Source organism: Brassica napus, chromosome A2, assembly GCF_020379485.1.
Source record: "Brassica napus cultivar Da-Ae chromosome A2, Da-Ae, whole genome shotgun sequence".
Classification (NCBI taxonomy): Eukaryota; Viridiplantae; Streptophyta; class Magnoliopsida; order Brassicales; family Brassicaceae; genus Brassica; species Brassica napus.
Window position 1 is genome coordinate 6,736,869 of NC_063435.1, and position 109,836 is coordinate 6,846,704.

A 109,836-nucleotide genomic window follows, 5' to 3' on the forward strand; every position below is an offset into this window, starting at 1 on the left:
AATATCAAAAATATCTGATATTATAAAATGAATCAATTATATATAACTACTTATTACTTTTAAAATTTAATCAAACCATTAAAAAGGTTAAAGGTCCGCCCATAATTATTGAAAATTAATCTTTGATTTGGACTCATGAAGGAAATTTTGAAAAGAAACCTTAGTTTCCAAGACTTAAATGAAGAACTTATGTTCTAAGTTGCTCAACAGCTCCCCTCCGAAAGATCTCTAAGGTAGGCAATTGTTTTCTAATTGTTTTTTCTTATGGTTTTTGTGATTCTACTATGGATTGCTAATGAAGATCTGCTATGGATTGCTAATGAAGTGTAGAAAGATGAATTTTAAAAACTTCAAACATATACCTGGAGATTGCTTTCCTTTCTTCAGTGAGATCAATACGTATCTCGCGCAACAGCCTTAACAAACTCAAGGGCCTCTTGGGAGGAACGCCATTGGGAGAGCCGTAGAATACAACTGGTGAGAACAGTCTCCCAATAGTCTTCTTTACATTACTGGAACCAGACTGGGGATATGATATAAAAAGACAATCATAATAATAACCCAATGAAAATAAAGACAACAAGTTGGGTTGGTGATAACATACAAGGGAGTCAAGACTGGGACTTGCATCAATCTGGTTTCTTTTTCCAGACAAAGAAGTTGTCTGCAAGCTCTTACGGGTCCCAGGAGGAGTGTTGTTATCGGGATTCGACATCTTTTTGCTCCGTTTCTTTTCTCTCATAGCAGAGGCTGAAAATGAAGACAGGAGATGAGATTGGTAACAGAGAGAGAGAGAGAGGGAAAGAAGGAAAGCTGACCAGGAGGAGAGATTCCACACTTGAAACACTGAAACAATCGATCTACGTCATCCATGGTCGTCTTCCCGCTTAGTTTCTTCGCCATTCCTCTACCCTTTTCGTCTCTTCTCTCACAAATTCACAAGAGCAAAAAAGAGAGAGCCGCTTTAAGCGTAAATTTTCGAATCGAACGGCGGGGTGAAACGTAAGCGGAAGTCGTCGTCGTCATATCCAAATATCAGTTAAAATGTTTCATTGGAAGAAACACTACCTGCCGTTTGAAGGTTATAAGTAAACACACTGTGTCGTCTTAGCCTTTGATTAGTATTTATAACGCTCTTTGCTCTTTACTTTGAGTTGATTACATCAAAAGACACTTTTTGTCTTTCTTTTACATCTAGAGACACTTTCCACATTTGACACACTTTTTGGTGGGACCTATGCGTTTTTTTGACAAATCTACCCTTAATGAGAAGGAAAAAAATGTTTGTGGACATGGATACATGAAAATTTGTGGACATAGGTACATTAAAGTTTGTGGACAAAACAAATTGTGAACGAATAATTTTAACGTACATATCTCTTATACACATCAATATCTTGTATAAATGATATTAATTATATAGAACGATGATATCGTTTGAACCAATAAATTGTGGATATACAAATTGTGGACGGGTTGATATTAATTATGTTGAATGAATGATATGGTTTGAACCAATGAATTGTGGATATACAGATTGTGGACGGGTTGATATTGATTATATAGAATGAATAATATCGTTTGAACCAATGAATTGTGGATATACAAATTGTGGACGGGTTTCTGACCTTAATCTTGCTGATAAAAAAGTTCAATTTAATAGATCAGCGTAGGATTACATCAACAACAAGAAAAAAAAACACTAATTAAAAGCAATTCAGCATCAATAGTCTTTGTATTTGAGGATTTATGTGGATTTAATTCAATCAATCCAAGAACTTTACAATTCAGATAAAGCTATCTCGTTAAAACCAAGAACTTTATCTTTCATTAGTGACAATTGACTTCGGACAGTGAAGTTTGTGACTTTTTAATGGGCACAATTGATTTTAAACGGAGAACGACGACATTGATGTGAGATTTCAGGGTGGAGACAAACGGCGGAGGAGAGATGTTACCAAGGGAAGAAACTCGTGATAGATTGAATTAGAGAGACAACGGCTCCAGATCTTGTCAATAAGAACCGATGCGAGTTTGTGTTGTAGAAGAGGAAGATCGCAGCAGTGAAGAGGATCCGGCGGTTCTAGTCGGAGAAGAAGGGTTGGCTACAGCTGCGTCGATGTGAGATTCCATAATTGATTTTTTCTCTTTACTTGGAATAAAAGTTAAACTTATTGTTTGGTTAAACAAAGGGTAGAAGAGACAAATCACATGAAGAAAGTGTGTCAAAAGCAAGATGTGTCTCTAGATATAATTGTAAAGTGATAATGTGTCTCTAGATGTAAATTTCTCATAAATCAAATAATAGATGAATAGGCTAACATATTATTAAACGAAAATAAATCCTATCTATGATTATACCCAATATATTCCAATTTTGGGGTCCTTACATAGGGTCTCCAACAAACATTTTATTCACCAAAGAAAAGAGAAATTTCCTAAAATATTACTAAAATAATTTTTATCATAAATATAACACACATGTCAAAATAAATTTCATTAAAAAGGTAAATATATTTATATCCATAAGTTTAACTAATCTAGACTTAGAATTTAAATTTGAGAGATGGGTGGAATTTATAGTTTTAAAAGAAAATTAATATTTTAAATTTAAAAGTATAAAAAAATTGGATTTCAGAATAAAATTTCAAGTTGAAAAAAAATCAGAAACTTCGGTTTGAAAATGTTTTTTTTTCAAAAAATAATATTTTCAAATTATTTATTATTTATTTATATTTATAAATCTAAAGTTAGAGTAGAAGGATCTTTTACCTTTTTTAATGAAACTTCTTTTTGTCATTTTCTATGTGTTTTCTTATTAAACAAAATATTTTAGGATCTTTTGAAAAAATTTCCCAAAAGGGAATTCATAAATTATTACGCTTTAAAAAAAAATTAGTTTTTTAATCACTTGAAAAATAACAGACTGTTCTAGTAACACAAAACAGAAATTGAATTGGTTGAGTTTTTTTTAAACAGAATTAGTTGAGTTGTATTTTCTTATGATTAAAAAGCGAACTAAGGACAAACATGCATCCAACAGCAGTAAAACTTATAAATTGTAAATTATAAGAGAGAACCGTTGTGAATTTAATTTCAGTTTTGGTTTTGAAGTGATATCTATACAACATTTCCAAGAAGAGAATCTAGAGAACTTGCTTGAGAAGTTCTTACCGTGACCGAAGTGTCAAGAAGGTCAGAAACTAACGTTTTACCGGTCGTACACGCTACGTTATGAGTAGTGACACTTCGTCGCTTATTTCCTTTGATTTCGTCGTTATCTTGAATCATTGATTTTAATTTTCAAACAGTTCCTGAAATTTTAATAGATATTGACTCATTTTCTCTTTTTGGGGCCGTTCGCTATGGTTTTGCTATTTAAAACTAGATAAAATTTTCGGGGGACACATATATTAAGTTCCTCGTAAATTCCTATGAAATTTTTGTATATATATGTATCTTGTAGGACTTACAATAGTCAGATATCATCTCTTCTCATTTATTCTCTCTTCAAAAATTATATCAGAAATTTCTAAAGCTTCTCTATATTTTTCTTGAGCCATGACCGCGCAGGTACACCCCTTCTTTCATATATTTATATATACACAATCGCTCTTGAAATGATTATATATAATAAACAGATGGTTCATTAAACGTTATATATATAGAAACTAATCAGTCATATTTATGTTTTTAAATGACAGAAATCTGTGTTACAATTGAGTGTTCATGAAGAAGGAATTAGGAAGAAAGCGTGGGTGGCCGTTTCTAGGTTTTCAGGTATTTTATAGATTTCAAAATATACAATATGATCACGAATTTTAATAAGGTGGAAAAATTAACATTTTCATAATTTGTTACATTTTTAGGGGTTACTTCGATAGAAATGGATGACAAAACCGGGAGAATGACGGTAGTTGGTGAAGTTGATGTACCGAGAATCGTGAAGAAGCTAAGGAAGATATGTACTGCAGAGCTTGTTACAGTTGAAGTTGTTAAACCGCCTGAGAAAAAGCCTGAACCGAAGAAATCGGAAGATTTTGTTGCCTATCCATTTTCGATTAACTACCCGTACCCATACCATTCGTACCATCAACCATACTGTTATTGTAATTGTGGTGGAGGAACCAAATAATACGTGCAGTTATGTAATTTTCCTAGATTTCTTTCAGATAACATCATATATATTAGCAATGTAACAACTTTTTGATGAAATCATATTTTTTGAGTTAATGTAATATACATTTCTCGTATCAGTTTATTTTGAAGAGAAAAACACAATTTTGTGTGGTAATTTTTTGGAGTTAATGTAATATACATTTCTCGTATGAGTTTATTTTGAAGAGAAAAACACAATTGGTGTATGGTAAGATTTATGCTGTATATGCTTTGTTAACTTTATACTTTTAATCATCTACAATTTCTGAGTTTCTAACTAGAGCTACCTTCTTGATCGTTCTATAAAAATTATGTTGGTTGTTCTATTTTGGTTAATTTTCCAAACTATCTCAAGTACGAATAATAGAATATCCGAAAAAAAAATCAAGTGATCATGTTTCGCGAAGTTTCATTCACGTAGACTTTTCTCTAATGCTAAATAATCTTTACTTTTAATCTTCTTCATCACAAAAGTACTATATATTACTAAATCAATATGTTGCGAGAATTTGGTTGAATCCGTTCATATTTGGATTATGCAAATTCCATGTAATGTATATATATATATACATTTGACCCCAAAAAATACATTATGTTGGTTTTCAAATTGTTTTTTATAATAACCAAATTGTAGGTCTTAAGCCAATAATATTTAATCTTCAAAAAAGTATGATTTAGAAATGCATTATGTATCAAAAGCTAGAGGTTCTTCTCAACAAAAAAATGTATCAAAAGAGGTTTGAGTTGTGTAGCCACTTTACAAGCCTTCGTTTTTCACAAGCCTTCGTTTTTCACATTTGGAAACAAAGAAATAATCTGGTCCATAATCAGTTATCCATTCCTTCTTCATCAGTTTTCGCTGGACTAGATAGGGAAGTGCGAAACATTATTTCTGCCAAGAGGAAGCGTAAAATGTTTAGTAATCTCATGTCTCTTTGGTTGAGATAGCTCTATCATGTTAGGGTGTTTATTTGATCCATCTTGTTTTTTCTTTCTTTTTGCCAAGATGGCTCAGACATAAGATTTCCTTGTAGAATCTTTCCTTCATTTTATGAAATTTACATTTTAGCAAAAAAAAAAAAAAAAAAAGAGGTTTGAGTTTGGGATACAAAAGAATCAAACATTTTACATTATCATTAGGCCATGTTGGGTTTTACGTAGTCTATTCGATTGTAGAGGAAACGTAAACATGTGTGAACTATGCGAAAGAGATAATTTAGCAATGAAGAAATCGAGAAAGAGTCAAGGTCGAAAGTCTTCTTTCACAACTAAAAAAAAATTACTAAAAGAAAATGCAAAAGTCTACATTGACTGGGGGCTTCCACATGTCGAGTAAGGCTTACGATGATATTTCGTATCTTGACTCAGAGATGATGAATATTAGTCTTAAGAAAATTTGTAAAATTACCCTAAAAAACAATTTCCCCTTTTCTGAAAATTACACCATTTAAACTTGTTAAAAAAGCTCTCATGACCGGCTATCTTTATTAATGATTAATAATAACTTTTTTTTTTTTTTTTTTTGAATGAATGCTAAATTTATTCACCAAAAAACCTTTTTACATCAAGTGAGACTTTGTTTAAGACTATAATCTACTCCTAGTCCTTTCCTTTACAACTCTTCTTCTTATTAGAGACTACTAAATCCTCCTCCTATCAGACTGCAAAAACTTATTTACAACCTAGTTCCAAACCAGTATTGTAACACTCCCTCCAATCCTTTTACTCGCTTGGACTGCATAAGGCTAAGCTTGTTCCGCACAGCCTTATCTATTTGCTTGAGCAAGACCTCCTTAGGCGCTGGTGCTTCCCCATGACGCCTCCTGTTCCTCTCTCTCCACAGGCTGTATATTGTGGTTTGAAACACATATCTTAGGCAGAACCTCTTCTGCTTCCCCATAGATGCGCAGGTGATCAAACTTGAGATAGCATCCCAATTACTAGCAAACGAGCTTTGCAGTATACCTTGAGTGAGTTGCTTCCATATGTGTGCTGAGACTGAACACTCAAAGAACAGGTGGTTTCTTGTTTCCAAGGCATTTTTGCAGAGGCAACAAGTAGTATCAATCCCTGGACTCCAGCTAGCCACTCTGTCCATAGTGGCAAGTCTATTTCTAGTCGCCAACCAGACCATGAATGCAAACTTTGGAGTAGCTTGAGGAAACCATACACTTGTGCCCCAAGTACACGTCACCCCTATCTCTCTAGTCATCAGCCATGTGTTACGATTTGAAAACTTGGCCTTATACCCCGCAGGGCCTCTCCACAGATCCAGATCTCTACCTGCAGCATTTTGCTTATCTCTCAAAACATCCAGCTCCTTCTCAATATCGTTCAAGATAGTTCTTCTGTGTCTCTTTCTCCTACGGTGACTCAGTAACACCTCCTCTACCGTGGCTTCTCTCCTGATACCCATGTCAATGGTTCCTCTACTCCCGAGTAGGTCATACATCACTCCCATATCACTCCATTTATCGTACCAAAAAGACGTGTGTCGTCCATTACCCACTGCCTTCATGTGGAAAGTCTTTGCTATATCCCTCAGCTTAAGCATCTTTCTCCACATCCAAGAACCCACTTGAGTTTTCTCACTCACCTCCCAGAAGCTTTTGCTTTTAAGTAGGTTTGCTTTGATCCATTTGCCCCAAAGCGAGTCTCCGTCAAACATTCTCCATATTAGCTTGAGACCGTAAACCGTATTTACTTCTTTGAGTGCGCGTATCCCTAGTCCTCCTTCATTTGTTGGCTTGCATACTTCTGTCCAGGCTACTTTGGCTCCAGAGGTCTTAAGGTCCGGCCCTGACCATAAGAATGCAGAGCAAAGTTGATCTATCTCTTTGATACACTGACTCGGTAGCCTGAAGGCCCCTGCCCAGAAATTAACAACACTCAACAGCACTGATTTAATCAAGAGCAACCTTCCTGCATACGAAAGAAACCGACTGGTCCATGTACTGATGCGGCCTCTGATCCCTTCAATCAGGGGCATATAATCCCGAGCTTGCATAGCTTGTGTCATTAAAGGTAGCCCTAAATAACGAACAGGAAGGCTTCCTTCTGCGAAGGGGAAATTGGTCAGTATGCTGTTCCTCTCAGCTTCTGCAATGCCTGCCATGTATATTGTAGACTTCTCTAAACTGATAGACAGCCCTGACCAGACTGCAAACTCATCAAACACTGATAGCGCTCCTTCTATCGATGCTTTGGATCCTTCTACAAACACCATCAGATCATCCGCGAAGCACAGATGTGTTAGAGAAATAGATTGACATCTAGGGTGGAGGCCAAATCTCTTTTCCCTCCGAGCTTTGTCAAGCTGAAGGGATAACACATTCATGCACAGGACAAACAAATACGGCGAGAGCGAGCATCCCTGCCTCAAGCCCCTCGAACTTTGGAAGTAGCCTGCAAGATCTCCATTAACTTGCACTGAAAAAGAAGGGGTGGTGATGCAGAGCTTGATCCAGTGCACAAATCTAGCTGGAAACCCCATAGCTTCTAGACTGTTGAGTAAAAATGACCATTGGACTGAATCAAACGCCTTTGAGATGTCAACTTTCATCGCACATCTTGGAGTGATCGACTCTCTGTGATAATCCTTCACTAATTCTGATGCCAACAACACGTTTTCCATCAGCAGCCTGCCCTTTACGAAAGCAGATTGGTTTTCTACTATGATCTTTGGGAGAATCCTCTTCAGCCGGTTAGCGAGGAGTTTTGCAACCACTTTATAGACCACATTACAGCATGAAATTGGTCTGTAGTCTCTCATCTCCTGAGCAGCCACCTTCTTCGGGATAAGCGTAAGTATTGTTGAGTTGATTCCCTTAGGAAGGAACCCGAACTGAAAGACAGACTGCACCGCAATAATGAAATCTGGCCCTATCACTGGCCAGGCTGTTTTATAGAATTCGCTGGGATAGCCATCCGGTCCCGGAGATTTGTTAGAGGGCATGGAAAAGACCACCTTCCTAATCTCCTCCGCTGATACATCACCTTCCAGCAGCCTACAATCATCTGTAGAGCACTCATACTCCAGGAGATCCTTTAACTCCTCCACCGAAGCTCCCTGAAATCCCGCTGGGACCTGATTAAGAACCTCTGAAAAAAATCTCTCCGCCTCATTCTTAAGATCTGTATGCTTCTTTGCTATACTGCCATCCGGACATTTGATCTCCCTCATTGTGTTTTGAGCTTGTCTAGACCTGATCGAATTGTGAAAGGTTACATTATTCTGGTCACCCACGTCTAGCCAGTGGAGCTTTGACCTCTGCTTTAAGAACTCCTCCTCCAGCTCAGCTACGTGTAGCCACTTTCCATATGCTTCCGCCTCATCATGCATTGCCGTAGCCGACGGGTTAGCCAATGTGATCTTTTGTTTCTCGCATAAGATGCCATGGGCCTCTTTCGCTCTAACCGATAAGTTCCCCAATTTCTCCCTGCCCAACTCCCTTATCAGTGGCTTCAAATTCTTCAGTTTCTTAGAGAGTCGAAACATAGCAGAGGTAGATAGGAAGAGTTTCTCGGTCGTGTCCCAGTAGTCCTTAACCATAGGCAGGAACCTTGGTAAGGAACCAATGGCATTGACATATTTAAATGGCCTTTTGATCTTTTCCTCCGCTTGCAATACTTGAACCTTGCAACGCATGTGATCAGAGCATCCTCCCGGCTCAAACATAGAGTAGGCGCTTGTGAATCTATGTAGAGCCACATCGTTCATGAGTACCCTATCTAACTTCTTACACACAAGCCCTTCCTCCCTCTTATTGCACCATGTGAGCAGTGGTCCCTGATATCCCATGTCTGAAAGATGGCAGTGAAGAACCATCCTCTGGAAGTCCCTCATTCCTCTAGGTAACCTCGTCAAGTTGTCGACTCCTGAATATTCCCCGCTATCTAGTATCTCGTTGAAGTCACCCATGATGATCCACGCTTTCCTTTGAAACATTGGGGAGTTATAGTGGTGGCATATGAAACACACGTATATTAACTTTTCAGAAAAAAAAACTTTTCAACGTATAAAACGCTTTCCAATAATAACTTTAAACACACGTATATTAACTTTTCAGAAAAAAAAACTTTTCAACGTATAAAACTATATGAAATTCCTTTTCATAACTATTTGTATAACACATTAAAATATATGAATGCACTTGATCTGTAGCAGCTCAGGCACCTATTGATTTTGCACCTTCTAACACCTCGGGCTGATAATTCTCCTCACGCTTTGTCATTCAATTTGTGCTCTCTATAAATCTCAAACTAAGCACAACTTTGTGATAAAGATCAACTCTTGAAATGATGAGTCCTGCGTAACTTGTGGTGTAAACTCTTGGAGAAACATGTTACCATCTTATAATTTCGGTGGCATTTTTATTAATAACCACGACACTCTCAACTTGAACTACTCATGTTTGTCTTACCTTGCAAGTAGTGGAGAGTGAATGTTTAACTCTTTTTTTTTATCCATAAGAATTTATTTACCAACAAGGGAGGATACAAAGTGAGATGCTTCTGATTGCTTCTGAAGAATACATAACCAGCAAGAAGCAAGTGAGATGCTTCTGATTGCTTCTGATTGCCGCTAAGTTTTTTTTCAAAAAACCAAGAGAGAGAGAGAAAATATTCTCTCTAGAGTTTCTCCCTTCCCAAATCGTTTTAACCTAGCGCCGCCAACATCACAATCCTGTTACGGTGCAGAAGATCGACGGCAAGTTTGCTGTTCCGTTCTTCTTCGCCACCCCTCCTTCTTTTTCTTTCTTCCTTTTGCCTCTGTCCTCCATCCTTCTCCATTCCATCTATACCGACATGTTTTTCTCCTCTGGTTTCTCTGGTTCACCGGTGATTTGCGACGGCAATGACGGGCGTCCGTCAAGCCGCTGGAGGAGAAGCAAGGTGTAGCAAGCTGAAGCGATTGGTGGTGCCAGTCGGAGATCTCTCGCAACAAAGTGTCCTTTCTTAGATCTGGGTCAGATCTAGGGCCGTACGGTTCGTCTGGAATGGAGAGCGTCGCTGCCTCGCCTGGAGCCTTCCTTACCGTTCTCCAGACCCTTTGTCGTTGGTTTGCTATCCACTGGTTTGTGTGGGTTCCTCTTCTCTGTCTCCTGCAGGTACACGATGTAGAGGCCATCGTGGAGGTTTACTCTGTTGCTAGATCTGTCTCTTTGCACAGCAGTGCGTTTAGTGCTTTCGGTTCCGGTGAGCTCCTCCTCTTCGCAGATCGGCAAGGGATCTTGGGCTGTCTGGAGTCTCTCACCTTCGTCGTAGCTCTCGCCTGTTTTGAGAGCTCTGCCTCTCCTTGTCCTCAAATCATTTGATTGTTTATGGCTGCCCAAAGATGTTAGCTGGCTTTCTTTGAGTCTCGTCGAGCCTTCCGACTTGGTATGTGGCCGGTTTCTGTCCCTACCGCCTGCTTCCACACCGTGAAAGTCATGAGTCTTGTAAGGCTTGCTGTTGTTGATAGTCCTGGAGTTGGTAGCGTTGTATGTGCTGATGCAGAGCTTGGTCACCTCTTCCGGCTAATGCGATTGCAGCCTCCCTGCCCAAGGGGAACTCTGATTATCAGACTTCTTTGATGCCTATTGATTCCTTTTGCAGGTTCCAGCTTAAGGTGGGCTCAGTCATTTTCTCTTCAAGTGTCTAGTGCAAAGTAACACATCTTAGTTTTAGCATTAATCTAGTTCACTAGATTAGTCCTATTAAGTTCTACAAGCTTTTTTAACTTTTTTTGCAGCTTGTACAACCAAATTAGCTTCTTGAAGCTCTTTGTATTGCAAGTCTCACCACTTGTAATCACTTTCATTACTAGTTAATGATATTAACATTCTTAGCAAAAAAGAAATCCAGTTCTTCTAAAGAAGGGAGACAAAACATTCACAATACCAAAGAACATTTGAAACAAAAGCTTAAGATTACACACACAAAAAAAAAAAAATTTGATTTAACAAACTAAGACCTTGGACAAACGATGAAAAACAAGCGGAAGGGCATGATTTGATTGAGCTTAAAGTCGAAACTATTGAGGAAGTCCAACACAACTCATTATGTTGCTCCAAAACTTCAAAGGAGCCACGAGATTTACCCGCTTGGAACTATTCGTGGAAGACGAGGTGAGACCAGTTTGTCTTTAGGAAAACAGAGCTTGCCTTTAGGAGATTTAGAGAGAAGAGAGAGCAAGTTTAGAGAGAGGTTAAAGTAGCTAATATATATATGAATGTTTGTCTCGTTAGAAATCATACTTTTCTAAAATAGAGAATCAATCAAGCAAATCAGCTGCATGGATTTGATTCATACTTTTGTCATCAAATTTGCCGTTGTACTTCTTTATAATAGAAAATATTAATTCTTCTATAACTGGAAATCGAAGAAAAATTAGTTTACCTCCATTCCAAAATATCGTTTAAATGAGATTATAAAGAATATAATATATAATTAAATTATAATATCTAAAAATTTAAACCAATTAAAAAGACAAATGTGACAACAACTTTTCAGGAACTTTTCATAAATTCTCATTTGAAAAACTTTTCTTCTTTCTCTTTTATTTTTTACTTTTCTTTTTACTATATCTTGGTGAGATATGTTAAGTTAGATGAACTTTCAACCTAAAACCAATTGGTGATAAGTGGAGTGGTTTATCTATCTTATATATTACTAAAGATCTCTTCCAACATCCGATGTGTGACACTTCCCCTTGAGATGATGGCTCTTTGAGCGTCATTCTCGAAATGCTCGGACAAGGATCGATGGGCCAACTTTGAGCCAGATCGATGTGCATCGGGTTGGACTACGTGGATCCGGCTCTGATACCATGTTAAGCTAGATGAATTTCCAACATAAAACCAATTGGTGATAAGTGGAATGGTCCATCTATCTTATATATTACTAAAGATCTCTTCCAACATTCGATGCGGAACACTTTGTCTAATAAGATCTTCCCAATGAATATATCTTTAGATAAAAAAAAAATTGGTGAAATTTGCTGTTCTCTATCTTTGTTTGAACCCACAAGACTATAACTTTTGGTACACGGTGACTTCATCAATGGAATATCCATATATACAGATATATTTAAATTCTTTTGGGATAACAATGTTTTTAATATCAGAAATATATGTCTAAAACTTAAAAAAACGTTAGATGCCATCTTTTTACTGATTTTATATTTTAATAATAAGGTTATAAATGATTTAATTATATGAGAATAAGTTTAGTTTCAAGAAAGAAAAAAAGCAAGAGTAGTTTCCAAATTTGAACAACCAAACCAAACCGGTATGAACCAAATCAACCTGAATTATTTGATATACCCAAAAAACAACTAAAATCATATTCAAACAGTCTGAAAACTAACCTAAACTTACTACTAAGAATATGTATATTATTATTAAAATCTAAATCTCGATCCAAACTGATTTACATCATACCATAACCGATTCATATTACCTGTAACCAAAATTCTTGAAAACTGAATAACCCCAATCAAAATTGAAATCCGGATTCAAATGTTCCTACTTTGGAGTTTGGACCATTATGATTATCAATATCATTTGCCATCCTCCTAAATCACAATCGTTTTGGATAAGACATCCAGAATCGAGGATGACTCTAAGAATCTAGATTTGATTATAATCTGAACAAAAATATCAAACAAAAACTGACGGATACAGATTAATTTATGTACTCACAAGTGCCAAGAGGCAAAAACATCAACATTACTGATCTTCTTTCCACATCTCTACCCAGTTCTCCTTTGCCTCTTCGAGTCCGAAAAGAGAGTTAGTCTTGGTGGGATCTAGGTTTGTGGACAAGCTCCCATATGCGATCCCAAGAGCAGACGCACCAAAGGTCACGAGCGTGGTAAAAAATGGAACCCACAAAGGCACGTCCCAGACGTTTTTATCCTTCAAAATATCAAATAGTTTCAATACTGCCACTCCCAATCCCAGTGGTGTCCCCACAGACACCACGATCCTCCCCATCATCCTCTCGAACACTTCTTGAGGTATCGGCGGGTCGTCTTCCGGGTCGGGGTTTGACTTACCAGGCTTTTCAGAGTTTTTAGAAGGCTGAAACCCCTTAGGGCTAGCGTGGAGCCTAGATTCATATCTGATCCTGTTGTTGCTAGAGATTAGGGTTTTTGGATCTTGAGGTTTGCTTTTGAGAATTGTTCTTGAGAGAAATGATAATGGTGGTGAGTGGTGTGAGCACAAGAGAGCTCTCATCTTCTTGCTTCTTTCTTCTTCTTCTACTTCTAATGTTTTATTTCTTTTTAGTATTCATTTGTGCATCTCTTTTATTATTCGCCTTGTAATACATGTAGATAAGGTGGCAAGTTTTGTTTGTATCTTTAAGATATTATTTTCTTAGCCACACCACAGACACACATTTCCTACTGTATATCCTTCTTACCAAGAAAATAATTCCCAGAAAACAAAAAAGAGAATTCGTTGGAATATTTTTCGAATTATGAAGTTCAAAAATATGAAAATGAATGTTCTGAAGTTTTTAAAATTCATCTTTCTACAGTTCATTAGCAATCCATAGCAGATCTTCATTAGCAATCCATAGTAGAATCACAAAAACCATAAGAAAAAACAATTAGAAAACAATTGCCTACCTTAGAGATCTTTCGGAGGGGAGCTGTTGAGCAACTTAGAACATAAGTTCTTCATTTAAGTCTTGGAAACTAAGGTTTCTTTTCAAAATTTCCTTCATGAGTCCAAATCAAAGATTAATTTTCAATAATTATGGGCGGACCTTTAACCTTTTTAATGGTTTGATTAAATTTTAAAAGTAATAAGTAGTTATATATAATTGATTCATTTTATAATATCAGATATTTTTGATATTAGAAATAATAAAATTATTATTAAAACTAAGGTATATAATTAGTTAAAAATTGTATCAAAAATAATAATGTAAGATATAATTTAATAAACATAACTAAATATGATATGTTTTTAGTAAAAGTTGTTAAAAATATAAATATATAATGCATAAATACATATACCATATATTATATAATAATTGTATTTTCTACCAATCAATTAAAATAAGTAGATTAATGAAAGTATATCACTTTTGTAGCATATTGTTGTTATAGTTACTGTTTTATTATTAATTAGCAGATTTTGATCCGTGCTTAGAAATCATATATTTGTTTTTCACTTATTGATCTAAATTTTATTTAAAGATTACCATTTTTTTTTTGGATCTTAGAAATTGAGTTTTAATGTTTTATCAATTTTTTTTCTTTCAAAGTGTGGTATGTGTTCGGAATAGATTTAAAGATGATATGTGTGATTTAATAATATAGATATTCTATATTGTAGACCAATGTGTTTTCATTATTAAAATGTAATAACATTATGAATTGTCAGTTTTAAATTGAAAATGATTTTCTCTTGTCATATATTCGTATCTTAGTTCTAACCATCAAACTAAATTATTTTTAATCCCTATTCGATTTAGAAGCAATACCTATTTTTTATTCTATATTCGCACGCATTTATAACTTTTTATTAGAAATGAATAATTTAAAAGTTTTTATATTATAATATTTGAGTTTCAAGCATTATTTTCATATCTGATTCTGATCCGTGGTCAAATTGGTAGACCTGGCGCCTTGTATATAATTTGGTTTGAATTTAATAAAAATTTCGTTAATTAAAAATTCATTAGACCGGTAAAAACCCAAAAAAACCCCTATTATCCAGTTAGAAAATGATATACCGCCTGGTCAAATTTTATACAATCCTGATGGACTATAATCATACTGTTGTAGTACGTTGTTATATTATAATTTTGAGTAATTATGTTTTAAAGAGTAAATACACGTGGTTAAATCTGTTTTCCTACTGATTTGCGTATATTAAAAGTATCGTTTGTGAATAAATAATTTCAAAAATATATAATTCTAATGTATTGTATGTTTATGGTATAGTATCACCACTAAAAGTTTGATTTTATGGCCTATAGTTAATATTAAATTTATGCTATGTATATAAAATATTTTTTCAAATGAAACAAATGAGTTTTTAAATATGTGCATTTAGTTAATGAATAATCTTAATAATTACGATCTAACCCCATGATTTATTTGAGCTTTATTCGTAGTTATAGATCCAAAACCAAAATACTAAATGGCATTAATGAAATACTAAATGGCATCAACCCGTCCACAATCTGTATATCCACAATTCATTGGTTCAAACCATATCATTCATTCAACATAATTAATATCAACCCGTCCACAATTTGTATATCCACAATTTATTGGTTCAAACGATATCATCGTTCTATATAATTAATATCATTTATACAAGATATTGATGTGTATAAGAGATGTGTACGTTAAAATTGTTCGTTCACAATTTGCTTTGTCCACAAACATTAATGTACCTATGTCTACAAATTTTCATGTATTCATGTCCACAAACATTTTTTTCCTTCTCATTAAGGGTAGACTTATCAAAAAAACGCATAGGTCCCACCAGAAAGTGTGTCAAATGTGGAAAGTGTCTCTAGGTAATAAAGAAAGACAAAAAGTATCCTTTGATGTAATCAACTCTTGATTTATTGATTTGTAAATTCAGTTTTAAGTTTAACATGTGAAATCTATTAATGTTTGGTAACGTGCAAACATAATATTCAACTATATTTTGATCCATGTTTCAAAATACGAGATTATTTTTGCTTACCAAATTTTTTTTAATAGAAGGGAAAATTTCATGTTTACCAATTTCATGGTACCACTTTTCATTTTTACCACTACTAAAGTGACAATTTCAAAAATACATTCTTCATTAAGTGGCAAAAAACTCTTATACCCTTGTTCTCTATATATAATAAATTATTATTTAAATACATAAATAAAAAAATAATAATAATTATTATTTTTTATGTTTTCGAATTATACTTTTTCAAATTCTAACTTTCTTACTAAAAAAATTTTGAATTTTTTCTCGATTTTTTTTACAAATTGTTTTTACAAATTTGTTTTCGAAATTTGAAAATGATGTTTGAAACTATTTTTTAAATTTTTTTATATATATTTTAAGTATTTATTTATATATTTATTAGAATCCTAAATTTCATATTCCAAAAACCCTACTCTACCACTCAACTTTAAACTCTAAGTCTAGATTAGTTAACCATAGGGGTATAAGTATCTTTTATCCTTGATTAAAAGTGAGGATAAAAATCATTAGGGTAAATGTGAAAAGTGGTACTATGAATATGGTATTTGTGGCAATTTCCCTTAATAGAAATTATAATTGTATCAATAATTTATATATTTTAAGTTTTATATAGTTATTTCAAATTTTATATAATATTTATCTAAATTAGTTTTTAAAAGTTAAGTTTTGAATTTACAAAAAAAATTATAATCACTATTATATATAGGTATTTTTAATATAAATATTTTAAATTATATGTAAAAAATAGGAGGAATGTTATTTTTATTGTTACATGTGTATAAGTTTAGATTTTAGTTTTAAACTTGTGAAATAAAGAGAAAGCGCTAATTTGAGAGGTTAATATATGCATATTATAATTTTGTGAATAGTAAATTGTAATACAAATTGAAAAACATTTTTACAGTGATTCTGTTAATTAGAATTTACTACAACGTAATATCATAATTTAAAAATATGATTTTACTTTTAATAAATTAGTCAATGTAAGTTTAATATGTATTGCATTCATTTATAATTTTTTTTGTTTTATGAAATAACATATGTTCATATAAAATTTCATATGTGTTTTTAATATTCTATAGCCAAACTAAAATTTGTATATAACTATATCATAATCAACATAGAATGATTCGTTTCTTTGTTCTGTCTCGTATTTTTTGGTTTAGTTTAACAGATTAAAATTGAACCGGATTAAAACATCTCTTAACATGTCTTGCACTGGTCAAATTTATTTTTTATACAGAATTAATATAAATGAGTTAATATGTTTGTTAAAAATTTCTCGTAATTAAAATATTATAAATATGATTTTTAAGTTTTTTATTTAATTTTATGTGTAAAATTTAAAGTTATAATAACAAATTTGAAATATTTATGAGATAAAAATTTTAAAAACTAAAATGATAAACGAGAAAATACTTAAGAATCATAAATGTGATATGAAATTAGTTATGAAGACCACACTACAAATAGAAAAATAGAAATTTCAAATTTGAAGTTTTAAAGTTTCTATTTAGAAAATAAAAAAATATATATTTGAAGTTATACAGTTTCTTTTGGAGATGCTCTAACAACCACCGACATCTTGAGTAGTTATCATAAATACACTAATAAAAAGTAGTTCCAAAGCAATAAGTTTTACCCAGTGATGTGCTTAGGTGTTGAGGGGCTTAAGGTGAATGAAACATACGGGACCTTTTTCTATATATGTAATTATGTTTTTCAAAAATTGTAATATAATTTTGAAATGAGATTAAAAAAATCAAAACTAAAATAAAATATGTCTTCATTCTTCTTAGTAAAATCTTTCATTTTAGCCTCAATTCAAAAAATAAAAACCTTTCACTAGACTTTCATAATTTAGTTCTTAAATAATATTTTTATTAGGTTCCTAACAAAATTATAATTGATATTTTTATCTTTTTATGTTTTCAGATGTAATTTTGATACCGGGTGAGAGAAAAGAAAACTCACAACTCTAAAAATCATAGTTAAATCCTCAATTTTCAAATTAAATAGAGAATATATTTAAAATTCACTGAAATTTGTATTCCTCATTTATTTATATATTTAGCTTTCGTGTTTGGAGATACATATTTTCGATTTTGGAAAATTGACAAGAAAATAAGATTTCATTTTCCTAAAATCTTATTTGAAAAAAAGTAAAATCAAGTTAGGGTGTCAAACTTAGGACGAGGAAAAATATAATTTAATGTTGTATTATAATCAATACTAGAGCTTGACCCGCATGCCCCTGCAGGTGTTAATTTTTACATATTTATAAATTGTTTAATGAGATATCTAAACACATAAGTTATTTGGATATTTATAGGTTCTTACAAATCTATCCGGACCTGGAAGGATCCGAATCCAAACCACGTCCAAAAAATTATAATATCTGATCAAAATTTAATTTTAAACCCAAAAATATGATACCCAAAAAAAAACTATCCATACACGAACGGGTACCTGGATGTCCATGTTTAACTTTTTTGTAAACAAATAAAAAAATTACTATTATTATGAAACTATTTTGGTTAACACGTAAAATAAATATTATCGTATTATTATGGTAAAAATAATTAATGAAGTAATTAGGAAGAGTGAAAGATGAATGTAAAAGATGTACTAAAAACATGTAAGTTTTATTTTGTAAGCGAAGTTGAATTATTTGAAAAAGATAATAAATAAAGTGGTTTAAATTAGTTAAAAAAGAAAAAAAAAGTAAGAAATCACTTAAAATAGCTAAATATTATTTTGTACTTCAATTTTAATAGAATATATGATACACATCGCATTTCATAAAACTGGGCCCTAAAAATATCTCTCTTGGGGGCTCGAGGCAATGACCTTTTTAAATGTATGTTAAGCACCACCTGTGATAAATTCATGAAAAACAATTAAAATTTTAAAAACAAAATTAAAAAAAAAAATCTAAGAACTACTTATTTTGTAGATTGCATGTACCATATCCAAGTATTTTGAAGTTCCTCTTAAACCGTGTCTCAGAAATGATTTAATGAAGTGTCATCATTGTTTCTTTTGATTGTTGTTATATTCATTGTGAGATCTCTGAAAAGGTCTACCTTAACTTATCGGTCGTTCATTCCTTACCATGCATGCGTGAATCTCAACGTAAAGAGTGTATGTCACGATAAGCTGAGTGTTCTTCAAACCTGACTTGTGACCATCGTCTTGAAAGAAAAACACATCTTCTATTGTCCTACACTAATGTCGAATTGCCTTCCTCGATAAAATGATTACTAGATGAGTAAAAGTAATCATACAGAAATTGATTTTTTTATTATAAATAAACTCAAACAAGAACACTTATATAAAAGTAAACAAAAAATACACTCTTCCATAAAATTTAGTGTTCCATAGACCAAAACTGAATTTATTGAAAGAGAAGTAGAAAATTACATAACCACACAAGTATTTGGTTCCTCCACCACAACTCTGTAATTATCGCATGGTTGATAGTAAGAATTAGCATAGGACGAATGATACTGGTACGGGTTGTTAAAATGCATAACAGGGAAGGCAACCATTTCGGCCGGTTTATCTGGAGTCGGTTTCTCTGGTTCAGGCTTTTTCTCAGGTGCTTTAACAACTTCAACCGTAACAAGCTCTGCATTACATATCTTCCTTAGCTTCTTTATGATAATCGGTACATCAACTTCACCAACTACTGTCATTTTTCCGGTTTTGTCATCCATTGCTATCGAAGTAACCCCTAAATTTTTTTAACATTCATGAAAAATGTTAATTTCGCCAACTTATTAAAATTAATGATCATACTGTAAATGTTGAAGTTTATATAAACTACCTGAAAATTTAGAAACGGTCGCCCACACTTTCTTCCTGATTCGTTCCTCGTGAACACTCAATTGCAACACAGATTTCTGTCATTTGAAACCAGACATCAGTTTTGCAAATTGTACGAATCTAAGTAAGGTTGATCAGTTTCTATATATAGTGACCAATCAAACATCAGTAAATTATATTTTAATTATTTCAAGAGCGAATATATATGAAAGAAAGGGTGTACCTGGGCGGTCATAGCTCGAGAAAATTATTGAAAAGCTTCAGAAATTTTCAATATATTTTTAAAAGAGTGATGAGAACAGATGTAACTTGAGATGTTGAGAGATTCTCGATGACAATTGCAATCCAAAGGTATCTATTATATATACAAATTACATAGGAATATAATATTGACCCACGAAAAGTCTTTGTTTCTTTCTATTTTTAATAACAAGCATTGTGAAGGACCCACAAAAAGAGTGAACGAGTCAACTTTGTAACTTTTACTAGTGTATTTGTGGATTTGGTTGAACATTAAAATAGATGTAACGATGCAACGACGAAATCAACTGAAGAAGTGTCACTTGCTCATTATTAGGCCACGTTAACGACTTGGACAACGTTGATTTTTGACCCTGTTGACCTATTCGGTCACGTAAGAACTTTGCTTGACAAGTTCTTTAGAGTTTGTTCTGGGAGAAGTTCGGTTGTACTTTGTAAGACACACATCAAAACGACCACAAATCGAAATCCAATTGGGACTGAAGTCAAAACTGTTGCCTTTATAGTTTTTAACGATGGTGGATTTTGCATTTGTTTTTCCTTAGGTTGCTTCTTACTCGTAAGAAAACAAAGATCAGAATAAACTAGATCTGAAAAACTAATATATTTAGATTCTTGTTTCTATTTACCCTCGACAAAAATATAGAGAAAATTGTCAAATAAATACTAAACTTACACACTTTTAACACGAACTCTTCATTAATTCCAACAACATATGAACTTTTGTTGACAAGCTAAATTAGGTATAAATTTAGTCAACAATAATTTTTACTTGACCAACGTTTATTTTTTAACGGAAATCAAAACAGCATTGTTTTGCCAACATACAAAATTCACCGTAAAATACCAAACTCACACAATTTCGCTAAAAAGCATGAACATTTCGTAGATCTAAAAAATATGAATTTTTTTTAAAGAAAAATTATATATAAACCAAGACTCCAAAATCTAAACCGAAAAATTTATAGTTTTTGGATCAGTGACTAGTTCATGTTTTCAGCAAAAATATGTAAGTTAAATATTTTTATGGTGAATTTTGTTTATTTTTTATTTTAGCAAAACGATGTAGTTTTAATTTCCCTTAAAAACTAAATGTCGGTTTAAGAAAAAATTAGTGTTGACTAAAGTTATACCTAATTTGGCTCGGTCAACAAAAATTCATATTTTTTTGGATTAATGAAGAGTTCGTGATTTTTTTTGGCAAAAATGTGTTAAGTTCAGTATTTATTGGACCGTTTTCTCCAAAAATATATTTTAAATCTGTTATTTTTCTAAATGAATAATTTTTGTTTAAAGTAGCACAATAATTTAAAACAACTATTTGTTTGGACCCATTCCAAAAACCAAAATGGGAACTAATTCAGGTGAGTTCATAATTAGCAAGAGTGGTTCTTTTTATATTAGACTATTGTAATATTTTGTTTCCACCTAGTCATTGATATAGAAAATTGTTGTGTTTATTTGGCTTTGTCAAATTATTCTGGTCATTTTATTGTGTGATGCCATGCTCGGAATAGCTGATTAGCTTGATATGGAACCAGAATTCTCACATAAACTAGACTGAAAAGGTTCATTTCAAAAATGTAATCGTCTATTAATTAAATTTTCTTAAGCAAGCACTTGCATTTGGTTAAGTTTTATAGGAAAATCATCGTGTAAGCATTGGAATGTGCATTACGAAAAAATTCGTATTGACCAAAAATAAATTTGACAACACAAAAACAATTACTAAACATTAAAGATACAATTTAACTATACAATTTAATTATATAATTAAAATATTAAATTTTGGATTTAACCTCATTTCCTTATAATTACAAAAAAATTAAATCACTAAACACGTTTTGTTATTTTAAACTTTAACTGTATGTTTATTTAAGTCCAAATTGTATCAGACCCAACTAATTTATAATACAGAAACATTAAAAAAATAAGTAAAATGAAAAATATGAAAAAAAAAATATGTTCCTCTTCCTCACAAACTCAAGACGACAGCGAAGTTCCAACTCATGCTTTACAATTTTTTTTTTTTTGTTAAATGTCAGGCTGGTTTTCTATATTTTTTTAATACTCTACTCCTTTGTTTGCATTTTTACTTTATGTTCATGATTTGAAAAATATTTAACAATTAGTTGTATATTTAGAAAGATAATTTTTTATTTATTTATAGGATAAAAAGTTAGTCTCCTTCAGTAAGAAAAAAATATTTAAGATGTAACCAATGAAACTGGTATAAAAAGTTTTCAAGCTATGAGTGAGCGTAGAATACATTTGTCATTTTTATGGTTTAAAAATTATGTTTTTTTCATCATTTATTACTTTTTTTAATTGAAAAAAACCAGTTTTTCGCTTTGATTTGTTATTCTGACCCTGGTACAAAAAGTTTCTGGCTCCCCCCCTTAAAAGATCAAACCCAAAAAAGAAAGACATACCATGAATGCGGGACTAAGGCAGGAATGACGAATGATGGATTCAGGTTGATTATGTCAAATATTAAACATGTAATAGCATATTAGCAAACTGATATGTTGTACTTGAACCTCGTTTAATCTTATATGAATCCAATTATGTTTAGTAGTTGTCTAGAAAGAACGAAAAACACGAAGTAATTCTTAAGTATAGAAAACTTGGAAAATAGCCTAAACCTAGTCGAGGAAGTTGACTTAAATTTGTACTGAAGGTACAAAAAATGATTTGGGTCCCTTCACAAAAAACATAGTCTCTTGTCGAGAATTTTTTTTGGTTTTTTTAAATGGCAAATCTCTTAAATAGCACATTTTAATTTTTTTTGTTCTCCTAATAATCCTCAAAAGTCAAAGTGACTAAAATATTTTCTATTAAAAGTTCAATTGAAACTTTTATCATCATTTATAATTTTAACTAATTTTTTTACTACATATATAAAAATAAATAAATATTGAATATCAAAATATTAAAATAAATAATGTGTTTCTTGGATTTTGTTTCAAAAAGAGAATCAGTTTTTCAATTTTTGGGGGAAACATTCTCTTAAACGAAGTCTATGAAGACATTCCTAGACGTGTATGATATCTGTTTAAATTTGTAAAAAGAAAATCATGAATTTAGGATTACCTTCATAAATGTGTAAATATAATATTTGAATGTAACTTGTATGTATATTTAGGAATTTCTAAATGTGTACGTGATCTTAATGAATTTGTTTTATATGTATATTTTGGAAAATATTACTTGATATATAACATATTTCAAAACTTTATGAAAATGATTTTAAATATGTATAATATCTTTATAAAATTTAGATATCAAATTAAGGAAGGTCTTCAAAAAACTTTAGGAAGATCTTATACATATTTGAGAATATCTTACTAAATAAACATATAATTAAAAGAGAATTTGTACTTCCTACACACAACTTTTTCTTTATTTGCACTTCATACTCTATATCCCTCCAATTTTCTTCCCCCCAACATTACCATTTTTCCCCCATTCAATGATATCCCACCTTTGTTAGTATATTTAGCTAATTTACTCTAATTAAAATTCAGTAAGGTATTCATAAAGGCTTTTCTAAATACACATTTAGGAATGTTTTTTCAAATACGTTTATGAAAATTTTCTTAAATTTGATGAAGTTATTATACATCCTTTTAATATCTTCTACAATTCTAGGAGTACATATTATACTTATTGGGGAAGGTCATTCTAAACTCAAATTCATGAAGATATTATACACATTTAGGAAAGTCTTCCTAATTTTTTAAGAAAATATAATTTCTATAAACAAAAATTACAATTCCTTTTTCCTTCAATTTAAGCTCATTACAAGAAATTTATATCATAGTAACACAAAAATACATTCTTCCATCAAAATTAATAGTTCTACAGACTAAAATGGAGTGTTACATAATCACACAAGTATTTGATTCCTCCACCACAACTCTGTAATTATCGCATGGTTAATAGTAAGAATTAGCATAGGACGAATGATATTGGTACGGGTAGCTAAAATGCGTAACAGGGAAGGCAACAATTTCGGCCGGTTTCTCTGGTTCTGGCTTTTTCTCTGGTGGTTTAACAACTTCAACCGTAACAATCTCTGCATTACATATCTTCCTTAGCTTCTTTACGATAACCGGTACATCAACTTCACCAACTACCGTCATTTTCCCGGTTTTATCATCCATTGTTATCGAAGTAACCCCTAAATTTTTTAACAATCATGAAAAAGTTAATTTCGCCAACTTATTAAAATTAATGATCATATTGTAAATGTTGAAGTTTATAAAAAAATACCTGAAAATTTAGAAACGGTCGCCCACACTTTCTTCCTGATTCTTTCCTCGTGAACACTCAATTGCAACACAGATTTCTGTAATTTGAAACCAGACATCAGTTTTGCAAATTGTAAAAATCTAAGTAAGGTTGATCAGTTTCTATATATAGCGACTAATCAAACATCAGTAAATTATAGTTTAATTATTTCAAGAGCGAATATATATTTGAAAGAAAGGGTGTACCTGGGCGGTCATAGCTCGAGACAATGATTGAAAAGCTTCAGAAATTCTGATATATTTTTAAAGAGGGAGAATGAGAATAGAGGTAACTTGAGATGTTGAGAGATTCTTGATGACAATTGCAAGTCCAAAGGTATCTATTATATATACAAAGTACATAGGAATATGCGTGGAAATTAATATTGACCCACGAAAAGTGTTTGTTTCTTTCTATTTTTAATAACAAGCATTGTGAAGGACCCACAAAAAGAGTGAACGAGTCAACTTTTTAACTTCTACTAGTATATATTTTGATTTGGTTGAACATTAAAATAGATGTAACGAGGCAACGACGAAATCAACTGAAGAAGTGTCCTTTGCTCATTATTAGGCCACGTTAACTTGGACAACGTTGATTTTTGACCCTGTTGACCTATTCGGTCACGTAAGAACTTTGCTTGACAAGTTCTTTAGAGTTTGTTCTGGGAGAAGTTTAGTTGTACTTGTAAGACACATACATCAAAAGGAACACTTATATCGAAATCAAATTGGGACTGAAGTCAAAACGGTTCCCTTTTATGGATTTTAAAGATGTTGGATTTTCATTTGTTTGTCCTTAGGTTGCTTCTCAATCGTAAGAAAACATAGATCTGAAAAAACGTTTTTTTTTTTTGTGTTTCAAAAAAAAAATAAAAAACGTAGATCTGAAAAATTAATATATGTAGATTCTTGTTACATATTTACCCTCAACAAAAATATAGAGAAAATTTTCAAATAAATACTGAACTTACAACCTTTAACACGAACACTTCATTAATCCAAAATACATATAAACTTTTGTTGATCAAGCCAAATTACACTTGACCAATGTTTATTTCTTAATGTAATCATAACGACATTGTTTTGCTAAAATAAAAGAAAAAATCTAACAAATTCACCATAAAAATACTAAAGTTACACAATTTCGGTAAAAAGCATGAAAATTTCATTGATCCAAAAATGTAAAGAGTGTTTTGTTTAAGAAAAAAAATATATAAACCAAGATTCAAAAGTCCGAACCGAAAAAGTTTATATTTTTTTGGATCAGTGAAAAGTTCATGTTTTTAGCCAAAATATGTAAGTTAAAATATTTTTAAGGTGAATTTTATTAATTTTTTTAGCAAAACAATATCGTTTTAATTTCCATTAAAAAATAAATGTCGGTTTAAGAAAAAATAATTTTGACTAAAGTTATATCTAATTTGGTTTGGCCAACATAAGTTAATATGTTTTTTGGATTAATAAAAAGTTCATGATTTTTTAGCAAAAATGTGCAAGTTCAGTATTTAGTTGACCGTTTTCTCCAAAAATATATTTAAAATATTTTATTTTTCTAAATGAATGATTTTTTCTAAGTAGCACAATCATTTAAAACAAATGTATGTTTGAGACGGACCCAAAATGGGAACTAATTCAGGTGAGTTCATTGTTAGCAAGAGTGGTATTTTTTATATCATGTTAGACTATTGTAATATTTTGTTTCCTTTGAGTCTTTGATATAGAAAATTCTTGTGTTTATTTGGCTGTGTTGAATTTTTCTGGTCATTTTATTGTGCGATGTCATGCTCGGAATAGCTGATTAGCTTGATATGGAGCCAGAAGTCTCACATAAGCTAGACTGAAAAGGTTCATTTAAAAACTGTAGTCATCTATTAATTAAATTTTATTAAGCAAGCACTTGCATTGGTTAAGTTTTCATATGCCAATCATCGTGCATTCATTGGAATTTCGCATTACAAAGCATTGTATGGACGATCTTAAAAAATACCGCTATGCTCGACCTAAATGAGGGAGCACAATATATTTGGTCTAGACTTTGTTTGAATAGACAACTGAAAGAATCTGATTACTGAAGATGAAAATGAAAGAACCTCAAAATAGATAAAAGATTTATAAGGACAGATACATGAAACAGTATGAGTTTGAAGTTGGAGATGTAGTATATCTCAAAACCATCACTTACAAATGCAAAGACTGAACATCAAAGAATGCAAAGTTCGTCCAAGATACATGGGAGTATGGGATCGTTCAAAATCCTGGAAAGGATTGGACAAGTCACCTATGAACTGGATATTCCTTCATCGATGGCTCAGTTCCATAACGTGTTCCATGTATTTATGCTATGGAAGTGATCGGGATAATGTGATTTCAGAACCACCATCCGACTTAAGAGAAAATTCAGTGTAGAGGGAATACCACTCTAGGTCATTAGCAAGAAAGTTAAGACAGGTGGCAGAAATAAAGTCAAAATAATCCAAGTTGCATGTGACTGCAATGGGGAATAAGAAGCAACTTGGGAACATGAAACGAAAAATTGGTTATTTCATACCTTAACACATGCCAATGGTTCCGATTAGTACATACATTAATGACATTTGTTAAATCATATCTCAAAGTTAATACTTGAACTCTCATAACTAGACTAAATCATACTTTGACTACTTATCTGTTTGTCAAATATTTAAAAAGCTGACATGTCTAATACTAATGATTTATGTGGTAATGCTAAATGTGACAGAAAATCTAGCCAGCTACTTAAAAAGAAATAAAAGAAAGCTCGGCCAAACAATGTCGTTTTCTCAATTTTTTTTGTGATGTTTCTTCGTATCTATCTCTTTGTTTAGTTCCACCGAGTTATATACTCCAATTAGTTTCACAAGCTCGTCGTCGGGCTTTTTGGTTCTGTTGATAAGCATAATTGACTTGATGGGTTTCTGATTTGATATATTTTCTTTAATGTTTGTCTAAGTGATACAGGACAACTGCTCTCACTTAGCAAATCTATTGCCTATGCCTCTTTTATAAATACAGGCAGGGGTGGAGACAGCTTAAGAGCAGGGGGAGGGGGTCAGCTGAACCCACCACTGTATTATTTAAATAAAATTCGTATTGACCAAAAATAAATTTGACAACACAAAAATAATTACTAAACATTAAAGATACAATTTAACTATACAATTTAATTATACAATTAAAATATTAAATTTTGAATTTAACCTCATTTCCTTATAATTACAAAAAAAATTAAATCACTAAACACGTTTTGTTATTTTAAACTTTAACTGTATGTTTATTTAAGCCCAAATTGTATCAGACCCAACTAATTTATAATACAGAAACATTAAGAAAATAAGTAAAAAGAAAAAAATGAAGAAAAAAAATATGTTCCTCTTCCTCACAAACTCAAGACGACAGCGAAGTTCCAACTCATGCTTTACAATTTTTTTTTTTTTTGTTAAATGTCAGGCTGGTTTTCTATATTTTTTTAATACTCTACTCCTTTGTTTGCATTTTTACTTTATGTTCATGATTTGAAAAATATTTAACAATTAGTTGTATATTTAGAAAGATAATTTTTTATTTATTTATAGGATAAAAAGTTAGTCTCCTTCAGTAAGAAAAAATATTTAAGATGTAACCAATGAAACTGGTATAAAAAGTTTTCAAGCTATGAGTGAGCGTAGAATACATTTGTCATTTTTATGGTTTATAAATTATGTTTTTTTTTCATCATTTATTACTTTTTTTAATTGAAAAAAACCAGTTTTTCGCTTTGATTTATTATTCTGACCCTGGTACAAAAAGTTTCTGGCTCCCCCCCTTAAAAGATCAAACCCAAAAAAGAAAGACATACCATGAATGCGGGACTAAGGCAGGAATGACGAATGATGGATTCAGGTTGATTATGTCAAATATTAAACATGTAATAGCATATTAGCAAACTGATATGTTGTACTTGAACCTCGTTTAATCTTATATGAATCCAATTATGTTTAGTAGTTGTCTAGAAAGAACGAAAAATACGAAGTAATTCTTAAGTATAGAAACCTTGGAAAATAGCCTAAACCTAGTCGAGGAAGTTGACTTAAATTTGTACTGAAGGTACAAAAAATGATTTGGGTCCCTTCACAAAAAACATAGTCTCTTGTCGAGAACTTTTTTGGTTTTTTTAAATGGCAAATCTCTTAAATAGCACATTTTAATTTTTTTTGTTCTCTTAATAACCCTCAAAAGTCAAAGTGACTAAAATATTTTCTATTAAAAGTTCAATTGAAACTTTTATCATCATTTATAATTTTAACTAATTTTTTTATTACATATATAAAAATAAATAAATATTGAATATCAAAATATTAAAATAAATAATGTGTTTCTTGGATTTTGTTTCAAATAGAGAATCAGTTTTTCAATTTTTGGGGGAAACATTCTCTTAAACGAAGTCTATGAAGACATTCCTAGACGTGTAGGATATCTGTTTAAATTTGTAAAAAGAAAATCATGAATTTAGGATTACCTTCATAAATGTGTAAATATAATATTTGAATGTAACTTGTATGTATATTTAGGAATTTCTAAATGTGTACGTGATCTTAATGAATTTGTTTTATATGTATATTTTGGAAAATATTACTTGATATATAACATATTTCAAAACTTTATGAAAATGATTTTAAATATGTATAATATCTTTATAAAATTTAGATATCAAATTAAGGAAGGTCTTCAAAAAACTTTAGGAAGATTTTATACATATTTGAGAATATCTTACTAAATAAACATATAATTAAAATTCAGTAAGGTATTCATAAAGGCTTTTCTAAATACACATTTAGGAATGTTTTTTCAAATACGTTTATGAAAATTTTCTTAAATTTGATGAAGTTATTATACATCTTTTTAATATCTTCTACAATTCTAGGAGTACATATTATACTTATTGGGGAAGGTCATTCTAAACTCAAATTCATGAAGATATTATACACATTTAGGAAAGTCTTCCTAATTTTTTAAGAAAATATAATTTCTATAAACAAAAACTACAATTCCTTTTTCCTTCAATTTAAGCTCATTACAAGAAATTTATATCATAGTAACACAAAAATACATTCTTCCATCAAAATTAATAGTTCTACAGACTAAAATGGAGTGTTACATAATCACACAAGTATTTGATTCCTCCACCACAACTCTGTAATTATCGCATGGTTGATAGTAAGAATTAGCATAGGACGAATGATATTGGTACGGGTAGCTAAAATGCGTAACAGGGAAGGCAACAATTTCGGCCGGTTTCTCTGGTTCTGGCTTTTTCTCTGGTGGTTTAACAACTTCAACCGTAACAATCTCTGCATTACATATCTTCCTTAGCTTCTTTACGATAACCGGTACATCAACTTCACCAACTACCGTCATTTTCCCGGTTTTATCATCCATTGTTATCGAAGTAACCCCTAAATTTTTTAACAATCATGAAAAAGTTAATTTCGCCAACTTATTAAAATTAATGATCATATTGTAAATGTTGAAGTTTATAAAAAATACCTGAAAATTTAGAAACGGTCGCCCACACTTTCTTCCTGATTCTTTCCTCGTGAACACTCAATTGCAACACAGATTTCTGTAATTTGAAACCAGACATCAGTTTTGCATATTGTAAGAATCTATGTAAGGTTGATCAGTTTCTATATATAGCGACTAATCAAACATCAGTAAATTATAGTTTAATTATTTCAAGGGCGAATATATATATGAAAGAAAGGGTGTACCTGGGCGGTCATAGCTCGAGAAAATTATTGAAAAGCTTCAGAAATTTCCGATATATTTTTAAAAATGGAGAATGAGAACAGATGTAACTTGAGATGTTGAGAGATTCTTGATGACAATTGAAAGGTTAAAGGTATCTATTATATATACAAAGTACATAGGAATATGCGTGGAAATTAATATTGACCCACGAAAAGTCTTTGTTTCTTTCTATTTATAATAACAAGCATTGTGAAGGACCACAAAAAGAATGAACGAGTCAACTTTTTAACTTCTACTAGTATATTTTTGGATTTGGTTGACGACGAAATCAATTTGAAGAAGTGTCCTTTGCTCATTATTAGGCCACGTTAACGACTTGGACAACGTTGATTTTTGACCCTGTTGACCTATTCGGTCACGTAAGAACTTTGCGTTAGAAGTTCTTTAGAGTTTGTTCTGAGTAGAGATGGCAAAGTGGAGGCTTGCCCGCGGGCCTGGCCCGAAAGGACCCATTGCGGGGCGGGATTGGGCACAGATTTTACGGTCCGTTTGTAGGCGGGCCTCGCGGGCATGACCGCGACGGTATTGGGACGAAGCGGGTTGGGCCTACGCGGGATGCGGGATAATTGGGTGGCCCGGTTGATTTTTCTCGTTTCGTTTCTTTGGTGACACCAACAATGGCGGTTTCTCATCTCTGCTTCTCATCTTCTCTGATATTCAGCCAGGTTTTTGACTTCTTCGTCCACCTTCTGTTGTTCATGGAAGCTAGTTCAAGAGAGCTATTCTTGGAGGCATTCTTATAACAACAAACAGAAGGAGAAGAGTGGGTGTCACTGCCGTGGCTTGGACGGGAGTCACGGGACTAACGTTTAATGCTCATATTTTTTATATTTATCAAACATCTGTGTGTCGACCAACGCATCTTGGCTGTTTACAAATAGCATGGGATGTGCTAAACCTCGCAAGTGAATGTTTCTCTCTTTCAAGAGCTGTGATACCATTGGAGGTAGCTCAAATCCTAATAACATGTGATAGCCAACGTATAGAACAGGTCCTTCCGATGGTAAATTGTTCAGAAGCCACTGATCACATCCACTGCAATGGCCATAATATGATATATTCACATTAGACCTAAGCTTTAAGCTAGAACAACTCTTTGAAAGTTTGGATATTCCATCAAAAAGTTTTTTAAAATTTTTTTAAACACTATAGGATTTTTTTGCGTTTCGCAAAAGTAGTGTTGCTGCGAGTGGAAAGACAGCTCTCCAAGCTTATTTGGATGAATCTGCGCTAGATATGGATCGCTTTGAAAGTTTGGATATTCTCGACTGGTGGAAAGATAATACTCACAGGTTTGGTGATTTACCAGCAATGGCTTGTGATCTGCTTAGCATTCCGATCACAACAGTGGCTTCAGAATCTTCCTTTAGCACCGGTTCGAGAGTTCTGAACAAATACAGGAGCCGTCTACTTCCCAAAAATGTCCAAGCTCTGATATGTAGTAGGAATTGGCTAAAAGGATTCGAAGCTTATGAACATGGTAATTATTTACATTATTATATATTTTAGGGTGCCATGTTCTTTAAATCTAATTAACTTCGATTTTGTTTTAATATTTTAGAAGGTGAAATAGTTGGTGAAGAAGAGACAGTACCACGGTCTGATGATGAAGTTGAAGAAGAAGAAACTTGATTTTTATTTTGATCTGGTGTTTTTATTTTATTTACATTATGGATTTCGTGGCGCTCTTTTTCCCTTATCGGGTTTTGTCCCAATGAGTTTTCCTGATAAGGTTTTTACCGAGGCCACATTACATTAGTTGGATATTGTTTTGGTGTTCATACATTACATGGATTTGATTATTTGGATTTGCCATCGTTCACTCATGTAACATGTACGGTTAGACACATGACACATATGAAATGTTGGGGTCACGCAGGAAATGTGTGAAGTGTGAATGCTTGTATATAAAGCTGGAAACTGACATTAATTTTGCAAATATATATGCCTTCAGATTCCTGAACTGGATTTTGAGATTCCACCAGAGGCCCAACGTGGAAGTTTGTCTACTGTAAGTCATTCATATCTTAACCATCCTGATATGAAGTTGTGGAGTTTTCATTTCCTAGAACAACCTAAGAATCGTCTGTTCTACTCATGAGAACAAATTGGTGGTTCATATAGTGACGACGATCTAACCATCAACTTAACACTTAATTACTGGGAAGATCACCACCATAACTCTATATGTGTTACTTTGTCAGCTTCCCAACTGTTATCAGTTCGGAAATAAATTCCTAGCTCATTGTCAATAACTCTCCTTATTTTTTTTTATTTTACAGGTGGAAGGAATATTAGCACGAGCTGCCGATGAACTGAGTGCCCTTCAAGAAGAACGCAAGGTACTCTAAATAGAAGCTGCACATATATGTCTTATATCCAGTTTAATTGTTGTAGAGTCGAGAATCTTTAACTATATATTTTTGTTGGACACAGAAAGTTGATCCTGAAACTGCTGACGCAATCGACCAATTCTTGTCCAAATTGAGAGCTTGTGCTAAAGCAGAGACACCCTTCACCTTCGTCTTGGACGATCCTGCTGGAAACAGTTTCGTTGAGAACAAAGATCGGAGTCCCGCGAGCCTGTACCGCCAAGGCTTGTGCAAGTCGCGGATTGGGATTAGGCAGCACTTCTAGGAACCGCATCCCGCGCGGGCATATACCGCCAAGACCCGCAATGACAATGTACCGCGGCGGGGCGGGATAAAACGGGTCGGTACAACCCAATTGCCATCTCTAGTTCTGAGAGAAGTTCAGTTGTAACTTGTAAGTCAATTGCGTAAGACACATACATTAAAACGAACACTGAAATCGAAATCCAATTGGGACTGAAGTCAAAGCGGTTCCCTATAGATTTTAAAGATGTTGGATTTTCATTTGTTTGTCCTTAATTAGGTTGCTTTTTTTAATCGTAAGAAAACATAGATCTAAAAAAACATAGATCTGAAAACTAATATATTTATATTCTTGTTTCATATTACTCTCTAAAAAATTAATGAATAATTTTTGTTATGTTTTAAGTAACACAATCATTTAGAAGAAAATGTTTGTTTGAGCCCCATTGCAAGGACCCAAAAATCAGACCTAACTCAGGTGAGTTCATTATTAGCATGGGTGGTTCTTTTTATATCATGTTAGACTATTAAAATATTTGTTTCCACCTAGTCATTGATATATACAGGTGGAAATTTGTTGTGTTTATTTGGCTGTGTTGAATTATTCTGGTCATTTAGTTGGGCGATGTCATGCTTGGAGTAGCTGACTAGCTTGATTTGGAACAAAAATTCTCACATAAACTAGACTGAAAAGGTTCATTTTGAAAATATATTCGTCTATGAATTAAATTCTCATAGGGTAGCACTAGAAATCTGAGATTGCCACATATAAGAAAGGATGAGATCTCCTACGGATGAACCTAAATTATAGAACGTGGATTTCCGATTTACCTTTTTGGAGTTATATTAATATATTAAGTTTATTAAAAAAAAATTAGAACGTGAATTTCATTAAAATTCATGTTTGGTAAATACAAAAATACAAGTTGGAACTGCAGATGTTTGATTGAAAACAAAGTATTTCCAAAGGATCAACAAATATACTGGACAAGGATAAAATGTATCGCATGAGTAAATAAAGTTTATATATCGGCTTAGAGAGCAATTCTGCCAACTTTTACATTAAGGACCTTAACAACCTAATTTCCTTGGCACAACTGAGAGTTAAGCTCAGATAGCGACAAATTTTATGGGCTTTCAACTTAAAACCAATTGGCGGTAAATGGAGTGGTCTTTATACATTACTCAAGTCTTTTACATATTTTTAATATGAGATCTTCTTTCCAACACTTTCCTTCGAGATAATAGTGCGTATAAACCATTAATCTCGCAGAGTCCATCATATCCAACCGAGACAATGTTTTATTTTTTCTACCAATCTCGAAGAAATTGAACCTTCTTTGGACCATCAATTAGTGGATTGATCGGGCCACTTTTCGGGCCGGATTAATGGGTTATGGTGTGGCACCTAGCTCTGATATCATGACAACTCTTGGACTTCAAGTTTAAAACCAATTGGCGGTAAGTGAAATGATTCAAATCTCTTATATATTACCGAATTCCACAATATGGGATCTTTTTTCCAAAAGAGAATTGAAAGACGGATAAAATTTTTCAGTAGTAAAATTTTGAGGGAAAAATTACAGGGAGCATTCACTGAATTTTGGTCAAAGAATGGAGAAAGTTCATAACTACAAGAAGCCAATTTATGTACCTTATAACAATGTTGTTACCGGTGTATCTATTCTAACAGAATCAGTCAGACAAAAATAAATTGAATGAACTCATAATCTTAAAAAAAAACTACCCGTAATGTAGATGCATGTCGTGCCCTTAATATTTCATTAGTGTAAAATTTGTCTCATTTGGTTGAGATTTAATACATCCCAAATCGTACCAGACGACAGCTGGTACATTTGCTCTATTTTTTGATAAATCCTATCGGTTGATCCGGTTGACATCGGAAAAAACGCACTTAGTACTATAGAATGAACTGGTTACCATACTGTCTGATCCGAGTTTGGAATACATTCCGGTTAATGCCAAGAAGTGAACCGATCATCTGTTACGATCCACCATGTAAACCATTTGGGCCGAAATCTAAGTATAGACTCACCAAATAATGATAATTTAGTTCACAAAGGAAATCGAACTTAGGACTGGTGTGGATACAACCAAGCCCCAAAAATTTGCCAGGCTACCACACCACTTGGTTATTTTTGCTACATGTTTTGGCGGTTGACCATGAGAGAAATGGGAACAAAATCTTAGGACCGTCGTTTGGGTGTATAATAACAATTGAATGACTTGTAGTGATATGAACTTTTAAGATATTTGGTTGTAGTGTTTAAAGGTTAAGTAGGATGGTTATGTTGTGTTAGGATTTTCAAGTCTATGTTCAACTCTAACCATTATTATGAGTGTATTTTGGTTCCAAGTAGCAAAGTCCACTTTGGCCTAACCGTTTAGATAACTTTTGACCAATTCGAAAAACGAAAGCTCTATGAATGTACGAGAATCTATATTTTATAGATCAATAAATTATCTGATGCAGTGCATCTTCACACACGATCCCGTCTCATTGATCCTCATCGTGATTATGATTTCCACTTCTTTGTATTACGTGTTGGCTTGTAATTAGTCTTGGGCTTTTATGATCTTTCTTAAAAATGTACATCATTAGATTAGGGTTTCATTAATTAGTATTTTCTATTTAAACTGTAATTTATCTCGCCTGTAAATCATTAATATCTTGAACAAGAATGACAGAATGTACAGTTCTTCTTCTGTCTTCATCATTTATTTGAATAAATGATTGTTGGAATCCTTGTTTGAGTTGTTATTCTTCAATATCAACGATCATCAAATTTTTTGTCAAACATATATTCCTTTTCGAATCAATCGAGATTCGAGTCTATATATCCAGTTTGAGGCTGGCCCAATGTATAAAAATCATGGCATGGGACAATTATACATTCTTGACGGATTGACAGAGCAACGAATACAGTAGATCATTGGGCTGAGTTACATCGTGAACATCTGGAGACTCATGAAACGAGTCAATCATCTATCCATTGATCTATGAGGATTCATGGTGAATCTATTTCCAATATCTATGATGGTCTTCGACAACGAAGACCAAGTGATGTGTTCTTCGACGATGAGGTTGGAGAAGGCCTCGATCATCAACCTAATATTTGATGTTTATGATGATGTCAATCATGCCTATGATGATGGTGTTGATGAAGATCCAACCTCCGACATCCTTGATGAGGAAAACGATGCCAGTTTCATTGGAATTCAAGAGGTGGATGTCATCACCTTAAATCAACTGACCATGTTCAGGCGATTAGCAAATTTGACATTGAAATTGGTTTTACAAATCAGGGTCGAGAAGTCACTGGCCAGCCACGAGATCTGGGTTACACCAAAAATTTGTTTCTTCAAGATGATATCTAGCTCTCTACGTGGACCCAAGTTCTGCGATCTACAATGACTTCGAGCTGCCCTATTGTGGTCATCAAGGTAATCATTTTCTTCGAGTTTTTTGTCAAGGTGGAATAACAAGCGAAGATGTTATGTTAGCTACATGACAAACCAAAAAGATATACACCCAAGTTCAATATTGGAGTTCCTGACTTGTGACTTTGGGCAAGAAGACCTAATATATCCTCGTTGTCTTCACGCTGATGTAAAGTCGATTTTAGAGTTCATGATTTTATCTTCTTCTCGTCGATCTAAAGACTCCGGACATGTCTCTCGTAAATCCCATTCAGTGGTACCTGACCTTTGAAGCTTTTGACAAAAATAAGAAATATATGGTGGATTTACGTGTTACAAGTAGCAAAATCATTGTGGCTATTGTCACGTGGCCGTATGTGGAAGTATTTTACGATCCGTAATATCTTATATTGGTTACACACAAATTTGTTAGTGTTTTAAAACCCAAACTAGATTATGACCCAAGTTTAAAGTACCGAAAATATTTTTACCAAAATCTAATTTACGATATCAATATATTTTAACAAATTGATAAGTAATGTTTTAACTTTTTTTATTTAGTGTAATTGATAACTATATAATTATATTATTTTATATTTATATTAAATAAAAAATTATCTACAATATTACTTAATTTTTTTTAATTATTTTAACCCACATTACGAAGTTTTAATCAAATATCTGTAACTTTTCTGATTAAATTTGTGATATATAGTTATTTGATAAATTTTTAATTATAAAACTTATTTGATGTTAATTTATTGACTATAAGATTTTATTTGCATAAAACTACTTGATGTTATTGGGTTATTGAGTCGACCACAGGCAAATCACGGGTTAATAAATAAATAAATTATGTTATATAATAATATATTACCTATTGAAAAATATAATAAGTGTTTTATGTTTTAAAAATATTTGGAAAAATAATTAACTTTAGCTTTCTTAATTTTTATTTTCATTTAATATACAAAATATCAACAAAAAAAGACTATTAAACAATTTAGTAACAAGTTAAGAGTTACAAGATAGGATAAAAATATATCAAGACGTAAAATCTATGTATTTAAATGTGTAATATGAATAATAAGATTAAAATTTTAAATTCAAAATAAGCTAAAAATAAAACATTAAATTGTAATAAATTATCGTTAACAAAAAAACTAATGCCAATTCATATCAACTAATTTTCTTAACAGATTCATGCTCCACATGATCGTATGATCTTTAAAAAAAAAATTAACATATTAATTAGAATACAAAACAAATTATAATAATGTAACTGAAAAATCCAAAAAATAATAATTAAAATTTATGTATTGGTTAAACCAGTGGTTCAACCAGTAGTCAAATTCTGGGTTTTAACGTCTCTTTGTGGATTTTATCAGGGTTTTAAATAATGGGCTTTTTCTAAAACCCAAACCGGATTACATACCGGATTTACCGGTTTGACCGTGGATCCGGATCGAATTTCAAAACACTGGTATTTAATTTAAAAACTTACAATATTTTGGGTCTATGAGAATGAATATTTTTTAATAAAAGAGATTCAAAATAAGTTCAGATATAACTTAATTAAAATAAGTAAATATTTAACTTATTACTATTTTGTAATTTTTTGTAGAAAGAATCATTACGAAGATTATCTTAAAAATAATCACAAGCATGACCACATTTTTGGGACAACTCTAAGTATTGTGTTTATATATTTATTTATTTTAAGTTATTTACTTACTTATTTTAGATTATATATAAATTCACTTTCAATTGTTTTGAATTTGTAAATATAATTGATATTTTTTGGATTGATCAGTTCTTCAAGATGGGACTGAGGTTGCGGTTAAGCATCTTAAAGATGGAAGTAGACAAGGAGAACGAGAGTTTCAAGCAGAGATACAGTTCATAAGTAGAGTTCATCACAGGAATTCCCATATTGGTTATTGCGTAACTGGATCTCCAAGATTGCTAGTTTATGAGTTCCTGCCAAATAAGACGCTCGAGTTGTTTATGTTATAAGATTTCGGGATGTTAAAAGACTTTCTTGTTGTGGTAAAACATTTTTTGACAAGTATGGTAGAATCTAAAATAATCATACGTACTTTTCCAACATATATTATGCATCTTCTTCTTATTGTTTTTGTTATTATTTATTTATTTTTATTAAATTTTTGCTAATGTTTTCTTAATTTTTACTTAATATTTATTTTTCTCTAAATAGTAATAAAAATTATACAATCAATGAACCAAAAACCATCTTATAGTTTTTTTCAATCATAACATCACCTTATTCACTTTATTATTTGATTTAAATACCAAACAATTTTGAATCAAAATTCTAACATGTTCGTTCAATATAATTCATCTAATCTTCAAAGTCTAATTATTTAAAAAGCATATATGGACATTATAAGAGACTAATAATTATTAAAGATTAGATTATATTTTTATATGAATATGAAATCATTATATCAATTTATATAAAAAAATTTCTATCCATTATTTTATGTAGTATATAAATATAAAAAGAATTGATCAAACATTGGACCTAACTTTAAAGTTCAATAATTTAGTAGAAATTTACTTCAAAACTCTCTCTAGAAAACCCTAGCCGCCGGGGGCTTCCTCCCTTGGCCTTCTCCTCCTCTGCCATGGATTCCGGTCAGTTGACGGAGCCTGACCCTCCAGAACCTCCCGATCCACCCTCATCTCCCTCATCTCCCGTTAGAACCTCTAACAGATCTTTCTCTCCCGTCAAAGCTCTCATCCTCTGCAAATCCCATATCATCAATGGAGTTTCATTCTTGGACAGATCTGTCTTCTCCAAGAGATTTTCCATCTCATTATTCCATCTCCTGTTACTGTCCTCTGCTTCGGAATCATTCATGAGTCCAGATTTAAATATGAAGTTTTCTCAGATCTCAGTGTATTCTGCATCTGGAGTTCTTTGGCTTTCCATCTCCTCTCTGATTTTGGTCCTAAGAAGCTCTTCTACTTCAGTCCCGGTGGCTGGTTTGTTGGTGCCTGGTTTGGGTTCCTCCAATGGCTTTATTACTGCTGAATGTAGTCTCTTTTTATGGGTTTCGTTGTCTCCCGTCGCAGTCACTGTATGTTTTACCTCACAGCTTGTCAATCTGGTGGTAGCTTCGTGCACGGGTTGCTCGGCCCTCATCACCACCTCATGCTTCATTCATCTCCCAACAATCCAGGTTGTATCTCTGAGATTTTCAAACTTATTCACTGGTGTTGTGTTGATTGTTTTGGAGTGTTGTCCTGGTCTGTCCCTAGTCTTGGTGCGGCCATTTACTGCAGTATGCAGTCTCTTTACTGCTTTATGCAGTTCTGCCTGCGCTATATTGAAGTACTTTTGTATTCTGTTGTGGCAGCTTGATGGAGTTATGTCTGACATTTCAATTCCTTGGGTCTTGTTTGTCAATATTTACTGCTCTCTTTCCTCCTCTATGGAGTGTGTTTCCCTTCTAATTTCATCATCTACTTTAAGTGGTTTTGTTTCAGGAAGTAAAACGTTTAAGATTAGAGATACTTCAGATATTGAAGTTCTAATCAAAGGCTCATCAAAATGGTGTTCAATCGCCTATGTGTGTGTAGCCATTTCAAGGATTGTCAATTGTGCACTTGCTGCTGTTTCAATCTCAGGAATTATATCACTGAATGTGGTTTTTAATTCTCAAGGCTTACTTTCACTTTGCAGCTTGGTTGTTGAGACTAGAGGACCTCACCACGCCATTAGTTGTTTAAGTGTTTTGTATGCTTCTATCCTTCTTTGCTTCATTGTAATTGTTGTTTGTTTAGCCAGGATGGCTTTGTTATCATGCTTTGTAAACACTTTCTCCTTAAATGGAGAGTAAGAATCTATAAAATTTGAGGTTTGTCCAAAAAAAAAAAAAAAAAAAAAAAACTTTAAAGTTCAATGTTTGATCAATTATTTTTATATTTATATGCTACATAAAATAATACACAATTGAATTTCAAATAATTCTATAAATATATATATATATATATATTAATAAATATTCATATATACTTTGCTTTTTCATTTTCTACTTTTTATTATTTATTTTCTCTCATCTTACTTTATTACTTTAGTTAAGCTCCTTTATTACTCTCTCTTGTATAACAAAATCGTACTCTTGAAGTATTAGCAAAATGGTGGAGAACAAGTGGGGTTTTTAGTCGATGAGGCAGCTCTAATACCTGACAATTAGTTCAAGATAATCGAATGAGGCATCTGTAACACTTTCTCAAGACATGACATCTCTAAGAGCATCTCCAAAAGAAACTCTATAACTCCAAATATAGAGTTTTTTGCTCTCCAAAAAGAAACTTCAAAACTTCAAATTTGAAGTTTTGAAGAGTGAAACTTCAAATATAGAGTTTCACTTTTCAAAACTTCAAATTTGAAGTTTCATCTTTTTATTTGCATTTTGGTCCTTACAATTATAGATCATATTTATAATTCTTAAATATTTTTTGTTTATTGTTTTAATCCTTAAAAATTTTATATCTCATAAATATTTTAAATTTGTTTTATAAATTTAAGTTTACACATGAAATTAAATAAAAAATTTAAAACAAGATTTATAATATTTTAAAACTAGAATTAAACAACAAGAATATTACAAAAAACCATAATAAAAACTTATTAAAAACACATGAAGACATAATTATTACTCAAATTTAAATATTATAAAAACACTAGCAGTCTGGTAAATTTGCTCCAAAACTTCCCAAATCTCCAAAATGTTGCTCAAACAAATTTTGTGTAACCGAAGATGATTGTTGTTGTTGTTCTTGACGCCTTTTTCGTACGATTCTTTTTTGTTCAGATCGAATGTATTCACGAATATTAACATCATCGATAGAAGCTAAGTTTTTTAGAAATATTTTATTTCCTCTTTTACTTCTTTAAAAGCTATTTTTTTTGCTTCATTTTGCAGTCGTAATTCAATCATCTCATGACCTTTTTCCCTGTTTGTTGTACTTTCGTTTAAAAGATCAAGGATTTTTTCATTTGATGATATCAAACTATCAGCGGGTATAAGAAATGCACTAGTTGATCATATATGGAAGCATTACGAAAATAATTTTATGGAATAATGGAGTATTTGCTTGCAGTTTAATATTTAATTATGTATTTTTATTTATAATTTTATATTTTAGTGTAAGATTTTTTTTAATTAATATTTCTGTAATATTTATATATATGTACTAGTTATCTCAAGGAGGAAAGGAAGTTTTGCTCAAAACAACGGCCTCGGCCCTGCCGGTGTTCCCGATGTCCTGTTTTAGGATTCCTAAAACTGTCATTAAGAAACTGGTGAGTTTGATGTCCAATTATTGGTGGAGCTCGGAAGCGCACTTACGGAAAATTCACTGGGTATCGTGGGACAAAATGTGTCTACCTAAGTCTCTTGGAGGAATGGGATTTAAGGATCTTGAATGCTTTAACCAAGCTCTTTTAGCGAAACAAGGGTGGAAAATTCTAAACCAACCCGAGTGCTTACTGTCAAGGGTTCTAAAGAGTAGATACTTTCCACATTCTGAGTTCTTGGAGGCGTCTCTGGGTCAGCGGCCTTCTTTGGCTTGGAGAAGCATCATGTTTGGAAGAGATTTGCTCCAACAAGGTCTGAAAAGGCAGATTGGGAATGGCCTGAAGACTAGTGTGTGGTTGGATAAATGGATAGATGATCCAGTGATGGGGATGAGAGCACCTTGGAGGAAGAACGTAACGTTTGATGTGAACTTGACAGTCAACTCTTTGATCGATTTTGAAACCCGGAAATGGCATCCTCATCAATTGGAAAGTATTTTTGTTCCTAGTGATGTGGAGTTGATCGGGGCCAAGCAACCAGTGGCAACTCGTGACGATTCCTATCTCTGGAAGCATAACAGATGCGGAAATTTCTCGGTGAAGTCAGCTTATTGGTTAGCCAGAGAATCAAAGATGAGAGAGTGTAATCAGGAAGCCCTTGCTCTTCCATCTTTAAACTCAATCAAAGAAAAGATATGGAAAACTTCCACGGCCCCAAAGATTAGGAATTTTCTTTGGAAAGCTCTTAGTGAGGCGCTTCCGGTGGCTGATCTGATACTGATCAGAGGCATGAAGGTTGATGAAAGGTGCCAAGTTTGTGGAGGCGAAGGGGAATCAATTCAACACGTGTTATTTGAATGTGATTGTGCTAGATATGTTTGGGCGCTTTCTGGAATTCCACAACCAGAATGGGGACTTCAGACAGGTCATCTCTTTTCTAACATGAATTATTTTCTCAATCTTAACTTGCTGAGGAGAGGTGAACCTGAGGACAAGAGAGCGTGGCCTTGGGTACTCTGGTTCATTTGGAAAAGCAGAAACGATCTCCTTTTCAATGGAAAGAGATGGGCGCCTGATGATATCATAATGAAAGCCAAGATGGAGGCATCAGAATGGTTCATGGCACAGATAGTTGACAAGGAAAACACTACGGGAATGACGCGTGATGCCGTCCAAACCAAGCGAAGATGGAAACCACCAAAGTGTGATTGGCTGATGTGTAATGTGGCTTTCCATTGGGATAAGAGCTCAGGACGGATGGGAGTGGCGTGGGTTGTAAGAAACCACAGAGGAGTAGTGATTATCCACAGCAGGCGAGCTTTCTCCGGCATATGGTCTTTGGACGATGCGAGATTTTCAACGTGCCTTTGGGCAATGGAGAGCATGACAAGTTTACATTTCAATAAGATTATCTTTGCAGGTGATTTTAAAGAATTGTTCCTAGCTGTCGAAAAACCTCATCAATGGCAGGCTCTCAGATTTCAAACAGATGAGTTGATTAGGGTGGTGTCTCTAATGGAGGAATATCAGTTGAAGTGGGTGTCGGTGGAGGAAAATAGAGGGGCAGCTTTCATTGCTCAAAGTGTTATAAGTCAAGGAAGACATCATTCTTATGTGGCTAATGGTCATCCTGAGTGGTTGTTTGAGTTCTTTGTTAATGAAAGCAGAGCCCTCTAATCTTAATCTCCGGGTTTTGGTTCTGTTTTGGTGTGAGATTTGTAGCAGGGTTCCGTTTTTTTGGAAGTTGGAAGTTGATGCTGTGAGGTTGTAGGGTTCATGTTTTTAGGTGATGGTTGCTTGTAAAACAAACTTGTTCTATCCGTTTCTTAATCAAAATTCAGAAGAAAAAAAAAAAAGTGGAATAAAGTAAGATATTATATAAAAAACAGACAAAAAAGGTAGTCGTTAAACACATTATCCAAAGAAACTACTCCCCCAGACACAACTCATTGGCCACGCAAACTCTTGAGAGCCTCATCATGTGTATAAGTGAGAAGCCCAATATTACAATGGGCCTGGTCTCTTTGTAAAAAAAAAGAAGAAGATGTTTTTTTTTTTTTGAGCAAACAGAAGAAGATGTTATTGTGCAATATCAAAGATAAATAAAGATGGGTACAAGTTGGAAGTAGTAGATAAATACAAGGACCATTTCCATAATTATACGAAACATTTCGTATCACTTTTTCTTGTCTCGTTTATGAAGGCATCGAACCAAAAGCAAAACCAAACATGTAATCTGTCAGTTGATGCGATTTTTCGAACTATGGCATCTACGATGGCGTCATGGACGCCAAGCTCTCTCCAGCTCAGGATTGCCCTCAACTGTCGGAGCTTCAAAGCTGCTCAGGCGAGAGCGAAGTTGACGAAGCTCAGGATTATCCAGGTATTAAGATTATATTTCATAAAAAAAAATTTGGTTTAATTAATATCTGATTTTGTTTTCTTTTAAATAATATTGTCGTAATGTCTGGCTGCCACGGTTAGTGGGTTCCATGAAACTTCTGTTGGTCTGTGAGTTTCATATTCGTCCGACGACCGACGACCGGTACCTTATTTTAAGAGGCTCAGGAGATTGTTTTGTTATCATATACCGGTACACAAACATTGGTATTTCTGAAACCGAGCCGTGTTAACCACTTGACTGGTAACATTATCAATCATGTACTTGGACAAATTATCAAAGTAAAATTGAAAAAAAAAAACTTATTCGGGATTTTTGAGATTAATGTTTAAATCCAGACACTAAGATTTGACTTTTAATATTTGATTTTCTTTTCTTTCAAACAATATTGTTGTAATGCCTCAACTCCTACGGTTAGGGGGGCTCCATGATTCTTCTTTCGCTCCATGGGTTTCATCTTCGTCTGACAGCCGGGACATTATTTGAAAGGCTCGAAAGAGTTGTTCAAAAAAAAAAGCAAGGCTCGAAAGATTGTTCTTTCTATTTTTTGACCTCACGGTACTAAAAATATATTTCCCAATAGTTCACCATTGATCGCAATATTCATGTTGAAATGAACCTAACTTTAAAGTTCTATCAAGACTAATAACCGAAAATAAATGTATTCTGATCGCAATACTTAAATCAATTTTTAAAATCTTTTCCACATACATTTCCATATATTATGAAGTGGGATCAAATTTTAGAGCATTACAGTAACAACATAGCAAAACCAATGACTACAAAGAAACTGATGACAGATAAGTGTAGAATTGGGCACCGACTTGGTCCATTCTTTTTTTTTTTTTTTAGATTACCAACCATGGGGATTTTCACCGTCACATCCGTTGAAATTATGATAGTAAGGTGGAGAACATGTGGGGACATAGTGACAAATTACTTGTAGTGGTTTCGGATCAGGTTTCGGCTCAGGCTTCTTCTCAGGTTCTTTAGCCGGCCCAACAGTGATTATCTCGGTATAACATATCTTCTTCAATTTCTTCACAATAATAAAGGCATCAATCTCTCCAACCACCGTTAGTTTACCTTCCTTAACGTCCACCGACTGGACTCCTTACAGATCATAATATAGTTATGACTTAATCAGTTACATGACAGAATTTTGAGGTTCAAAGTAAATTAAATTCTATATATTAATCATTGTTGAGTGTTCTTGAATCGTGTACCTGATAGACAACAGACAGTTGACATAGCTTTTTGTTTGGTTCTTTCACAACAAACATCCAATTTTAGTACCGCTTTCTATCATGAAGATATTATACATAACGGTAGTTAATTAGGATAGTAAATGACGTTACATCCATTGCTAATTTATAAAAGCAAAAAGGAAGCCATTTGAAAACCTTCACATATTTTACAAACTTCCAATTGAGAAACAATATGCTAAGAAATGATAGAGAATCGAACCTGCATTTTTTTCTTCAACTAATGGTCAAGAAATTAAGCATGTCGTCGTGGATTGTTAATAAGCTTTGGAAGTGCCTCCTTATATAAGGACTTGCATTACATCGCATGCACCTACGTGACCATATTTATTTATTTACTATAAAAACGGAAAACAAATGGAACAAGTCATGCTGAAAAGACAAAGATAATTAAACTCACAATTTTTCCTTTTCACGTGGAGAATGAAGAAAATCAAGATATAAATCTCTTATAAGCTTTTTTCTTCTGTATTCTCCATTCATATATACAAAAATTGCTAAAATTTTAAATTTAATTTGGTGCATAAATTACCAGTTTTTATATTTTCAAATAAAGAAATTTTTTTACTTGTAATGTTTTTCAAAACCATAAATTTATCTGTCGAAATATGTACAAATGGCTTCATAAAAATAGCACTTTTAACAAAATTTGCAACTAATATAAAAATTATTAAATTATCCAAAAGATATTATTTAAACTAAATCAGGTTTTTTAATTAATTGTAGCATGTATTTCTTTTGTTGGAGATTTATGCCCAGCCAAAAATTGGACCAAGAAAGCGAGATTAGAGTTGAATGAATCATAATGGACAAGTCGTCCTAAATGTGCAACGACTAGATAAATAGCGGTAATTAAGTCGTCAAGTGTAGGAATCATTGTGAACCAAGAATTTTTTTTTTGACTTCCTTATTTCCATGCAAATATCAACCGATTTCGTTTCGTAGTGTAACATTGAAAAAAAGCATTGTCGGATTCAACTTTTGAGACAACCAAAAAGTAATCGTTATTACTAGGCTAGTTATTATGAATGTATTTTTTAACTCCGTTATTACGAATGTTATCGCTAACAGTCTGGCATTTGTAGTTTGGTTTGTCTACGAGGTCGCGTATTGATGTGAGAAAATAACTGATTTATAGTCTTATTTCATGAAAAAGGTGAGAAATTTGTTGGTATGTATATTTCAATGGATTTAGGAATTCAAGTTAAATCTAGTATTATTGGTTCTACATTTAAAAATCTAATTTCAAAATCTATTGTTGTTGGTTCTATAATTTTAAAATAGATTTTAGAATCAGGTGCTATTCAATATATAGTAGGGATTTGTTTAGAGATTTGATTTGAATTTGGATTTGAATGGATTTAGAATTGTTTTTAAGAAAAAATACAAAGAAACAAATATTGAGTTGAAGCTTGTTATTTTGATGGGATTTGTATTATTGGTAACTCCTTATATTTTCTTATACTAATTAATAAACATCGGTTGATATACTACTTCAAATTTAATAAGAACCTTTTCTCACCAAAGACTCATCAGCTTTGTGACTTTGTCTGCTGGAGTTTTCATTGACGGAGTGGAAAAGTCAAAAGCCTAGATGGCCAGAACGTTTTAACTTCTTGCCGTACCAAGGCGAGACTCAGATGTAATTACTTTGCTCATATACATTTGCATCATTGGGTTCTACCGAAACCACAGTGGTTGCGAAAGAGCAGGTGGTGGAGTTTGTTTGACGAAGTCTCCAGATTACACTGAATTTATCTCAAAAGAGATATAAATGAAGGAGTTGCAATTCTGAATTAGTTATCATATTATTTTCAAATAACAAAACTGCAGAAGCAATCACAAATCACGAAGAAACATCCTCAACTGAAACAAGAAATTTGGTTCTGCTTCAAACTTGGTTCTTTTGTCACATTTGTACATTATCAAACATGAATCTAGAATTTCTTAAAAAACAAGAAACTTCAGAAGAAGAAAAAATATCTCCATCACATTACGATGAATTAGATGCCATACATATTTTCTGTCATAATATATGTTTGACGAAGCAATAATCAGAACTTCGAGTCCTGATCCATTTATTTTAATTTTGAAATCTATATCATTAATTCTGAAATCTATCTATTTGATTTTAAAATCAATGTATTTGTCAAAGATTTATAAAATCCAAATAGAATTTATAAATCCATTCAAATAGTAGAACCAATGATCCCCACTAAAACAATAGAGCGCAAAAAAAAATTGATTATAAAGAAAGCCGTTGAGTTTTAAAATAAGTTGCAGTAACAGAAAAGAAAATATTTCACTAATAAATCATATATGTTTTTCAGTTTTTATATTTATATATTTATAAGCTGAACATATAAGAACACAGCTCAACTTTTGTTATCTTGCAAGTATAAAAGACATAGGAAACGAGAAACAGCTCGAGACAAAATTTCTATAATATCACAAAAATGTCAATTATCAATTACATGAACTTGTATTCATAATTATTTTCTCAAAAAATACTCGATATATATGTTTCATTTATTCTTTTTTTTTTGCGACTATGTTTTATTTATGGCCAAGGGTATGAGAGTCAAGTAGCCCCGTAAAATTTATAAATTTCGTGCTAACAATCATGATATTTATTTCAAATCGCCTATTTGGCTCTCATTAAACAACATACTTGTTGTAAAAGTTATCGTTTTAATCTTTAACAACGGATTCAAGATTCACCCTATATATGTGTGTGCTGTAAGGGCCTATCTATGGCTAAAGGTAGGGGGTCAAGTGGCTCCGGAAAATTTATAAATTCCATGCGCAATTGGCAGCTCTCATTCCCCCCTCCCACGTTTGAGATATTTAATGAAGCTTCCACTATAAATATAGTGGATGAATGGTTTATTGCCACCTCTGCATCGTCTCTCTAATTCAAGTTCTTTTGTTTTTTCTACAAATAATTTTCTTATCTTGTGCAATTAGTTTTAAAATTTTACTTTATTAGTTTATAGTAAGAGTTTTTAACAGAATATATATATATATATATATATATTATCTTGTGCAATTAGTTTTAAAATTTTACTTTTCAAAAATCTAAAATATAAATATATTAACATTATTAATGTTTATGATTTATTTCAAACTTTTAAAAATTAAATATAAACTTATACACATGTAATGAAACTACAAAATGACATTTCTCATTAATTATTTTCAACTAATTTAAAAATATTTAAATGAATAATATATATATAGAATAATAGTTATATTTTTCTTTTTTTTTGAGCAACTAATTATATTTTTCTTAAAATTCATACTTAACATTTTATCAAATAATGTATAAAAATTTAAAGAAATGATGTAAAAATTTAATTACATAAATTATGGATGCAATTAAATACAACTGTGTAAGCAAAATAATTTTGAACTTTGAAAATCCACGTCAAAATCTACTATTACTTAAAAATAAAGTATTATATTGTTGATATATATATATACAAATATATCTATAGAATATTTAAGTAGTTATTTCTCTAAATTTGATTCAGTAAATATTTATATACAAATGTTTCTAGAGATATATATACAAATATTTCTAAAGAATATTTAGTAGTTATTTCTCTAACCTTTTTAGACTTTTTCTATATCCAATGTAATCCACTATATTTTCCTTCACTAACAAAGGTTCCCCAATCTAGGACCTAACTAGTATAAAAACCATTATTCTTTCACTAGAACTAATATATTATATTCCCAGATCAGTTACTAATATTATTAATAAAAACATGCCTCAAAATATAATGTCAAAGAACATAAAATATTATATAAAATTTGAATAGGGTTTATTTTTACACAATATCTAACAACACACTTTCAAACTGTACTATTTAATAATTTTATCATATACGCCAAATATATTTTATCTATTAAATAAAAAATTATCGTGCATGGCACGGATCTTAAATTAGTTTTTGTGTCTGATGCACGTGTAATGGTAAAAGTGAAAATAATGGCGATGGAGACTGGAGAGGATAGTAGTAAATATCCTTATGTGAGTGCTCTATGCATGAACGGTGGTGATGGAGATAAGAGTTACTCCGCCAATTCTCTTATTATGGTTCTTTCATCTTCCATATAATTTTTTTAACCAAAAAAACAGTCCTAAATTAGAAGAATTCACTACATACGTTTTTTGGGTGCAATTCACTGCATACCTTTTTTTTAATTCACTACATACGTTAATAATGTTATAAGTTTTTTTTTTAATAAGATAACGTTGGGTGAACACGCTGAGAGCCTAAGAACATATTTATAATCTCCGAAATCGTAAGCAATATCTTGATTTCTTTGTCACTCTTTGTTTATTTCAGAGAAGAGTTTTATCAATAACCAAGCCGGTCTTGGTTAAAAACACAAAGGAAATGTTCGCAAACCTGGACTTTCTTGAATCTGTCAAAGTCGCAGATTTTGGGTGTTCGTCGGGACAAAACACGTTTCTAGTGATGTCTGAGATCGTCGACACAATCAATTTGCTATGTCAAGAACGAAACCAAAAACAGCCAGAGATAGAATGTTGTTTGAATGATCTCCCTAGTAACGATTTCAACGCAGTTTTCAAGTTCATAGCTCTCTTCAAGAAAAAAGTGACAAGTGAAGGATCGTGCTTCATATCTGGAGTCCCTGGTTCTTTTTAGTATAGGCTTTTCCCTCGCAATTCTCTCCATTTGGTACATTCAGTTTACAGTATTCATTTCCTCTCTAAGGTATTTTATATTAAACTTCTGCATACTGTAATACAGTAAAACTCTATATATTAATTCATTTAAAAACTTATATAAACTAAATTATGAATTTATGATTCTAGTGGGACAATACATTTACATAAAATTTATAAAACTATTATTTTATCGATTTATGATATATTTTAATTTGGTCCAACTCGAAATCGATAAATTTTTATTTATCGAGTATTAATTTCTAGAGTTTCTATTGTATATAACTATTGGATTTTTGGACTTTAAGGTTCCGGACAGACTCGAGAAGAACAACATGAATGTGTACATAACAGCTTCAAGTCCTCTAAGTAATTACAATGCTTACTTGAATCAATTCCAAAGAGATTTCTCAACATTTCTGAAAGTGCGGTCGGAAGAGATGGTTTCTAATGGACGAGTGATTCTTACAATCATGGGCAGAAACACTATTGATGATCCATTGTATAGGGATTGTTGTCATTGCTGGACATTATTATCCAACTCTCTCCGTGACTTAGTCTTGGAGGTATCAAGGAAAAAATATCCATATTTGGATATGTTCACGTACGCATGATTTCAAAGATTGTCATGATTTTTGTATAGGGTCTTCTGAGTGCATCAAAAGTGAATTCGTTCAAAATCCCTTTTTATGATCCGACCAAGGAAGAAGTTAAGGAGATAATAAGAGAAGAAGGATCCTTCCAAATAAACGACTTGGAGACACATGGATTTGATCTCGGCCATAGTTACGAGGATTGTGTCTCACAATCAGGTAGAGAAGGAAAAAAAGAAGCTGGTTGTATAAGAGCAGTGACAGAATCAATGCTCGTAGCTCACTTTGGAGATTCCATCAATATCGATACACTGTTTAGCAGGTATGCGCATCATGTGTCTCAGCATGCTAGCTGCAAGATCAAAACTACTGTAACTCTAGTTGTTTCATTGATTCGGAAATAACTCTAGTTCTTACTCTCATTGTTAGGATTCAAATAGGGTATTTTGAATTTTCATATTTTCAGGTTTACGCTCCTAAGTCACGTTCTAATATTTTATTAGTATGAATGGGTTAGATAATAATACTTCAGGTTCTGTTCAAATTTGTATTACATCCTAAAATCCATAAAGTTACCACTTCGGTTATATAAGTTTGGTTCGGATATATCTGAAGTAACAAAAATAAATTTTAAAGCAAAACATAAAAAATACTTAAAATGAATAGAATTTAATCTAATACACATTAAATTGAATAAAATAACAGTAAAATGTTAAATCAAGCACAAAAACAAACATTTTTTGTAGACAATATAGACAATATGCATTATCTTATAGATAGAGTAGACTTGATATTTCAACGAGCAAATTTTGAAGTACTAATTTATAATTAATTTGATAGTTACAGTATCTAAAATTTTAATATTTATTTTTATATATCATATCAACATAAATATTGAATTGAGTATTTGAAAATACTTATATACATCGATATATATATGTATTTCAAATATTTATATTGACAATAATTTTGGATTTTTTATATTAGCCGTTTGGATTCGGTTCATAACATTTTGGATTCCAATAAGTTTTAAAACACCTTACAAAACATGTTTGGGTTTTTTATATTTCGGATCGGATAACGGATCGGGTTTTTCGGTTCAGATCTCGGATTCTGGATTTTATGCCAGCCCTAGAGACTATCTAGCTTGTCTGTACACATGACATATTATCCACAGGTTTCGTTGTGAGCTCGTTCATTTTGTTGGCTTGTTTCCAGGGTTATTTTCTCGATGGCCCAATTATTTTGTTACACGATTTACTTTGAAAGCAAATAATGTTTTTTTCTGTGGAACACACAAATAATGTTTGATTCCACATTGGTTACATTTACACAAAACCTCATTTCCTATTGGTATTGTTCTTTTAGGACCTCTATAGCAATTTTTTTTTTGTAAACTAAATATATAGCAGTATTCTTTTTTTTTTTGTAACTGATTATATACCAATATTCTTGTTTCTTTTTATTTGAGAAAGTGACGGTACCCTATTGCACATTAATTATATTGCTCGTATTCGATAAACACACACACACACATATTTATATATATATAGATATATATGAAGCCATATCAGAACAACTAACTAATTCAGTCTCTTTTGGTTAATTAATATGTTGAATATTTTTTTTTTTGGTAAACTTCGAAAATATTGTTTCTTTTCTCTTTGTATGTTGGATATTAATTTTGTTATACAATAGTATGCACTAATCTAGGGCATGCACGGCCGAACAACCATTTTGAGCAAAACAATGAAACTGCATGTCATTATCTTTTTGAGTGATAAAGAACCCCTCAAGTTCAAAAGCTATAAACGCACATGTTGTTTTCCTCTTTTCAAGTGTGTTGAAACAAAAACTTAGAAAGGACAATATGGTTAATAACTTATTTGAATAAACAATTCTGAATTTCTGCAAGGGCCTCTAAGCTCTAATGTAGATGTTTCCACAGTGATAAAGAAAAGAGGTCGGTATTGGTACTGGTATTGGTATAGAGAGGAAGGAATAAAATATCAGTGTGATTGAAGAAAGAGACTGAATGGTATATGGAGTTGCGCAGGTATCGAGGTTGATGGCAATCTCCAACCCTTGATCTGCCTTGATTATATGTTTGCCTTCGTAACAATACTTGCGGATAAAAACAAAGGAAGTAGAGCTTTTACAGCTATGGTTTGCACGAATTTACAGTAGTTTCACTGTTTGAAAAGTAGCCTTTATCCCTTCAATAATTTTAATAGATAGTCCCCACATGTTAGAACTAAAGCTGGAAACTCGCGCACGTTATGCGCATTTTATAGCAAACACCGCCTCACTTTCAAACTGTGGAGGGCAAAGAAGGATGGAGAAAAGGGAAGAAGAAAGGAAGACTCATGTTAAAAGAGGGTTGTGGAAACCTGAAGAAGACATGATACTTCGAAGCTATATCGACACTCATGGAGAAGGAAACTGGGCAGACATCTCTCGTAGATCCGGTCCGAATTCAAACTCTCCACATACGTTTCAGTTACTCCAGAATCAGTGTTGAAGTTTTGGGAAGATTAGGAATACGTTTTCTTGTGTTTCAGGATTGAAGAGAGGAGGCAAAAGCTGTCGGTTGAGATGGAAGAACTACCTAAGACCAAACATCAAAAGAGGAGGCATGACGCCTCAAGAACAAGACCTCATCATCCGCATGCATAAGCTTCTCGGCAACCGGTATTTCCTCTTCTTTTACCATTCATCATCACTTTCTCAAAGATTAACTTAATTCTTTTCTACCACCAGATGGTCGTTGATCGCGGGTCGCCTTCCGGGTAGGACTGACAACGAAGTCAAGAACTACTGGAATACCCATTTGAACAAGAAATCCAGTTCCAGGAAACAAAATGCAACTGAATCAGTGGAAGCCACTCCATGGGTCGACAAGCCAGTTATGTCTACAGAAGTGAGAGGAAGCCATGGAGGAGGAGAGGGAGAAGAGGGCACTACCACTACCTGGATGGAAGAGACCAACTTCTTCGCCCGCATAGAATCTCCCCTGCCTCTCACTGCTCATAACCCAGACACTCTTTTGTTTGACCCATCTTTTGCCTTCACCGATTGCTTTCCTCTGCTTTAGCCTTTAGGACTTTCCTGATTCTATCTCTGAGCGATAAATTCTTGCATAGACTTTGCGAATCATATTATACAATTAGTCTAAGCAAGAATTAATCATGAATTGTAATAAGCCCTGATTCATTGTGGATCCTATCCTTATCTTATCAAACATCAACTCCAGTGCAATACATGTACCAAACTATTTTGCCACTCAAGTAAAGAAAACAAAAAACATATGTCCATTGAATTAATAACTGCGCGTAATTTTGGTAACATGTCCTTAAGAAAAGGGAAAGTTGTAAGACTTACAAAACATCATCGTCCAGAGAATATACGATACCATCATCAAGAGGCAAAGAAGGAGGGGTTCCTGGAGGGATACTAGCAGCACCGTTTTCACCAGCACATATGCAAAGTGCTTCGGCATCTCTGACTGTGGAATCCAGGTCAATATGCCCAGAAAGCTCGTTGATGAATTTTAAGAGAGTGTCGAAATCCATCTGTTCTCCCATTATCGTACTGCGACATCGCTTCAGGATTGCTACACAAACATAGAGGTGAAGGTGTTCTGTGAGGTACTGGGTCCATAACACCTCCCACAACTGCATTGTCTTCTCGTACTCAAACTCCCTGATACATGTACGTTTCCACCACAGTCAAATACAACCAACAAAATTCCACGTGTGATGGAACTGTATTCAAATTATTTTAAACTGGAAAAGGTGGAGAAGAATACACAAACCTTTTAAATTGTATCAGGATCCAGCGGAAACAGAAGAAGTAATTCAAGCAGTCATTCTGCTTAAAGTAATTATGCAGTGGGCTATCGAGCAACTCCACCAGCTGTTGGACAGTGAAAATGAAAAGGCTCCAGATTCAGATCCCAAAAATTAATGCTGAATGCTGATAGAAAGGAAGAAATATAAAACGCAGAGGTGCTGTCGAGCCAAAATTATAAACCTTTGAGAGTGCAAAGAGCTGAGTATGCATCCCATTCTGATCACGGTTAAAGTTGGGTCCAAGGCGTTCCATCAATGCCACAAAACACCAAAAGGCTTCTGATTCATCCTCCATCACGAACAAGATAGGAGACAGATAATCACTCATTCCCTAACAAGCAAAAACCACAAAACCATTTGTCAGTTAAATCACAGTGGGAATATTCAATGCAAAAGCCAGAAATAGATGACTGTCCAGCATTCCCGTGGAGACACTCAAAACAAAATGGAAACTAACAGTATGGACACAGCCAACTTGTAACTCAGTACCTGGCAGTAACCGAGGTCAAAATTGTAGAAGGAGTACGTCAACAAAATATCACGCATGATATTGACATTCAGATTATCATCCCCTTCATAGTACTCAAATGACCTATCAGTTCTTACCTGCAGAGGAAGAAATAAACAAGGCATTTAGCTCAATAGGAATTCGATGAGTCTGCATACATAAAATATTAAAATAGATTCTCAAACTCTTCTTACCACATCTTTATCTATCAGCCCCTTCCTCTCCCGATATTTTGTGAACCTTTTTGCTTGTTCGCGGGAGATGCTCTGTTAAAAAGAATAACTACTTGTTAAGAATGCCATTGAACATGAGGGAAATAAGCTGGTCGAGGAACGCCTCAGTTTTATATAACTAGCTCAGACATTTTTCTGCCTAGTACTATATAGCCAATATTAAGTGATTTTGAGAGATGTCAAATTATGATGAACGAACCTGCCACTGCTGTTTCAAGGTTGCATATTCCATCTGTTTGACAGATCGAAGATATTCTCTCTCTGCATACGTTGATTCATATGCATGATATCCCAAGAGAAAGGGCCAGACCTGTAATTGTGACCCTAAGTTATCAATCTGCATATACTTACGAAAAGCCTAAATTCGACTTTCATCTGAAATAGAAAATTTCACCTCTTTTCGCAAATGGTGCTCAATGCCTCCATAGAAAACTCTCTCTCGAAGAGCTTTTGATTCAACAACTCGTCCTTCAGAATCCAAGAATGCTGTGAACTGAGAACCCAGGAAAAGTTTATTTTTTAAGCAAATGATAAGAAAAAAGAGAAATTTGTGCGTACACACTGCAAACAAAAAAACAAAACATATCTTATAACAGGGTACTAAGTCGTTATTTTAAACTTCACCATAATGCTTGGAGATATACTATTTCTTCTCTACCATTTAGTAAAAAGATGAAACACAGCATTTGAAAGTTCATACCTCTTGAGACCCCATTGGTGGTTGCCTTGGTTTTCCCCACACCAAACTCAACTTGTTAAACTGCAAAGGAGGAACAGTTATACGGCATAATCTCTAACAAATTCATAAGTACGATTTTACCCCAAAGATTTAAGATAAATGATAATCTTTACAAAACACAGAAGAAAACTAGATGCTGAATCATGGCGCAAAGGAAGATTCACAATATACGGACACAATTTCTACCAACATGCTATTGCTTATAACAAAAACATAAACTAAATATAATCCTTACCTCTAAGGGATCAGCAGGGACATCAATGTCATTATAAATTTCTTCATCATTGAGATGCTCCTTTTCAGGATAACTATGAGGGTTTTGATCATGTTTTTCCTCAACAATATTTGACAGCTTTTCGGGGTAACTATGCACGGGCTGGTTATTCCATCTCTTGCCGGCGGAACCAAAGCCATTGTTTTCAGAAAACAACTGAGTTGTTGTTTCTCGAGCAAACTTAGTAACCAGAGAAAACTTCTCTAGAAGATGAATTGAAAGATCACGAGTAGGATCATGACTCTTCTGCTTCCTCAATCCATACTGGGAAAGATTAGAAACTCTGTTGTCGACACCTGCACTTGTTCCCCCTTGACTTTCATTAGAATATACTTCATCTAATGGGTATGTAGATTGTCCACTTGCAACAGGCAGTGAACTTGGCAACTCCAATGAAGAAAGAGTTTTCTGTCGGATATTACCATAAAATATATTAGCCCATAAAATAAACCAAAATGATCACTCCACACAGCAGGAGATGATTTGTTATAGTTACCTGCAAGCGACTCTGAAAATCATTCACAATGAACACGTTTGCATCTTCTGCTGACCTATAAAAGGTAAGCTTATGTAAGACAATATTATTTCCGGCATAACTATGTAACGACTCATCCAGTTCCATACTAAATAAACATCACACATCAGGGACAAACCTAGCAAGAAGAACATGTTGCTTCACTGTGGCTAGAAACTCCTTAACTCCTCCGTTGTAGAAGTACAGAGGCGGGAATGCAAGTCCTGCAGGTCATTTTATAACAAATTAACAGTATCCAGAACATTGTTGAGCGCAAATGATCAATCCCAAACAGTGAATCAATAGTATCCATCTCAAGAAAGCAGCAGCAAGAGTATAAAGGTCTGGTTTAGTTACCAGAAGAGAGCACAACGATGACATACTGCCATCCGAGAGGAGGAGTGTGACGCCTGATGGACCTAACTTCAGTGAATGGAACTGCTGTGATGGTATAAAGATTCCTGTCTACAAAAGATAGAGAAACTAATAAACCAAGTTCAAGGCATTTTCTTGATACTAATCTTAGTTCCGAAGATTCCAAAGTATGAATATACCTTTCTCTGATAACTTTGCATTAGAGGTTTGTCCCTTGTACGGAATCCACGACTAGCCATACAAAGTATCAACGAGTAAGCAACTGAATACAAAACTGTAGATGAAGCAATCAAAAAGATTACCAGGAAGAGAAGAGCGTCTTGCTTTGTTAACTTCAAACGACCACTGATCCTCTCCGATGCGAACTGCGTGGGATGAATTGCGACGTTATCCTTCAAATATATTAATTCAGCGGCGTCGGGATCACTAGATCTGCTTCTCTTATCGCTGTCGCACCGCATCATGCTAGCCGATCCCTGAAGCGATAGAAACATAATCAAACCAAGGAACACGAATTCACGGAGAGATTCATAGCGATTAGGTTTGTACAACAAGAATCCGATTGCGATTGCGATTGCGATTAAGATTGACTTGCAGAGAATTGCGAAATAGAAAGTTAAGGGAAGAGGAGGAGTGAGAGAAGAGCAAACTTGTAGTTGAGAGGCAGCGTAGTCGGCGTCGTCAGAGAGATCGTGTAGCTCCGATGCTTCCATGCTCGGTTGATTTCACGAGGAGAGAGAGAGAGAGAGAGACGAGAGAAGGAGAAGAAGAGATCGATTACCCTCTAGACAAAGTAAAAAAAAAGAAGAGTGCGTTAAGGAAGCTACAGGCGCGTTGAGAATCGATTCCATTACGTGTGCAGATAAAAGGCTTTTATTCCAAATAATACAAGAAAAGAGAGTTAATTTGCAAACTAGTAACATCTGAAATTTGTTCCAAAATAATATAAAAACTAGATATTTAGTCCGGGCATGCGGACCTAAACACTTTACAATTACTTTATTAATAATTTTTTAACCAATTAAAAATATCATAATGATAAATTATTATTTATATTTTAAACCAATTATTATTTATTTTTTCATTTGAACATTCTTAAGTATGATTTTTTTGAAATTTTCTTTGTATACTAAATTCATTATTTATATATATATATATTAAAAATCATTCAATATTCTATTTTCAGTTATATAAAATTAAAAAATTATTTTATTAATTTAGAGTGTTTTCTGTTTTTTATTTTAATTTTTAACTTTTTGGATAAAAGATATTTTCAGATAACAACATAGTATATATAAGAATTATCTTTTTATTTTAAAATATACTTTAAAATGTCGGATAATTCTTAATATTATTAGTTTTATCACTTATCTAATCAAAATAATTTAAATTCGTTTTTATTTTTTAGGTAATTTATATATTTTTCATTAAGGATCTACCGATATTAACCACTCTAACTTTTAAATGAGAGCTCTAATGCGAAAAATTACTTTGCAAATAATGATATAGATATATTATCAAATTGTATTCTTGCCGTCGATTGAAAGTCGGGTTGAACTTACAATTGTATTAGTATTATGGCTCCTACTATGCATGGACAAAATCATTATTAAAAGCATTCATGCCAAAACGACTTTTCAAGTGTGTATCACTATAAGATGAAAGAACCAACGGCTTAACGGAAGCGACCCTAAATTCTCTCTCGAACCCTAACACTTTTGATCTCGATCTTCGCTTTCGCCTAGCTTCTTCGGTGCTCCTGGTGCTGTGAGAGAGCCCACGAAACTCCCGCCAAGTTCACCTCCGCCTCATCTCTATGATGTTTCCCATTCGTTTTGCCTCCTTTCGCGGTGTATTTGGATTCTTGGACTTCTCCACTGGATAGTCGGGTATCACATGTGTCTTTGATTCCTCAAGAACTCCGACGTGCCTCGTCTGGGTTATCTTAGGGGCTTTGGATATCCTATTAGCCGTCAGCTGTACCCGAATCTGCCGTCACCGTTCCTGTCTCTTTACCTCGCTCCAGTCGTTTTTCTCTATCGGCTTATTCCAAGGTTCTTCGTAGATCTCACCTCTCAGATTGAGTGAAAGGTGGTTGTGAGGTGTGCCACCAAGGACCTATGTTCCTTAGTTCGAGAGAAAAACCATAGCTGTCTTCAGTATTCATTTGGTTTCTTCTTTTTGCTACCGATGTTGTTCACTTGGATTTTGAGGACAACCTTTTGTCACAGCGTCATTTGCACCAAAGCGGAGTTTTCTTTCACCAGTTGAGTTAGCACCGCCCAAGTCCTACACTCCCAATCGAAAACTTCCACTTCACAAAAAGTCTTACATTCTTTTAGAGCATCTTTATTGGAAGGTCCTTAAGGCATCCCTTAGGGGAAGGGGGTGGGAACCGAGGAAGAAAGAGAAGGGAAAAGTCCTTAATTAAGGGCTGTCCTTTACTCTTCTATGATCAAAAAAAAAAAAAAAACAACAACAAGGGACTTTCTCTTCCTCTCTCCTCATCCCACCAATACAGATGCTCTAATGGTGAGAATTGTGGGACCCACAAAAACTAACGGTGTTAAAAGTATATTTTGAGAAATTGTTAGAACCGCCTCTAACGGTACCACGTGGCATATTTCTATTGGATTAATACTACATGGGCCTCAAGCTAGTCTCGTGTACTTCGTCTCCTATTTTAGTTGTTGCGCGAAACCTTCTCTCTACGTTTCTCTACTCTATACTTGAACCTCTCTGGGATCCAAAGAGAAAACTTTACGTCCACGTTTGGTCTTCTCTCTCGTTATCATCCGATAAATCTCTGAGAGTTGTTTGAGTTATTCCGCTTCTATGCAATTTAGCCCAGGTTAGTACCCGATTCCTCTTTGAGTTTCCGTTGATTCTTCAGTTTGTTCATAGATCAATTTGATTTGGTGTCTGCTGTGTGATTCTTATTGCCTAAAGGCACTTGATTGAATCGTGTTTTTGGTTTGATTTTGATGAATTTCGGAAATAGATCTGAAAAATTGGGGGCTCGGGTGATTGAATTAGGTTTTACTCAAATCTAATAAAGTTCTTCTTTTGTAGAAAATGGGACAAGTGGTTCCAAGTGATAAGTCTGCAGATTCCTACAGCGTCTCTCTTCTCTTGTCTCCTGTTGTGTCTGTTTGGGATTGTATCGTTCGTAAAATGAGGTATACCTACGTACCTGAGTGGGTGTAGTAGTCATTGAGTTTGGTTTTGTTTTCTTCACAAGCAAAGAAAAAGCAAGTTTTTGTTTTTTTATTCGTTAGTGTGTTCTAAAGCTAGACGAACAGAGAGGTCATGGATAATAGTAGCCTAATGCGTAAACAAGATCAGCCGATTGTTGGAAATGGGAAGAAGAAGAAGAAGAAGCAAGGGAAAGATGAAGCGGATAGAATCAAACAAGCCGAGAAGAAGAAGAGACGTCTTGAGAAAAATCTTGCTGCTTCGTTAGCGATCAGGGCTGAGCTTGAGAAGAAGAAGCAAAGGATCAAGGAAGGACATCAAGAAGGAGATGAAGAAAGCTTGGCCAAGAAGAAGAAGCAGGATAAAGACGAGCTGGAGCGTGTCAAACGAGCGGAGAAGAAAAAGATTCGTCTGGAGAAATCTCTTGCTAATTCCGCAGCTATCAGGGCTGAGTTAGAGAAGAAGAAGCTTAAAAAGCTAGAGGAACAGAGAAGATTGGACGAGGAAGGTGCCGCTATTGCAGAGGCTGCTGCTCTGCATGTCTTACTTGGCGAGGACTCTGATGACTCGTGTCGAACCATGCTAAACCAAGAAACGGGTTTCAAGCCTTGGGATTGTACTGCCAAACTCAATCTTTCTGCAGGCGGAAGAAACGGGTTCTTTCCTCACCTAGCGGTTCACAGAAGCAGAGTAAGAGACTGTAACTGGTCAGTCTCATATGAGCCTTTTGCAAGGGGATGTGACAGCAATAACATGGGAATATCGGCTGATTTGATTGCTGCTCAAGCTGTTTCATCACTGCAGATTTCTGAGAATGCTATTGTGGACGCAGTTGTCTTCAATGGAATGTTCAGAAGATGACCGTAGCACCATATTACCAGAGAGTTAAGCATGTTTGAAATGATAATTTCATGCAGTTCATGAACATTCATTATGGCAGGAGTTATTAGGAGTTACATAGAATGAAACATCTAAATACAAAGACGAAAAATTGCTGTACCTTATGCTTGGCAATCATCATCTCTCTTTCACTTTGTCAAGCTTTAAGAATACTTGAGCTTTTTTCAGCAACAAGTCTATCTTCTTTTTCTCTTCTGTAATTTTCAGTTGCATCCTAGTATACATTACCAATTTGAAGGAACTAAATTTGATAAAGCTTTTTTGAGAGATGGATAAAGCTATACAATGACAAAAGGATTTTCTTTGAGCTCCTTCCTCTCTACTATAGTTGCTTGTAGCTCTCATTCTTTACTCTTTGCATCCAACTCCTGAATTAATTAGGAAAATATTATTTTTAAACGTAAAATATAAATCATTCCAAATCATCCGTATTGGATTAGGTTTTATTTTTATATTAATATTTAATCATGTTTTATAAAAAGCAAAAACGAATACTAATATAAAATCATGTCCCATTCAGATTCGTTTTTGTTTTTTCTCCCTCCGTTCCACAAAGATAGACTTTTTAGTATTTTTACACATATTAAGAAAACATATTAAGCTACTATAATAAATATATCATTTTTTGTAATTTTTAATTTTTAATAACTTTTAACCAATAATAATTCAATAAAATCAACTAATTTTCTTGAAGTTTACAATTTTTTCATAGAAAACACAAAAATACTTATTTATGAAACAATTTTTTTCTTCTAAAAAGTCTATCATTAAGAAACGGAAGGAGTATAAAACACTAGCAATATTCAACTATGAAATGATTTTTTAAATAAAAATTGAAATACATGTTCATGTTCTAAATTCTAATGCATCCTATCAGTTATTTTGATACACTTCCCTTAATTTTGATTGAGCCTTAAATGCTAATATGAATATGGAAAACAATAATTAATTTTTTGACCGGTTTATGTTATGCGAATTGACTCGCTTAGTTCAACTAGTCTTCTTTGAATAATATCAACTATCAAGTACAATGAATCATGATTAAATTGTTATAATTCAGGTATGAAGACCAGATTTTTACCCAAAGTAAAAGAATTCAAAATCATTAAGTCAAATATTCCAAGAACCATTAATACAAATGAATATGTAGTCATAAAACATGAACCTATAAAAATCAACATATATATAATTGTAGACTAAATCAAGTGTTTAGTTACAATAAGAAGGCTTGTAATCAGTAACGAAATCAATTACTCTCCATTTCATACCCCTCTTTGACATTCAATGATGAATCTTGTGAAGTTCTTGGTTATTGTCATGACCATCTCAATGGCTTTATGTCCAGCATTAGTCCAATGTCGACAGATAAAATGTGACTGGTTAAGTGGGAATTGCATCAAAGGTGGAACAGAAGACATCACGAAGATGATATCATATATAGGTGTGAGCCATAGGATTCTCCAAGGGACACGGTATATAAACTACGATGCACTGAAGCACAATGTACCAGCTAAACAACATGGTCAAAAGGATCGACCGGATAACTCATACCGGCGAGGTTGTACTCTCGCTACAGGATGTTACCGGCTTACGAATTAAATAACATAAATACTAATTTTTATTTTTAGCGTAACACAAAAAGATTTTTTGTTTTTCTCTTTGGTTTCCATTTTTCTGTTAATGTATTTTTTATCACCTTTGATTGGCATCTTCTGTAACATTGAAATTTTCATTACTGTCTCCAGTAACATTGGAATTTTCATTACCATCTTAGGTAACATCTAATTCACTTGGGTGAAAGGGAAATTGTATATATGACTAACTGAAGTATATAATCTACACCATCATTAACCTAGAATTAGGGAGGGGGTTTAGGATCAATTAATTCATGTACTCGATCTTAAGATCCCAAAACTTTTAACCAATAGTAATTTAATAACTTTACATGACTATTCTAATACTTAAAGTAAAAATTCTAGTAACCAAATCGGAATAGAATAACCAACGAAACATAACACCATATAAAAAGATCTAACAGACTTAGATAATGAGTCCGGCCTAGAATTTTTTGTTCAAGAAAAGTACCAATTCTGAAGTTTTGAAAACGTTTCTTTTGTGGTACTATCTCCTTCAGCTTTCTCGAAAATATGTGCCATGCTTCTGGACTGTGAATCACTATTATTAGATCTTGACAATCTGTTCCAAAGCGTTGCATGTTGAGTGTTGGAGAATACATTTTATCGGCCATATGAATGCTTCAAATTTAGCTTGTAGTGGAGACAACCTTCTCCTACGGTTTCTGGTTCTAACAAGTAGTGTTTTCCTAGATTGATCTTTCCAAATCCAACATCGCAACCGTTAAAATGTAAGTCTTGACGCCAAGAACCATCGAACATTCAAATATTTTGAAAGATTACAGCTTATGTTAGTTGATGATTTTTTTGTACGTCAAGTTGATTTTCTCCCATATTTGCCTCATGCCAAGCTCGAGATTCCTCCTCTGTGTGTCTAATGGATATCAAACTAGTTCCTCTAAAAAAACTTGTCATTTCGAGCTTTGGGGTGAATTTTTTTCCTGGATATGGATCTCTCTCCTGTTATAAGTATTCTAATTTGGTTTTTCTCCAGGACATATTGATTGGTGTATAAACTCGATCTCTGAAAATTGATGGCAGGTTTGTCTAGTTCCTAAGTTCAAAGTTTGAAGAGATGGAGGCCATTTGAAGATCACATGGTTTATAGATTCAGACATAGCCCCCACATCAAGGACAATGATTATCACATTACATATTGTAGAGCTTAAGATTACTCATACCCACCAAGTTTCCATGCGTAATCTGCCATATAAAAAGGCGTATTTTTTAGATGTCTTTATTTTTCCAAGCAAATGCTTGAAACAGATGCATGCTCGGCTCTGTACCCATTGATATAGTTTTCCTGTTAAGGATCATTTGGCCACCCAATATCCATCCGTATTTAAATGTATACTGACTATATTTCGTATAACTCCACGTAAGTCATCCATGTGCAGTGATTGACTGACTCAGTGCCAAGCTTTGTATAAGTGAAATATTGTCTAGCACCACTAAAGCTTCCAAAATGGCATTGACTAGTGCAATAGCTTGATCCGGTCTAGCCGAAGACGATGGGACCCAAGAATCCTCCAAAGCTCTGATCTCATAGCCAAAATGAACTTTTCTCCTATTAACCAAAGATAACAATGATTTTGCTGCTGAAATACTTGTCCAGGCCTATGATGGATTACTACGAGCAATAGCGAACAAAGTCTGTAACACTTGCCTCATAACACCCATGCTAAAATATAATTTGGATACTTAATTAACCTCCACAATTTCTTAACTAGTAATGCTTGATTGGTAGAGTGGATGACAAAGTAGTAGCAATATACTATAAAAACAGTATACTCTTATGAATGCAATTAATAAAATGATTGGTAGAGCAGCAAATGATATATATATATATATATATAATTATTATATGATATATAATTTGCTTATTTCTGAAAATATAGATATATTATATGTATAATTAATTTGCTTATTTGTATAGGTATATTAATTTTTATATTTTATTGACGATAGTGAATTATATTTAATTATATATATAATTTATATTTTAAATGTAAAAGAATTTTATTTATTTAAAATTAATTAACATTTTTTTAAAAAATAATTAATTTCTTAAAAATTTAAAAATTATTTTAAAATAATTTAATTTTTAATATTTAAATTTTATTTTATTTTAATAAATTTATTTTTATAAAAAATATTATTTTTTAATATAATTTTGGATATAAAAATAATTTTGTGATATTATTATATTAAATTATTTGAAAGATTTTATATATTCTTAATGCAATTGCTCTACCAAAAACTTCATATGAAAGTATTGATAGAAATAGTGGCTGACGTAGCATAAAATTTTAGTGGGGGCAAATTACACATAAATATAGAAATTGAGGTTAAAATGTGATTTTTAATATAAAAGAATAGCTAACATTTACAAAGAATTTGAAATTTTTGTGGGTGCAAGTGTCACCCTCTTAATACACATGCATCCGCCACTGGATAGAGAGCATTTGAGGACCATTTGCAGTTTTGCACCACGTAGATGCTATTCTAAATGCTTTTGAAAAAAAATGTTGATTGGATAATGCTTATGTTTATGTTTATGCTAATTCTCTGCAAATCAAGCAAGGTTGAAGTCATGGATCAAACAAAATCATATACCCTCTTTATCTTAAATACTATCTTACCAAGTCAAACGTAAATTTGGTAAGAAATCATTCTATTACCTTCTTCACTATAACACTATGAGGAAAAAATGTGGATATATATTATTTTCATCTTTGGCCATAAATGACTTTATTGTATATTTGTATTAGCTAGTATATATATATATATATATAGACTAACAAAGAAGGATTCATAAAAAGTTGAGAAAATACTAGAAATGAATATCACTGTGAAAACTTTAGTCGCATTTGTTTTTACATTCTTCTTCATCATATCTTGTGCTCATTCTCATACGACAGCCGCTATTATTCCAGGTACTATGATTTATTCTTGTACCCTTATTTGATAGTTATGAACATGATTCATCTTTTTTTTGATAAACATACATATTCTGATTCAACGAACTTAATAAATTAATGATGGAACAGATCAGATGGATGTTCAATGCTTCGATGGAACAGAAACTTGTGACCGTGGAGGAAACAGAGGATGCACCATATTTTGTAAAGGCCATGATTATTTCTATGGTTTGTGTACTACTGATGCATGTTGTTGTCATATTCAAAACAAAAATATGGGTTCAAGATGAATTAACCTAATCATATGTACTATATGCTTGAAAGATAATATCATTAGATAATATTTTGGTATGTTTGAAATTGATCTTCATTATATCTTATGTTTTCTTTTTATATTACAGTTTTTTAATTGTCATTATCGGAAGTATTCGTTCTCCAAAGTTGTTTCAATTATTATTGCATGATGTCACTGCAGATGCAATATTGTGTAAGATAGCCGGGCCCAATAATAAATGTTGTGTTAATACATCTTGATTTTGATATCAAATTTAAAAAAAAATTTACCCGTACGTACGGGGCAGAACACTAGTTGGCACTACTAAAACAGGATACCATTCCTCCAAATTTAATTTGGTTTAACTTCGAAAAAAAAAACATTTCAACTCTCTTTTACATCAAGTTTGTTTTGTGTTTCAAAGGGATCTTTATCTCTTCAGTTTCTTGGGATCTCGTTGTTTCTCATCTTCCTCCAACGCTTTGAGTTTGTTCTTAATGGCAGCTACTTTTTCATCTCGGCTCATTTGTCCTGAGCTGCTTCCACTTGCAGACCTCGTTCTGTTTGCTTCTGGTAATAATCTTTTAGGACGATCATGAGAGGAATCCTCTAGAAGCTTGTCACTAGCTAAACGAACCACCAAGGGCCTACCACAAGCTAATCTCCCATGCATCTTCTCCTTAGCCAATTCAGCTTCCTGTGTACTCACTTTAGATTGTAGAAATCAGGAGATTTGCTCAATCAAAAATTAGACCATATATATTTTTTTCCATCTTATCTAAGGAGCACTTAAAAAAAACAGGAAAGACAGATTATTGGTTACCTCTTTAGAGCTGTATTGAATGAAAGCATAGCCGCGTGGCTCTCCTTTCTTTGGACCGCGTGTGTGCCAGAGGAAGTCTTCTGATATGATCTTCCCATATGGAGAAAACATCTTTATCAACGCAGCCCTATCAACAAGACAAGGTTTCAAAGTTTTGATCTATGGGCAGTAACAATAAGCTTTGCTTCACGGTGTTTTTCTTTTTTCCTTACTCGTTTATTCTAAGATCCAAGTTTCCAACATATAATCTGCTCTCGCTCTTTTCATCTACAAACCCAATGGTGTCCTGAAGCATGTAAAAAACTAGTTAGAAGATCGTATACATAGTTAACATAAGAGAGAATAATACCAAACAAAATAACTGAAGAATGAAGAGATAGTTGAACCTCTCTCAATAGAGAAGCTAGATAAAAGGCTAACTTTGACTGAGTTGAAAACGAAATAATTGATGATATACGAACTGAAATAAAAGGATAGTGTAGTCACCATTTAATTGCAGGCAGCTCAAGATATTAAGAATATGTATTATGCATCCACCTGAAAATAAGCAACAAGACTTGTTTATGTAAAACAAGTTCCCTTTCAAGATTCCAATAGTGAACACACATGAGAACAAAACGAACTATTGGTCATCAAAAGAAAAGGTTAAACATAATCTAACAAAACCCAGTTACAACTCTCTACATTGTCCGAAAACAGAGGCTTCTACATGAGAATTGAAGTAAGCACCAAAAAAGGAGAAACCTTTAGGTCAAAGGAGCAAGATCTGTGTACTCAGATTCATTGTCCGTTCTAAGAGCGATGAACTAGAGTAACTATTAGAGACAGAACCCTAATTGCAAAGTAATCAATACAATACAAAGCTGAACACACTAGAGAGAGTAGAAGGACAACCCCAGAAAGTTTAAATCTTTGTAAACTATAGATCAAAACTGTTTAGATAATCTCCATGGAAGCAGCAACTTACGGGGGAGCTCAAAGCGCGATCTCGAAGACTCTAAAAACTCCCAAAGATGGCGAAAACACTGTTTAACCACCGGTTAACAAGGAAACCGAACCGGATATGGCGAATGTGACGTATTCACTACACCTAATTCTTATCAATCGGAAAATGGTTCACGCTTTTTTAAACCGGATTCAGATTTCTGGCTAAACCGAATTGAACCAATTGGCTATTGATATACAAGTTATGGATTGGTTCGGTACAATTTTGGTTTACTGGTTTGAAATTAAAACCAATTTTGATTGTAGGTGCTGGTGGATGTTGATATTTTGAATGAGAGAGAAAAGTTGACGCACTATGTATGGAGTCAACACTCCCACTTTTCTCTCTCTCTCTCTTTAATCGTCACTTTCCATCGTAAAGCACTCGCAGACTCCGAGATATGGCGACGAGCTTGGCGTTCCTCAACGCGACAGGCCTCTCATCCCCGACGTCTGGACTAATTCGCCGGCGATCGCACATTGTCTCACGCCAGGATCTTCCTAAACTCTCCATCATCAACTCCTCGCCGCGGCTTAGCGACTCTCGTAACGCATCGTCCCCGATCAGATCGGTGAGAGTGAGATCGCAGCTGAACACGCCTCTCATTTCCGGAAACGACGAATGGGGAACATGGACTGCGCTCTTCGCCACTGGCGCTTTCGGTCTCTGGTACGTACGGTAAATAATGATCTGTTGTTTTTTGAGAAGTGGTGTGATTGATTTCCCTTGGAAGTACAGGTCGGAGAAGACGAAGGTGGGGAGTGCGGTGAGTGGTGCGTTGGTCAGCACACTCATTGGCCTTGCCGCTAGTAACCTTGGCGTCATCTCTTCGGACTCTCCTGCTTTTGCTATCGTCTTGAATTTCTTGCTCCCCTTGGCTGTTCCTCTCTTGCTCTTTAGAGCTGACTTGCGCCGTGTGGTTCAGTCCACTGGAAAGCTTCTCTTGGCTTTTGTTATTGGTTCAGGTGAGAACCGGTTACAAGGTCGAATCTATTTTATCTAATTATTTTTGCGGATAGATAAAAATTAACAAGTGAGTTGGAAGAATTGGAAGGCGAAATTGAAGAAAATGTACATTCCTTGCGGCAACCACTGGAATATTACAGAACGATCTAAAGAGGATCATCGCTTATTCAACTTGTAGTCAATTAGGCTATATGATCTTTGCTTGCGGCATCTCTAACCATTCAGTGGCCCTGAGATTTTGAAGCTATAGACGGTTTAGGAAAGATTTTAATAATTTGGAGGCTTAAAACTTTTTTTTTACAAATTTAAGGGTCTATTTAAAGGCGAATGTTTTATTAGGCTTGGCCCAGGACCCACATGAATCATGTCTCCCCCTTATGTTATCAGAAAGCTTGATCGTTTTCTATTCGTGGTTTTATTACAGTTGCGACAACAGTGGGTACAGCTTTGGCTTACTACCTAGTGCCGATGAGAGCACTTGGTCCGGATAGTTGGAAGATTGCAGCTGCACTCATGGGGAGGCATATCGGTGGAGGTAGCTTAGCTCCATTTGTATCTTCTACTTTCTCGAGGATGCTGATTTTGTTTCATTTCTCTCTTATAGTTTTGGATTGTGCATTTTGATTGTTGTTGTTTTGTCCAGCTGTCAACTATGTTGCCATAGCCAATGCTCTTGAAGTTTCGCCATCAGTGTTAGCTGCTGGACTCGCTGCTGATAACGTTATATGCGCTGTTTATTTCACGTCTTTGTTCGCTATTGGCTCCAAAATACCTGCTGAAACTCTACCTCCACCAACTAGTGGTAAAGTCTGAATGTTAGCTGTGATGTTTGGATAGACTAAGTTTTTGAACTCTCTAACTTAGATGTTGCGCTCCCGTGTACAGATGCAGAGACGAGCAAAGGTTCTGAAACTGAAAACAAAATCCCTGTGCTACTGATAGCTACTGGAATCGCTGTGTCATTAGCTATATGCAAGGTTGGGGCTTTGCTAACAAAGCATTTCGGGGTTTCGGGTGGTAGCTTGCCAGCTATAACCGCCGTGGTTGTTGTTTTAGCGACTGTCTTTCCCTCCCAGTTTGGTCGTCTTGCTCCATCTGGAGAAGCCATGGCTCTGATTCTGATGCAGGTACGTGTGAGAGAGAATCATACACACTTTCATTTTCAAGAACAACGCAAAGTTTCTGAAAAAATTATACATCAAACTACTTTTTTTCGTTCAGGTGTTCTTCACTGTGATAGGTGCGAGCGGAAACATATGGAGTGTGATAAACACTGCGCCGAGCATATTCTTGTTTGCATTGGTCCAGATTGGGACACATCTTGCTGTGATATTGGGGGTAGGGAAGCTGCTCAACGTGGAGCTAAGGTTGCTGCTTTTGGCATCAAATGCTAATGTTGGAGGACCCACGACTGCAGCTGGTATGGCGACTGCAAAGGGATGGAACTCGTTGATCGTACCTGGGATTCTAGCAGGAATATTCGGTATCTCCATTGCAACCTTCATAGGGATTGGGTTTGGAGTGAAAGTCCTCAAGTTCATGTAAAGATGGTTATGACTAGATTATGGATTGGACCCTATCTATCTCCTCTCTCTGTCTATCTTTCGTTAACCAATAGAACAGTCTCTTCTAGTAATGAAACAACAAGAGCTGAGCTGAAGACAGAAGAGTGCAATAAAAGGAATTTGCCATTTGAAATCCTCAATCATTCATTTTTTTCCTTTACAAAATTAAAGACGAGAAAGTTATTGGGGGCAAATGCACCAGAAAATACCAGAGAAACAATCACTCCACTCCCAACAGCCACGGAAACAAAATCTTAGAGCACTTCTGGACCCCTTTTTTTTTTAATAAACAGAGATTGGATATAATTTTTGAGAATGTGTGTAAAAATAACGAGAGGCCTCCTTAGTAAGACTTGGCAAAGATAGCAACTTCCTCTGCTGGATTACCAGTCATTAGACATGTTTTGCTCCCTAGAGTCTGTTCAAACGGGAAACACCGAATGGTCGCACCTGTTTCCTCCTTTACCCTTTGCTCATCCGAGTCACTGGCTGACCATGGACCTCTTGCCCATTTCCCTGAAGAAATCGCAGCTTTGAGCTCCTCGTATGAGTTCACATCCACTATGTTACTGCACAATCACATCAAACAAAATATTGTGATGAGGAAGAGTCTTGTATGGGAGAAGAAACATGACAATAAACAATGTGTACCTATCCCTGAATGATATTGCCTTTTCAAGAAGTGATGATTGGATCTCATCCAACTTCTCTTTTACATATGCCACTAACGTTGACGGCTCCATTGATATTCCAAACACTTTTCCTGCCTTTCCTGGTATGTCCCTCCTCGAGACAACAACCGAGTTGTTAGAAACATCGCGTGGACCAATCTCAATCCTTATAGGGACTCCCTGCAAACACAAGTTATCAGAGCTGATTTTTATCTTTCACACCTAAGAGAGTAACGAACCTTCATTTCCCAGAAATTGAACTTCCACCCTGCGGTTCGTTCTGTTGTGTCATCAAGCTTAACTCTAACCCCAGCAGTTTGGAGAACTTCCTTCACTGATGATGCAGCATTGAGAACTTCTGTTTTCTCACTGTCTTTCTTCCAAATAGGTACAATCACTACCTACCAAGGAAGAAAAGAGAAGATAATGCACTGTCATTATCATGTTATTCAGATATAAAGCAAAATGAAAATGTTAAGGCACCTGTATTGGAGCTATCTTGGGAGGAAGCATAAGACCAGTGTCATCTCCATGAGTCATGATAATCCCACCGACAAAACGTGTACTGACTGCCCATGATGTCTGCCACACATGTTGCCTTTCTCCATTCTCATCTTGGAACTGGCATGTTCATATATCTCATTTTACATGAATTTGCAAAAAGAATGTGAATAAAGCTAAAGCATAGATGAACCACAGGTAGGAAACAATGCTTTCATCATATAATAAAAAGAAAAATATGATATACTCCTACGATAATAGTTCTGTACCTGAGTTCCAAAAGCACGAGAAAAGTTTTGGCCTAAGTTGTGGCTGGTACCAGCCTGCAAAGCCTTCCGATCTCCCATCATAGCCTCAATAGTATAGGTTGTATCAGCACCAGCAAAGGTCTCCATCTTTGATTTTCGACCTGCAATCACAGGTATAGCAGTTTCCTCAAAAGCAAATCTGGTGTAGATCTCGATCATCTGCTTTGCCTGCAATACAGCACTGAACATTCTTCACACACAAAAAAAAAGACTCCATGAGTTGGTTATAACAAAGTGGAGAACAAACCTCTTTTTCTGCCTCCTCAGGAGTGGCATGAGCAGTGTGACCCTCTTGCCATAGAAATTCAAGAGTCCTAATAAATGGTTTTGTCCGCATCTCCCACCTAGTGACATTGGCCCACTAAACCACAGGACGACGAAATTAATCAGGAGCAGTAAAATAACATATAGGAAGAATAATATACAAATTTGAATTTCTGTCCGCACCTGATTGATCATGAGAGGAAGATCACGATAGCTGTGAATCCACTGGGTGAACATGTGATTCACAATTGTTTCACTGGTAGGCCGAACCTGCCACAACCTCAACAAGTGTAACAATCAAAGCCAGAACTTAGGCACAACAAAATAATGCCGGAGAAATTCTTTACCACAAGCTTCTCTTCAAGTTCATTTCCTCCTCCAACAGTGACAAGAGCTAGCTCAGGACTAAATCCCTCAACGTGTGAAGCTTCTTTCTCAATAAACGAGTATGGTATAAACTGTACAAAAGGTCATTAGATGAAGCTAGTTAGTACAAGACAGATGAAACACGTGTTGTTGATTAATTACAGTTTGAAAGTAGAACATTAGATGAAGCTGGTTTGTTTTGTTTGTTCAGTCAGAGTTTGGAATAGAGTTAACATAAGAGATAAAACACCTGTTCTTGATTAATAACAAACTATCACCGAAACCTCAATGTAACATAAAAACATAAGAACACAACAGCAATGATGACGAAAACAAGAATGGCAATCCATTCACTTAATTACTAGTAAAGTTTCCTCCTTTACGAACACATGTAATGAAACTTTGTCTTATGTATTAAAAAAAAAACCCAGCCCTTGCACCAAAAATCTCTGAAGGATAACACTAAGAATACAAAAAAAAAAAACGATTATCACCAAGAAGCAAACTTAGATAAATAATCTCTAATTAATCAGTCAGTCTTACACAAACTATATTCTAAACTATGTCTGAGCTAACAACACACACCAGCTTCATCTAATGTTCTAACTTCAAACTGTAATTAAATTTCATCTGTCTTGTACTAACTATATAGTTGACTCTGTCTTAATATGATGCTCAACTTAAAACAGTACCTGAGGGAAGTACATGTTGCTATGACCAGTCTCTTTGAACTTCACATTCAAGTAGTCCTGCGAACCACAACAACAAAGGAGGCAATCAACTTCAAATCTATATTCCAAAGACTCAACAGTTTTCAACAAGAAACCTGAATCGCTTCCCAGATCGCGTAACCGTAGGGACGAATCACCATCGTACCACGAACCGGACCGTAGTCCGCGAGCTCAGCGCTGGCGATGACATCCAGATACCAAGCGTTGAAGTCCTGCGAGCGAGGCGTGACGGCTTGGTCCGACCTGGGTAGCCTCCCGACCTCAGACTTAGTCTCCGGCGAAGCGGTGCCGCTCGGCGCCGTCGCGAATCCGGAAGCGGGTCTGTTCCGTAGACATAGGGACCGGCGGAGAGCTGCTGGATAACGAGTGGTGGCGGGAAAGAGGAGGGAGGTGAGAGAAGGGAGTCGCAGAGAAGCTACCATTTATCTCCTTTTTCAGAGAGATTGGTGTTTCCTTACGATGTTGCTAAGGTCAGAGGCTAAAATAAAAAGTCTTCTTCTCTTCTTTCTCTGAGATGATGACTCGGACAGCTTCTTCTCATGCATAGATAAGCCCATTAAGCTTCAAATGAATCTATAAGCCCATTAGGCCCAACAAATGATAATTTACTAATACAATTGTCCGTCAACAGCTTATTATGTTAAACTCATTCCTTTGTCCAAAAACAAAATAGAATCCAATATAGCATGCATTGTATGTTAAACTCATTCCTTTGTCCGGAAACAAAATAGTCACAGACTCTGTCCTGTTATTGTACCAAACTAAACTGGAGTTATTATCATTGTAGGTCTCGACTTTGTATAAATATTTGCTATGTACTTTACTATCATTTACACATTATGACTTCGCATTCTTTACCGTTCAGTAGGGGTGGGCGTTCGGGTATCCGTTCGGGTTCGGATCGGGTATTTCGGATTTTCGAATATTTCGGTATAGAGGTGTAGAACCCGTTCGGGTATTTCTGTACTTCGGGTCGGGTTCGGATATTTTTAGTTCGGATTCGGTTATTTCGGATCGGGTTCGGATATTTAGATTTTGAAAAAAAAATTAAAATTTTCATTTCTCAAGTTTCTTGTATTTAAAAATACAACTTTTTGTTAACTAATTTTTTATTTTTAATAGATTGAATGGTAAATAGATTTGGATATAACATTTAAAACTAAAAAGACATTAATTTAATTATTTTTAAAAAAAAATTGGATGTAATTTTTTGTTAATTTTTGAAATAAAAAACTTGACATGCATTTTAAGTGAGTAGCAAATTATTTTTTCCGTAATTGTATGTATATCATATGAACTTAAAGTATGTGTAGTATCAATATAAATATTTTATATAAAATGAAAGATGTAAACTAGAAATATAAGGTTAATTATACAAATGTTCGGTTATCTTCGGATATCCATTCGAGTTCGGGTATTATCCGTTCGGGTTCGGGTATCCAATCTCTCCTTATTCAATACCCGTTCGGGTATTTTGCTACTTCGGTTCAGATTTTGGTTCGGGTTTTTCGGATCGGGTTTGGGTGCCACTTCGGATATCGGGTAAAGTGCCCACCCCTACCGTTCCGTATTGACCACAAACAATCAAGTTTGAGAAAATACTTCTGAACCTTTTCACTCAGAAAAAAAAAACTGATTTGAAATTTAAGCAGAATGCTTCATATTTTTCTCCAGTAATCATCGTAGGTCTAGACCATGTTAATCTTTTGGACACATCTTTCCAAATCTTGGGCTTTTCGCATATGTTACAAATATGCTTTTAACGGACAAATGATAATTAAAAAGTATGGTACTTTTGAAGAAAACTGAACTCTTCCAACTCTCTTCACTAACCAATAATCAATTTTCAATGTATAAATTAACAATAATAATAATAATAATAATAATGCAGATGTATAGAATTTTAAAATGAATTAAAACAAATATATAAATTAAAAAACTTAAACATACACGTCTCATATTCCTTATATTTTAATTTCTCGGGCTGGAGAGTTGGATCATTTTTAGAATACCAAAGAATAATTTAGAAAAATAAAAAAATAATTTGGCGATGATAATTAGCCTAATGATAATAAATGAAACATGGGATGATGGGAGTATATATATTTTTCTGTGAAAGCGGAAGGATGATGGGAATTTATATTTTTGCATATGCACTTCGTTTATTTTGTACTTGTTGTTTGTATAATATAGTTTCATTTTCTCTGTCTGGTTAAATTTTGTTTTCAAGCCAAGTCATATTATTATTTTTAGCTCCATGTAATTTATTATTATGATATTGTACGTCTATCCACATCAAAGTGTGTGAATAGGTTATATGATCATATTTTGGTATATTTCAGTTTATGCTGAATTTGAAGGATCAAGAAATTATTATTTTATTAAATCAAACTCAAATGTTCAGTTTGCCAAACATCTAAACTCATTTTCGGAGTAAACTCACTGATATTTCGCTTTTGTATGGCCTTCCGTCACATGTAGACCACAGTCCAAAAGTACCATCTTCTATTATATTTGCTTCATCCCTTTGAAAATAATTATTGTTTTTAAAACAATCTTCATTGTTCTGTAAATTATTTAAAAACTGAACTACACCAGATCACAAACTAAGTCGTACATTTTAAACAATAACTGAATCTTAATTTAGTGCATGGTACAATATAATGCACTTGGCCTACATAGTAGTATACATATTGTAATGCATACATACACATAACACACAATACATGCATGGCTCTCGCCATCTTACATTTATTGCAAGCGTGTGTAAGGCGTTTTGTTGCTTTATTTTCTTGTTGTAGGCTCACTCCTTACTTCAATCAAGTGAAAAATATGCCAAAGTCATCTGCATAACTTTTTCACTTCTTTCAAAATTCTCAAATTTTATTCATTAATATTTTCTAGTTAAACGAATATGAATTTCACCCTTCATTTATTTCGAATGAATGTACAATAGTATAATGGTTGACAAAAAATGAATGTGCAATATAATGTCGTAATCGGGAAAGGTAGTTCGATTACATCACAACTCAGATAGGACCGGAAATGTTACTACCTCATGAGATTTCCAATGAATATTTTTATAAGAAAAGGTTTTCTATTATAAATAGGATTTTTTTTTAAAAAAAACATACATCATTATGGAAATTAAAAGAAAAAGAAAATACATTGCTCAAAACCCAATAAATAAATAAAATGAAAAATGAAAAATCGTTTTTTGTTCCACTTACTATAAACAATAATCTTAATAAACACATACTTACTCGATTGGAATTTGGAAGTATAAGATCATCTCCATCTCTATATTTTATTACAAAATAGAGTGAAAAATAGAATAATGAACAAAAAAAAGAGCATTACTCTATAAATGGAAGTTGACTATTGCCTTCAAAACTTTATATATATGTTGTTAAATGTTAAAAAAAAACATATAAGGGAATATGTAAGTGCAAAACATTTTTTGGTAAAAAAAAGTGAAACATCAAATACATGCTTGACCAACTGTTCATTGTAGAATTTGGCTTTATGAATCAGTTTTATGAAGAAATTCTCTCAAGTTTTATCTTTGTGATATTGTTGACAAAAAAGAACAGTACAATGAAACAGGAAATAAATAATCTTAGATTCTTAATTAACCAACAAGTTACAAGAAATTAAATATACGAAGAGAGGTCCTTTCAAGAGATTATGCATATAATTTAGCCGTAAACAGCTTGCACCAAACAATAATAACATTACTTTTCTCAATGACCAGGTTTGTATTAAAATATTCCAGAGACACAGAGTTTACAAGTTTTGCGTAAGGATGCATAGCTATGAGAATTTCAGTTACAACTACAAAATAAGAAAGAACATCGAATTCCATGAGAAATGGACCCATTTAATGCCAACTTTTATTAGTTTAAATAATTGAACTATGAGGTCCATGACCATAAAAGTTACCATATGGTATACTTTTTCCTTTAATTTCCAAAAAAAAGTGTTTTATTATATTCTCACCAACATATTCACTCACGTTAAAACTAACTCATGTTGAGAAATTGACGAATTCTAATCATAATTATCAAACGTATATACCATATAATATATTTGTTAGACCAAAAATGCGTAACCGGCAGACCGAGATTATCATTAAAATATATTCAGAGATATTTATTCCTATAGCTCAGTAAGTAGTAAAAAATGAAAAGTAAGTAATACGTTGCTTCAACAATAAACTTGGTAAAAAAAAGTTTGCTTCAATGCAAAATCACGAGGCTGTGAAAATACTGAGTGTGTAGGCAATTTGATCTTGCAGTGTTTAATTGATTTAGTAAGTAATTAGTAGGCATGATGTCTAAGGATCACCTATCTGTCAAGTTGTTATTTGATACACCACTTCAAGATTCTATTACAAAATTTCATCAAAATCAGTTTTTGGGCATAAATTCTGTAATATTTTAGTGAATATAAGATATTGACAAGATATTACAATGATAGAATATTAAATAACCATAAGATATTTCCCTAAAACTCAATCGCACTTTCTTTTATATTAACTAGTGGCTGGCCTCCGCGCAAGCGCGGGGATTTTGGTTTAATTTGAAATAGACCTAAGTCAACTGATAACATTGCCATGTGTGTAAGGAAATGTTCATTTTCCATCAAATAGTTTAATATCTTCAATTATAATGCTTAGTTTTTAAGTGTTTGTTTTTAAACTTTGATTATGGCTTCTTGTAGGAAAAAAGAAAGTTTATAAAGAAAAAAAAACAAAAAAGTTTATAAAGCTTGATGAGGTCGGCTATTATATATGATAGTTTAATTATGCGATCTATATGAATCTTAGGGTGAAAATAGTTATGAGCATTAGTTGGGCTTTAAAATTTTCGATTTGAGAAAATCACTGGACTGATACGTTAATTTAAAAGTTGTCGTGTTTTGCTGTAAGACATCACCTAAGCTTTTTGCCATTTTGTAGTTTGATAGGCTGTCTAGAAGTTAACATGTTTTACTTTCTGAATATGTATTCCTGCATAAATAAAGGAGAGGTTTGTTTTGCTAAATACGGAAAGACACGTCAACGTTCCTCTTTATTTAAAATAAAAGTAACTATTCACCGAGTAGGAGATAGTTTAAAGACATTACCAAACTTCAGATTCAGAAATAGATTTCACTAAGAGGATGAGCACATATTTTGGGTTGTTTTCTTGAGAAGTGATGGAAACCAAGATTTTTATTTTTTAGCATGAAAGTATTCAACTCTTTGATGAAGTGGGCTTGTGTGTTGTTGTACTCCGAATGCCTCGCCATCAAACCTCTAGAATATGTTAGTCAAATTGTGGTGGTCCTTTTAAAAATAAGACGACATCAGATTCTTATCATATTGAGGTTGATGGCTGTTTTACTATCTGAATATGTATTCATGCACAAAGTGAAACAAAGCCTTTTTCCCAATATGCAAATTCCCGTCAACGTTCCCTTTATTAAAAAAACTTTATTTTAAAACCAAGTAACAGATAAGCAGAAGATAGTTTGCAGATAATTCAAAAAAATAACCAAAGATGGAAGAATAAAAAACATGGAAAATAGTTATTTAAGGTACAAAAGTTAAGTGGGAATGACATTGTTGGACTTGAAAATATTACTCACATGCGCTTGCGGGTGTTCTCATCGTCTCCAAAGCTTGGTGGTTTTGCTGCCTCACCGTCCATTTCTTTCGTGTATGCATCACATGTGAAGTTGCCAGATGCTGGTGGTTGTTCCGATTAGTCGTACACCTGTGGTGCTTTGCTGCTGCTTGCAACCTGAAAAACAGTTTTGCATGTATTTTGTTTTAGAGCTCCCCAGACAATAATTCAATTAAAACTTATATTAGCCAACCTCTGAATGTGTGTTGAGAGCCACATCTTCAGTGATTGAAGAGACGGTGAAGGTTCAGTGGTTGGGGGTGAAATTAAAATAGGTTTAAGTTTAGTGAGTCAATGAGAACAACCTTAACCATTTTAAAAATATAAGATGAATGGAGTGCTGGGGTGGAAGCTAACCTCCTCAAGAGCCATTGTGGCTGCATCTTTCTTGGTCTGTTTGGTCATCTCCGTGTCAGACACCACAAATACAGCATTTTCGTAGCCATAATCTAAAGGCTACTCGACATGGAACCTGGTAAAAGTGCGTGAAGTGGTGACGTTTGTTGATACTTTTGGATTGTTCTACCTTCGAGTGAGTATGATTATTCTGTACCTGATGACTCCAGTGACGTTTGGTGAAACACATCTATTGCACTGTAGTGAAGTCTTGGATTTTTCCAATCTCCTGCTGCAACCAGTGCAAGCGACAGAAGACCTCTTCTGCCGACCAACCATTTTGCTGGAGGACACCGACGATCCTAGCCTTACATAGAAAATAAGCCTTATGGGTCTTAACGGAGAGAAATAAATGACCATTAGTTGGAGAATTCTAAAGTCGTATAGTATTCACAATATAGGATGACAGAGTTATAGTAACCTAGTCGTTGGACTTTGGAGAGGCACTGTGAAGATCTCAACATGTGGGAGGACCTCTTCTGTCCCACCAATACCTCCAAAAATTTTAGGATTCACCGTGATGACCACCATGACAGAGTGGATAGTATAGCCTGAGCACAAATTCCCCGAAAAACTTGTGGCTGCGCCATCCTACAAAGACAAATACAGCATGACCAAACTGTAATTGGAGATAAAATAAGTTAAGGAAAAGAAGAAATAAATGGAGATAAGCATGGAAACTTTGAAATGGCGAGTATGAACTTACAGCTCAATGGAAAAACGGACGACAAACGATTCGTTGCTGCCGCCTAGTTGAGGTCATAGCCTTACATGAAACATATTTGTTCAACATCTGAGAGTGTGAAAAGTATTTTAGGATTCAATTGGATTGGTGAATTTAAAACTGAAAAAGGAAACAGACTCTACCTGGGAGTTATAAGTTTGTATTTGCAAGAGCGTGGAGATCGTCAATGTTGGCCTTGGTAACATCTGTCTGGACAGAAATAGCATCGGAAGCAGACATTTTCAACAGTTGAATGAAAGATTAGCCGGTTGAGAGACACAATAAGCGAGTAAGCGATGTTTGATTCCCGATCATGGCATCAATTATTTACAGAGATATCGATAGAATGAGAAGAGAGGGGGAGCTGAAGAGTTCCATGGATTTTTATTGGAGAGGGAAGGAATAAGGAGGTGAACCTAATCAAAGCCAAAAATAGCATTGACTGGTGAAGGTGATACGACAAAGTGGAGAGAATTTGGGTTTCAATAATAGACGTAGCTTAAAACAGGCTTATTTAGGTCTTTATGTGGGGAACTATAAATGGGTTCGGTATTTCTATAAAGTTGGATGGTTCGAGGCCCATAAAACAAAAACTCTTGATGACGTGTCTAAATTATTGGTTCTAAATATTTTGTACTATGTGGCATGCCTAAAAAGCTTTAAAAATAATCCCTTTTATATAGTAGGATAAAATCTGAAAAATCCCCTTTCTTTGTTACATAAGCTTTCCTACCTTTCCCTTTATTCATCCAATCCTCCATTTTTATATATTTGATACACTTTAAAATGGAAAATCACAACGATAGTAATATTAGTATATCCCCAAAATTAATAACAACAGTAATAATATGGTAGTCATAAGAAGCAAAAAAAAAAAAAATCAAAATAGAAAAAGATTGTGAAGCTAACGCCAAGCGGATGCGACAGCGAGTGTCCGTCCCATCCAACCAAAGCACACACCTCCGTCATCCTCCTTAACGGTAAAACCAGAGTGCACTATGTTTCCGTTACCGAGTCGACTCTTCATCGACTCAGCTATCTTCTCACTCACTGGCATCAACTCGAACCCTGCCATGCTCATCCTCATCCTCCACTTCCCAAACACCTCGCACCGCTCGATCCTATCAATCCCTTCGCACGCCACAGCGTTTATCAGCTTCCTGCCAATCCCTTCCTCCACTTTGGCACGGTCCAAGTTCGAACTCGCCACGGACGACTCCACCGAGTCGAGCAATGCACCGTAACACGCACACGCCTCGCTAACCCGCCCCAAAAACGGCGCGGTGTTCGAATTCATCTCTTGCTCCACCAAAGTCACAACGCGCGGCTCGAGTCCTTTCACGCGCCGGAGAAGCGCGTCTCTCGGATTCTCCATGCACACGCTTTCGTCAGGGACACGGTAGAGCTTGAAAGCCAAGTTCACCGCTAAAGGCTCGTCGGGACCGCATCCAAGCGACTCGCGGCTTATGTCGCCGAGTCTTAAACTCGCCACTACTTTAAACCTTAAGGAGACACCGAGTCGATCACCGAGTTGGCTCAAACGATCCCCCACGGCTTTCAGCCTCCTCTCTCCACCGTGGTTCGTCACGGCGGTGATCTTAACCACCAGAGGTTTATCATCACCGCTCCGGCGCGTGGAGAGCGCGTGTAGGAGGTTAACGTACTGTCCCCCATCACCGATTTCGAAATCGACGACGTGCATCAGCACCCCTCCTCCGTCGTGGTTGTCACCGGCGGCGTCGAGAATAGCGAGATTAGCCGCCATGAAACCTAGTTTGAAACAAGGAGACAGCTCGTAAAGCAGTTGAGTGGAGATCAGATGCTCCTTCCCATACAGCTCCGTCGCCGTCGCCGGAGAAGGAGGAGCACGACTCTCCTTCTCCGCCGGATTAATCCGCAGCCGAAGCGCCGTCACCATGAAATTCACCAGCCTCTCCTCGGAGTTCGTCTTCTGATTCGGCGTCGGAGAAACACACGCCAGAAGCTCCGCCGCGATCTCCGTCTTCCCCTCCGCGACCGCAGCCGCGATTTCCATCACTGTTTGCCTCGAACACGTCGTGGAAGGCGAGGAAGCAGAGCTCGGCGAAGAGGACAAAACCGGAGTCAAGACCCTGTGAAGCCAGTCGCTGTTCGAATGTGTGATGGTGGACACGTCATCACCACCGCCTTGTGCGTCACTCTCGTCGTCATCCTCTAAAAGCTGTTTCTCGAGCTCTCTTAAACTGCTACTCAACATGTTCTTTGAATCCTCAACCCGGTTTAGGTTCTGAACCGGTTCAATACTCGAACCGTATCCCATTCGGATCCCAACCAAATCCGTTTGATGCTGCGTCTGAGACGAACCACCGAACAAACCCATATCGTTAACGGACGTGAGACCGATCGTCGGGGATTGGAGGTTCTGGAAAGTTCTAGGCTTCACTGACCTCAGAAGAAACGCGTTGACAGCTGCTTGTTGCTGCTGAGCCGCTTGAAAATCAGCTAGAGTGCGTTTCCCACCGGAGAATCTGTTTCCGGTCTGATCAAGGAATATTCCGGGACTCTGACTCCTATACGTCGGCTGAGGATTATTGTTCACGACGGTTCCGAAGCCTCCAGGGGTAGATCTACCATCACCACCGCCGCTGGGGAATCCAGAAACCATTTTTATTCTTTCGCAAAAGCGCAGAAAGAGAGAAAAAAAAAGACGAAGTTGGTTTCTCTTATGGTCTTTTTGAGATGGATGATAGTGACGAAAATATAAAAAGAAAGAGTAAATGGCTTTACTACCGTCCGATCAGATATTCAATTTATATTTTTACCCTTTTAGAAACAAATCGCAAATAGTTTTTCTCTTTCATTCCACCGTTTTGTAAGTGAATGTTTTCTCTCTGCTCTGACATGTCATTTACGAAAACACGAGACTGACCTGATCTACGACTATTATTAAGACACGTGTCTTTCGATCGTAGTTCTGTGTAGTCGGGTTTGTGATCAGTCTCTAAGAGCAGCATTAACCCATATACTCATATGGGTCTCTTAATCATTATTTAACTAATTAAAAGCAAATAAGAAACTCATTAAGAAACGCTTTAATTTTGGACCTCCAATGGGAGTCTCTTATTTAAAGGTTCTTATTTTTTAAAAAATTAAAAATTTATATAAATGAATTTTTTTTATTAATTAAAACATTATAAAATATTACATTTTAACACAGAACTTTAAAAAAGCATACAAACAAAGATAACTAAATTAAACGAGAATTAAAAAAAAAATTGAAGCTCAGTTGTTGTCGTCATCACGTCCAAATTTACGCCACATATGTTCAACCAAATCCGCCTTCAGTTGCTGATGCATTTGTCTATCTCGAATTTTAGTTCGAACACCCATCATATTGGCAATATTCGTAGGCATATCTGTAGAATACGTGAGATCGACATGTGAACTTCCGGTGTCTTCTCCTTGGAACTCTGAAACATCAGATAGAGTATAGCTCCCTCGTTCGTCTTCCACTATCATATTGTGGAGTATGATACAAGCTCTCATAATTTTCCCAATTTTGACTTTATCCCAAAAAAGTGCCGGATTTTTAACTATGGCAAAGCGAGCTTGCAAGACTCCAAAAGCGCGCTCGACATCTTTGCGGACAGCTTCTTGACGTTGAGCAAATAAAACCGCTTTCGGTCCTTGTGGCATCGGAATAGATTGGATAAAAGTTGCCCATTTCGGATAAATACCATCAGTGAGATAGTAAGCCAAATTATACTCTCTTCCATTGACATAGTAAGTGACTTGCGGAGCTTGACCATTTATTATGTCATCAAAAACAGGTGAGCGATCAAGAACATTGATATCATTTAAAGTACCTGGAGGTCCAAAAAACGCATGCCATATCCAGAGATCATACGAAGCAACCGCCTCTAAAACGATTGTTGGTTTACCCGACCCACGAGAATATTGGCCTTTCCAAGCAGTGGGACAATTCTTCCACTCCCAATGCATACAATCGATGCTTCCTACCATCCCGGGAAATCCACGATACTCTCCCATATCAAGAAGACGTTGAAGATCAGCCGGTGTTGGTTTTCGTAGGTACTCATCGCCGAACAAATTTATTATTGCTTCCACAAAATGCTCCAAACAAGACCGAGCTGTAGTTTCACCGAGCCGGAGGTATTCGTCAACCGTATCAGCCGCACTACCGTATGCCAAGAGACGAATGGCTGCTGAACACTTTTGGAGTGGTGAGAGACTAAGCCTTCCAAGACTATCTTTCTTTTGGCGAAAGAAGTGAACTTCGTTGGAGAGTCGGTCAACAATGTGCATGAACAATGGCTTGTTCATTCTAAAACGTCGTCGGAATAGATTTTGAGGATATGTAGGAGTGTCACAGAAATAATCTTTCCATAACCGTAAATCGCCTTCTTCACGATTTCTTTCGATATATATGCGTTTCTTCCTTTTCTTCCTTTCTTCTTCTTCATTAGCATAATCATTGGTAAAATCTTCGAAAGTTTGATCGAAAGTTTGATCGAAATATTGATCGAAAGTTTGATCGAAATATTGATCAAATTCATCATCATCATCTGATGCCTCAAAAGGGTTATGAGAACCAGATGCCATTGACTTGCTTGAAACGTAAAATTTTGTGTATAAATTTTGTGTTTAAAAAATGTGATAAAAATAAAGAGGAGAGAAGATGAGAGTGGTTATGAGAAAGACTTGTGATCACAATTATACAGGATCAATATAGTTTACGGGAGCTTGAAAAGTAAAGAAGACAACTAGAGAAGGGAAGAGATGATGAGAGAACAAAGAGAAAATGATGACAACTATATAGAGAAGGTGACTTATAAAATTAAGTTGCATACAGACTTGTGACTACTACAATACAAGAACCAAACGTTATACACTCCCGTGACTACTACAAGACAGACTCCACTCCTTCACTCCCGTGACTCCCGTGACTCCACTCCTTCACTCCCGTGACAACAAGACCGTGACTACTACAAGACAGACTCCACTCCTTCACTTCCGTGACAACAAGACCGTGACTACTACAAGACAGACTCCACTCCTTCACTTCCCGTGACAATGGAACCTGTAAAACCAAGAGAGAGAACCAATAACCAAGGCAAGAACATAAGCATTTATATAAACAATCAACAGAGTGCTCAAACAACTTAGACTTAGACAAATTAGACTTAGACTTATTAGACTTAGACTTATACTAACATTATCTTCACCTAATTAAACAACTCCTTGATGAGTTTCTTTTTCAAGATTTCTTCAGACTCATCAAGCGGCTCAACTTTTGCAATTAGCCTATCAAGGAGCTTCATTTTCGTCAGCTCCTTTTTGTTAGCCATATCCTCCTGCCTGATGCTCCACATACCCGTATACTCAGACAGCCTTTCCTCTGCCTTTCCCTTCTTACCATTGGCCTTAGCTGACTTAACACCCGGGGGACGATCAGTCATGGATTCAGAGGCGTGAGAGGCTGCTGATTGTGCGCTGTTGTCGAGCTTCCTCCTTTTACAGGCACTCTCCATTTTAGAACTTGACAGGTCACACCATTTTTGATCGTTCCGAATCTCCTTCCACGCATGTTCGAGAGTGAATTTCTTGTTGTGGTTGTTGAAGAAGATCTCATGGGCGTGCTTCAAAACGTCATTATCGTTTTGCCCGCTGGTTCTCTCTCTGCTTGCAGCTTCAAACGCGCCACAGAACTTCCCAACTTGATCGTTGATCTTGTGCCAATGCTGCTTGCAGTGACTGGACTCCCTCCTTTCACTGGCTCCAATCTTTGGTGATGCTGCGAAGTACGCGGCAATTCTCTGCCAAAAAGCTCCAGATCGCTGCTCATTCCCTACAATGGGATCCTTACTAGTGTTTAACCAAGCGGATATGAGCACTTGATCGTCTGTAGGCGTCCATGTTCTTCTTTCTTTACGCTCTGCAGGGGTCTCACCGAGATGAGGAACCTGTGATGAAGAAACATGGACACTATCTTCCCCTAACCCAAACGGAACGTCTTGTTGGCTATTGAGAAGGTCAACAAAATTTGAAGGATTATAATCCATACCGAGGTTTTTGAAAGAAAAGCTAGAGAAGAAGAATGAAACGTTTGACAGATGAAAAGCTAGAGGAGAAAGATATGTCTTTAATAGATGCAAGAGAAGAGGTGACAGAAGAGAGAAAGCAAATGAACATTTCATCTCCATAACGTACAAGCATTCATCACAGCCAACAAATTAGAGTTGACATTTAGCTAACAAGTGCATTTACTCTATCTAACCATTACATCAATTCTATCTAACCGTAACCAAGCGCATTCATCACCATCACTAATAGCATTAACTCTATCTAACCATTACATCAAGCGCAGTCATCACCATTACACAAATCGCATTAACTATATCTAACCATTTCAAAAACGATAACCACAACCAGATTCACAGTTAATCAAAGCAAGCAGATGCACATTGAATTCATTATCAATTCCTTTCATATCACACATCCTAAAACTTCTATCAGAGAGAAATGATTTACCTGTTTTGCAAGTGTAGTCTTTGACGCCGCTGAAATGTTGCTTGCCCCTCGTCTTTGCCGAACTTTCATATCGCTTGATCCGAAGTGTAGTCCTCGTATTTGACAAATGAAAATGTATCAGTTGTGATCCAATAATGAATTAGGAGACATAAGTAGTACGTATGATTCAGACATAAACAACCAAATCAAAATAACTAAGACAGATTCAGGTTTGATTTCGATTTACCTTTCGGTTTGATTTCGTCGACGAGAGCCACCGGCCGTAGAGAGACATGCGGCGTCGTCGGAAAAAAAAAACAGATGCGAGGAGAGATCAAGAGAGAGAGGCAGAGTCGTCGCCGATCGAGAGCGAGCCGCGGAGGCGTCGACGATCGAGCGCGAGGCGCGGAGGCGTCGAGGAGAGTCGGAGAAACGACTAGTCGTCGAGAGGGGCGCCGACTGATTCCGTCGAGGAGAATCAGAGAGACGGAGTCGTCAACGAGGAGAGATCACAAGAGAGATGGAGAGATTCGATGGAGAGAGAACGAAGCGGATGAAACGAGGATGGAGCCTCCAAACACCAACACCTGTCCAATTAGAGACGTTTCCTCTGTCCCTAAATTAAGCGACGTTGTTTCCTTAATTACCTATTTTTCTTTTTTTTTAAAGCCAAAAACATTAGCAACCCCTCATTAGAACCCCGGTTAATGCTGCTCTTAAGTTTTTACTCTCTTTGTGTTAAAATTGAGAGAGTTTGGCTTCGAGTACTTGTGGCCTTGTGGATATCCTCAGTTTCCATCTTTACTTTTCTCTTTCGCTTTTGTCTAATTAACAAGATTACCGGCTAATCTGGGTAGGAGTATTCAACACGTGTCGGTTATTTATTTGCACTTGCTTATGAACCAAACGAAAAAAAAAGAAGCTTTTCCCCCCTTTTTTTTTTTATAAAGAGGTGTAGTGTTTTTTTGTTTGTAACTGAGAGGTGTAGTATTTTTGTTACCTTAATTAAATTATTTAATATGTTTATATCAAACCCGTTTCAAAGAAATAAGAAAAATATATGTTCTGAATTAGTTCGAGTAATAATTTTTTTCAATCAAAAATAACAATAGTTCTTACAGTTACCAGCATAATACTTCTTCTATTTTGTAAAAAGTTAACACAACGAACTAAGAAAAGTATAAAATATATTAATAGATTTTTTATTTATTAGAAAAATAATTAAATATAAATAATTTAAAAAGTTATTGGTTATTCAAAAGAACAAAAATATACAAAATTACATTAAAAATAAAATGATATGGTTTGTGAAACAAAAATAACAATTTTGAAATAACAATATATACGAAATAGAGGAAATATTTTACTGCCCTAAAATGTTTGTGGGAATCAGACTATTACAAAGTAGCAAATGTGAGAATCTTTCATATATTAAGTTACAAAAAAAAATGTTTCATATATTTAAGGTTTTATGAAAGTGTTTATTTTTAAGGGTAAATATGAAAACTAGTATCAAATTTGTGGTAATATTAAAAAAATCGGGAACAAATAATTTCCCTCTTAAGTTCTTTATTAAGGAAAAAAAATAAAAAAAAATGTATTTTCATTTTATCTACACACCTAATATTGTATCTGTAAATGTGTACAAAATATCCGTGACATAAAATAAACACAATGTTGTTTGTATTCTATGAACCTTTAATAAAGCCTTAAAATCCTTAAAATACGAGAAAATAACAAAAATATGCCACTTGGATTTCAATTCAAAGTAGCCCTAGATTTTCACATGCAAATGCGATGTTTCCGTCTCCTATTCTTCTTTTTACCTCTTCCAATAAAACACGAACACTATCATCGTGCAACTTTATGTCCTAGTAAGTAAATTATTTTTTGCATATTAACGCAAAACTTATGATCTTATATGGTCCAGATTAGGTTGAATTTGAATACGAATAATTCAAAAATTATTAAAAAATATTTTTTTTATTTAAATAATTATTTAATTTATATATCTATTAAACAAAGATATAAACGTCGTCTGCTCCTTTAATAAAACTTTATACTTAACTATATATGAAAATATCCATTTAATAAAAGTAAAAATGAATAGTGGCACGAAAAGTGAGATAAAATAGAATTCATCCTTGACATATAAGTTTTAATCAACCCTTTCATCAACCATTGAACTAAGGGTTTCCAGAAAGTTTTATAATGAGAATTGGTATGTTGACCAATAATGAAAATTGTTTTGGAATTCCATCAAACAATGATCTAAAGCTTTCTTGTAATTCTAAATCACAAGTATTTTTTTATGAGCAACATGAAAATCACAAGTATTAAAATATAGAACCAAACCATAAACTTTTTGACATTTCTTAGTAGGTTGCGTGAAGGCGAAAACCTAATGAGTAGAATTTCCTTTAGCAACCATATCATCCAAAATACATTCCACCTTAAATTTTATTTTAAATGTTGAGTTCTTTTTTTTTTTTGTAACACAAATGTTGAGTACTTTAGTTTATTTCTTAGACGGTTTCTTATTAATTTAACATAAGACATGAATAGTACTCTAATCACCACGTGTTCTACTTCTGCCTTGCCAAACTCGATTCTTCTCCACCATATATATTAATTATTAACACAAAGTCGCAGTTCCAACTAATTTTGTTTGGTGTTAAAGGAGTTCCAACTTTATTGGTTGTACTTGTATGTGTATAACGTAATCTTCTTCGTGCATTGCAACGCAATATTGGTTGGTTAATAAATGCAGAGAAAAACATAATTAGAATTACTATATGAGAACAACATTTAAACATGCCGACTTTTGGTTATTATAAAAGGGCCATGTAGACTACTAATATGTTCCAAATCATTTTCAATAAACACAGTGTTAAGAAAAGACTACTAATAGTCTATCACCCTAAAGAGCAAAACAATAAATTTTGTAGCATTTACAACAACAAAAAAATCGTTGCATTATTCGACTTTCGAACTTTCATGGTTTGGACTTTACTGTTATTTACATTATATATATATATATATATACAAAATGGTTAATGCTATGATTCTAAGATGAAACATAATAGTAATGTTTAGAAACAAGAAAAGAAATTTACCGGATGAGATCATTTTGGTAAAACATTCTTAAACAAAAAATGAAAGAAGATACTGTAGATGCACCTGCAACAACTGCACATCGGAAAGGCAAACCCCAAACCAGAACCAGACCTAAATATAAATATAGAGCTGAGAAGTGAAGATTGTGGAGCAGACGACCCGAGCCCAAGATCAAAACCATACCACAACAGAGAGTCAAGGTATTACTGAAACTAAAGTCGAAGCACATGATTCTGACATGTACAATTCTGTTGCTAAAGATCTTAACACCAGTCCGAGAAGAACCAAACAAAACTCATTTAAGAAAAGGAAACTGGCTTGTCTCGTACGCGTCTAAGCCAACTGACTGTTTTCGGTGAATCGCAATAGACTACAAAAACTATGATTCGGATAGGCATATCAGAATTTATATCTTCCTCAAACGCTATTTGATATTTACTGTAATGGCTAGATGCTCTTAAAACAACAATGCTCTTAAACCTTACTACTCCAAAGTAACTTTATAATGTACATAAACCTTTATTCTGAACAACAAATCGGTGAATATAAAACCTGCTATATTAAAGGGAAGGACTATTAATCTAAAAATCATAATTCTGAAAATCATTTTTATTACAGGAATGAGCAAGAGAGCTTTTTACTATTGCTTCGCCAGTGGACATATTATACAGGGACATGACTTCTGAACATAGAGCTCCTGTAAACAATATGCCCATGTCGGTGATTGTTTCAAACGAAATGATGGTTCCCTTCTTAAAATTTACCATGATACCATTGAATTTTATCTATCAGTACATGGGTAATTACTTAGGGACTGCTAGAATCATACATTTGTTTGGTTTATCTAGCAAATTACTCCTCAAGCATTTTTAAAATGACAACTTTTATGAGTATGCTTAGGTGTCACCTTGAAAGCGCTTTTCAGCCCACCTTTTTTAATGGACTAATTTTTACTAGGATTATTACAAGAGTACCATTGAATTGACCACTCAATACTTCAGTATATATAACCAAATTACAATAAATAATCATTTAGCTATTTCCTTTAATATTTGATCATTTAATGTGTTCTAAAAGACACATAAAACATGTAAGAGCAGCCCCATTAGTGAACTCCATGAAAGGGGTTCACAAAGTATTTTTTTATTATTATTTTTTTTGGGTTGATTTTTGTTTTTAAAAAAAAAATATATATATATTTTTTCGGACCAGTCGCGGGCCGCCACGTGCCGTGGGGCCCGCGCTACAGTGATGAACCAGGTTCACTGGGAAGGGGTGGAGAGAGACAGGTTCATCACTATTCCTTATTTTAATATTTTTTTTTTTTGGAATGTATGTGAACCCCCCCCCCCCCCCCATAAGTTCACTAATGGGGGTGCTCTAATGAACTCTACCTACATCATCATCACATTATCCCTATATATTAATCCTCGAGCATTACAATATGTTTTCGTAGCCATGTGTTATCACTATGATTATTCTTAAAATCTTTAGAAAAATTAGTTGATCCATATAAATATATATTGTACTTTTTATTAAACTAACTATCAAATTGATTAGTAGTGTACAAAACAAGATTCTTAATTTTTCCTCAAATAAAAGCTACGGAATTACCTAATATGATCAACATATATATGTCAATTAATGATTATGAATAATGCATATTTGATAATAATTTTTGTATCCTTTCTTTTTTTTGTTTAATTTTATATTATTAGAAGAAATTAAACAATCACATTAAGGATATAATAAAAAAAATCGAATGTTTTCTTATATCTTATACTTTAATTATTTTAAAACGACTATAAATTACTAAAAATGGTGAAAGTCCCACATTGAAGATTTTGTGATCAATGGTTTAACTTTTTTTGTTCAATCAAGATACAAATGATCATAAATCGTATGAATATGAAGTCTCATTAATAGATATTTGTATATATATCATTTAAATTAAATTATATACTATATAAAATATATAAATATGTTAATTTCAAATTTTGCATTGGAATATTTTAATTTTGAAATTTGTATTGATAAATCTCATATTACAAGTTTTGTGATTAACAATTTAAATTTTTGCTACAGCAAATACACAAATGTTAATAAAATCATATGAGTAGGAAGTGTCAATAATAAATACTTATATTAAAATATAATATATATATATATATATATATATATATATATATATATATGTCAATATCCCTTAAGTTAATTATATACCATATAAAGTAAATAAATTGATTGTTTTGATTTATTCACCAAAACCATGATTGTAAATAAACAAAAAAGTATTGATTTTGATTTATGTGTTTACTCTGATGTATATAATTTTATGTATACAAACTATTTTTTAAATAGATAGTTTTTAATATGTTATTTGATCATAACAATCCCAGAAATACACTTCTTTAAGTAATTTTTAATATTGGAAGCACTATATATATTATTTTATTCAGATTAAATATTTTAGTCTTGATTTTTATTCCTAAAATGCTTTTAATGAAATATCATGACAAGATTCCAACCACCTCCTTTTGAGTTTGTTCGAAGAATGAGAGATTTGATAATTCGTCTAATATTTGTTTCTCCCTAATACCATATCTAGCTATTATAATTATAAGAATAAAAATTTTGAACTATTTATTATAAGTTTTCTGGTTTATCATTTAATAAATTAAACAGTTCTTACTTTATACATAGTTTATATATACTTGAATGGTAAAGTATTATATATATATATATATATATTTGTTTATCGGTACACTCTTAAGTAACTAAATCTCAAAAGCGTAGGTTAATAAAATAAGTAATTTGTTTTTTGTTCTCGAATTAAATGATTTTTTTACCGAAATGGTGAATATATACTAGACATGTATTTATATTTCGAATCTGCACTTATATTCTATAACAGCTTGATATATTATATTTAAACACTAACATGTGAATAGAGTTTGCCTTTGATTTTCTTCAAAAAAAATGATTCTTAGATATGTATCTGGAGTGAAACTAATTTTTACAGATGACAATCTTTTTAAATTGATACTTATGTAATTCATCGAATTCACAGAAGAAGTTAAAAAAAAACTCATATCAGTGAAACAAAAACGAGAATGAAAGCACAATCTTAAAGAGGTAGAAAATGAAATCACTTATGGAGAGTCAATAGTAAACAAATCGGGAGCAGAAACCTAATCCCATTTTGTCATTTTACAATCGATATTGCCTGTCTGGTTTTTGTGATTTATGTCAGCCGTAAAACTTAATTTTATTTTATGCATATGAAGTCTTCAAAATAATTAAAATAAACTGTAATATGTTAACTCTTCAACAACAATGATATATTTAAGAGACCAACAGTTGTATTAATTATTTTACAATCGATAAAAATTGTAGTATTACAAAATGTTAAAAGCATGAACAAACATTAGTATAAAAAATTTACTCTGCGCATGCGAGTGGATTATCTTCTAGTATTGTCTTATTTGAAATTACAAAACTTGTATTAAAATTGTATATCGTAGATTAAACATTTGGTAACAATATGTCACTTCATTCTAACAATATTGGTGGCCTTTGAATGCCAACAATAATCTTCAAGAGTTGCACATAATTTGGAAAGAATGATGTTTTTTTTCTTTTTGCAAAATAAAATGATTAACAAAAAATCAATTTTCTTTACTATTGAATCAGACATGTAACATAATTTAAAAAAAAATTTGCATAACTAAGATTGCACATAAATTTATAGTCAAAATATGTTAAACTGGTAAACATCAATTTGCTAATTAATCTAATAAACTAATAAATGATAATAAAATTTTAAACATATATTTATCAACAAAACAAAATTAATTTATTAGTATTGCTTTACTTTTATATTTGTTAATGCACATTTACAATTAATTCTAATATATATATAATATATATATATATATAATATATATATATATATATATATATATATAATATAATTACATTTAGTTTTTTTTTTGTATATATGATATATTAGTTTTTTTGCATATATGATATATATATATATATATTTATTTAATGGTGATATATGAATAATTAGTTACTAATATATTTTAAAAGTTTTGCTGAAAATACTTTTATACAGAAATTTTAACTTTTAAATTGTGATATAAAAGTTATTAGTTACTATATTAAAAATTTCTTACCAAAAAGTATAAATTATAAAAGTTATTAGGTATTACCATATTTAAAAATTCTTACCAAAAATATATAAATTTTTATAAAAAAGTTTTACATGCCACAATTAGATTGATGCCTTATCACTATTTTTTATATCCATATCATCTTTTTGGTGAAAATGAATATGGTGATAAAACGAGTATAAATCACTTTGCTGATAAAAAAAAATACTGACAAAAAAAAATCATTTTGCAACTAATGTTTAGGGAATTGTAGAATATTATTATAAGAAAAATATTTAGTATGCAGATATAGTCTTCTGTTTATCTAGCATCTGCAATAATTGGTATAACCATAGTTCTCTTCTTTTCCGTGCTCACCAAATATCAACCACTTCTATGAGAAAACTCAATGGCATAGAGAGATGATTCATTCCTGAAAATACATAAAGCAAAGATGGTAGAGTCACAGTAGTAAGACGGTGAAGAATCTAAGAACTAATTAGCAGAAGGATAACACCATAGATTAGTAAAAGGCTTCAGTTACAGGACTAACAAAATTATACATGAGAGACAGTGGTTTAGAAGCAGCACTGTCTCTAGAAATACAGAGGCGTATGTACGTGTATTTCTTCTTTTCAAGTGTGACTATATTTTTAAGTAAAACAATAGATAATCAAGAAGAAGAAAATGGCTCATTCTATAGGTCAATCATGTAAATAAATAAATCAAATTATCACTTCAGAGTAAATTCCATTTTAATTAGAACCAAAACCATGAGAAAATATAAATGAAAATCCAACTCAAAAATGCATATAAATGAAATCCAACTCAAAAATGCATATAAATGAAATCCAACTCAAAAATGCAAGTTAAAATTCCTACCGTCGAGATCATATGTAATTCAAAAACTAATTAGTAAAAAGACTGATTGGCTAATTAAGAAGCAGTAGCAGTTTTCTGCTTTTTAGGCATGCGATATCCACCAACAACACAAGCATGGTCACGCTCATAAGGCTCAAGAGTAATCTGCTCTGCTGGTTTCAACTCGTCCGCTTGTAGCTTCTTCACTTCGTTTGAAAATACCGTTTCTGCTGGCATTGTTGCGTCTATACATTTCGCCTGAAAAAAGAAAAAAATAAACAATCTTAATATTTAAACAAAACAACGTGCTAGTGGTCAGGTGGCGTTCAGCGTCGGTAAGCGAACTGAGTTTGAATCAACTACATTCAGATATTTCTAACGCATGGCCACCAGTGATATAACATTCATTCGCCGGGGAGGGGTTTACTGTTTTTTTTAGTATTTAAACAAACTAAAAGAGAATGTGACTTGATTTGAATCAGTGGTTGAAGTTTTGTTACTGACCTTTATTGAGATCATATAGTGACCTCCAGCTTTGAGAAAGAAAGATGCATTGAGACCTACTATCCTAGCCTGCATCATATAGACATGAATCTTGAAAAAAAAATAACTTACTGCAAGAAAATTCATTTATAAAAAGATTCAAAGTAGCTTCAAAAAAATGGAATTTGCATCCCCCATGGAGGAGAATCCGCATCCAGGATCATCATATGCTGATTTTAAATGAAAACTTTTCTATGCAGGCATACAATAGTATATTCAATGCAATATAGTGTGATGCTACTAGTAAAGACTTAACTCTTGTACGGTACAATATGTAAGGTAAATCCAAACCTGATCTGGTTGAGCAACATCAGCGAATATGACATCAACCATGCTCACAAGCATTCTGTATTTAGCAGGATGTCTAGCATCTTCAATGATTGGAACCACATTACGTCTCTTCTTTGCCATGTTCACCAAATCTCTTCCACTTCTTGGAGAAAACTCAACGGCATAAACACATCCCTCCTACCAATCATTACAGCAAATATAAGCAAACATTACAAAAGAAAAATAAATCGAAGGTTAGGATTTAGGGTTTACTTACAGGTCCAACAATATCAGAGACATGAGATACAGAGGTTCCAGAGGCAGCACCAAGGTAAAGAACTTTAGCGCCAGGTTTCTACAATTTCAAGAACCAAAGTATTTATAATATTGACAGAATAGCTGTTGTTAGTTGATGTTTTTTGATGAGTAAAATGGGACTTACGATCCAAATGTCATCAAGACCACCAAAAATTGCGGCAGCTAGCTTAGAACGGAAAGGGTTCCAAACTCTGTATTCAACCTTAGTTCCATCTTCGTTCTGAAATATTCAAAAAAAATTAACTGACTACAACTCTTTCATGAAGACATATGAACAAGACCAGGAAATAAATCATCCGGTTTTAACACATCTTTGCATCAAATAAGAAAGATCAATACTTCAAGACTTTCAAGTATCCATTAGAGAGAAAACCATACCTGCACAGAGATTCTCTTCTCATTGTAAACGGATTCACCAGGAACCAAGTTCTTAGTGAGAATAACTTCATCTTTACCCTTACCAATGAACACTCCTTCATGTCTGTGAGGAGTCACTATCACTTTGTTTCCTCCCTTCATTCCTCCGGGCCCACTTCTAGGGCCTCTTCCTCCGGGCACTCTTCCTCTGGGACCTCTTCCTCTGGGACCTCTTCCACCGCCTCTCATGGCACTTCCTTCACCTCTTCCACGTCCTGAGCATTAACCATATGCATAAAGGGAAAATAAACTAATCAGAAGACGTATGATTAAATCTCCTATTAAACTATTGGATTAAAGCATTGAAGACTAAAACAGTCTCCTAACAATCAGGTCAGCTAGGGGTAAGGTTATAAATTTATACACCCAGTTTAGATTAAACAAAACCCTATTTAATATAGGTCAAACAGAGTTATTCTGGATTCAGGAACAAGAAAAAAAGGCTTTTAGGGTTCTTACCTCTTAGGGGAGATCTCATCTTTGCTATAGAGCGAGAGCCAAGGAAGCTGAAAAAGACAGGGAAACAAAACACAAAGAGAACGCAGAGGAGATTGGTAACTAGGTTTTATACTTCTCTTGGAGTTAGAGTTGGAATAGGAATGCTTCTATTTCTCTTCCGATAAATTTGGAAGGTTTCTATTTATCTCAATACAATTTTTTATTAACAATTTTATTAGGCGGTTGACTAGGATTTGGATTGCTTGTAATGCAAGGGAGCATCTTGAAAAACGAAAGCCATTAGGATTGTTTTCCTATATTTGATGAAAGATATGGTCCCAGTGAGAGGGTTTGGTACTCGGGTCAACTCGGCAGACATGTTCAACATAGGGCATAGACTCTGTAGGACTTAGAGGTAGCGATTCTAATTTGCGTTTAATTTGTGTAGGTTAACGTTCTATCTAGAGTCGGATAGTTCCTTGGATAAGTCTAGTTTAACCCTTAATGTTTTTGAGAACTGAGTCCCCGTTGAGTGTCTTAACAAAAACATGGTCATCCTCTACCTCGTGCATTTGGGGAATGTGGGGACATGGAATCTGACCGTGGCGTAGAGCGATACAATTCCAATGAGCCTGAACTAGTAGCATATGCTTGCAATTGGTCAAATAGATCAACAATGATTTTATGAGATTGTTACATTATCGTAGCAATTATTATTTATCAAACGATGAAATATCCAAACACAAGACATTCAAACATTCAAACACGAGATTTTATGAGTACTTTATATATTGTACGAGATACTCGATATTGACTTCCTATATACAAGATATATGATATATTGTTTAGAATATATCCAAGATAGTCTAACGGCACCAGTGACTGGTAACCATCATAAGAACAATAGGAACGGATAGGAAAGGAATGAATAAAAATAAATTTTTAGGAATGATAAGGAATGATGGTTCTTTATCAAAATTAATAAGGAATTGATTTGTTCTATAATTCTCTACAAATAAAGGAATGAAGAGGAATGAAAAAGAATATTTTTTCCTCATGAATGGTAAAATGTTTAAGGAATATTAAGAAACATAAGGTTTCTTTTCATTTGGTCACCGGTCACACCCTAAGAGATTGAGGAAACATATTCATGGAAGTCGGATCTGTTCAGTTCCAAACCGGTGTACTTCGTTGAAGCAACATGAGAAAACTCAGAGGGAGCTGTGAAAGTAGGTGACGACCACCAAACAACCCAAGACACATATCGGATTCGGAAACGTACAAACCAGCCTTTCCACTGTGTGAATAGTTGAGGATCAATGAAACTGGGTCGAATCAAATTGTTGTTCTCTTTGACAAAAATGGTGAGAGTTGCGATCTGAAGAGAACACATGGGAGTTATGGAGGACTGACGAAGAAGACTCGTTTTTAAAAAAAAATAAAAAAAATTTAAACGACATCGTGTTGGCTGCAGTTACATCAAATTCATGTATGTGATGAACTAACTTTGAAATCTAGGTATAAGTAGACTTCTACGAACTCTTTAGATATGAATAATCATTTTTCTACTTTCAGGTTCACCTAATAGTTTAGGGGTTGTCCGGAATTTTCATGGTAGAATTTTGTTGGATTTGGATTCGTGTAGGGCAGAATTTCTAACTCTGAAGGTTCTCAACTGGCCACGAGAATTCCCTTCATCCATTCTTGCACACACACGTATCCTAGCCGCATCATTAATGTATGTCTGGGCCATAAATTTGGGCATGGTCTATCGCCTATAGTCTTTATTAATGCAAACGTTTTATATAATTAAATTTACAACTGTCGACAGAAAATATATTAAATTTACAATTAGTTTATAAATATAGCTATATGTTGATGAAAATCAAATGGGTAGTCAATTCTATTAAACTATTTTGCATTGGTCTATGTTTGTTTTTAACCTTTTTACATTCAAAATTAGTTAAATTATCATTTAAACGTGGTTTTCAACTATGAACAATATTTTACATGCTTTAAAAAAAAACCCACCGAAGACTATAATTATAAAAACATCAATATAACTCATCCAATTTTGTTCAAGAAAAAAAAAACTCATCCAATCATATGATTGAATAATTATTTATTAACTAAATTTTATATGAAATTTTCAATAAAATTAAATTATTAATCATAATATTTTATCATGCACACTATTGGTGGGATTCAATTAAAAAATGAATCCAATAAATTCTGAAATTAAAATATTAGCTAAGTCATCTTTTCTACTCTTAAAAATAAAACTAAAATAAAATAATCTTTTAACTTAATCAATTTTACATTAGTCTATGTTTGTTTTAAATGTTTCACAGTCAAAATAAACTAATACTTTATTTTTTCAATTTTTTTTTGATGAAATGTTAAATTTATTTAACATCAAAGGATAAAATGTTTATGTACACAAAGAATCATAAAAAAAGAAATTCAGAACTATAAATCTACAAGTGTGCTCTAAACCAAAGCTGTAGAAAGCCTCTCAAACGTGGCTTATGTTTGTTTTAAATATTTTTGTCGATTTTGTAATGGTCTAAAATATTTTACATATTTTGACTAAACAACTCACTCGATGATGCAATAATAAAACATCAACTTTTATCTATTTCACCCTTATATATTATTATAATATTTTTGTAAATATATTATAAGATTCAACTAAAACTTGATTACGCTGACGCTATGCTTTCTCTTTTTTACTTTTATTTTTCAAAAATGAATGATAACATATACAAAAATTAGATGTTTGAACAGAAATAGAATGACACAAAAGTAAGATAAATAGGATAAAGAGGAATGTAATATAAGTTTTAATAATTAAACGTCTGATTAATCGTATGTGATTAAACATTTGGTATTTATTATGCTTTCTACTTTTATATATATATGCTGAGTTAAAAATATTTTTTATGAAATAATTAAGTTATCCTAAAATATAAGTAACATTTTTAATGGTACAGTACATGGTTAAAAGTTAATGTTATGTAATAATTTTAAACTAGTAAATTAGATAAATTAAAATATAGTCGAAAATCTGAGTGGTGGCATGGTGATTACATTTGTATCACTATGCTGCATCACCTTCTCTTAATCGGATACTACAGTTAACCTATACATAATTAACTAATCACCACGCACCGCACATGGATAGTATTTATAAATATATCACTATTCTACCTGTCCTCTGTAACGCGATATTACAGTTGACCTATTTAATGTTAACAACTATAAAATTACTAATCCCCACACGTCGCACATGGATAACCCCTTAAAAACCAGGCAAGAACGTTGTTACCCCGTCAATATCATTTGCTATTTCTCTGCATAAATAAAAATGAGGGAAGGAGGAGGGGATGTGTTGTCATGGCCTCTTCTCAAAGATCAAGAAAAGAAAAGTAGTGTGAAGGAAGAAGTGAAGAAGCAGCTATGGCTATCGGGTCCGCTAATGGGAGTGAGTCTTCTTCAGTATTGTCTACAAGTCATCTCCGTCATGTTCGTCGGCCATCTTGGCTCTCTTCCTCTCTCCACCGCCTCCTTAGCCACCTCTTTCGCATCTGTCACCGGTTTCAGCTTTCTCGTAAGTTTTCCTCACATTCACTCTCTATAGTTATACATAGATCTCATATTGATTTCTTGCTAAATAATGTATCTTAATTTCTTAAAATCCTTACGTAAGAAATAAGGAATAAAGGTCGAAATTAGAAACTTGATTAGGTAACTGGAGATATTGACTTCCAAAAAAATATATAATATAGTATTCAGCTTTAATGCCACGTTGATTGAATATCAAACGCGTAGACATCTTTTCTGCCACTCAATTGAATTTAATAAATAACAAAATATATGTCATTCTATGGAAAAAAAGTGAAAACGCCCAGTAAACAAAATCTTCTTGAATGATTGCTCAGATCTGTTGTTTTTCTTTCTTTCTTTTCCTACCTAAACTCAAATGAATTTAATAAATAACAACATATATGTCATTTTATGGAAATTTGAAAACGCCAACAAAATCTTCTTGAGTCAACAGATCCAAATTTTAAATGTACAAATTAGATAGAGTTAACAAATTGCGTTGACTGATTATTCGTAAAGCAAGAAAACTATACTAAACTGACCTTTCTCCATTTACTCATGAACAGATGGGAACAGCAAGTGCGTTAGATACACTTTGTGGCCAATCGTACGGAGCGAAGAAGTACGGAATGTTGGGGATACAAATGCAAAGAGCAATGTTTGTTCTTACACTACTATCTGTTCCTCTCTCCATCATCTGGTATAACACAGAGCACTTCCTCGTCTTCTTCGGGCAAGACAAATCCATTGCTTCACTCGCTGGCTCCTATGCAACATTCATGATCCCAAGCATCTTCGCCTACGGTCTACTTCAATGCTTAAACAGGTTTCTTCAGGCGCAGAACAATGTGTTTCCTGTGGTCCTCTGCTCTGGAATAACCACTTGTCTTCACGTCCTCCTTTGTTGGGTCTTGGTTCTGAACTCGAGTTTAGGGTTTAAGGGAGCTGCTGTGGCTAACTCTATCTCGTATTGGCTGAATGCTCTTCTCCTATTCTCCTACGTCAAGCTATCGCCTTCTTGCTCACTGACTTGGACCGGTTTTTCTAAGGAGGCTCTACAAGACATCATCCCTTTTACGAGACTAGCTATTCCTTCTGCACTTATGGTTTGGTGAGTAAGAAAAAAAAAAAAGAGAAAGACTTTTACATGGCCAAGGCAGTATAAATACATATATAAATTAATGACTCAGTTACACTAGGGAATCTCTTAACTAGCAATTCTTATTTATTTTTCTTATATAATGTTGTTTGAGTGCAGCTTGGAGATGTGGTCCTATGAGCTTGTTGTTCTCTTATCAGGTCTTCTTCCAAACCCAGTTATTGAAACTTCTGTTCTCTCAATCTGGTAAGAACAATATTCTTATCTTCCTGATTTAAGAGTATTTAACTAAATTTTGGCGTGACAAAATTGAGTAATAATATATTCATGTGCAGCGTTAACACATCAGGAATAGTTTGGATGATCCCGTTTGGTCTTAGTGGCGCTGCAAGGTAGGTTTTGTGTATTAAATTCAATTTCCTTTAAAGTCCTTGCAGCACCAAAGTTAAACATCAAACTTATTACACAAAACATATTGAATTTCCTTTAAAATCCTTGCAGCACCAGGGTATCAAATGAGCTAGGAGCAGGAAATCCAAGAGTGGCTAAGCTTGCAGTGCATGTGGTCATTTGCTTAGCAATTGTAGAAAGTATAGTGATTGGATTGATTTTGATAGTGGTAAGGAATCTATGGGGAATGGCTTACAGTAGTGAACCAGAAGTAGTCAATTACATAGCCTCGATGATGCCGATTCTCGCCTTAGGCAATTTCATAGACAGTATTCAATGTGTTCTCTCAGGTTCATTTTTCCCCTTTGCTTGCAATCACTGGCACTTGGTTAACTCTGGTTATCACTAATTATTTTTGTTGATATTTTACTGTGTTAATAGGGGTCGCTAGAGGATGCGGGTTGCAGAAGATAGGAGCATTGGTGAATCTTGGCTCATATTATTTGTTTGGATTACCTTCGGGATTGTTACTTGGTTTTCACTTTCACTTTCGTGGTCGGGTAAATTACAATTAAATAAACTCATATTTCAGATTTCGTTTCACCAAATTAACCGATTAATTTTAACTCTAAACAAATAAAAATGTGTACTAATCATATTTGACTTGAAGGGGCTTTGGCTTGGAATCATATGCGCAATGGTTGTTCAAGTTATATGTCTTTCACTTGTCACCATCTTTACAAATTGGGATGAAGAGGTAACAAAAAAAAAAAACTTTGTTGTTCCCTTTTTAGTGTTTGCATCCATATGATTAATATTTGATAATTTTATGGATAGGCCGAGAAAGCTTCAAAAAGAATTCAGTCTTCTTCTTCAGATGTGAAGGATGCTTTAACCGATAACGACTCAACTGTTGTCTTCTAAGAAACCTTATAACTATGGAGATCACTAATTATACATTTTGATTAATTTGAATAAAAGAATAAATGCTTTCTTTGAATATAACAAGTCCATGGTTGTCACTTATATATTCTTATTTTTTTTGTCACTTCACTTATATATTCAAAATATTAAGCTTTTTATTTTAGAAAGTGAAAATCATTATATCTTTTACTAATTTTCATATTATTGTATTATTATGTTAGATTTAAATATTAGGTTTACATGACTTTTCGGAATCAACCTAGACTTTTGTTATTCCGACTGGCTACGACTCATTGGGAGTGATTGTTCTAGTCTTTCTATTAGATGCTTAGGGCATTGAAGGTTGTGCTTTGATCACATCAAGATACTAAGATGTTTGTCTTAGATGCTCAAGTCTTTCTATTAGATGTGTAGGGCATTTAATTAACTCCATAGGAATAACTATCTAAATCTATACTATTCAGTAAACACACAAGAAATTTGAAAATTGTCACCATCTCAATCCACTTTTTTTGGCACATATACGAACCAACTTCTAAAGATTATCTTGAGAAGAAACAAAAACTCTCAAATGCTTGTACTGGAGGAGCTGCATAAGGAAATATTCGCAATTGAACTAAGAAACTTACAAATGCAAACTGGTGCGGACTTAGAATAGGATCCTAAGCTGAGATGCACCAAAGACATCACTAACCTCATCAAAACAGAGAGGGTTCATTATGAACACATGTTCAGAAAATCTTCTAATTTCCAGATTGTATATTTGTATAAGTTTTAATTCAGTTTATTATAAATATTTAACGGAGACATGTTGACAATGGAGTTCGGGGTAGTGGTTACTGAGTAGATTAGCGACAATCTGGTCAAAAATATCGTTTATATTAGAAGTAAATGGGGATCAGAAAAAATTACAAATGCAATGCGAGTTAGATTATCGAATCGAGCTCGCAATACAAAGAATATCGAGATCGCTAAGTTTATTTCTTTAAGTTTATCGAGAAAAGTCGGTCCTTTCGCTTCGTCGATTGAGCTCATCTTTTATAGCCACAAGATAGTCTTGATGAAACTAAAACATCTAGTCGTCCTTGCTAAATGAAATCACATCTAGCCACATGGACGTGAGCTCGTCACATCGCTTTTGTTGTCATATTTTGTCTTCTATAGAACTGAAACTTCTCTGTTTTCGGACCTTTGAATTCAATGGACTTTTTCTAAGACTGGAAGGAACAATAATAAGAGAAATTTACCTTCAAAGACACGTTTTGAATTTTCAATTACCTATTAAGACACTTTGAGTTTGGAAGACACTTTTCCAAGTCATTTTGTCTAATTTGCCCTTGAACTAGATATCAAGTGTTTGACTAAATAATAAATTATAGAAACATTTTTTTTTATTTTGCATCCATAACTTAAAATTCTCAGATCCCCTTTCTCTTAACCTAATTTCAAACACAACTTTCAGATTCATCTATCATCTTTGACAATTACATTTGAACTAGAGCACCATCGTCTTCTCCATCACTTTCAGAGACAGTTTGCTTTTCCGAGACCGTTGTGTTCATTAGAGGTTGGCGTGTTCTTTCTACACAGTCGTCTTCTTGCTGGATCTTCCTAACACCAAAACCCATTCTTTCTGGCTCTTCTATCTAACATCCAAGACCAAACACGAGTCTCGCTGTCTCCTCCATCTGATATCCATTGTTTGTTGTTTCTGAGATTATTAGGGCGTGGCTACGTATCTGTGGACACACAAGCACATGTGGGGGGTTTTGGTTGTGGATGCAATGTTGGGTAAGGACACAAATGTGTGGATACGTATTGTTGGATACATGAACTGTGGTTGGGATATATTTTGAGGATTTGGTGGATACTTAGTCGTGGATACGCAATTTCCATGTCTATGTCGTCACTGACCACACCATCATTGTCCACATCTCTCTGTGTCTCCATATAATGTTACAATTTTTCAATTTTTATCCTGAATTATACAACATGTACGCACTCCCCTATCTATGCTTTCTTATCTACACTTCCCCAAATCATAAACCCCAATCCACATAACCCATATCCACACATCCATTAACCACCTTTGATTTCTCTACGCTTTCCCTGCACTGTTAGAATCAAAATCTAGAAAACCAAAAACAAACTCAAAAAAACATTTGAAAGATTCACACACTTTCCTAAAGAGCTTTAAGTTCGTTGAAGAAGAAAAAAAGAAAGTTAGTATTACTTTTTTTTTTTTAACTCAAATCTTGATGAGTCACTATCAACAATTTAAGTTTTTGTACTGTCGTTTTCTCATCCATTGGATATGGTTTATTAGCATCTCATCCAAAGGCTTAAAATAGACTCACTAACCGATAAACCTACTTTCTCAAACAAATAAGTGACTATTTAGTTTTTTTCTTCTTTCATTCTAAACCAAACATCCTTGCTTGTTTCTCCAACAAAGGACTTTTTTGTCCACAACAGTGGTATCCGTACACAAAAAGTGTGTTAAATACTGAATGTGTCTTTATAGGTAAACAAAAGACAGAATGTGTCTTTATGTGTAACTCTCTCCAATAATAAGGGTGTAAAGCCCATCTCCAACAAGATACTTAATAGACAATCTAATACATATCATTTTATTAAATCAAAACATAGTTATAACTTATAAAAGAAAATCATAATTTTATTGTATCTTTACAACAGAAGTACTTTGAGAAAACACAGAAAAAAATCATAACTTATATATTCAAAGAGGCGACATCTCCGTTAATTTGTGTTGGACCTCCAAACTCATCATCCTGCCTATCTTTGTCAAGTTATCATCATCATCCACTGCTCTTGTATCAAATAAATGTTGCAAGCGCATGAAGGAGGGTTCAAAGTACTTCACACCCATCAACTTCATGGTCACATAATCATTTACAAGGTTTGCTCTTAAGTATCCCAGAAATCGCATGCCCCGCCGCTACCTTATTGAAAATTTTCTGTGTAAAGCCTGAAACATTTTCCATCTCTTCAGCAACATAACGGGCCAAAGACATCTTTGTGCCTCTACGAGGCTGCGTCATTTATCATTAAGAAGGCAACTAATGGAACATAAATACACAAATGAGTCATTTTCTGAATCCATATTAAATATTGCACATAATGTTTTGTGAAAATGTCCTGAGAGCTAATAGCTTCATCTCTTTTGGCAGATCAAAAAATAAATCCCTCCCGAAGTCAGTTTTTGGTGTTTTTCAATCTTGTCTTGGAGGGGATGTGGCCGTTGATGAACCTGCAACACACCGATTTAGATGGGGGAGTTTAAGAGATGAGAGAGTTTTTGATTTGCAGTTCATTCACTTACCTTTGGGTTGGCTTTCTTCGGTAGATGCTTGTAGCTTTTCTTGAGTCTGAGTTTGATCGCCTTCTTGACCTGGAGACAAAGCTTTGAGCTGCTCTTCTGTAATCTTGAGGTAATCCTCGGTTGTGTAAGCTTTTGGTGATTGAGCATCATCTGCTTATTTTCAAGGAAAATCACCTTCATATTAGCCCATGCAAGAAACAGCTCGTGTCTAGACAAATGAAACTACTTATTTAACATCTCAAAGTAGACATAGACCACTCACTAGGGTCACTTGCAGTCACAGGATCTTCAGTGCGAGGAACTGATGGTGGTGGTGGAGGAGGAGTAGTACCAGTGTTCATTCTGTTCTGGTTGTATACATTTGGAGTTGAGATTTCATCGAGGCCAATCTCACGCTCAAGGGTGCTTTTGAAATCTCTTGAAACATCCTAGAGAAAAAGCAATTGTATTTGTAAGCAATAAAAGAAATAAAAACTCATTTTTCATTTCCTAAGAGCCTTGAGATCAAAACAAACCTGTAGCTCTCTAATCGTGGGCTGAAATGTACGCAGTGTCTTTCCAAGAGTTCGAGCTACCTGCAAAGATCATAGGCGATTCAAACTTGACTAAGCCAAAATAAAACTCATTAGCATCCATATCGAACTTAAATTAAACAGTACCAATTCAATAAGTTGCTTAGACCCTAAAGAAGCTAAGAACCAAAATAATCGTCTAGAAATCACACAAGACACCACTAACCTCTGCGAGGCCTTTAGGACCAAAGACTAGCAAAGCTACAACACCAATAACCAAAGCCTCAGGTGCTCCAACTCCAAACAGAGACGCACGAATCACCATACCCTTACTACATCTTCTCTTCTTCTTCTCTGCACAACAAATTACACAAACTGAACATTTTTTCCCAAAAAAAAAGGAATCAACTTTGTGATGATATAGAGAAATTCGAGACCTGGGTTTGAAGATTTCGGCGAAATTGAGATGCTCACGTGCTTTAGACCAATGTAAGGAGAGAAACGAGAAGAACCCAGGAGAGAAAAACATGAAGAGAGATAAGGTTTCGAGGTTTTGTAAGAAGGGAGAAGGTGAGACTTTGTAATCGTTGGTGAAGAAGACGCTATAATCTGAAAGGCCATGGCCATGGGCAGCTTCGAAATTGTATTACAGTTGTTGTCTCTGTAGCTTCGAAGAATCTTAAGACACAACTCACTCCCTCTCCTTCATCAGGACCAATCCATGTCCATTAGCTAGAAAAATAAATAAAATGGATAAAATGGAAATCTATCTGAATGAGAAAGTAGCAAACACACAAGTCTTGTATTTCTAATCTTTTTCTTTTGCAAGGAAATGGGCCGTAAAAATAGACGGATAATAAGTTATTCATAGGCCTAGGTTAGTTTAGCCGGGCTTTAGCTGATTTCCCACTCTACCATTTCCAATTAAAGTTTTGATTATAAAACTAAAACTCTATAAATTAATAGTATCAATAATTTATTAATTTATAAATTATTTTTAAAAATTATATTTTTATTTTAAAAATAAAAATATATTTAGTTTTACGATATTACATATTCATTTTATAGAAAAATAAAAAAATTGTTTTACGTTCATTTAAAGTTATAAAAGTTATATATAAGATAGTCGTAAATTTATGATTTTAATATGATCTTATATTTTTCTAAAGAGTCTTAAAATACTTTTGTTTTACTAAATTTTGTCATATTTTGAAAAGTTCAAACCTGATACAAGGGAAATTTATTAATTTACTGATTCATTAATTTATCAAATATTAACTTATATAATTTAATACATATTTTAGAATTATGACAAAATTTTTATCTTGATGTAACTAATACAATTTTTAAGGAAACTGATATTTATTATGTTGTTTGTAAGTTCATTTATTAAAATTAATTAATAATGGTTAAGAGTAGAATTATGAGTGGCATTGGAAGTAATTAAAGAATGTTTTAAGGGTTAGTTCATATTTGTACTTCAGTTTTAATAGTATATATATACTAGATCTTGACCTGCGCAACCGCGTATATGTTTGTTTTCATTTATATATATATATAAATTTTATTTCTATATTTTTAAGGGCAATTGTCAATAATATCACCTTTTGAAGTTTATGTCTAAAAAATAGCACTAGAAGGAAAAAATCACAAAAGTGACATTCATTAAAGGGTAAAATATCTATAATACCATTGGTTTAAAATTAAATAAACAAACAAAAATAAATAAAAATAAATAAAATAAAAATAAAAAAATGAAAAAAATAAATTTTTTTATAGTTCAGATTATATGTTTTCAGATTCGAAATTTTTATAATTTTTTTTTTGAAATTTTTTTTTGGACAAATCTCCAAAATAGCACCTTTCTAGGTTTATATCACAAAAATAGCATTCAAAAACTAAAATGATCAAAATAGCATTTTATCTTTTGAAAAATTTAAATTTTTTTATTTTTTAAAATTTGAAATCTTATCCCCAAAACCTCACTTCTCAACTCTAAACCCTAAAACCTAAACTCTAAACCCTAAACCCTAAATTCTAAACCCTAAACCCCACCCCTTGAGTGCTATTTTTGTGACTTTTGGCCTTCAGTGCTAGTTTGAAAACAAAAACTTGATTTAGTTCTATTTTGGTCTTTTTCTCTCTTTTTTTCGAATTTTTTTTTTCAAATTTTCTTTTTATTATTTAAAAATACTTTTTGAAACTGTTTTTAAAATTTTTATTTTTTATTTTAGTATTTATTTTTTATAAAATTTTAAACTCTAATTCTAAAACTCCACCCCTTAACTCTAAACCCTAAGATTTGGATTAATTAACCCAAGGGGTATAAATGTATATTTACCTCTTTAATGAAACCTATTTTTGTGACTTTGAGCCTTGAGTGCTACTTTGGGAACAAAAACTTGGTTTGGTGCTATCTTAATCTTTTTCTCTATTTTTAATGGTAAATATTCTTAAAATTAACCATATTTTCAAACATTTATGACTTTTTTGAACAAAAAAATGTTATAGTTAACATGCGTGGTTTTCCTCATCTTTTTCTTCTTCTACCATTTTTGAGAATAACTTCATGATTTTTTAAATCATATATTTGTTTGATCTTACTCCTTAAAACTTTGTAGTATTTATTTTAAATTATTTTTCACAAACAGAAACATATATCACAAAAATAAAGTTGCATCTTCTATTTATAATTTAGATCAAAAACTAAACTATGCAGTTATAACAAACTAAATTAAAATTAAAATTTTAATAAAACATTCAGATATAAATTTCACTTATCTTAATTAAAATAGTACAAGTGTGAGTCATAATTCTCTCCAATTCCAAAATTTTAGCACCCCTTAAAAGCAAATAAAAACAAGTTTTATAAATTCACAAAATATATAAAAATATTTGGAATTCTAATTTGTTAAATAAAAATAGTTGCAAAATAGTGACATATTGTAAAAGAAAAATAAAATAAAATCTACAACTTATTTGTAATCCATCATGTTTTACAGTTTCAAATTAGTGGCTAACAATACCCTAAACCGTAAATATCATTTATATGCTTTTAAAAACTTGTATATAAAAGAAGACATATAATTACATATCAATTTGAGAACTTATCAAATCACTAATGTAGAATAATCTAATTGATTTTTTTAAACCCAAATCTAAATCATTGCACATGAATGTATTACAAATGGGTAGCATGGGTTTTGTGAAGATGTGCATGTCCAAATTCTATCCATGGTACAAATTTATCAAGATATAATCACTCTTGGGTTTCTTCTGTTATCTACTAAATATATACAGTAAAACAATTTAAAAATATATGGTATTTTGGATAATTATTTAAGCAAATATGATTGCAGTGGCAAAGTAGTAATAACTATTTGCAACTACTTTCTAACTTTTATTAGTTTTGCTGTCACAAATTAGTAGCTAAAGAAACTCTAAAATCTAAATGTTATTCCTTTTGATTTTAAAACTTATATGTAAGAAGACATGATTGTATATTAAATAAAAATAACTTGAATCATTAGTGTAAGACAATCAAACTGAATAAAT

The 109,836-nt window shown here is 33.8% G+C and overlaps 20 protein-coding genes, 2 long non-coding RNA genes and 1 pseudogene across 33 annotated transcripts; 10 read left to right on the plus strand and 13 right to left on the minus strand.

The window, feature by feature from the left end:
* Positions 1–316: 316 nt before the first annotated feature.
* LOC125589146 lies at positions 317–1,067 on the minus strand. The gene is made up of 3 exons (XM_048761454.1): positions 819–1,067; positions 605–750; positions 317–523 (listed from the first exon to the last, which is right to left on the minus strand). Exons 1-3 carry the CDS (start codon positions 901–903, stop codon positions 317–319), a joined length of 438 nt encoding a protein of 145 aa, XP_048617411.1. The 5' UTR covers positions 904–1,067.
* Positions 1,068–3,362: 2,295 nt separating this feature from the next.
* Positions 3,363–4,253, plus strand: LOC106419232 (heavy metal-associated isoprenylated plant protein 13). The gene is made up of 3 exons (XM_013859993.3): positions 3,363–3,573; positions 3,705–3,780; positions 3,870–4,253. Exons 1-3 carry the CDS (start codon positions 3,562–3,564, stop codon positions 4,133–4,135), a joined length of 354 nt encoding a protein of 117 aa, XP_013715447.1. The 5' UTR covers positions 3,363–3,561; the 3' UTR covers positions 4,136–4,253.
* An 8,504-nt stretch (positions 4,254–12,757) lies between these two features.
* Positions 12,758–13,929, minus strand: LOC106391554 (uncharacterized protein PAM68-like). Its single transcript, XM_013832231.3, has one exon. It carries the CDS (start codon positions 13,377–13,379, stop codon positions 12,870–12,872), a length of 510 nt encoding a protein of 169 aa, XP_013687685.1. The 5' UTR covers positions 13,380–13,929; the 3' UTR covers positions 12,758–12,869.
* Positions 13,930–19,141: 5,212 nt separating this feature from the next.
* Positions 19,142–20,076, minus strand: LOC106391534 (heavy metal-associated isoprenylated plant protein 13-like). The gene is made up of 3 exons (XM_013832211.3): positions 19,909–20,076; positions 19,687–19,762; positions 19,142–19,593 (listed from the first exon to the last, which is right to left on the minus strand). The coding sequence occupies exons 1-3, from the start codon at positions 19,918–19,920 to the stop codon at positions 19,277–19,279; spliced, it is 405 nt and encodes a 134-aa protein (XP_013687665.1). The 5' UTR covers positions 19,921–20,076; the 3' UTR covers positions 19,142–19,276.
* Positions 20,077–23,694: 3,618 nt separating this feature from the next.
* On the minus strand, positions 23,695–24,575 carry LOC106391544 (heavy metal-associated isoprenylated plant protein 13-like). The gene is made up of 3 exons (XM_013832220.3): positions 24,446–24,575; positions 24,222–24,297; positions 23,695–24,129 (listed from the first exon to the last, which is right to left on the minus strand). Exons 1-3 carry the CDS (start codon positions 24,455–24,457, stop codon positions 23,885–23,887), a joined length of 333 nt encoding a protein of 110 aa, XP_013687674.2. The 5' UTR covers positions 24,458–24,575; the 3' UTR covers positions 23,695–23,884.
* Positions 24,576–29,256: 4,681 nt separating this feature from the next.
* On the minus strand, positions 29,257–30,193 carry LOC106419214 (heavy metal-associated isoprenylated plant protein 13). Its single transcript, XM_013859976.3, has 3 exons — positions 30,007–30,193; positions 29,783–29,858; positions 29,257–29,691 (listed from the first exon to the last, which is right to left on the minus strand). The coding sequence occupies exons 1-3, from the start codon at positions 30,016–30,018 to the stop codon at positions 29,390–29,392; spliced, it is 390 nt and encodes a 129-aa protein (XP_013715430.1). The 5' UTR covers positions 30,019–30,193; the 3' UTR covers positions 29,257–29,389.
* A 470-nt stretch (positions 30,194–30,663) lies between these two features.
* Positions 30,664–31,678, plus strand: LOC111202502 (zinc finger BED domain-containing protein DAYSLEEPER-like). Its single transcript, XM_022695317.1, has 3 exons — positions 30,664–30,777; positions 31,199–31,526; positions 31,608–31,678. Exons 1-3 carry the CDS (start codon positions 30,664–30,666, stop codon positions 31,676–31,678), a joined length of 513 nt encoding a protein of 170 aa, XP_022551038.1.
* Positions 31,679–31,995: 317 nt separating this feature from the next.
* LOC111208788 lies at positions 31,996–33,683 on the plus strand. The gene is made up of 3 exons (XR_002660685.2): positions 31,996–32,057; positions 32,329–32,388; positions 32,483–33,683. It is a non-coding gene; the product is annotated as an uncharacterized LOC111208788 (long non-coding RNA).
* Positions 33,684–44,651: 10,968 nt separating this feature from the next.
* Positions 44,652–45,196, minus strand: LOC106409199 (heavy metal-associated isoprenylated plant protein 12). The gene is made up of 3 exons (XM_022695322.2): positions 45,191–45,196; positions 45,059–45,134; positions 44,652–44,945 (listed from the first exon to the last, which is right to left on the minus strand). Exons 1-3 carry the CDS (start codon positions 45,194–45,196, stop codon positions 44,686–44,688), a joined length of 342 nt encoding a protein of 113 aa, XP_022551043.1. The 3' UTR covers positions 44,652–44,685.
* A 3,879-nt stretch (positions 45,197–49,075) lies between these two features.
* LOC106391525 lies at positions 49,076–50,913 on the plus strand (annotated as a pseudogene).
* Positions 50,914–52,634: 1,721 nt separating this feature from the next.
* LOC106391508 (transcription factor MYB82-like) lies at positions 52,635–53,647 on the plus strand. The gene is made up of 3 exons (XM_013832176.3): positions 52,635–52,857; positions 52,951–53,080; positions 53,150–53,647. Exons 1-3 carry the CDS (start codon positions 52,635–52,637, stop codon positions 53,481–53,483), a joined length of 687 nt encoding a protein of 228 aa, XP_013687630.2. The 3' UTR covers positions 53,484–53,647.
* On the minus strand, positions 53,599–57,735 carry LOC106391516 (TBC1 domain family member 15). The gene is made up of 15 exons (XM_048754115.1): positions 57,534–57,735; positions 57,186–57,359; positions 57,063–57,114; positions 56,866–56,973; positions 56,648–56,732; positions 56,491–56,545; positions 55,956–56,402; positions 55,682–55,741; positions 55,376–55,474; positions 55,181–55,291; positions 54,943–55,014; positions 54,730–54,846; positions 54,422–54,571; positions 54,204–54,304; positions 53,599–54,091 (listed from the first exon to the last, which is right to left on the minus strand). Exons 1-15 carry the CDS (start codon positions 57,594–57,596, stop codon positions 53,767–53,769), a joined length of 2,019 nt encoding a protein of 672 aa, XP_048610072.1. The 5' UTR covers positions 57,597–57,735; the 3' UTR covers positions 53,599–53,766.
* Positions 57,736–59,571: 1,836 nt separating this feature from the next.
* Positions 59,572–61,289, plus strand: LOC106391497 (stress response protein NST1). The gene is made up of 3 exons (XM_013832167.3): positions 59,572–59,734; positions 59,956–60,062; positions 60,162–61,289. The coding sequence occupies exon 3, from the start codon at positions 60,193–60,195 to the stop codon at positions 60,937–60,939; it is 747 nt and encodes a 248-aa protein (XP_013687621.3). The 5' UTR covers positions 59,572–59,734; positions 59,956–60,062; positions 60,162–60,192; the 3' UTR covers positions 60,940–61,289.
* A 414-nt stretch (positions 61,290–61,703) lies between these two features.
* Positions 61,704–63,462, plus strand: LOC106419204 (protein RALF-like 18). The gene has a single exon (XM_048754121.1). It carries the CDS (start codon positions 62,263–62,265, stop codon positions 62,575–62,577), a length of 315 nt encoding a protein of 104 aa, XP_048610078.1. The 5' UTR covers positions 61,704–62,262; the 3' UTR covers positions 62,578–63,462.
* A 1,774-nt stretch (positions 63,463–65,236) lies between these two features.
* On the plus strand, positions 65,237–65,893 carry LOC111205499. Its single transcript, XR_002658126.2, has 2 exons — positions 65,237–65,548; positions 65,663–65,893. It is a non-coding gene; the product is annotated as an uncharacterized LOC111205499 (long non-coding RNA).
* Positions 65,894–66,016: 123 nt separating this feature from the next.
* LOC106419178 (probable RNA-binding protein 18) lies at positions 66,017–67,693 on the minus strand. 5 transcript variants are annotated; one of them, XM_013859949.3, is made up of 5 exons: positions 67,598–67,693; positions 67,117–67,167; positions 66,843–66,916; positions 66,631–66,757; positions 66,017–66,504 (listed from the first exon to the last, which is right to left on the minus strand). In XM_013859949.3, exons 2-5 carry the CDS (start codon positions 67,117–67,119, stop codon positions 66,238–66,240), a joined length of 471 nt encoding a protein of 156 aa, XP_013715403.2. In that variant the 5' UTR covers positions 67,120–67,167; positions 67,598–67,693; the 3' UTR covers positions 66,017–66,237. The 5 variants fall into 5 exon arrangements, with proteins under 5 accessions (XP_013715403.2, XP_048610090.1, XP_048610094.1 ...); XM_048754133.1 differs by having other exon boundaries at positions 67,117–67,166; positions 67,525–67,633; XM_048754137.1 differs by lacking the exon at positions 67,598–67,693 and adding an exon at positions 67,375–67,518.
* A 220-nt stretch (positions 67,694–67,913) lies between these two features.
* LOC106391452 (uncharacterized membrane protein YjcL-like) lies at positions 67,914–70,281 on the plus strand. The gene is made up of 6 exons (XM_013832096.3): positions 67,914–68,284; positions 68,354–68,580; positions 69,006–69,116; positions 69,225–69,383; positions 69,467–69,708; positions 69,803–70,281. Exons 1-6 carry the CDS (start codon positions 68,016–68,018, stop codon positions 70,124–70,126), a joined length of 1,332 nt encoding a protein of 443 aa, XP_013687550.2. The 5' UTR covers positions 67,914–68,015; the 3' UTR covers positions 70,127–70,281.
* Positions 70,252–73,506, minus strand: LOC106391433 (proline--tRNA ligase, chloroplastic/mitochondrial). Its single transcript, XM_013832073.3, has 10 exons — positions 73,083–73,506; positions 72,949–73,005; positions 72,238–72,348; positions 72,074–72,160; positions 71,874–71,987; positions 71,588–71,794; positions 71,301–71,438; positions 71,057–71,218; positions 70,798–70,997; positions 70,252–70,715 (listed from the first exon to the last, which is right to left on the minus strand). Exons 1-10 carry the CDS (start codon positions 73,407–73,409, stop codon positions 70,490–70,492), a joined length of 1,629 nt encoding a protein of 542 aa, XP_013687527.2. The 5' UTR covers positions 73,410–73,506; the 3' UTR covers positions 70,252–70,489.
* A 4,534-nt stretch (positions 73,507–78,040) lies between these two features.
* Positions 78,041–82,541, minus strand: LOC106391423 (scarecrow-like protein 8). Of its 5 annotated transcripts, XM_048754162.1 has the most exons (8): positions 79,920–82,541; positions 79,759–79,845; positions 79,474–79,671; positions 79,210–79,359; positions 79,014–79,128; positions 78,850–78,875; positions 78,619–78,773; positions 78,041–78,447 (listed from the first exon to the last, which is right to left on the minus strand). In XM_048754162.1, exon 1 carries the CDS (start codon positions 82,418–82,420, stop codon positions 80,681–80,683), a length of 1,740 nt encoding a protein of 579 aa, XP_048610119.1. In that variant the 5' UTR covers positions 82,421–82,541; the 3' UTR covers positions 78,041–78,447; positions 78,619–78,773; positions 78,850–78,875; positions 79,014–79,128; positions 79,210–79,359; positions 79,474–79,671; positions 79,759–79,845; positions 79,920–80,680. The 5 variants fall into 5 exon arrangements, with proteins under 5 accessions (XP_048610119.1, XP_048610116.1, XP_048610111.1 ...); XM_048754159.1 differs by lacking the exon at positions 78,041–78,447 and having other exon boundaries at positions 78,449–78,773; positions 79,210–79,354; XM_048754154.1 differs by lacking the exon at positions 78,041–78,447 and having other exon boundaries at positions 78,449–78,773.
* Positions 82,542–82,942: 401 nt separating this feature from the next.
* On the minus strand, positions 82,943–86,927 carry LOC106359221 (glutathione S-transferase T3-like). 3 transcript variants are annotated; one of them, XM_048754167.1, is made up of 2 exons: positions 86,308–86,927; positions 82,943–84,856 (listed from the first exon to the last, which is right to left on the minus strand). In XM_048754167.1, exon 2 carries the CDS (start codon positions 84,376–84,378, stop codon positions 83,038–83,040), a length of 1,341 nt encoding a protein of 446 aa, XP_048610124.1. In that variant the 5' UTR covers positions 84,379–84,856; positions 86,308–86,927; the 3' UTR covers positions 82,943–83,037. The 3 variants fall into 3 exon arrangements, with proteins under 3 accessions (XP_048610124.1, XP_048610127.1, XP_022548381.2); XM_048754170.1 differs by lacking the exon at positions 86,308–86,927 and adding an exon at positions 85,002–85,907; XM_022692660.2 differs by lacking the exon at positions 86,308–86,927 and adding an exon at positions 85,002–85,907 and having other exon boundaries at positions 84,447–84,856.
* A 7,032-nt stretch (positions 86,928–93,959) lies between these two features.
* On the minus strand, positions 93,960–97,914 carry LOC106416855 (rRNA 2'-O-methyltransferase fibrillarin 2). The gene is made up of 6 exons (XM_048754198.1): positions 95,931–97,914; positions 95,677–95,772; positions 95,512–95,589; positions 95,256–95,432; positions 94,926–94,994; positions 93,960–94,679 (listed from the first exon to the last, which is right to left on the minus strand). The coding sequence occupies exons 1-6, from the start codon at positions 96,156–96,158 to the stop codon at positions 94,497–94,499; spliced, it is 831 nt and encodes a 276-aa protein (XP_048610155.1). The 5' UTR covers positions 96,159–97,914; the 3' UTR covers positions 93,960–94,496.
* A 1,776-nt stretch (positions 97,915–99,690) lies between these two features.
* Positions 99,691–102,610, plus strand: LOC106391379 (protein DETOXIFICATION 16-like). Its single transcript, XM_048754188.1, has 8 exons — positions 99,691–100,017; positions 100,580–101,124; positions 101,272–101,358; positions 101,448–101,504; positions 101,614–101,852; positions 101,944–102,062; positions 102,173–102,259; positions 102,340–102,610. The coding sequence occupies exons 1-8, from the start codon at positions 99,775–99,777 to the stop codon at positions 102,424–102,426; spliced, it is 1,464 nt and encodes a 487-aa protein (XP_048610145.1). The 5' UTR covers positions 99,691–99,774; the 3' UTR covers positions 102,427–102,610.
* Positions 102,611–105,460: 2,850 nt separating this feature from the next.
* LOC106391389 (sec-independent protein translocase protein TATB, chloroplastic-like) lies at positions 105,461–107,066 on the minus strand. Of its 2 annotated transcripts, none has more exons than XM_013832040.3 (6): positions 106,719–107,066; positions 106,508–106,635; positions 106,285–106,344; positions 106,032–106,197; positions 105,770–105,919; positions 105,461–105,697 (listed from the first exon to the last, which is right to left on the minus strand). In XM_013832040.3, the coding sequence occupies exons 1-6, from the start codon at positions 106,906–106,908 to the stop codon at positions 105,660–105,662; spliced, it is 732 nt and encodes a 243-aa protein (XP_013687494.2). In that variant the 5' UTR covers positions 106,909–107,066; the 3' UTR covers positions 105,461–105,659. The 2 variants fall into 2 exon arrangements, with proteins under 2 accessions (XP_013687494.2, XP_048610156.1); XM_048754199.1 differs by having other exon boundaries at positions 106,508–106,632; positions 106,719–107,065.
* Positions 107,067–109,836: the final 2,770 nt, after the last annotated feature.

Bases quoted from the DNA above. Each gene is read 5' to 3' on its own strand.
- LOC125589146 (XM_048761454.1), bottom strand. From the start codon at position 903: ATGGCGAAGAAACTAAGCGGGAAGACGACCATGGATGACGTAGATCGA. The intron at 751-818 runs GTCAGCTTTCCT...CTTCATTTTCAG, and splicing joins GTGTGGAATCTCTCCTCCTG to CCTCTGCTATGAGAGAAAAG. The intron at 524-604 runs GTATGTTATCAC...TCATATCCCCAG, and splicing joins GTCCCAGTCTTGACTCCCTT to TCTGGTTCCAGTAATGTAAA.
- LOC106419232 (XM_013859993.3), top strand. The intron at 3,781-3,869 runs GTATTTTATAGA...TTACATTTTTAG, and splicing joins GGCCGTTTCTAGGTTTTCAG to GGGTTACTTCGATAGAAATG.
- LOC106391554 (XM_013832231.3), bottom strand. From the start codon at position 13,379: ATGAGAGCTCTCTTGTGCTCACACCACTCACCACCATTATCATTTCTC.
- LOC106391534 (XM_013832211.3), bottom strand. The intron at 19,594-19,686 runs GTAGTTTATATA...AAAAAAATTTAG, and splicing joins GACCGTTTCTAAATTTTCAG to GGGTTACTTCGATAGCAATG.
- LOC106391544 (XM_013832220.3), bottom strand. The intron at 24,130-24,221 runs GTATTTTTTTAT...TAAAAAATTTAG, and splicing joins GACCGTTTCTAAATTTTCAG to GGGTTACTTCGATAACAATG.
- LOC106419214 (XM_013859976.3), bottom strand. The intron at 29,692-29,782 runs GTATTTTTTATA...TAAAAAATTTAG, and splicing joins GACCGTTTCTAAATTTTCAG to GGGTTACTTCGATAACAATG.
- LOC111202502 (XM_022695317.1), top strand. From the start codon at position 30,664: ATGGCGGTTTCTCATCTCTGCTTCTCATCTTCTCTGATATTCAGCCAG. The intron at 30,778-31,198 runs GCATTCTTATAA...TAAACACTATAG, and splicing joins CAAGAGAGCTATTCTTGGAG to GATTTTTTTGCGTTTCGCAA. The intron at 31,527-31,607 runs GTAATTATTTAC...TTAATATTTTAG, and splicing joins ATTCGAAGCTTATGAACATG to AAGGTGAAATAGTTGGTGAA.
- LOC106409199 (XM_022695322.2), bottom strand. The intron at 44,946-45,058 runs GTACACGATTCA...ATGATCTGTAAG, and splicing joins AACTGTCTGTTGTCTATCAG to GAGTCCAGTCGGTGGACGTT.
- LOC106391508 (XM_013832176.3), top strand. From the start codon at position 52,635: ATGTTAGAACTAAAGCTGGAAACTCGCGCACGTTATGCGCATTTTATA. The intron at 52,858-52,950 runs GTCCGAATTCAA...CTTGTGTTTCAG, and splicing joins AGACATCTCTCGTAGATCCG to GATTGAAGAGAGGAGGCAAA. The intron at 53,081-53,149 runs GTATTTCCTCTT...TTCTACCACCAG, and splicing joins CATAAGCTTCTCGGCAACCG to ATGGTCGTTGATCGCGGGTC.
- LOC106391516 (XM_048754115.1), bottom strand. From the start codon at position 57,596: ATGGAAGCATCGGAGCTACACGATCTCTCTGACGACGCCGACTACGCT. The intron at 56,546-56,647 runs GTTTGTCCCTGA...TACCTTTTATAG, and splicing joins CAACATGTTCTTCTTGCTAG to GTCAGCAGAAGATGCAAACG. The intron at 54,847-54,942 runs GTAAGAAGAGTT...CTTCCTCTGCAG, and splicing joins GGCTGATAGATAAAGATGTG to GTAAGAACTGATAGGTCATT.
- LOC106391497 (XM_013832167.3), top strand. From the start codon at position 60,193: ATGGATAATAGTAGCCTAATGCGTAAACAAGATCAGCCGATTGTTGGA.
- LOC106419204 (XM_048754121.1), top strand. From the start codon at position 62,263: ATGATGAATCTTGTGAAGTTCTTGGTTATTGTCATGACCATCTCAATG.
- LOC106419178 (XM_013859949.3), bottom strand. The intron at 66,758-66,842 runs GTAAGGAAAAAA...TCTTGTTGATAG, and splicing joins TTGGATCTTAGAATAAACGA to GGCTGCGTTGATAAAGATGT. The intron at 66,505-66,630 runs GTAACCAATAAT...GTGAGTACACAG, and splicing joins TTCAATACAGCTCTAAAGAG to GAAGCTGAATTGGCTAAGGA.
- LOC106391452 (XM_013832096.3), top strand. From the start codon at position 68,016: ATGGCGACGAGCTTGGCGTTCCTCAACGCGACAGGCCTCTCATCCCCG. The intron at 68,285-68,353 runs GTACGTACGGTA...TTGGAAGTACAG, and splicing joins ACTGGCGCTTTCGGTCTCTG to GTCGGAGAAGACGAAGGTGG. The intron at 69,117-69,224 runs GTAGCTTAGCTC...TGTTTTGTCCAG, and splicing joins GGGGAGGCATATCGGTGGAG to CTGTCAACTATGTTGCCATA.
- LOC106391433 (XM_013832073.3), bottom strand. From the start codon at position 73,409: ATGGTAGCTTCTCTGCGACTCCCTTCTCTCACCTCCCTCCTCTTTCCC. The intron at 73,006-73,082 runs GTTTCTTGTTGA...TGTGGTTCGCAG, and splicing joins CGATCTGGGAAGCGATTCAG to GACTACTTGAATGTGAAGTT. The intron at 72,349-72,948 runs GTACTGTTTTAA...CCTTTTGTACAG, and splicing joins GCAACATGTACTTCCCTCAG to TTTATACCATACTCGTTTAT.
- LOC106391423 (XM_048754162.1), bottom strand. From the start codon at position 82,420: ATGGTTTCTGGATTCCCCAGCGGCGGTGGTGATGGTAGATCTACCCCT.
- LOC106359221 (XM_048754167.1), bottom strand. From the start codon at position 84,378: ATGGCATCTGGTTCTCATAACCCTTTTGAGGCATCAGATGATGATGAT.
- LOC106416855 (XM_048754198.1), bottom strand. From the start codon at position 96,158: ATGAGAGGCGGTGGAAGAGGTCCCAGAGGAAGAGGTCCCAGAGGAAGA. The intron at 95,590-95,676 runs GTAAGTCCCATT...TTGAAATTGTAG, and splicing joins GTCTTGATGACATTTGGATC to AAACCTGGCGCTAAAGTTCT. The intron at 94,995-95,255 runs GTTTGGATTTAC...TATATGATGCAG, and splicing joins ATGTTGCTCAACCAGATCAG to GCTAGGATAGTAGGTCTCAA.
- LOC106391379 (XM_048754188.1), top strand. From the start codon at position 99,775: ATGAGGGAAGGAGGAGGGGATGTGTTGTCATGGCCTCTTCTCAAAGAT. The intron at 101,505-101,613 runs GTAGGTTTTGTG...AAATCCTTGCAG, and splicing joins GGTCTTAGTGGCGCTGCAAG to CACCAGGGTATCAAATGAGC. The intron at 101,853-101,943 runs GTTCATTTTTCC...CTGTGTTAATAG, and splicing joins TATTCAATGTGTTCTCTCAG to GGGTCGCTAGAGGATGCGGG.
- LOC106391389 (XM_013832040.3), bottom strand. From the start codon at position 106,908: ATGGCCATGGCCTTTCAGATTATAGCGTCTTCTTCACCAACGATTACA. The intron at 106,345-106,507 runs GTTAGTGGTGTC...TGATCTTTGCAG, and splicing joins GTCCTAAAGGCCTCGCAGAG to GTAGCTCGAACTCTTGGAAA. The intron at 106,198-106,284 runs GTTTGTTTTGAT...CTTTTTCTCTAG, and splicing joins CCACGATTAGAGAGCTACAG to GATGTTTCAAGAGATTTCAA.